This window comes from Macrotis lagotis, chromosome 5, assembly GCF_037893015.1.
Source record: "Macrotis lagotis isolate mMagLag1 chromosome 5, bilby.v1.9.chrom.fasta, whole genome shotgun sequence".
NCBI classification, from domain to species: Eukaryota; Metazoa; Chordata; class Mammalia; order Peramelemorphia; family Peramelidae; genus Macrotis; species Macrotis lagotis.
In genome coordinates, this window is record NC_133662.1 from 8,380,401 (window position 1) to 8,522,516 (window position 142,116).

Here is a 142,116-nt window from a genome sequence, read left to right on the forward strand (position 1 = left end):
TTATTATGTGAAATATCTTGGACTATTCCCCCTCTCCTTTTTTCTTTCTCCCATTCCATTTCCCTTTTCTTCCTATTGACTCCATTTTTACACCATATTTTATCTTCAAATTCAGCTTTCTCCTGTGCTTCAACTATAAAAGCTCCCTCTACCTGCTCTATTAACTGAGATGGTTCATATGAATATTATCAGTATCATTTTTTCTATACATGCAGTTCATCCTCATTAAGTCCCTCATATTTCCCCCCTCTCCTCCAATCTCCATGTTTCACCTGAGTCCTGTATCTGAAGATCAAACCTTCTGTTCAGCTCTGGCCATTCCAAAAGGAACATTTGAAATTCCCCTGGTTCATTGAAAGTCCATCTTTTTCCCTGGAAGAGGACATTCAGCCTTGCTGGGTAGTTCATTCTTGGACGCATTCTAAGCTCTTTTGCCTTCTGGTATATTGTATCCCAAGCCCTACAAGCTTCCAATGTTGTTGCTGCTAAGTCCTGTGTGATCCTGACTGCAGTTCCACGATATTTGAGCTGTGTCCTTCTGGCTGCTTGTAATATTTTCTCTTTGACTTGAGAGTTCTGGAACTTGGCTATAATATTCCTAGGGATTGGTTTTTTGGGATCTCTTTCTCAGGGGGTATCGGTGGATTCTCTCCATTTCTATTTTGCCCTCTGCTTCTAGAATATCAGGGCAATTTTCCTGTAGTAATTCTTTGAAAATTATGTCAAGGCTCTTTTCCTGATCATGACTTTCAGGTATTTCAATAATTTTTAAATTATCTTTCCTAAGTTTGTTTTCCATATCAGTTGTTTTTTCAATGAGATGTTTCACATTTTCTTCTAATTTTTCATTTTTTTTGTTTTGAAGTATTGATTCCTGATTTCTGGTAAATTCATCAATCTCCCTGAATTCTATTCTTTGTCTGAAGGATTTGTTCTCCTCAGAGAGTTTTCTTATCTCTTTTTCCATCTGGCCAATTTTGCTTTTTAAAGCATTCTTCTCCTCAATAACTTTTTGAACTGTTTTATCCATTTGACCTAAGCTGGTTTTTAGCATGCTATTTTCTTCAGCATTTTTTTGGATTTCCTTGACTAAGGTGCTGACTTCACTTTCATGTTTTTCCTGCATCTCTCTCCTTTCTTTTCCCAGTTTTTCTTCCAACTCCCTCATTTGATTTTCAAAGTCTTTTTTGAGCTCTGTCATAGCCTGAGCCCAATTTCTGTTTTTCTTGGAGTCTTTAGATGCAGGAGCTTGTGCTTCCTCATCTTCAGACTGAGTATTTTGATCCTTCTTGGGCTCATTTGCAAAATATTTCTCAATAGTCTTCTTATTTCTCTGCTTGCTCATTTTCCCAGCCTGGGCCTGGTTTTGGCGGTGCTTCCTGAGCTTTTGGGACACTCCTACAAGGGTCTCAGTGTGTGAGGCTCTGTCCTCCCTCCTGGTCTGTGAATGACCATAAGCGCCCCCCCCCCCCCCCCCCACAGGGCCAAGGTGGGGGGGGGGCTCTGTTGTTCTATGGGGGGGCCTACCTAAACTGGGATCAGGATCTGAATGTGGTCAGAGCCCCAGAGTCTTGTTCCAGGGGCAGAGGACAGAGCTCTGTAGTCTCTCTCTCTTCACTCCTCTCCCTCAGCTCAATGGGCTCATGCCCTGGGGGCTCCTGCTTATCAGCTCTGCCTGCTTCTGGCAGGTAGCCATGCTGCTCACTGTGTGCCCTGAGGGCTGGGCTTCATGTGCTTGCTCTGGCTGAGCCCCCCCCCCCCCGGCTGTTCCCCAAATTTGTGCCAGGTGCTCCCCAGGGCATAGCTCAGGAGACTCCCCCACTGCTGTGAGCTTGGGCTCCCAGCGCCTTGGGGAAGCCTCTGAGAGGCTGAAGTTCTTTCGCTCTGCTGAGCCACCCCTCCAGCCCCGGGGAGCAGAGCCTTTCTGCTCTTTTCCAGGTTACCTTGAGTAGGAGAACTGCCTCACTGGGTTCCTTTGTGGGTTCTGTCTCTCGAAAATTTAGTTAGAGTCCTTAGCTTATGAGTTTTATCAGAGAGCTCATGTCGCCATCTTGGCTCCGCCCCAATATGGTCATTTTCAAAATGGCCTCTACATTAAGGTTAAGATGGTAAATCCCAGAAAATAAAATTTCATATATAATGTCTAAGCTATACTTTCTGTGAATTTTATTTTAACCCTATATTTTTTCTCTCTCTTTTTTTTAAGGTTTTGCAAGGCAATGGGGTTAAGTGGCATGCCCAAGGCCACACAGCTAGGCAATTATTAAGTGTCTGAGGCCAGATTTGAACTCAGGCACTCCTGACTCCAGGGATGGTGCTCTATCCACTGTACCACCTAGCCACCCCAACCCTATATTTTTAAGATTGTTACAGTTTTTGGTTTCACAACGTCATACATGCATGAAGATTCTAATTAGAAATGAGAGACTGGGGGGTGGCTAGGTGTCACAGTGGATAGAGCACCATCCCTGGAGTCAGGAGTGCCTGAGTTCAAATCCGGCCTCAGACACTTAATAATTGCCTAGCTGTGTGGCCTTGGGCAAGCCACTTAACCCCATTGCCTTACAAAAAACCTAAAAAGAAAAAACATGAGAGACTCAAAGTGGTAGTAAAGGTGATTTATAGAAATGAAACAAAGTCTAAAAATTTGGAGATTAGGGGTGGAGAGAGGGATCCAATCAGAGTGTCCTTCTGGAGTGTCCCCTCACTCAGGATATCTGTTTTATCAGCTATGTTATAGGATGTCTGTGCCAGTTTGTGATTGCTGATACAGTAGGGCATTTAGAGAACAGGTGAGTTTTACATTTTCTTTTACACTACTTATCTCCTTTGTTCCTAATCACATTCTTCATCAGGAAACCATTCTGACTGTATCCATTATAAATTTATGCTTCCAAAAAAGACAGAAAGGAAGAAATAATAAAAAGAAAGAAAGAGAAAGAAATAAAATAAAGGAAGGAAGGAAGGAAGGAAGGAAGGAGGGAAGGAAGGAAAGGGAGGGAGGGAGGAAGAGAGAGGAAGGGAGAAAGAAAGAAAGAAAGAGAGAGAGAAAGAAAGAAAGAAAGAAAGAAAGAAAGAAAGAAAGAAAGAAAGAAAGAAAGAAAGAAAGAAAGAAAGAAAGAAAGAAAGAAAAGCAGTGGATACAGCACCAGTCCTGGAGTAAGGAGGACCTTGTTGACTCTGAGAAAGCCATTTAAACCTGATTGCCTCCAAAACAAAGCATTGATACTAGCTAACTTCAACTGGGCCCCCTTTAAAGCAAAGTCATGCTATGACTCCTCCCTAATTGATTGCATAACCCAGTTATCCCAAACATCCTTCTGGACTTCAATTCTCCCAATAACCCCCACATCTCAGCTGAGGATTTCATATTACTCCTGAAGCTAGGAAGCCCATTTCTGGAGAGTTGTGATGTGAAATGGAAGTAGCTTGGAGAGACTATGAGGTATGTGTAGATATACTGTAATAGAGATAATAGGTCATTAGGTCTGGAGAGTAGGGGATTATTTGATTGGTTGCAGAGGCATTCAGAAAGACCTAGATTAATATTACCCATTCTCTTCCCACAATTCCTGTCCTGCTGCTCAGTCCTGGAAAATCTTTAAGGTCACAGCATCTGTTGAGAGGCACATAGGGAACACATGTGGGAAGAGCACATTTGTAAAGATTACAGGTGACCAGGAAATATTCATGAAAAGTGTACACAAGTGAAAAACATTATCTGGGTGCCCAACTAACCAGGACAACTTATTCTCCTGAGGCAATGCCCCTGGCTAACCATCTCTTCTATCTCTAATACTGCTCTTCTATGATACATTGATGCCACAGGCTGAACAGATGGAGGTTTGAGATGGGGACTGCTGAACTGCAATTAAAAAAACATTCATTATTCAACTACTATATATAAGATACTGTAAGACAAAAATAAAGCAACTCCTTCCTTCATAAAGCTTACATTTTATTAGAAGGAGATTGTTCTTGAGGACTATAAGGATTTTGGCCTTAAAAATAATAAATTAAATATGTTAACCTTCAGAGTGGTCCTAAAAAGGAACAAACATTAATCTCAAAGATTTGACTGCAAAAAAGAACAAAATAAAATTGGCTTAACTTACTCATTAATTGGGGACAGAACCAAAATGCAGAGTTAAAGACAGGAACTCCCTCAAACCATCTGACCACTCCAAATACCTTTAAATAAATGATTCTAAACCAATTCTAGTCTTGTAGAACCCACAAAAATATTGAGTGAAACAATTTTCCAACCCAAGACAACTTGGAAGATTTGTGGGAAGAGTCTGTTATACTGGAGTAAGAAATGGCCTGCAGCACAGCACAGTCCTCTTCATAGTGAACCAGTTTCTCCCTTCCAGGAATAGCTCTGGGGTCTCAGGGTCTCTGGGGGGTGCCTGGGTCCATGGCAGTAGGGGTGGTTTCCAGATCTCTCATTCCAGGAACTCAAGGACAACTAGGAAGCTCAGCAGGAAAATTCTACAGCACCATAAGAGCAGAGTCCAATCTAGCACAGGCCTCAATACAGACCCAGCCCAGGAACTCCAGGCTTGGGAAGTTACCCATCAGGGAGCCACCCAGCAACTGCTTCTGGAGCTCTCAAACCAGGGATGGTAAGGGGGTTGGGGAGGTTGCAGAGGTCTCTCTGCTCTCCCTGAGGCAGGACTCTGTTGTTTTGACTATACTCAGATCCAGGTTGCAGTCTGGGGTTCCAGTCTCAGGTAAAGGAGCTATATTGCCATAGCAGAGCAGGGACCTTCCTCACAGTTCCAGGGCAGAGACGAGTGTTTGTGGTCATCCACAGACCAGCAGAGCAATCAGAGCCTCTCATAAGACCTTGGCGGAATTGAGATCCCTGGGGTTATATCCCTGAAAACAGCTACAAAAACCCTCAAAAGTTTGGGACAGTGTGTTCTCCACCCTGAAGCAAAGCCCCATCTTAACAAAGAGTTAAAATCAAGTCATAGGCTGGAGAAATGAGGAAACAACAGAAGAAATCTATTCTAAGCATAGGCAATTATTTTGATCCGAGATAACATATTCAAAGTTTCTGTATCCAAAACCTCCAAGAAAAATATGAATTGGTCGAAGGCTATGGAAGAGCTCAAAAAAGATTTTGAAAATCAAGTAAGGGAGATAGATGAAAAACTGGGAAGAAAAATGAGAGCAATCCAAGAAAATCATGAAAACCAACTCAGCAGGTTGGTGGAGGAATTACAAAAAAATACTGAGGAAAATAATGTCTTAAAAACCAGTTTGAGGGGCAGCTAGGTGGTGCAGTGGGTAAAGCACCAGCCCTGGAGTCAGGAGTACCTGGGTTCAAATCCGGTCTCAGACACTTAATAATTACCTAGCTGTGTGGCCTTGGGCAAGCCACTTAACCCCATTTGCCTTGCAAAAACCTAAAAAAAAAAAAAAAAAAAAAGGAAGTGGCTCAGAGAGGAGATTACAAATATACTCAACTGGGTATATAAATGCTATATATATATATATATATAGAGAGAGAGAGAGAGAGAGAGAGAGAGAGATTGATTTTATCCTAGAGACTAGAGGAAAACAGGAGAGGAGAGGAGAGGGATGGAAGAAAGAGAACAGGGAGAGGAGAGGACAGGTATAGGTGATAGAAGAGAGGGAAGATTGTGGGAGAGGGTACTGAGACACAACACACTTTTCAAGAAGGACAGTGTGTAAGGAGAAAGAGAATAAAATATATGGGGGTAGGGGAATAGGATGGAGGGAAATACAACTAGCAATAGCATCTCTGGGAAAAAATATTGAAGCAATTTCTCTGATGGACTTATGATAAAGAATGCTATCCATTCCAAAGAAATAGCTGATGGTGTCTGAATATAGACTGAAGCTCACTTTTTTTTCCCTCACTTTATTTTTCTTGAGGTTTCTTTCTTTGTGGGAGGGGGTTATGTTTGCTTTTTTTGTTTTGTTTTTGTTTTTTTTCAAGGCAGTGGAGTTAAGTGGCTTGCCCAAGGCCACACAGCTAGGTAATTATTAAGTGTCTGAGGCCGCATTTGAACTCAGGTACTCCTGACTCCAGGGCCAGTACTCTATACACTGCGCCACCTAGCTGCCCTATTATGTTTATTTTTAACATGAGTATGGAGGTAAAATGTTTCATGGCTATGCCTTTTAACCTTCACCAAATAACTTACTTTCTCAATGGGGGGGGTGGGGAATAGGGTGTGAGAAAGGGAGAGAATTTAGAACTCAAGGTTTGCAAGTAAATGTTGTACCTTGCTTTTGCATGTAGCTTGGGTAAAAAAAAATAAAAATTAAATTTAAAAAAATTTACACATTAATATTTATCTAAGTTCGCTGATTATACAGGTGTGTATGGATATTCTACCTAGAAAACCATACTCCCAAATTAGAACTGGGTTCTTATACATTCCACTACCAGAAAGTGGGATCTAAAAAACTACTTTCTGGATTTGTCCATCAAGGAAGGGAGTGGCCCTCAAATTTGGAGGTACCTCCAAAAGGACAGGTAAGGAAGAATTGTTCCTCTCAAACAAAGGATCTTTGTGCCTTATCCTTTATTATAAGACTTCCACAAAGTAATGTAAATTTTCTCCCTCCAGGATGTCAGTACACTCAGTGACCCTTGATACAATGGGATTTGTTAATAGAGATCAACACTCTTTTAAGTAGGAAATCCTATCCTGATCCAATCCAGTCTTAAGGAAGAGTATTTCCCCTAGTCTTTCTAATTTTAATTTGTGGCATTCCTGACTAGAATTTGGGAAATCTAATCAATCTCAGTTTGTTGTTTCTGCTTCTCCTGATATTTAGATCTATGTTTCCAATCCTATTTGCTAACCCAATTTTAACTCTTACTTGGTGCTTTTTCTTATTAATTTTGGTTTTCCCCTAGACTATTGCTTGAATTGGATTAATCCCGCCAGCAATTCAGCAGAAAAGGTTTAATCCTTTTCACCTGGCTATTTGTACATCATGATAATGGGGATGAGGGGTAAAGGAGGAGATATATCTGGAAATGACTTGCATAAAAACAAAAGACAACAGTAACACTCATTATTTTAACAGTCTAAGGGATGATAAAGACCTAATTATAATGGAGGTTACATGAATTAGAGAGGATGCAAGGGATGTTATATTGGTAGCATAAATAATACTTGGCAACTGGTTGGATATGTTTGGGATTGAGAGACAGGGAAAAGTAGAGGATGACTCCGAGGTTACCAATTCAAATGACTTGAAGGATGATAATGCCATGAACTGGCTTAAGAAGCCTCCAGAACAGGGGCGGCTAGGTGGTGCAGTGGATAAAGCACCGGCCCTGGAGTCAGTAATACCTGGGTTCAAATCCACTCTCTGACACTTAATAATTACCTAGCTGTGTGGCCTTAGGCAAGCTACTTAAAGCCATTTGCCTTGCCAAAAAAAAAAAAAAAAACTAAAACTAAAAAATAAACTAAAAAAAAAAAAAAAAAGAAAATATTGGGGCGGCTAGGTCTGGAGTCAGGAGTACCTGGGTTCAGGTATGGTCTCAGACACTTAATAATTACCTAGCTGTGTGGCCTTGGGCAAGCCACTTAACCCCGTTTGCCTTGCAAAAAAAACCCTAAAAAAAAAAAAAGAAGAAGCCTCCAGAACATTCAAGCATAAATATCCACAGAAATCAAAAGGAAAATTAGAGTTGAGATCAAATTTCAAATTGTATGGCCCTCCACAGAGTTCTAACTATTTTCTGTCATCTACTGGTCTTCTGATGAATTGCAACTGCTCTAAAGTCTTCCCTACAGATTGGAGCCTCAATCTCTTCATCTAGGGAATATTTCAATTTTTTATTTTTTTAGTCAAGCCCCAAACCACACCCTGATAAACCAGTAAAAGTCAAAAGAAAATTCTCAGGTTTAAATTAAGTCTTTTTTTTTCTTTTGCTTTGATTACTGCTCTCTAGAGGTCCACTGATTTCTATTTTATTTGACATGGGAAAATTCCTTGTATCAGCCTCTTCTGTCTGGTTTATAAAAAGTACCCTCAGAAGCTTTACTTAGCAAGACTGAAATGCTGCCTGTGAGGTTATCAATCTTATGGTCCTTAATTCCTGTCAGAAACAAAATCACTATCTTCCCTATACTAGAAAGCTCCAAAGAATAAAATTGAAGAAGAGTTTGAACATTCAGTCTAGAAGATAGCTTTGGGCCAGATGCACATACCTATAACCCAAGTGTGCTGGAACTAAAGACTGGGGAAAAACTAGGTCTTGTGAAATTTACAAGCACTTTCTGAATAAGGTCTTAGACAACTCCCTCATTCAGGAATTACAGCCAATTAGTTCCTTGGAATTCTAACTAAAATCTCTACCCCATGATGAGCAAGGAGGGATCAGAGATGGTTGATGACTTAGAACAAGAAATTAATTATCTTGAGGAAAGAAAACAGGATCTATTTATAAGGCAAATAAGTAGAATGTAGTACCAGATCAAGTCAGGATTCATAGGTAATGAAATTCAAAGAAAGGCTCCAAAAGTGTAAATGTGATCTTTGTAGTACTAGTCAGTTTCTACAACTTCCATATTTATACAGGTACTATCACCATCACCACCACTTCCAATTCTCCATTGTAGATTATAAAATCTCCTTCTTATCTCTGTATTTCTCCTAGATCACAAGACATAATGGATAGACAATTGTCTTCTGACCTAGGGAGACTTGATTTTAACTCCAGTCCCTCAGTGGCCCTAGGCAATTCACTTAGCCCTCAGAAAAGATGTCAACCTATTTTGGGAAAGGCAATTTTCTCATCTAAGAATTCCCTATACCAATGAAATTACACAACCAACTCCCCATTCCTATCTTCCCACCCCATGCCTAGCACAAATAGGATACATTTAATGAATATCTGTCAAATAAAGAACAAAATTTAACCCACTGTTGAGCCTACCAGTCTACTGGGGGGGGGGGGGGGATGATGATTTAAGACTGTTCATCCCACCTATAGGACAGAATTATGTGCAAATAAACAAAAACCTATTTCTATTATTGTAGGGGGTAAGATAATTTCTTAGCTTCCTCTAGGGTCAGGTCTTTATAGTTTATACAATATTGATCATGCATGTCTCCTGAGTGTCTCTTTTGTAAAGACAAACCTCTGATTTATATTACCATGTATTTCATTTTCCTTTTGGTTCATTACATGTGTCTACATACTTAAAAGTGGTCAACAAGTCAAAAGATGTGTCTAACAGAAAACTTATGTGAAGAATTCAAACACTTGACAAAGGGTCAACATGAATTATCCACTTATTGGAGAAATTAAGTAACTTGTACTAGGTCACAGAGCTGATTTGTGAGGAATGAAAAGTCTTAAGATATAGCTCTTGGGTGATTAATAATCAATTTTTAAATTATAATAGCAAATAATTAATAGATTGAGGTCAATGAACCTTGGGGAGTGGATGTTACCAACATGGCAAAAATCAACTCTGATTGGTTGTTTGTAATTCTTCATTCTCAGAGGTCCAAAATGACATTACTATGTTAGAGTCAAGTTACAGTATATCCTACTGTGCCTGATCATACCAATATGAGCTCGAAATGCTCTACCATAGGACAAGCTGAAATAGACCAAGTGACTTCCCTAAATTTGCACATCTAGTATTTCTTTTGAGCTACTTCAATTCTGCCTTGCTCATAGAGCATGGAACCTTCTCTTGAGAAGGGCACGTCATTCTGGGTGGTCCTATGCCAGTGTCTCCAGTGACACACAGTCAATTCCAAAATTCTTGAAAGACCTTAAGAGTGTCCTTACATATTTTTCTGACCTCCATGAGAGCACTTGCTCTTTCTGAATTCTCCATAAAATAGTCATAGTTTCACTTTCTGTAGCAATGTTTGAAAACTTGGCTGTTTAGTTAGAGAAAGGATCTTGCCAGGTGACCTTCAGAATCTTCCTAAGACAACTCAAATGGAAATGAGTCAGTTTTCTGGTATGGTGCTAAAAGAACCTCTTCTCTCCCACACTTTCTTTTGGAGCTAGTTCTGACAATAGGTGTATAGCATCATTCCTCTCTGGGAAGTTTACTGCCAAGGCAAGTGAACTTACCCACAGCATTCAGAATTTTTTCATTTGCTGTAACTGGTGGTTTCATTTATGGATGGTGTGGCTCTGGCTGATGGAACACCTGCATTTTCTGGATGTTAATTGTTAAGCCAAAATTAGCACCAAGAGCAAAGGATCAATTCATACTTTGTTCCAGCTCAGCTTCAGAAGCTGCATTGAGTGTACAATTGTCATGCACCAATAATCCCTCTATTTTTGACTTGACTTGTAGCCTTTTCAAGTTGATAAATCTATTAGTAATGCAGTAACTGACTTTGATGCTGTGTTCATCCTCATTGAATATGTTTGACAACATGACTGAAAACATCATCTAAAAAGCATGGAAGCAAGGATATATCCTTGCTTTACTCCATTGGTGACTAGGAAATCATGAGAGTAATGTCCACTATCCAGAACCCAGGCAAGCAAGCCATCATGAAACTGACACACTTACAAAGTTCTCTGGGCACCCAAATTTTGACATAATTTTCCATAAACCCCTCAATTGACAGTATCAAAGACCTTGGTCAGAACTATAGACTTGTTTTGCTCCTAGGCATTTCTCCTGGAGTTGTTGGGCATCAGACACCATATTGGCCCTTTCTGAAGCCAAGCTGGCTCTCGGGCAGATGATCATCTTCCAGATAAAGAACTACAAGGAGAATCTTGCCAGCAGTGACCCCCTCACCCCACCTCACCTTCCTGATTGTTACAGGACAATCTACTTCCTTTGCCTTAACAGAGATGGACAATGGAGGTGTCTGAAATACTGGGGAATAAATAGCCTCTTCTTGCCATATAACTTGGAAAATTTCAGTCAGTTTTTGTATAAGCAATGCACCCCCTACCTTGTAAATCTTGTGGTACCAGATTTTGCCATAGGGAAGGAATGGTATTAATGGTATTCTATAAACCTCTTCTTTAGTTGGAAATTTGTTCAGAGAGGGACTGACTTCAGCTTGAGGTAAACAGACAATGGCTTCATCATTGATTGATGATAGTCTGTTGAAATCACTATCAAAGTGTTCAGTTCATTTCTCCAGACTCATGTCCTTATCATTAATCAATGGGGTTCCATCAGCACTGAATAGTTGAGATGCACCTTATGTCTTTGGTCCATAAATAGCCTTCAGGGAATCATAAAAGCACTTTGGATTGTTACTATCAACATAAACCTGAATTTCATCTACATTTCTTATTGAGTAAAAAATTCCATTTCTCTTTAAGCTTCACTTGTTCTTTATTTTTAATGGAGTCAAATACTCCTTTTTAGAGACAGAAGAACTATCCTGCTGTTAAACCCTATGGAGTTCTCTTTTTTCTATTTAATAGCTTCTATATTACCCCATCATTTTCACCAAATCAATCTTGATATTTTTGACCCAGATGAGCAAATGCAATGCTGTACACCAAATTTTTGAAAGCTGCCCACTCCTTTTCTGATGCACAATTGCCAATCATGTCTGGACTCAATTTTCCTTCCAGGTTAGCAACAAATTGTTGGGCTCAGAAAAGCACTCTAATTTGTTGACATTAATTCTTCTGGTGGTCATTTTGCCTTGGGGCCACCACTTTTGGTGAATTTGAATTTTTAGTTTGAAGGGGATGTCTATAATCAGACCAGCAGTCTGCATCACATATTGCCTTCATCACTGTTTGTCTTTTCTCCTTACAATCACATAATCTATTAAAATGCCATTGTTTCCTAACTCATCCATGAAATGTTATTGGATTTAGATAAGCAGAGAAAAAGTGTTAGTGATGAGAAGGTCATGAGACTCATGAGAGAATGAATGAGGAGGACTTATTACAATGAGGGGTTGGGGGCAAGACAATCCTATCAGTCTTGGACAAAGAGCCTCATCCCCAAGTCCAGATCATCTATCTCTAGCAAGCTAAACAAAAGGATCTATTCTCCATCCAGACTACTTATTCAGTTGACAATGGACCAGAATTTACTTGGATAGGATGGTCTTTATCTTCTACTCAAAACTAAGTTTTCCCACTTAGGTAAGGCCCAACCCAAAACTGAACACCATTTTTATCATCAGCTCTGTCCTTCAGAAACTGCCTTGACCTAGTAAATGAGAAAATAGAGGGGGGGAAAGGGCTTCCCCCCCCATATTAATTGCTTATTAATAAACATTTCTCTTAGATTATAGGGAAATTTTGTCACATAATGTTGGTCCTATATTGATCCACTGTCTGATATTGATAATATAGGTCAGCTGACCCATTTGTAACATGAATGGAGATCTAATTTGGAATCTGACCCATCCATCTCCAGGTAAGATTTTGATTATACACCTCTGTGAGAAACAAGAGGAGAGTTGTATTTGGACCCTCATTCTTTCACTTTCTCATCTCTAAGAGGACTTTTAGACTAGAGTTATATAAATCTATAACTCAATTATTTGTAGCCTAGTCAGTCAGCTAAGAGGGACAGTAGATAGAGTACTAGGCCTGGAATCCAGAAGACCTGAGTGCAAATCTAATCTCAGATACTTACTAGCCTTGATACTCTAGGAACTTCATTTAATCCTGTTTGCTTTGGTTTCCTCATCTGTAAAATGAGCCAGAGAAGGAAATGGCAAAACACTCCAATATCTTTGCCAAGAAAACTTCAAATGGGGTCACAAAGAATTGGACACATGGCTGAAAATGACTAAGCAGCCCCTTAGTCATCAAGCACTTATTCAGTATTCACCATGTACCAAGCTAAAAACTTTATCTCATTTAATCAGGTATTATAATTATTCTATTTTATAATTGAGGCAACTGAGCCTCAATTATCCAGGGTATTACAGCTAGTATCTAAGTGCAGTTTTGAATTCAAATATTTCTTAGTCCCTAGAGATACAAAGAAAGGCATAAGAGAGTTTCTGCTCTAACAATCTAATGGAGGAAATAATATTATCATGACTAGGTACAAATATATAGGATATATATTGGGTTGACTTATTAACACAACTCATTCAGCTTAGGATATATACTGGATACATTGTAGATAATCTCAATACATATAAGGAACTAGAGTTAACAGGTATCAGGAAAAATTTGCTGTAGAAGATGGAATTTTGGTTGATACTTGAAGGAAATCAGGGAAATCAGGATGTAGAGATGAGGAAGAAGATCACTTCAAGTATGATGGACAATCAGTTGAAGTGCAAGAAGTTGAAAGATGGGTTGAGCAAGTAATAGCAAGAAGGTCTGTATCACTGGATCCAAGAATAAGTAGAGAGGTATAAAGTATAAAAACCTGGAAAGGTGAGGGGAGAAGGAATTAGGTTGTGAAGGGCTTTAATGTGTCAATGGGTTTTATATTTGATCCTGGAAATAATATGAAGCTACTGGAGTTGATTAGGTTGGGGATGAAGTGGTCAGAACTTCATTTTAGGAAAATCACTTTAATGATTAAGAGGAATGGGAAGGGGGGCAGCTAGGTGCGCAGTGGATAAAGCACTGGCCCTGGAGTCAGGAGTACCTGGGTTCAAATCCGGTCTCAGACACTTAATAATTACCTAGCTGTGTGGCCTTGGGTAAGCCACTTAACCCCATTTGCTTTGCAAAAACCTAAAAAAAAAATTTTTTTTTAATTAAAAAAAAGAGACAATAATTACCTAGCTGTGTGGCCTTGGGCAAGCCACTTAACCCCATTTGCCTTGAAAAAAAAAAACAAACTTATTTGGGGGTGGCTAGGTGGCCTAGTGGATAAAGCACCTGCCTTGGAATCAGGAGTACCTGGGTTCAAATCCAGTCTCAGACACTTAATAATTACCTAGCTGTGTGGCCTTGGGCAAGCCACTTAACCCCACTTGCCTTGCAAAAAAAACTAAAAAAAAAAAAGGAATGGGAAGAGACTTGTGGTAGATCAACCAACAGGCTATTTTCTTTATTTAATTTTATTTTTTTTGTTACATTTTGAATTTCTAATGATCTCTCCTTCACAATCTCACATTAGAAGAGTTCAACATTTGATAAGATACACAAGGATATACAAGATATATTTCCATGTATCAGTTCTTTCTATGAAAATGAATAGCATTTTCCTTCATTGTTGATTTGGAATAATCTTATTCTCTAGAACAGTTTTGTCATTCACAGCTAACCTTCAAACAACATTGCTTTTCCTATATACAATATTCTTTTAGTTCTCATTTCACTCTGTATCATTTCATTCGAGTCTTTCCATGTTTTTCTAAAGTAAACCCACTTGTCATTTCTTATAGTACCATAGTATTTCATCACATATTGTTGTTGTTCAGTTGTGTCTGACTCTTTGGGGTTTTCCTGGCAAAGATGCTGAAGTGGCAAATATGGTTAAATGAAATGCCACAGATGAGCTGAGAATAAGGAGTTAAGCCACCACTGCCTTATGCCTCCAGCTCCCCTCTGGGAGGGAGGTCATCAGTGAGGGCCCCAAGGTGAAGCAAGCCACAACACTGTTGACCAACCACAAACAGAATATATCTCTTATGTAGAAGATATGCATTATTGTTTACTGTTACCCAATATAATTAAAATAACTATATCTGTCTCTAAATTGTACTTAGTGACATTTAGCATGAATATTTTAACTGATTTTATCTTACTATATGTATAATAATCATATCCCAATTTTCTTCTCAATTGGAGAAATGGGTGCCAGTTTCCCCTCCTAAAAGGAAATATCATTACCTGAGACTGTTCTATAATCTATATTTCTGTACTAAAGGAAGTTTATTTAAGATTATTTTGGTTATAATTTATTAAGTTTTTAAGATACTTAAAAAAGAAAATCTTGTAATTCTAAAAAAGGAAGTGATACATGGAAACTTTGTAATTAAAGTTTGTAAAAGTCCCCTTCTGTGAAAAATTTTCCCCTGAGTTAATTTATTATTATATTAATCTGATATTGGGGCAGCTAGGTGGCATAGTGGATAAAGCACCTGCCCTGGAGTCAGGAGTACCTGGGTTCAAATCCGATCTCAGACACTTAATAATTACCTAGCTATGTAGCCTTAGGCAAGCCACTTAACCCCATTTGCCTTGCAAAAAAAAAAAAATCTGATATTGATGGTAACAGCTGAGTCCAACTTACTTTGTTTAATGAAATCAGGGATAGGGTAACCAGGATATTTTCATTGTGTTGCTGTTTTAATGCAAATTTTGTTTTGACTCAGCTGAAAATAATTGTTGACAACAATCCTGGCCTCAGTGAATGTGACTTAAAACAATTCTGAATTCCCTTTTAATCCCAGCTACTGTAAGGAAGTGAGACTTTGAAGGTTTGTGTTAGAGTTTTCCTAGGTTTTATCCATCTAATTAAGCTAGGCTTAAGCAGGGGCTTATAGCCCTCATAGAAAAAGTTTCTACTTTTCAAGGTAATAAAAGTGGAAATTCATTATGTGTTAAACATTTTGACATTGATAGAAACATCTAAATTACTGCTAGTAGAAAGGATTTTGCTGTTTTTTACCTGAATTTTTTGCCTTTCCATAGCATAGATAAGAATTATATTAATGTGCTGAATTTATCATAAATATATAACTCAGATTCCTGAAGAATCTCATTGTCTTTTTGAGAATGATAAATATATTTGGGTAGCAGCAAATAAACTTATAAAACAAAATGTGTAAACTCATTATGTTTATAAGGTTAAAGTTTTTTGGTTTTTTTAAGTTTTTGCAAGGCAATGGGGTTAAGTGGCTTGCCTAAAGTCACATAGCTAGGTAATTATTAAGTGTCTGAGGCTGGATTTCAACTCAGGTACTCCTGACTCCAAGGTCAGTGCTCTATCCACTGTGCCACCTAGCTGCCAACTAGCTGCCCCCTATAAGGTTAAAGTTAAGAAAACCTCTATATTGTTTTGACTTGGTCTAAGAAATAAGATTTGAATATGAAAACATTATGTGTAGGGAAATATTTGTTGACCTACTTGGAAATCTGATTGTTCTAATGACTGTTTTGTTACAGTTTAAATTACTGTTGAAATTTTTTAAAGTCACATAAAATGTTTTGATTGTTTGAAGGATTCTAAAAGCAATGATTTGTAGTTATGTCTATTTTTAAATGTGGTTAATAACTGAACTGTTCTACTATAAAAATTCTGTTTTATAAAGCCTGGTTCTAAAAGCAATTGAGATTATTGTTTTCTTTTTAATTCCAAGTTATATTTCATTTTTAAACTCAGTCCTCATGTCAATAATAGAAAGAGTTTTGGGGGGGGAAGTTCTGTGATAATATATGATTGTTGCAATGTAAGATTATAATCAAATATGGCATATTTTGATCCTTTACACTATAAAGTTTAGAGCTAAATCTCTGCTGATTATAGGAATTGCTATTAGAGCCCTCATGTGACTGAAAATTTACCTTCTATCTGAATCTGTCTGGGTCTTGAAAGTCAGGTTGGACCAGCTACCCTATAGGATTCAGACATGGATATTGCAGGTTACGAGATCATTAGGAAAGGTTGGGAAAGCAATTTTTCAATAAGATCTGAGGTTAGCCTTTCCTAATTCTGTTTCTCAAATATGACATTTGGAAATGTCTCACTTGGCAGATTTAAAATCTGGCTCAAGGCATTTGATCAAATACATAGCCTTACCTAGAAATTGACATTTAAATAAAAAGAAAAGTTTTTCTTTCCTATATTTTTAGTCCTTGTGATAAATTCCTGTAATCATGGCTGGCAATTAGTACACAAAAAATATGTTTACAACTATCTGTGAGAATTAAGATCCTTTTCAAAATGCTAAGGTCACACCTTTCAAAATGCTTAATTTAAGCAAAATATGATAAAGCTTTTATAACATCAGGATAAGTATCATATCCTGGTATGTTCCATTTTAAGGAATGTTAGACATGTTCTATTTTAATTTTTTTTCATTTTTGTTCATTTTTTTTACAAAAGGAATTCATTTCTACCTTAGATTTTTTCCTAATTTTTTAAAATATAGGCAAAAAAAGGTTAAAAATCATTTTTATAAATCACATACTACATACTCAATGATCCAAAAGTTATTTTTATTAACATGAAAGTTATTATTTTTAGTGGAACAGAAACATATTCCAAATGGGGAAAATAAAATAATATTTTAAAACTGCATTTATAAAACTGGTTTGGTTCTCAAATTTTCTATTTGTAACTAAGGTCTCTGTGTTAACAATCGGCAAATCAAAGAAGTTCCAATATCATAAGTTTTCACCTGGTAAAATTTTTTGCTGATATCTTTAATAGAAAGGAAGATGCCTACCAATAACCTGAATTATGTGGAAGAGCCTGGTCATTGACAGACTCCTGGAGATACAGGACAACAGATATGTCCAGAAGAAAGAAGAAATGGACCAAATTTCATGCTATTGCTACTTTCTCTCTTTTGTGCTTCTTGTTTGAGTTATTTAAAGGAGATAGCCCTTTTTCAATCCTGTAACTTGCCCCTTGACTCTATAAACATGTCATCCATCCTTATTGCCCCCCCACCACAGACTTTATATTTGTTGCCTGGCCATTCTTTGAGTAACTCTAGGTCTCCAAGAGATGCTATCTCTCCCCCCAATATGCCCCTCATTTTCAAATTTTTTTCTCCTTCTACATCTCTTTAGTTGACCTATAACTGAAGCAATGATGTTATCATTGATCAAAATGGGGGCATGTCTATATTCCTGGTTTAAAAGTTATTTTTTTAACAGTACTCAGCCTTTTTGCCTCGGCCACCTTTGTCACTAAGTGAGAAGCCAAGACTTGTGAGTATCTCCCTTATGTTAATTACAAACTCAGAAGACAGTAATCAGGATGTTAAAAGACTTGTCCTCCCCTCACGATGCTGCTTAAAATCCAGGAAGAGATAACAATCAGGTAGTATTGTTATAAGGATGATAGGCTTTGTTGATGAATTTTTTAAAAGTTTTTTGCAAGGCAGTGGGGTAAAGTGACTTGCCCAAGGCCAACCAGCTAGGTAATTATTATGTGTCTGAGACTACATTTGAACTCAGATCTGCTCTATTCATTAAATTACCAACTAACTGCTCCCATCAAGAGGCTTCTTAATTCATTTTCTTCCATCTGAGATTATTGATAATTTTCCTGGAAACCTTAATTCCAGTTTTTAATTCATCCAATCTTACATTTCACATAATGTACACTACATGTAAGTTAAATAAGGTGACAATATACAGCCGTATCATATTCCTTTTCCAATCTTAAACCAAATAGTTGTTCCAGGTTAGGTTCTAACTGCTACTTCTTAGCCCTCATACAGGTTCCTCAAAAGACAAGTAAGATGATGTGGTACTCCCATTTCTTTGAGGAATTTCTAGTTTGTTTTTGATTCACACAGTCAAAGGCTTTAGGCTACTCAATGAAGCAAAAGTTGATAGTTCTCTGCAACAGTCTTGCTAAATGTTAACAAGTTGTCTCTAGTTCTTCTGCGTCTTCAAAACCCAGTCTGTTCTGCTGAAGCCTAACTTGCAGAATCCTAAGTATTACCCTGTTGGCATGTGAAATGACCACAACTGTTTGGTAATTTGAAAATTCCTTGTTATAGCCCTACTAGGCATGAACTGATCTTTCTTTTTGCAAGGCAATGGGGTTGAGTTACAGTCTGAGGCAAAATACTCATGGTAGTATTACATAGTAGCAAAAAATCAGTAACAAAGTTGCCATCTTCCATTTGATGTCAAGGCCTTTGTTGACAATATCAAATGTTCATTGGTTGAGGAATAGCTCTGAAGAAGATACTTCTCTCTGACAGAGAAAGACAGACTGACTACTGCAGCCAGAGTCAGGGTTAATAGGGATGAATTAGGACAGATCCTGGAGAGCTAATGTGACCAGTTAAGAAGAACCACAGTATTTCAATAGTGAGGCGGATCAGGATTGCCATGACTCACTAACATTCTAAAAAAGAGACAGGCTGGAGGTTGTCATGAAACTTTAACCTCTATTGAGGTCAGTATTAGAGACTTATTCTAATCCCTGGAACTCTTTCCCCAGCTCCTTCCAATTTTTTAATATTTTATGTAAACAATTGAATGTATAAAACAACTCTACCCTAAAAATCTTCCTACCTATTGCCTGGGAATGATGAAGAGGAAGGAACTGGGAAGATTTTTCAGGAAGGATAGTATAGTATCCCTATAATCTGCTATGAAACAACTACTTTATTTAGTTTTTGTTATTAAAAATTCAATTCTCTGAATCTGTGAATTAGATTGAATCATATTTCCTAAAGGCAAAAAGAGACAGCTAGATCCAGATTTTAATAATTCTCATTAATTCAGAGTGATATTTCATTTCCTTTCTCCATAGTCAAAGTTTGAATTGGTTCAATTCAGGCAGCCCAAGGTGCGTGAACTTAGTCTGGCAGTTAAGTTGAAATCCTTTGGCTGAACAGTAAGGATGGGAGTCTTTGGGGAAGTCAGTATATGTCCACAGAATATTTTCTGAAACTTTCATAGAGGCTTAAGAGTAGTGATATATAGTGGCCAAATTATATATTACTTTCTGCCTGACTGAATAACTAATATCCTGCTTTTATGTCGATTGAAAAAAGCAGGTAAACAAGCCTGCTGGGGATTTTTATTTCAGCAGCATCTACCAAATATAAACCTAGCCCAAACCACTTTTCATATATATTTAAATGTTTGTTGCGACTTGGTTTCATTGGGTTATTTACAGGGAGCTCTTCTTGCCTTCCACAATTTCATCCTATTTTCCAATCAGGTGGCATACTGAAGCATCTAAGTGGCAAATGGGACCTGGATTTTATATGGCAACTGTCCATCCCAGGGCAGCTAGGTGGTGCAGTGGATTGTGTTGGCCCTGGAGTTATGCAGACTCCTCTTCCAGAGTTCAAGTTAGATCTCAGACATTTACTAGTTATGTGACCTGGGCAAGTCACTTTACCCTGTTTGCCTCTGTTTTCTCATCTATAAAATGAGATGGAGAAGGAAATGGCAGAACCTCTTCCAGTATCTTTGCCAAGAAAACCTCAAACAGGGTCATGAGGAGTGGGACAACTGAACAACAATTATATCCCAGCACTGAGCTAATAAACATTTTATAAATATATCTCATTTTATCCTCAAAACAACCCTGGGGAGGAGGTATTAAATTTTTGATTTTTTGGCAAGGATGGGGTTAAATGACTTGCCCAAGGTCACACTGCTAGGTAATTATTAATGTCAGAGGTCACACTTGAACAGAGCCTCCTGACTCCAGGTCTAGTGCCCTATTTACTGCACCAACTAACTGCCCTGAGGTATTGATCCCTATTTTATCCCAAGTTAACTGACTTGCCCAGGATTACATAGCTAGTACATGTCTGGAACCAAATATGAAGTCAAATCTTCCTAACTCCAGACCCTGATATGCCGCCCCCCCCCAATTTCACACTTGTCTGCTTTAGTTTCCTTATCTGTAGAATGAGGATCATAGATAGCATCTACCAACCAGTATTGTTGTAAAGCCCTTTGCAAACTTTAAAGTGCTACCTCAAAACACTGTTTATTGCTATTACTTTCTACTGACATCCTTCATAAGGTTTTGTAAATGAATTTATATTTTAAACTAGTATCCCTTTTTGGCTGCCATACCTTTCTGCTTGGCAAATAACATCAAGGATTCTCAATACACCTGGAAATCAATCCCTTCTCATCTCTGCCTCTTATAGTCAGTAGTGAAGTCCAGTAGACTTATTTTCAGATATCATTTCTGAAACTGATTTAGTGTGATGCTGGCAAGTATTTTACCCCAGCCTCAATTTCCACATCTGGAAAGGAAGACAAATAATAACTGTGATATTTATCTTATGGGATTGTTTTGAAAGTTAAGTGAGATTTTAAATATATGTAATATACTATTTAAGTGTTTATTATTATGAAAACCTTTAGTTTCCTTCTATATATATCCACCTTGAACATCTAGCCATACACTCTGTCACTTCCCCATCCTTTTCTCACCTGACACTGTATACCCAATTCCTAACCCAATTCTCCATAAACCAAGCCACTCTCCCTGGAGAGGTGGAAGGAAATATACTCACTGAGACTAAGTCCTGACTTATGAGTACAAATTCATCTATTATATTTAGCTGTTCCCAAACCATATTTCAATTGACATTGACTCTAGAGTTTTTAATTTTTAAAAATATTTTGTTATATAGAAGAGCTTCCTGGGAGGGGGAAAAGGAGGGGTATAGATGATGAAAAAACAAAATTAAAAGAATTTTTTTTAAAAAGGGAAACACTTAAATAAATTTTAAAAAATTTAAAAAGGGGGCAGCTAGGTTGCACAGTGGATAGAGCACCAGACCTGGAGTCAGGAGGTCCTGAGTTCAAATTCAGCCTCAGACACTTAATCTAGCTGTGTGACCTTGGACAAGTCACTTAACCCCATTGCTTTAAATAAATAAAAAAATTTTTAAAAGAGAAACCTGGAAAGTGTGCCAACCCTCCTCAACAAATTAAGGTGCAGGGAGGTGAATTGACTATCCAATCTTGCATAGAAAATAAAAGGGCCAAGATTTAATTACAGGTTTAAACTTTAAACTAACTTTAATTTCATTTAATTTTAAATTCATTGGGTTTTTAATGTGTTGTTTAGATTTACTGAACTTTTTGTTTCTTCTTCCCCCCCCCCCATTTAAAAAATGGCTCTCTGGGAGGAAAGGGGAGGTCTATATTGAGAAATATGACTGATGTTAACTGCTGTGCCATAGGCAACCACAACTCTCTTATTCTTAACTTACACAGAAAGCTTAGATATGTAATCAAATGTATTCTACAGAAGATTCTGGAAAGGATGCAATAATCAACTGCATCATATCTCCAAGGAGTGAGTCAAGGGATAAATGACTCAAGACTCCCTTCTCTGGCCACTCCAGAAACCTCCCCTTTGAGAATCTAAGTTCCTAAAGATAGCCGATAGCCTCTTTTAGTTTTTTGGTATCCATCCTTTACTGGCAGGCAGATAGTGGGAGTTTAATAGTCAATAAATGTCTGAGGCTGCATTTGAAGTAGTCTTCCTGATTCCAGGTCCAGTGTTCTATTCACTGAGCCAGGAGCTGCCTCTTCTTCATAGTTAACAAATAAAGTTTCATTCATGCAAGCATTCAAGGTTCAGCTTAGGTGCCAAGTCCCAAGAAAGGCCTTTCCTGATTTTCTCAAGTTAAATTTGTCTAGAATGTACATGCTGTATTGGCACCCTGTCCCCATGCCTCAGTTAACCGCTATCCCAATGAGCTGGGTGAGGAAGGGGGAATCCTTGCTTAGGTCCGCTCCGCTGCGTCTCCCCAGGTTCAGTTCTATCTCCGTCTCACGTCTGTGTGCCTTTGTTCAGCGCCTGGCACACTGATTCTTGATGTAGTTTTACTTGAACTGCATGGCCCTCCGCACCGCCCAGCCGGACCCCGGGGTGGCCGCAGGCATCGGCGCCAGGGAAGCAGAACCTTCCAGTTCGGACTCTGCAGCAGGCGTGCCAAGGCCAACTCCAGGCGGTGGGGAGGCCGCTGACAAGGCATGCGGAGAAGTGCGAGCCTAAGGAAGCAAAGCGGGGTGGACGCTCGGCGGGCAAGCAGCGCCGGCCGGCGCGGGGAAGGCCGGTATCCCTGGCCGTTCTGACGGACTGGGGCGCGGTGGAAACGGCAGGGAGGAGAGGAAGGCATCGCCTCCTTGGAATCGCACGGCCGGCCGCCACGCTTGCCCGCTCCTGCTTCCTCCAGGAGAGGCAGGCGCCTCGGAAGGCCAAGGCGCGCGCCGGGGCCGGGCCGCCGGGCACGAGCCTGGCCCGCCTCGGCCCCTCCCCTCCCCCCCAGCCCGCTCACGCGGAGCCGGAATCGCGCCCCCGAGCACGCGCACGAGCGCGCACGTCCCTGCGCCTGCGCGTCACTCAGGCCTGCCGGTGCGTGGTGGGTGCCGCCGGCCCCCGAGGGGGGGTGGGGGAATTAAAGAGAAGGAAAAAAACTGCGCGTGGAAGCGATCCAGGTGAGAGGCGCGCGTGCCGGAGGGGCCGTGAGAGGCCGGGGGGCAGGTAGCGCGGAGGAACCAGGCCCCGAGGCTTGGGGGAGGGGGGGCGGCGTGTGTGGCACGTACGGGGGCGGGGGGGCGGGAACGGGCGCGTGTAAACGTGCTCGGGGGGCGGGGAAAGCCGCGAGCGTGCCCCGCCGTAGGGAGCCCTCGCACGCCGGCCCCTCCCCCACACACAGTTCGCGGGCACACCTGCCCCCCCCACTTGTCCTGACCCCCCCAGTTCGTGGGCGGGATGCTTGGGGAAGAAAGTATGCGACCCCGCCCCCCCACGGGACCTCCCCCTCCCTCCCCTCCCCCTGGGATAGGATGGAGCAGAAACTGGGGGGGTGGGGGGGGGTCTGAAGACTTGGAAATAGCACCCCTCGGCCCCCCGGGAAGGGAGACGGGGAGAGGAGGGGGCCGAGGCTTGGGGAAGGGAACCGGCTTCCTAACTGATTCACCCTCCACCAAATACAGGGCATTCTCCCAGCACTCCCAGTACCATGGCATCTGGAGTGGAAGTCTTGCGATTCCAGCTCCCTGGGCATGAGGCTGCCACTCTTCGAAACATGAACCAGCTCCGAGCAGAAGAGCGCTTCTGCGATGTCACCATCGTGGCCGACAGCCTCAAGTTCAGGGGCCACAAGGTAATTTTGGCGGCCTGCTCCCCATTTCTTCGCGACCAATTTCTTCTCAACCCCAGTTCAGAGCTACAGGTCTCCCTAATGCACAGTGCCAGAATCGTAGCAGACCTCCTCCTCTCCTGCTATACTGGGGCTCTGGAGTTTGCTGTCCGAGACATCGTCAACTACCTGACTGCCGCCTCCTATCTCCAAATGGAGCACGTGGTAGAAAAATGTAGAAATGCCCTGAGCCAATTCATTGAACCCAAGATCGGCCTAAAAGAAGATGGAGTTAGTGGAGGGCTTGGATTGACTGGACTCAACTCCACCAAGTCACTCCTCCCACCTGCTCGAACCCCAAAGCCAGCTCCCAAACCCCCACCCCCACCCCCTCCACCTCCTCTTCTTCGACCAGTGAAGCTAGAATTTCCCCTAGATGAGGACCTTGAGCTAAAGGCAGAAGAAGAAGAAGAGGATGAAGAAGAGGATGTGTCAGATATCTGCATCGTCAAAGTGGAATCGGCATTGGAAGTGGCACAGAGGCTTAAGCCTCCTGGAGGCATTGGGGGGAGCCTTGGTCTTGGAGGGAGCCTTGGCCTTGGGGGGAACCTTAACCTTGGAGGGGGTCTTGGCCTTGGGGGGAGTAGTGGACTCCTCATCAATGAGGTTGGAGAAACTATCGATGCCCCTGATGATAGCACAGCACCCCAGGGGGTTGTGAAGGCCTGCTACAGCCTTACAGAAGACACAGAAGGGGAGGGTCTGTTGCTGTTTCCTGGAGGTCAAGTAGGAGAGGGCATAACCCTTGGGCTGGGAGATGAAGCTCTAGCAGCAGCCACTATGTCCCGAAGCAGTGGAGTTAGTGGGAGTTATGGGGGCATGAGGAGCCCTATACCAGGGGGCTCCCCAGTGGGAAACCCACTGAAGAACATCAAGTGTACCAAGTGCCCAGAAGTATTTCAGGGTGTGGAAAAACTTGTATTCCACATGAGAGCCCAACATTTCATCTTTATGTGCCCTCGATGTGGGAAGCAGTTCAACCATAGCAGCAACCTCAACCGTCACATGAATGTCCACCGAGGTGTCAAGTCACACTCCTGTGGTATTTGTGGCAAATGCTTCACGCAGAAATCTACCCTACACGACCACCTCAACCTCCATTCTGGGGCTCGACCCTACCGTTGTTCTTACTGTGATGTGCGCTTTGCCCATAAACCTGCCATTCGCCGACACCTCAAGGAGCAGCATGGCAAGACTACAGCAGAGAATGTTCTTGATGCCAGTGTGTCAGAGCTCAATGCCCTCCTCCATTAGTTGGAGGAAGGATAACTATGAGAGGGTATTGTTGATAGAAGGGGGTGGGGAAGGATCCTCTCTCCAGAAGGGCAAGAAATTTGAAGGGGGGAAAGGACTTTAATGTTTCCAGAAGAGTTAACATACATCCTGAGTTATAGGTATTACAAAAGAACAGCTAGGAAATAGGAAAGGGCTTAGACCTTTTTCCTTGAAATGAGAAGGAAAGGAGGAGTGCCTATATTTTAGGTTAAAAGGACCCAAGAAGGAGGGGAAAAAAAAAAACTTTTCTGGAGTAGATTATTGGGGGTGAGTATGGTGTGCAGGATGTAAGTAAAAAAGGAGGAAAATATAGAAGACGGTTTTATCATAAGGTAAGAAAACTATAGAGAAGATTTGACTCAGTTGGGGGTAGAGTGGGTGGGAATTGGGAGGGAATCTTACCAAAGCTATACCTCTCCTTGGGTAGGACTAGAACAGGGGAAGCCTCTTAAATTCTTGGGAGAGCAACTATTATGAGGAAAAGGTGATCAAGTCCCAGGGCAAAAGGGTAGAGAATGTTTTTTTTGCATGCTGGGGAAGGGAACCAGACTCTTGTCTCTGGTGATTAAAAAGTGACAGTGACAAAAATGAGGAAAAGGGAAATGAATGGAGTAGAATAGAAAAATAAAAGCTGAGGAAAGTTGAAAGTTAGTAAGGGTTAGGGAGGGGACATGGGGAAAAAAAGGAAAAAAATTAGAAAAGGGCTCTTGGGAGGGGAGGGAGGGAGGGAAGTAAAAGGGGAGGGAAAAGGGTGTGGTAGAGACTTGGTATTTTTTAAGGAAAACATATTTTTCAGAAGTTTTCTGGATTCTGAGATTTTTGGTTTCTGCTTTTATTTTACACAAAATAAAGGTTTTTTCCTTTATATTTTATTCTCTGTGAGTCTGAGTCTTCCCTTTCCTTCCCTAGTTTTACAGACTGGCTGGGCATCCTGTACCCTAGCCCTTCAATTTCTGCTTGAGTTTTCTGTGCTGGTCCAGTGTTTTTAGTCATCTCCTGGTTTTCCTCTCAGCACAAGACAAAGAACATGTAAATCTGTTTCAGCAGCACTTTTGCAAAATTCTAAGTTTCATAACTGGGGAAGTCAGACCACTGTGTTTTAGTACCTGCTCTTATCACTATCTTGTTTGTTTTTATTTATTCTGCTAGGCAATGGGGTTAGGTAGCTTGCCCAAGGCCACACAGCTAGGTAGGTAATTATTAAATGTCTGAGGCCAGATTTGCACTCAGGTCCTCGGGACTCCAGGGCCCGTGCTCTATCCAATGCGCCACCTGGCCGCCCCCTCTTGTCACTATCTTGTGAGAAGCCACATCTGAGCCAGTTGCTTTTACTACAAAGTGAGTGTTAGATTAGATCAGGGGTTCTCAAATTGGGATTCTAGCTTTGGATGGGGACGAAGGTCTGCATGGTTTTCCCCACTAAACTCAAACGTCATTTCTTCCAATTATCCATTTTTAAAATTCTTCTGGGAAGGGATCCACAAGCCTCAGTCGCCCGCCAGAGCTGGGGTGATCATGTCGCCCCGCGAAAGGTTAAAACTACAATACTCGCTGGGTCCCGGGGCCATTTCCAGTAGGACTGAGGTTGTTTCGTCGAGGCCGCTCTCGGTCTTTGACGAACTACAGCTCCCAGGAGGCCTCGGAGGAGGCCTCGGAGGAGGCCCCGGGTGCCCAGTCCCAGCCCACAGCCGGGGAGTCGCCAGGGTTCGAGGGCTGCAGCCTCGGCCGTGCGTCCCCGGGTGCTGGGCGGTGGGGCCGCCGCCCGTGTAGAGATGGGCCCGCAGCCGGCTGGGGGCGGCCGGCGCGGCTCCGAACTGAGCCCTGGCCGGTCAGCATGAGGCCCGGAGCCCGAGCCCGAGGTAACGGGGAGCAGCGTCTCGCAGCGCCCCCGGTCCCCGTGCAGAAGCCGAGGCTTCTCCCGCTCCAGCCGGACCGAGACCAGAGGCAGCGGCCCCGTCCTGCCGCCCCCCGGGACGCCCGGACCTGCGGAACCGCGGCGGCCCCCGGCTCCCGGCCCCGGCCCTCCGGCGGGGCGCCCGCGCTCACCCCCATGGCCAAGGCCAGGGCGGCCGGGTCGCAGTGGCCTCCGACGCCGCCCCACCCGTCCCCTCCCGGCGGGCTCCCGCCCCGGGCGCCCGGCAGAGCGCTAGGCCGCGGCTCCTTTAAGGGCGCTCGCCCCCCTCCCGCCCTCCCCCGCCCCCCCGGCCCACGTGACGCGGGCGGCCGCGCGCCTCCTGAGCCCCCCGCGCGAGCGGCCATGGCGGCGGCGGCGGGAGCTGCAGCGGCGGCGGCCGCCGAGGTGCGGAAGGGGAGGGGGGGGAGGCGGGTGCTTGCCCGCCCGCGCGCGCGCCCGGGGGAAGCGCGCGCTCGTGCAATGCTCCGGGGGTGCAACGGGGCCGGGGGGCCGGCGCCGGGCTTGCCGCGGGCCGGGGGGCCGGCGCCGGGGGCCGGGGAGGGGACCAGGGGATGGGAGGCGGGGGAAGCGGGCTTGGAGGTGCGCGTGCAGCCGCCGGCCGCCCCGGGATGGGCGGACGGGGCCGGGGTCCCGGGAGCACGCGCGCGGGGTGCGCGGGGCAGGCCGCCAAGCTGGGCGGGAGCGGGGGCCGGGGGGGGTGTCGCGCGGGGCCCCCGCGGCTCCGGGGACAAAGGGGGAGCGTCTCGTGCACCCGGGAGGAGGGGGCGGGGCCGGGGCGCGCTGGCCACGCCCCCTCCCCTCCTTTCTGCTCCCGGGATGCGGGGGCTACCGAGGGGGAGGGGGTCCCTTCGGGCCCGGGGGAGAGGGCGAGGGCCATTGCCCGGGAGCCGAGGGCGAGGGCGAGGGGCGACTCATCGGGGCCGGGGGAGGGGGCGAAGCTTGCTCTCTTCTGCCCGGACCCAGACGTCCTGGGCTCCTCTGCCCCCAGCCGGGTTGACCAGTCCCCCTACCCCTTGTCTCCCCTCGCAGGGGGAGGCCCCTGGTGAGATGGGGGGGGCGCTGCTGCTGGAGAAAGAAGCACGGGGACCTGCAGAGCGAGGTAAGCGTGCAGCCCAGCCCCAGAAAGCCCTTTGGTTCCCAATACCCTGCTGCTTTTTTTTTTTTTTGCCACCGGGAGGGCAGACTTGCCTTTGCCCTTTGATTCCTTCCCAGAAGGAATCCCTTTCCCCCCCCACCCCCAGCCCATTAGGGACCTTGGTAATAATGACACCTCCTCCCCCTCCCTCCCTTATCTTTTCAGGTCTTAGCTCCTCAGGAGATAAGTCTCCTGGAGAGGAGACCCCACCCCAGGACCATCCAGAGTCTGTGGAACCCACTGGCCCCTTATCTCCTGCCTCAGTCACAGTGACTGTAGGGGATGAGGGTGCTGACACCCCAGTGGGATCCACACCCCTCATTGGTGATGAACCAGAGAGTCCAGAGGGAGATGAGGGCATTCACAGTGGTAGGATGTTATTAGGTAAGGAAGTTGGGAGGACTTGAGAGACTGGGGAATTCAAGGAGTGGGGAAAACTGGGCTCTCAGGTCATGCTGTTTTCCCTCCTCTCTCCCAATAATGTTATCCAGGCCATGCCACTAAGTCCTTTCCCTCGTCCCCCAGCAAAGGGGGTAGTGTCTGCCCAAGCCGGGCGAAGATTACCATGACAGGGACCGGGAAATCACCTCCCTCAGTCCAGAGTTTAGCCATGCGGCTGTTGAGCATGCCTGGGACACAAGGGGCTGGAGCTGGGCCAGAGCCTGCCCCTATCCCCACCCCTACCCCCACCCCCACCAGTCCGGAAGGGAAGCCCAAGGTCCACCGAGCTCGAAAAACCATGTCCAAACCAGGGAATGGACAGGTAAAAAGGCCTAAGCAGGGAAGGGAATAAGTATCTCTTGAAACAAGGAGAAGGAGTGGGGGGGGGCGGGGAGAGGGGAGTCTTATTTTCCATTCTGTGTACTCCCCAGCCTCCAGTCCCCGAAAAACGCCCCCCTGAAGTTCAACATTTTCGAATGAGTGATGATCTTCATTCAATGGGGGATATGGGAACAGGTATATCCTTCAACCATAGATTCTAGCTTCTTTCTCACTCATACCTTTGGGGCAGCAGATAATTTTGGTTTGGGGCATCAAAAATCTTCCTGAGGTTTGAGGAGAAAAACCTAACTTGATCTCTTTACTTCCAGACATTGCCAAAAGGAGGAAGCTGGACTTAGGAAGTTCAGGCCCCCACAAGAGAGGACCCCATGGCTTGGTAAGGCTTTGTCAAGGACAGGACCAAGGGATAGTCAGAGAACTAAATATAAAATGATAGTCTCTTTGAGAGGAAGACAACTATTAAAAAGGAATGGAAAGAAAAGGAGATAAATGTGGCTACAAAATACTTAGTTCCTAACAGAAGGCATCTATTGGCAAGTCGATTCAGGGGTCTACTCAGTTCAAACTAAGGCAGGGGAGGGGAGAGGTGCTGACTCTTGGGGGGTACAGGTCTCTTAATATTTAGTACACTTGGGTGCCTTCTAATGGGCAGGGTACACTGGGTGATACAAAGAAAGATAGCGTCTACCATTGAGAAACTCACAATTTAGGAGATCTAACAACATCAATCAGTCAACATTTATTAAATACTATATGCTGGCCCTGTGCTAAATGCTAGGGATACAAAAAGAGATAAAAGGTAGTCCTTACCCTCAAGAAGCTTGCAATCTAATGAATGAGATAACATGCATACACATACAGAGCAAACTACATGCAGGATAAATAAGAAATAATTGACCAGGGGAGGACCCTGGAATTAAGAGGGGTTAGGTAAAGTTCCTATTAAAAGATAGAACTTTAGTTGCTCTTAGAACAAAGGAGGAAAAGTTTTCTTGGACTGGGGGACAGCCAGAGAAAATGCCCAGAGCCCAGAGATGGAATGTCTTGTTTGTAGAACAGTCAGGGGGCCCAGTGTCACTGGAGCAACAAAAATGTGTTTCAGAGTGTAAGAATCAGTCTTTCAGGGTGTAAGAAGACTTGGACCTTAAGTTATGAAGAATTTTGAATGCCAAACAGCATTTTTATATTTGAACCTAGAGGCATTTTATGACTAAATAGAGGATGGATTGCAGTGAAGAAAGACTTGAGACTGGCTGACCCTCTAGCAGGCTGTTGTAATTGTCTAGACATGATATTCTATATTTTTGGTGGTGAAATTATCAAAGAAGACTTAGGCAAGAGCTGTTGCAAAGTTGAAATTGTCAGGCCTTGGCAACAGATGAGTTAAATTAGGGATGAGATACATAGTAAACCATCCAGGATGACTCCTAGTTTGTGAAGGATTGGGAGGATGATAGTGTTGCCTTCTACATTAATAAGGAAAGGCAGAAGAGAGAAGATGGCTTTAGGGAAATGGAATGAATTCTATCTTAGACATTATGGTTTTTCAGGACATCACTTTCTCCTGGTTTCTACCTGGATCCTCTCACATATCACTCTCTCTGGTGGCCTCCAAGATTCTGTCCTGGGCCCTCTTCTCTTTATATACTTCATTTGGTGATCTAATTATAATTAGCTCCTGTGGATTTAATTACCATCACTATGATGTCATTCTCAAATCTACTTTTCCTGTCCCAATCTCTCTGCTGACTCTAATTTCATAACTTCAGCTGTCTTTTGGACATCTCAAACTGGATTTCAAGTATACATCATAAAGTGGTGACCTGAAAACTTAGAGAGAAAAAAAGTATCAAGTTGGAGAGAGTGCTCAACAGTATCAAAGGCTACATGGAAAATGAAGAAAGAGAAAAGGCTATGGGATTCAGGAAGAAAGAGATCATTAGTAACTTTAGTTTCTTTGGAATACTACAGTATGACACTGGATTTTGAGGGATTAAGAAGGTAGTGAGAGGAGAAAAAGTGGAGGAAATGACCTTTTCAAGTAATTTAGTTACATAGGCAGAAAAACTATAGGAGATAGAAAAACTATATGGAGATAGAAAGATCAGGTCTTTTGAAGGAAGACATGGGTATGTTTGTTGTTAGTAGAGAAGGAGCCAGTAGTCAGGAAGAAACAAGTGAAAGTGTGGGGATGATAGAAGAGCAGTATATCAGAAGAGGTAGGATGGAATGGGATCATTTGAACAAATAGAAGAGTTAACCTTGGATAAGGCCACTTCCTCTAGTGAGACGGGTCAAGGGGAGAGAGTATTAGGAGTCTGAATGATGTCTCTACCCTATAAGTGGCTCCCTGTTTCCTCTACAATAAAATATACTCTTTAGTTTTTAAAGTTCTTAACCTGGCCCCAAACCTTCAGTAATGTGCAGTGAGGTTTCTTTTCCACACTCTGTGATACAAAGTGACCTTTACTTTGCTCCTCACACTTGGCACTCCCATCTTCAATCTCCTTACTTTGTAATCAGTTTCTTCCACACCACTTGTTAGAATTTAAAAGATACAACTCAATCACCACTTTTACCTTTTCTGATTTCCTCAAATGCCCTCCCTCTCAGACTATCTTGTATTGTTTGTGCATGTGTGTGTGTGTATGTGTGTGTGTGTGTACATGTACACATACATGTCTCCTCCAGGTAGAATAGAAGATCCTTTAGATGATAGATTGTTTTATTCTTTGTATTCTTAGCACATAGCACAGTGCCTGGACCTTAGTGTGCATTTGATTCACACACATACACTGATAAAGCCAAAGGAGGTATTTCATTGAAGTATCATTCTAGGGAATGTGGAAGGTGGGAGAAAACATATTTAGCTGATGGGATCTTCATGGAAGGGGAACTCTTTATTTCCCAGTTGGAAGAGCTGGGGTCTGCTGGGGGGTCTGAGGACATGGCCCTGGAGAAGGAAAACCAGGAGGCCATAGAGGACTGGGATACAGATGTAGGAGAAGGCTTCAGTTTGTACTATGACTCCTACTCTGTGGATGAGCGAATTGACTCAGACAGTAAGGTAAGGAGCAGCTGTGACCTCCCTGCTACTTCTAGTCTTAGAGCCTTTAGACAGTCTGTGCCCCACTGCTCAGTGTTCCTCCTAACACATTGTGTCTAATCTTCTCTGCTGACCCTGTCCCTTTTGTTCTTCCATTATTTCATACATAATTCTCATAACTTTTCTGAGCCCTGAGGTCATAGTTGTCTTCTCTGTCATGAGTTTTTCCTTTCCTTTCCTATCAAGTGGAGAGTGCCCCAATTAGACTCCCTTTCAGACTTCTCACCAGATCAGCCAAAGGACAACATTTTTGATCTGAGAGTCACCCTCCCAACAGCCCCATCCTCTTTTTTTCCTTTCTAGTCTGAGGCAGAGGTCTTAGCAGAGCAGTTGAGTGAAGAAGAAGAGGAGGAGGAAGAGGAAGAAGAAGAGGAGGAGGAGGAAGAGGAGGAGGAAGAGGAGGAAGAAGAAGAGGAGGAAGATGAGGAAGAAGATGAGGAGTCCGGCAATCAGTCTGATAGGGTAAGTTTTGCTATATGGGTTGGTAAAGAAAGCCTAGAATTGGGAACAGATAAAGTAAACTTGCATACCCAGGTTCCAATTCTTCTCCCTCCCCATCAGAGTGGTTCTAGTGGTCGAAGAAAAGCAAAGAAGAAATGGCGGAAGGACAGTCCTTGGGTGAAGCCCACAAGAAAACGTCGAAAGCGGGAAACACCACGGGCCAAGGAGCAGCGGGGTATTAATACAGATTAAGTTCCTGTCCTTTTAGAGCAAAAGATGTCTAAATTCTTCTTACATACAAATCCCAGCCTCAGTTTCCCCCAATTTTTCTCTCTTGTTCTCTCTCTATATTAGGGGTGAATGGTGTTGGTCCCTCTGGCCCCAGTGAGTACATAGAGGTGCCTCTAGGGTCTCTGGAGCTACCCAGTGAAGGAAATCTTTCTCCCAACCATGCTGGTAATTAGGAAAATGAAGAGCTGATTTACGGAGGCTTGGGATGAGCCGAGAATAAGAATATTAATTCACCTCTGGAAGGAGATTAGCAATCCCATCATAACCAATGGAGGCAGAAAAAAGGGGGGTTAATTTTTTTGGAAGGGATGGGGTTGGGAGCAACTTTGATCTGTTAGAAAAAGGAAAGGGTATAGTCACTTATCCTAACTGGATGATAAAATCAGCCAATAAGATGAAGGGACTTGATGGGTAAAAGTAGCGTTTAGGTCTTCCTGTGACTTTTCTCTTTCTGCATCTCCTTATTCCAAGGGGTGTCAAATGACACATCATCCCTGGAGACAGAGCGGGGATTTGAGGAGTTGCCCCTCTGCAGCTGCCGCATGGAAGCTCCAAAGATTGACCGGATCAGCGAGAGGGCTGGTCACAAATGCATGGCCACAGAGAGCATAGATGGAGAGGTAGGGTCTGGATTCAGAGAAAATACAGATGAAAAACTGGAGGAAAGTGGTAATAATGGCATTAGCTATCTAATATGTGTTGGATCCTGTGAGGTTTGGTGGATGGGGAGGGGGACTAGGAAAGAGTAAAGAGTAACAGAAATAATGGGATCCTCAGCTTGTCTTTCCTGCTTCCCTGCCTTACCTTTCTTTATAATTTTTCTTCTGTGGCTCCTCTCCTAACACCTCATCCTTCCAGCTGTCAGGCTGCAGTGCAGGAATCCAAAAGCGGGAAACAATGAGACCTTCAAGCAGAGTAGCTCTGATGGTCCTCTGCGAGACACATCGAGCCCGGATGGTCAAGCATCATTGCTGCCCAGGCTGTGGCTATTTTTGCACAGCGGTGAGGAGGGATATTGGTAGGGTTATGCAAATCCCCAGGATGGGGTAGGGGAGGGAGGTTGCTGGGCAAACAAGCAGACCTCCATGGGGAGGGAGGAATTGGAGGGAACCATGAAATTGAGTCATTTATTTGGGTCCTAATACCATTGCCCCCAATCCCCCCCCCCCAACAAGGGCACATTCTTGGAGTGTCACCCTGATTTCCGAGTGGCCCATCGCTTCCACAAAGCCTGCGTGTCCCAGCTGAATGGGATGGTTTTCTGCCCCCACTGTGGGGAAGACGCTTCTGAGGCCCAGGAGGTGACAATTGCCCGGAGTGATGGGGTGGCCCCACCTCCTGGCACTGCTGCTCCTCTCCCCCCACCCCCTGCCCAGGATGCCCCTGGACGGGCCGACACTTCCCAGCCCAGGTACCCCTCCCCCCCCCCAAAAAGAAGAGCCCTCTCCTTTTGTAGGTTCTTCTTCACCTATTAGCTTTAATTTCCTTTTCTACTTACCTCTTATATCCTTACTTTATCTGATTCTCTTCCTTTTTTCTTCCCATTCTCTCCTGTTGTCCTTTCATATTTCCTTTACCTTTCTGTGCTCCTTCTTCCTCCCTTCTTTCCTCCTTTTTTCTGCTGTCCCTCTTCTTTCCCCTTCCTTCCCTCCCTGTCTTTCTCTTTCTTTCTACCCTTCATTCTTTCCTTCCTTTCTTCTCATCTTTTTTTCTGCAATCTGAATGTCTTTTCCCTTTCCCTAGTCTTTTATCCCTCCCCAAGACAAAAGAGCCCCTTTCCCCACACCTCTTCTGTTTCCCCAGTGCCAGGATGCGGGGTCATGGAGAACCAAGGCGCCCCCTCTGTGAACCACTGGCTGATACCATTGACAGCTCAGGTCCTTCCTTGGCATTGCCCAATGGCAGTATCCTCTCAGCTGTAGGTCTAGGGGCTGGACCAGGCCGAGAAGCCTTGGAAAAGGCCCTAGTCATCCAGGAGTCTGAGCGGTGAGAGAAACTTGTGGCTGGGGGGTATACAGATAGCTGGATCTTTAAAGGGAGAGGGATCTTTTTTTAGTAGACTCAAACTTATGGATGAGTAAAGGCATGGTGGCTGAAGTAAGAAGCATCTGATTAGGGATTTGGGGTGTTGAACCCTTAAACCTCTCTATTCCATCCCTTTCCTCTCTCCCTCTCCCCTTGGCAGAAGGAAGAAGCTTCGCTTCCATCCCCGTCAGTTGTACCTGTCCGTGAAGCAAGGGGAGCTGCAGAAGGTTGTCCTAATGCTCTGTGAGTGTCCACCCCAGTCTCTGTCTATCTGTCCCTCTCCCATAGCCTCTCCCTCAGTCTCTCTCTAAATGACACTTCCCCCACTCTCATAGTGGACAACCTGGACCCCAACTTCCAAAGTGACCAGCAAAGCAAGCGCACACCCCTGCACGCAGCTGCACAGAAGGGCTCCGTTGAGATCTGCCATGTGCTTCTGCAGGTAAAAGCAGTCCAGGCTTTCAGTGTCTCTTGGTCCTCTCTGCTTGATGCTAAAATTGATGTTCTAGGCCCTTTCCTCCAACTCTCTCCCCTGCCCCCTTCATCCTAGTCATCCACACATGCACGCTTATGCCATACCACATTGCATTACCTGATCTCTTATGTATATTCCCTTATCACCACTAACATTGCTACCATCCTAGTTCAGGCCCTTGAACCTAAACTTTCCCCTAAACTATTAATAGCCTTCTTCTTGATCTTCCTGGCTCAAGTCTCTCCTCATTATGATCCATCCTCCAATCTTTCTGAGCCCCAACTCTGACCATGTCACCCCAGTAGTTCCATCCATCGAGCCCGGATGGTCAAGCATCATTGCTGCCCAGGCTGTGGCTATTTTTGCACAGCGGTGAGGAGGGATATTGGTAGAGTTATGCAAATCCCCAGGAGGGGGGTAGGGGAGGGAGGTTGCTGGGCAAACAAGCAGACCTCCAGGGTGGAGTTGGAGGGAACCATGAAGCTGGGTCATTTATTTGTGTTTTAAGCTATTCTCCAGTATGGGACCTTTTTCCTTGGTCTTTCCCTTCTTACACAGCACTCTGTCCTATCCACTGTATGATGTGACTGGACTGTCTTTACATGCTTCAGCTCCTTATTCCAGAGTTTTGCACCAACAGTCACCTACGTAGCAAATACTCTGCCCCCTCCTCTCCACCTCTTAGTTTCCCTAGTCCCTCCAGATGCAAATTTCTTCCCTCTGAGATTACCTTTCATCCTCCCTGTACATAGGGGTATCTTCTCCCATTTCTAGAATAGAATAGTCTAGAGGCTTCTTCAGGAAAGAATCCTATCTTTGACTTTCTTTGTCTCCCTGGAGCCTGACATATTACTCAGTAGAGGCTTATTTGTTCACTTTCTGATTGGCTAACACTTTTTCCCACTTGCCAGGCCGGGGCAAACATCAATGCTGTAGATAAGCTGCAGCGGACCCCTCTCATGGAAGCTGTGGCCAACAACCATGTGGAGGCTGCTCGGTACATGGTGCAGCGAGGAGGCTGTGTCTATAGCAAGGTAGGAACAGTAGCCCCAGGATCCTCAACTGGTGGCCATAATTGTATTGGTATGAGTGGAGTGGTGGGAGGTGTGGCAAAGACTTATAGCTAAGGTGAAAGAGAAAGAGTATCCCTTGGGAGCAAGGGCTCTGTAAACTTGGATGAGAAAAAAAAATTGCATCTTTATTTATGGCAACTCCTAACTGAAATTTAACATTTCCTTCAAATATTTATTTTTTCTTCCTTCAAATACTTAAAAACATTCTGAGGAGTTCATAGGTTTCACTGAACTGTCAAAGGAGGTCATTTCTCCCTCACCCCTCCCTGCTCCCCTACCTCAAAAAAAAAAAAGGTTAAGTACCCCTAATTGAGAGATTAAAAGTCCATGTCTACCTGTTTTCCCAGGAGGAAGATGGTTCTACTTGTCTTCACCATGCAGCTAAGATTGGCAACCTGGAGATGGTCAGCCTGCTGCTCAGCACTGGCCAAGTAGATGTAAATGCTCAGGTCAGTGATCAGTGGTTTCCCCCCTTACCTCTGTTCCCTATACCCTCCTCTCCTTCTTCTCTTCATCTTTGTCTTTTAATTGTTCTTAAGTGTTTCTGTCTCCAGTTTCTGCCTCTTCCCCCTTACTTTTTTGTGAATGTTGTTTTTTCATTCACTCTTGAATCTTTCTTCTTTGTCTCTGACTCTTTCTTCCTGCATGGTGGTGACTCATTCTCTGTCTCTGCCAACAACTATCTCTTCTTTGGTGCCATTCACAGCCAAAGCTTCACCTTACCAATATATTTCTCCCTCCCTCCCTCTCTTATGTTGCTTTCTGCCTCTGCTGATGTCCATCACTAGTCTTTTCCATATTCTCTCTCATTCTCCCTCTTTATTGCTCCCTTTGCAATCTCCACCTTCCATGTATCTCTCCATATGTCTTCCTATTTTGTTTCTCTTTCTCTCTCTCTGTTGGAAGGAAGGAAAACTCATGTCTCCCCTTTTAACCAAATACAACTATAGGAGAAGACCTAATTGTGGGCCCCAAGCCTTAGCTGCCTCCTTTTACTCCTTCTAGGATAATGGAGGCTGGACACCCATAATTTGGGCAGCTGAACATAAGCATATTGAAGTCATTCGAATGTTGCTGACTCGAGGAGCAGATGTCACACTCACTGACAATGTATGAGACAACATGTGGCTATGGGGGTGGGAGGATGATTCTTTTGAATCCTTGTTTATCTCATATTTTTTCCATTTTGTACCTCTCTGACTTACTAATATACTGTTGCATATCATTTTTACCCTTATCCATGTCATATCCCTATGCTATGACATGAGTTCCATAATAGCAGGCATCATATCTTATTGGTCTTTTTTTTTTTAACTGTAATTGAGCTTTGGAATTCAGACATCCTGACCCAGCTGCTGTATCTTTCCCTTGCCCTCAGGAAGAGAACATCTGTTTGCACTGGGCCTCCTTCACAGGCAGTGCTGCCATTGCTGAAGTCCTACTAAATGCTCGCTGTGACCTCCATGCAGTCAACTATCATGGAGACACACCCTTGCACATCGCTGCTCGAGAGAGCTACCATGACTGTGTGCTGTGAGCAGTTTCCTTACCCCAGAGCCTGGGCTCCCCACTTTTTCCTTCTTTCTTGCCTTCTATCTATCCCTCTCCTGTGTTTTTCTTTTTTCCTGCTTCTGTCATCAGCATCTCCATAACATATTCCTTACCCTTTCCTTGTTCTACTTCAGGCTTTTCCTGTCCCGGGGTGCAGATCCAGAATTACGAAACAAAGAAGGAGATACTGCATGGGACCTGACACCTGAACGCTCAGATGTCTGGGTGGCCCTGCAGCTCAACCGAAAACTTCGCCTTGGTGTAGGCAACCGAGTACTACGAACTGAAAAAATCATTTGCAGGTGGGGGTTCCCAGAGTCCCCTAACCATTTAATTGCCCTTCCCCCAAAGGACCTGGGGAATGTGGGTCTCACTCCCTCAATCATATTACTTCTCTTCCCCCTAGAGATGTAGCTCGGGGTTATGAAAACGTACCAATTCCCTGTGTCAATGGGGTGGATGGGGAGCCTTGTCCAGAAGATTACAAATACATCTCTGAAAACTGTGAAACTTCAACTATGAATATTGACCGAAACATTACACACCTGCAGGTAAAGTGAGGTGGGAAAGGTCTCCCAGACCTCTTGCTATCCTAATTCTACCACTTCAGAGACTATTAGTCAATTTTCTTATTGACCTCTAATAATATCAGAGCACATCCACTTAGCCCACTCACTTTGTTAGTTCCAGCCAACAGCTCTACCCAAAGCATTATTCCCATGCCATGTAGTCAAGAGTCTGATGATCCCCGACAAAATAAAGGACTCTGGGCCGTGGAGGGCAACTGTTGTAGATGCTGCAGGGCAGGATACCTGGGTCCTGGGCTTAAAGGATATGACCCCCGATATCCTCATTCTCTAGCACTGCACCTGCATGGATGACTGCTCAAGCTCCAACTGTCTCTGTGGCCAACTCAGTATACGGTGCTGGTATGACAAGGTGAGTGAGCTTCCCATGACCCTCATTTTCCATACAACAATCCCTTTTCCAAAAGAGCTCTCAAGACACAAAGATGATGTATTTCCCCAGCTGCCAGCATTCATTTTCTGTCCTTCCCAGAGAGGTAGAGATATTGAGGAGATGGGGAGGGGCGAGGGGGGTTGCTGTGGCTCAGAGAGGAGGAAGTCTTCTCTTCATGATCCTTCTCTCTTCCCTCCCAATCCAAGGGGAACAGAGAAGTTTTCTTGGGAAACTGCCAAAAAATTGGTTGTACTATTTGTGTTGGTATATGCAAATAATCTTCAACTGGTTCTGTGTTTGTCCTGCTTCCTATATAAACAAGGCCCCTCCTCTTCCTCCTTCCCTCAATTAGCTTCTTTCCCATAAGATATAATAAAAGAAAGGGAGACTTGGAAAGGAAGGTCTCCCATAAATACCACTGTCTCTTCTCACTTTTCCCCTTTTCCTTTGGAACCAGGATGGACGACTGCTTCAGGAGTTTAATAAGATTGAGCCCCCCCTGATCTTTGAATGTAACCAGGCCTGTGCCTGCTGGAGAAGTTGCAAGAATCGAGTGGTACAGAGTGGTATCAAGTGAGGACTTTTGTCTTTTAGCCTTCCACTTCTCTGAGACCCTTGAGCACCCAGGCAGCCTTAATTCCCTGCTGCAGTTTTAGCCCCTTGTCTTCAGTGAATTTGGGTAGTAGGTCATCCTTTTGGGCCAAGGGTTCCCCATTCCCTAGCTTTCTCATATTTTTCTACCTCAGAGAAACAATGAAAAGAGTCCTGGATTTGGGAGGAGTCAGAGACCCTGGTTCAAATCCTGTCTCTGAGTGGGATTTGTTTGTGAGTGACCCTAGAGCACAACACTTAACTTTTCTGGGCCCCTTGTTTTCCTTAGCTGTTATTGAGAGAGGATATTCTAGATATGCTTCTGCTCTACATCTTCCAGCTCTACATCTAGAATCGTCTTTCTGTCTTTTCCATGAATATCATCCTGTCCATCCCCCAGTTAAAACATTCCATTTTTTCTCCTTTCTCCCCCACTCCAGGGTTCGGTTACAGCTCTACCGTACTGCCAAGATGGGTTGGGGTGTCCGTGCGTTGCAGACTATTCCCCAGGGTACCTTCATCTGCGAGTGAGTCTGCTGGGCTTACCCAAAAGAGAGTCTGGAAGGGTTTAGGAGGGCAAGGGCTGGGACTTTTTGGTGGAATGAAAGGAGAGGCAATCTGTTGTGTGAATAGATGACAGATGAGGCAAGATGGCCTGGGTTCAAATCATACCCCTTAAGACATCCTGTGACCCTGAATAAATCACTTAAACTTCTCAATGCCCTCAGATATTTAGAAGACTAAATTACAGAATAGTTGCTGACCTGCCTCGGTGGGAAAATTTTTCACAAAAGGCAATCCCCACACCAGTGAAATCACAGGCCTAGACAGAGATGAAAGTGATCTTAGAGATCATCTAATCCAACTCTCTTATTGTACAGATAATGAAACAGGAAGTGATTTGGTCATGGTCACAAAAATACTGAACAGGGAATAGAATAGAATTTGAACTCAGGTCCTCAAACTCCAAATCAAAAGAGCCTTCCCCTAAACTTGTCTTCATGTAGATGTCTCTCAGAGAAATCCACCCGCTTTGGATTTGTGCTGTTTCAGTTGTTCCCTTGCTGTTACTTATCCCTTGCTCTTACTTGCCTACTTGTAATTCCCTTTGCATTAATGTTAGTATAAACCTTTTCCTATGTTCTTTTAATCTCCCCTTTCTCTGAATTTCACCAAGTGTTTAATAAGGAAATCAAAATCAACCTATACTGTGCTGCCTCACCTTCCTAATTTGCCACCCCTTTTCTCTTTACCTACCCTCACCTATCTCAAAAGAAGAATTGTCTTTCCTCCTTTCCAAGTTTGATCAGTCTATCTAAACTCATGATGCCTACCCTGTGATAAGGATATCCTACCTCATGATCCCTACCCTTACCTGATTCGATCTGGACCTTGGCACTTCAATCAGGCTCTCTGTCTTCGGTGTCTTCAATCTTGATTCTCCCTCCCGCACACACACATTTTTGGAAAGATGAATAGCATTTTCAAACTGCTGTCCTATTTCTTTCTCTTAAAAAAAAAATTCTGTTTTAATCAGCCAAGATCCACTTTCTCACCTTCTCAATCTTCTTTCCCCAAATGAGAACATGAGAAAAACAAAATCCGTTAGGAACATATATAATCAATCAAAATTTAGACATTGGCCATATCCAAAAAAATTTAATCTCATTCTTCATTCTGAGTCATTCATCTCTGTATCAGGAAATAGATAACAGATTTCCTTATTGATCCTCTGGAATCCTGATTGGTTGTTAGGCTGATAAGAGTTCATACACAAAAGTATTCCATCACATTTACATAGCATGATTTGTTTAACCATTCCCTAATTTGTGGGCTCTCCCTCATTCCTATCCATTCCCACCTCAAATAACTATAAATTTTATTGTATATCCTTAGAGGCTGTTCTTCCGGAGGACACATCCGCAACTTAATCCACACTCCCTTTAATTACCCCCTCATTCTATTTTCCTGTGGAGCAAAATGGATTTTTGTAACTAGTTTTGTGTATGTGTGTGCACATTCTTTCTTTAGATCAGTTCAGGTGACAGTGAGATTGAACCTTTCTTTCCCCCCACTCCCCTTTTATATACAAATGTCCATCTGTACACCTTGGTTGTATGAGATAATTTTCCCTAACTTTTTTTCCTCTCCTCTAGTGTATTCTTTTTCCCCATTCTTTCCATTCTTTACTTGAGACCATCAAGAAATAAGAGAACCACTCTCAGGCCTTATCTGATTGTATTCCCTGAGGGGATACATGTATCCTGATATTTGAATGCAAGCAGTTTCTCTTTGTTTAGTTCTTTATCATTGTTCATTCACATTTGCATTTTTATGTTTCTCTTCATCCTTAGGTTTGAATTAATGCACTTACTTTTCATCAGGAATACTTGGAAATCTTCTATTTCAGGGCTGTCCACCCCTTACTTGTAAAAGTTTTTATTGAAACAATAGATAATATATTTTGATTTGTCAGTTTAATGAGAAGTTTGCAGTACTAAAGCATTTGGTAAATTCACAGGGGACCACATAAAATCAATGTGGTCCACAAGCCTCATTTTGGACAGCCCTGTTCTATTTCATTAAAGTTTACATTTATTTCCTCTTTTAGGATTTTTTGTTTATTTTATATTATTATAATAATCTTGTGAGAGTAATCATAAAACCCCCTACCCCAAAAAAGATGAGAAACCTCAGGAATAGTGAGAGAGAGAAAAAAGTGTACTTCCAGCAACTCTCTCTCTCTGGGATGAGTTGCCTGCCCCATCATAGCCACCACAGAAGTTGCTTCAATATTTTTCCTACAATTGCTATCACTAGCTATATTACCCTCTATTCTATTCTTCCCCATTCTCATCTATTTCATTCTTTCTCTCCTTTCATCCTGTCCCTGTTCAGGAGTGTGTTGTGTCTGAGTACCTTCCTCCATAATCTTTCCTTTCTTCTATCACCTACTACCCCCTCCCATCCCCCCTCATCCCATCTTTTTCCTCTCATTTTTCTCTAGGGTAAGATGGATGTCTGTACCTTATTAATTTTGTATGTTATTCTCTGCGCCATTTCTTTTTTCTTTTTTTTTAGGTTTTTTTTATGCAAGGTAAATGGGGTTAAGGGGCTTGCCCAAGGCCACACAGCTAGGTAATTATCAAGTGTCTTGAGACTGGATTTGAACCCAGGTATTCCTGACTCCAGGGCCAGTGCTTTATCTACTGCGCCACCTAGCTGCCCATCTCTGAGCCATTTCTGATGAGACTGAAGGCTCACTCATTCCCCCTTGCCTTCCCCCATTCCACTCCATTGTAAGTTTTTTCTTGACTCTTCTATAAAATATCTTAGCCCCTTCTTCCTCTCTTTTCTCTTCCTCTTAGTACTTTCCTTTATCACCCATTGACTCCATCTTTTTACTATATTATTCTATTATATTCAGCTCCTTCCTGTGCCTTGTCTATATATGTTCCTTCTAGCTGCTCTTATAAATGAGAAAATTCATATGAGATAACAGTATTTTCTTCCTCTGCAGGAATACAAGCCAGTCAACATTATCAAGTTCCTCATAATTAATCCTCATCTACCCCCTCTGTGGTTCATATGAGTCCTGTACTTGGAGATCAGGCTTTTTTTGTTCAGCTCTGGTTGTTTCAATGGGAAGGTTTGAAAGTCCCCTGGTTCATTGGAAGTCCATCTTTTCCCCTAAAAGAGGATGTTCAGTTTTGCTGGGTAGTTGATTCTTTGTTGTAATCCAAGATTTTTTTGCCTTCCAGAATATAATTCAAGCCCCACAAGCCCTTAATGTAGATGCTGCCAGATCCTGTTTAATCCTGACTATAGAGCCACAGTAGTGGAATTGTTTGTTTCTGGCAGCTTTCTGTATTTTCTCTTTGACTTGGGAGTTTCAGAGTTTGGCTATAATATTCCTGGAAGTTTTTCTTCTGGCATCGCTTTCAGGATGTGATCAGTGAATTCCCTCAATTTCTATTTTATCTTCTGCTTCTAGGATCTTAGGGCAATTTTGTTGTATTATTTCTTGAAAAATGAAGTCTAGGCTCTTTTCCTGGTTATGACTTTCAGGTAGCCCAATAATTTTTAATTTCCTGGATCTGTTTTCAAGGTCAGTTGTTTTTCCAATGAGATTTCACATTTTCTTCCAATTTGGGGGGTTTGGGGTGGTTTTCTTTCTTCCTGAGTTCTCACAAAGTCATCAACTTCCTTAGTTCCATTCTGCATTTGAAGGAGTTATTTATTTTCTTCAGAGAGCCTTTTTAATCTCCTTTTCCAGCTGGCCAATTCTGCTTTTTAAGGCATTCTCATTTATTTGCCTTTTGTTTTGCTTTTTTCATTTGGCCTAAACTGGTTTTTAATATGTTATTTTCTTCAGTATTTTTTTGTATTTCTTTCACTTAAGTTGCTGACTTGGGTTTCATGATTTATCTGCATTGCTCTCATTTCCCTTCCCAATTTTTCTCTACCTCCCTTAATTGCTTTTCAAAGTCTTTTTTTGAGCTCATCCATATATAGCCTCATCCCATTTTCTATTTCTCTTGGAGGTGTTGAATACAGAAGCTAGTTGTCATCATCTGAATATTTTGGTCCTCTATGGGGCTGAAGTCATTTTCTAATGGTCAGATTCTTCTTTTTCTGTTGTTTACTAATTTCCTCAGTCTATGGCTGATTTACCACACTTCCAAGGCTTTGGAGGGTTTTGGGGCCACCCCACAGGGACCTTAATTCCTTCAAGATCTTATGAGAGGCTTTGACTGTTCTCTTGCCTGTGTTCAGGTCCTCCCCTCTGCCCTAGAGCTATGTGTAGGGTCCTTGCTCTGCTATGGTAGTGTTGTGGGGGCCCGTACTGGGACCTGGATCTGAGTGTGGGCAACAGCAGAGTCCTGCCCCAGGGAGATCTTTGTAATCTCCCCCAACCCCCTTACCATCTCTGGGTTGAGATCTCTGGATGTGCTGGGTGGCTCTGCTGACTCCCACTGCAGGTTCTTAGTGCAGAGTTGTTCTGAGGCCGACGCTCTGCTCCATGCTCACTCTGGTGAGGCAGAGTTCTCTCACCACCCTTTCCGGCTGTCCTCAATGATCCCTGGGCCAAGAAGTCCAGAAACTGCCTCCTCTGCCACAGAGCCAGGTGCCCAACCCAGCTATGCTGTGCTGCAGCTTTTTCCAACCCCCAATCTTGGTGGAACAGACCTTTCCTGCAGAACTTCTTAGTTGTCTTGGACTGGGAAATTGTATCACTCAGTCTTTCTGTAGGTTCTGCCCCTCTAAATTTTGGCTACTCATAATTTGACAACTTTTGGAGTTTTTTGAGGAATGAGTTACCAGGAATTCCTGCCTTCACGCTGCCATCTTGGCTACCCCCCTCCCCCTTTAGGATTTTACTCGGTTTTCCAATTGTTATTCTTGACTGAAAATTCTTATCTTTTACCTTCTTGGAATATTACATTCTGAGTTTGCAGTCTTATAGTGGTGGCTGCTAAATCATGTGTGATTCTAAATGTTGAATTCTTTGACCCTGAAGTTCCTAGCAGTTTTCATTTTGGACTTGTCTTTCAGAAGGTAACTGATGGGGGTGGCTGAGTGGTGCAATAGATAGAACCCAGCCCTGGAGTCAGGAGTACCTGAGTTCAAATCCAGCCTCAGACACTTAATAATTACCTAGCTGTGTGGCCTTGGGCAAGCCACTTAACCCCATTGTCTTGCAAAAACCTTAAAAAAAAAAAGGTAACTGATAGATTTTTTTCTATTAATATTTTTATCCTTTGGATCTAAGAACTATAACAGTTAAAGATTTCTTGATATCCTTATCTGGGTTCTTTTTTTTGATCAGAGTGTTCAGATAGTCCTGTAATTCTTCAGTTTTTTTCTCTTTGTTCTATTTTTCCACATCACTTATTTTTGCTTTAAGATACTTTGCATTTTCTTACTTTTGGGGGGCGGTCTTTTAACTTTGTTTGACTTTTTTTTTTTTACTCTTTCTTATGAAGTTATTGGGTTCTGGTTTGGTCCATTCAAATTTTCTTGAAGTTTGGCATTTGGGAGAGGTTTTGCACATTTGTTCCAATCTAGTAATTCCCTTTCCAATTCTTTTTTTCATAACTCTCATTTCTTTTTCTAATTTTTTCCTCAAGCACTTTCATTCCATTTATAAAAGTATTTTTAACTTTAAACATTTGCTTTGTCTTATTCACCATAAGAGATCTTCATGATTGGGTTCTTTTGTTTATTTGTTCATTCTTTCAGCCCACCTCCTGATTTTGGACTTAATGTTAGGGCTGGGCTCTGGCACACTTCTGGAAGAAAGGTCTGGGCAGGTCCAACAAAGCTATAAGTTGATGCCTGTGCCTGTTACAGTGCCCCAATATGAGTGTGCAATCTACTTTTGTGATGGTGTGCCAGGTGCCCCTATTCTGACCCTAATGCTGTCATGTTTATGCTGACTTTGGACCAAGCAAAGTAACTTTTTATGAATTATTTCATTAGGATTTGGCTGGTGAATTTTAGAGATCTGTTTGGAGTTGTAGACAGGAGCTCAACCATCTTCCTATTACTCTACCATCTTGGCTTCATCCCTTTCAATCCTCCTAACTCCAGGGCCAGTGCACTATCCACTGTACCTACTAGCTGCCCCATGTCCCTTATTATTTCTCCAGGACTTGACACTGTTAATCACTATTCTTATTAAATATTCTTTTCCTTTGGCCTTTATAACACCATCTTCTCCTGATCTTTCTGATACCACTCCTTATAACTTCTTTATCTTTCCCTAATTTTTTTTCCTTCATCCTATCCCTGAAATGTGGTTATTTCCTCAGAGCTTCTTCTTTTATCTCACTCTTTCCCTCCCTTTCTTTTCCCCTTCAGATATTAAGACCTCATTCACTCTGATGCTCTCATGGCCTCTACTATCATCTCCCACATCTCTGACCATCAATCCTATATCTTCAGCTTTCTGCCAGATGTTTTCTCTTATCAAAACTGAACTCTTCTTCCTGTCTCTAAAAGTGACCTTCTAGCTGCCTAGACCTCAAATCTTACTCATTTTGGACTCCTGCCTTTCTTGCCTGTCACATCTAGTAGTCAAGCCTTTCCAGTTGCCCTTAGATTTTTTTTTTAACCTCCACTGCCACCAGCCACGTTTAAATGCAACTCAGGCATAGAATATTGTCAATTTCCTAATTGATCTGTTTTCCTCCAGTCTCCCACTCAAATTCAATCTAAACAGACTACTAGATTAATTCCATTAATCCATTCAACCCACATCCTCTTCCAAAAGTATCATTATTAACATACCTATTATATATCTGTCTTGCTATGGAGTATTCAAGAACCTCCTCACTTAACTTGGCATTCTATAGTCTATACTTATCCTATATGTATTTAAGCACCCCTTACCCCATTACTTTCTTGTTCTTACTCTCCTCAATTAAACCACAAATTCAATTAACATCTGGTACATACCTGCTGTGTATCAAGCATAGTACTAAATAATTGTTGGGGGAAAAAGATATGGTCCCATCCTTCTTGAATTCTAAAGTCTAGCAAAGAGGTAGGGCATAAAAAGAATTCTAATTCACAATATTATAGAAGAAATACATTAGAAATTCTGTGTAGGGAGATAAAGGAATGCATTTACATTGAAAGGATGGGGGGGGGCAATTAGATGGTGCCAATGGATAGAACACTAACCCTAGAGTCAGAAGGACTTGAATTCAAATCTGGCCTCAGATACTTAATACTTAGCTGTGTGACCTTGAGCAAGTCACTTAACCCCATTGCCTTGCAAAAAACAAAAAAAAACATTTAAAAGAAAAAAGGATAGGTAAATGCTGATAGGTGATAAACTCAAGATGAAGAATGAGATATGCAGTTTTAGACATGGTCAGTTTAAGAATTTATTTTGTTTAACTGTAACAGTTTGTTACAATGGTAAAGACCATGAGAGCATTACAGTGAATGAGGTCTTAATATCTGAAGGGGAGAAGAAAGGGAGGGAAAGAGTGAGATAAAAGAAGCCTAGGGACTTAGATCTGAGGAAATAACTATATTTCAGGGGTAGGATGAGGAAAAAGAGACAGGGAAAGATAAAGAAGTTATAAGGAGTGGTATCAGAAGGAGTAAGAGAAAATAAAATTTAAAATAAAGGATGAATAAAAAGCTCATCAATGTGCTTTAATTAGATCTGGCCTTAGAATCCATAAGGCTAGGATTCAAATCTCACCTTTGACACATCCTGGCCTTATTACTTTGGGCAACTCACTGAACCTTTCAGTGATCCCAGACAACTCTATTAAGGCCATAAGGTCCAGAAGCAATGCTGAAGAGGTTTTCCACTCCCATGAAATAGAGGTCTGATTAAAAAAATTGAGAGTGCAAAGTCTAATGGAGAACATTTCCTTTTGTAGGAAATAGCTTGAGAAAAAGTATAATAGCAGGATGTGGGACCAATTCTGGATTAACTGGTACATGAGAATGCATCCTTGGAAAAGATAGGATAGGGAGGGGCTTCTGTGAGATAAGACTAAAAAGGGAGGGTGGGACCTTGATCAGTCAGTCTACAAGTATTCATTAAGCTATACCTAGGACTTTTCTAACATGAAAAATGAAGTAAACTTCATTCCTACTATGAGCTCACATTAGAAAATGAATAAATATAAATGTATACATGTATGTATATGTGTATTTATAACTCACTGAATATGAAATATATACATGTATACACACACACACACACACACTGAAACCAAACAAGGAATTTAAACTTAACTTGTTGCCAGTAAGGGCCCCCTTGAAGCTTTTGACCAGGTCTCTATGTAGTAAGAAAATATCCTGGCAGCAGTATGAAGAGAACTGAAAGAACAGAGGTTTTAGCCAGCTGACAAAGTTGTCCACATGAGCTTCTCAGAGACGAAGACAGTTTTGGCAAATAGTGGGCACTTAATAACTGCTTAACAACTGAGCAATAAGTAGGATGAGGATAGTGAGGATGCATGGAGAGTGAAAATGGCTATAAGATTTGCCTGCTTTTTGCCTTAAATATGCCTTGGTTTATGACATTTACCTGAAATGCCCTCCCATTTCACTATACCTATCCAATATTACTCATTTTAATGGTCCAACTTAAGTTTCCCCATTCATAACATCCCACAATGGTCTTCTCTTCTGGACTTCTAGTACCTAGTATCTGGAATAAGGATGGGGTGAAGTAGGAAAGGAGGACATACTTGAGGGAAGAGCAGTGTCCTTCAGAGAAATAGAAAAGGATAGTGCAAGAATAAGTCACTAAAGGGGGAAGCTAGGTGGTGCAGTGGATAGTGCACCGGCCTTGGGGTCAGGAGGACCTGAGTTCAAATCCAGTCTGATACTTAATAATTGCGTAGCTGTGTGACCTTGGGCAAGTCACTTAAACTCTTTACCTAAAATAATTTGAAAATTTTTTAAAAAAGAATAAGTCACCAACTTAGGGATTGGTCATTAGAGTATGTGGTATATGGGAACCCTTGGACACCCTACCCTCCTCAGTATCCCTCTCAGAACTCCTCTCTTCCTCCTGCTGGATTAGGTATGTTGGGGAACTGATCTCAGATGCCGAGGCAGATGTTCGGGAAGATGACTCTTATCTTTTTGACCTGGACAATAAAGTGAGTAGTTTGGGATGATGGGGGAGGACTTAGCCTATTTTCTCTTCAATACCTGCTGGAAATCTTGAATTGGATCAGCATCAGTAATTGTATTGAGATTGAAGCCCAGTTCAGCAAGTTGGGAGGTAGGGGAGGTAACCAATCCACATTTTCTCCAGGATGGAGAGGTGTACTGCATCGATGCCCGATACTATGGCAACATCAGCCGTTTTATCAATCATTTATGTGATCCTAACATCATCCCCGTTCGAGTCTTCATGCTGCACCAAGACCTCAGGTTCCCCCGAATCGCCTTCTTCAGTTCTCGAGACATCCGGACAGGCGAGGAGTTAGGGTGAGGGGGATGCAAGGATTCCCTATGGTGGCTGGAAGGGAGGGCACCTGAATCTTTAATATGGCATACAGGTGGAGTCCCTAGAAAATCTAGGGAGACAATATGAGGGAGGAGAAATGGGACCCCAAAGTCTTGGGTTTCAGGGGTAGCATCAAAATATCCCACTTCTCTACTTGTGGGACTTTGGGAAAGTTGTCACACTTCAGCTCTAAAATGAGGAATTAGAACTAGATCAGGGATTTTTTTAATTTGGGAGTCTAAGGTTAGATGAACTAGGGAAAAATATTGCATCTTTATTCATTTAATAATCTGTAACAAATTTAGCCTCCCTTTCACTTATGAGTGAATGTAAGCAACAAACCCAGAATGATATCATGCTTCTGTAGAATGTCAAAGTTAACCATGACACAAAATAATTTAAAGACCTCCAGCATCCTCAGAAACTTGGTATTCTCTCAGAATCCTAACCCCTCAGAATTCCACAGGTGACTCTGGCAAAGAGCTCTCTGTTATACCCTATTCCTCGTACTCTAAAAGTTGTTCTTTTCTCCAGTCTTGGATTGGGTTAAAATGAGACTTGGGCTTAGTTGGCCAGAGATTGAGTTCTGAAAAAGTGGTTAAAGAGAATGAGAGCTGGGATAAAAGCTTCTGGGATTGGTAGGTGGGCAAACTAAAAGTCAGAGATTTTGAGATCTGGATCCCAAGTTCCCCTGACCTTCCTGGCAGGTTTGACTATGGCGACCGGTTCTGGGACATAAAGAGCAAGTATTTCACCTGTCAGTGTGGTTCTGAAAAATGCAAACATTCAGCGGAGGCCATCGCCTTGGAGCAGAGCCGCCTGGCCCGCCTGGACCCCCACCCAGAACTGATTGCTGACCTTGGGTCCTTACCCTCCCTCAGTTCCTGACCTCAAATCCAGTGACTTCTGGGGGGATTATTCACAAAATTTCTTCTCCTGGGAATTGTTCTTACCCATCAGAGCTGTCTTTTTCCTGCCCACATACAGTCCCAAGCCTTTCCTGTTCATTTGTGTCATCTGTTTTGAAATTGGGACACTTCGCCATCACCAAGAATTGGGGTTATTTGTCCTATTCTTCCATAATGGTTGATTCCCAGACCCAGTTCCCCACTTTGGAACAAAATGACCTCTTTTGTATTCCCCACTTCACATCAGAGAGGGATAAACTCACACACACATGCACCTGATGTTAGAATTGAATTTGAAAGGCATCTTTGGAGATCTGAACACCCAGCCAGATATAGCCAGCATCCTGACCTCCCCGCCCTAAACATTGCCTCTTCCCCCATATCACTTGACCACCATCACCCCACTTCCTGGCATTTTTTTTCCTCAATAAATGTTTTGGTTTGGTTATAAACTGCTTTGGCCTGAGGTGAGGTGGGGTGGGGGCAGTGCTGGCTGGGTAACAGAGATGATAGGAGGGAAGAAGACAAAAGAGCACTCACTGCCTGGGAAGAGGAGGAAGCTGCAGGGGCTTATCAGCTATAGCAGAATCTAGAAACTGGAGGGGGAAAAAAAGCTACTGACTGAGAAAAGAATTGGGAGTATCAGGATATGGTAGACTCCTCTGGCAGAGAAGATAACCTTTGTTCTATGAGACACTATCCAAACCTTTTACTGGAACAGAATTTTATTAATACATAAAATTTTGAAGAGGTTCTGAGTATTGTTCCAGATCAGATATCCCTGAGCTGGGCCCCAGTTTTAACTACCTTCCTAACCCCCATCATAGTTCCTAATTATTCAAGATTCAGGACTGGGAAAGTTGAAAGTTGGGTACAGGTAGGTTAGTGCTTTAGAACCACAGGTGAAGGGGAGGAGTGGGAATAGTGACATCAGCAGGGAAGGGGGTGGGGCTCAGAGGCAAACAGCAGGTAAGACGCTAGCTCCCTAGAGAAGGCGCCAGTTACTCTGGAGTCCTGTAGTCATGGGGAAGGAACAAGATGAGAAGGAGGCTTATGGTAAGGCTTGGGGCTAAATTCCTAAGACCCTGAGGGGTGAAGGGTCTGGTTAAGGAATATCAGGGAAGAGCTAGATCCCTGGAAATATTAGGAAATAGACTTGAGAATTATTGAAAAGCTGGAGCCCTTTGACTAAGGCGGGGGAGGCAGCCTAGCTTTGGAGGGGCAAGGAGGGATGATTTAGGGAGCTGGACCTAAAAAGGTTTGGAGGTAGGAGAAAGGGCAGGAGTTAAAAGAATGGATGCTTTAATTTGGAGGCTGATAGAACAACTCCTGGGTCCTTAAGAGCTGGGTGAAGGATTGATTATGTGGATTCCTCTTGAGGGCTAGAGGGAAAAAGACTCCTTGGTCCCTCTGAAGCTGAGGGAGAATCTCCTGAGGAGACTTAAGAAACCTAGGTTTCTGATGACAGGAAAATTGGATTCTGTAGAGAAAGGCTGGAAAATTGAATGCCTGAGTTACTAAAGTAAGAGGAGGCTATTGCGATTGCCAATGTTTATATCCTTAGAGGGAAACAAAAGAGGGGAATGTGTTCCTTGGACTTCCTGGAGACACCTCCAGGTCAATGATTGACCTGTGTAGTCTAAGAAAGAAGGAACAGAGTCCAGGGCAACTGGGGAAAACACCCCCAGCCCTGGCCAGTCTCTTTTCTTGCCCCTGGCCCTTTCCAGTTTTTTTCCTCCTCTATCCTAATTCTTGAAGAGTACTCCAGAATTCTCCATACTACCTTTTCCCTTCCCACTGTATGCTGTAAGTGCAGATACTCATCTGAGTTGGTATCTACAGTCTGAGCAATATGGTTCTAACTAGGCTTAGGTGTCACCCCAGCTTCCTCCACTCACACATTCCTCACTCACCACTGGAATCTGAAGTGGAACCCAGAAGCTGAGGTGGAAAGCTGTATAAGCCCCTGAGAGGGATGAGGGGCTAAGAACATCCCAAGGCTTAATTATTTGTTTATACAATCTAAAGTCTCCTGACAAAAGTGATGCCTGCCTACTAGTCTCTGTCTCTTAGCTGCTCCTTATTCCCTGGAGGCAAGAGGGAGGAGTTTCTATTGGAAATTCTTGCCCAGCGGGCAAATAAATTAAAACTTCTGAGGGGTGGGGGGTAGGGGGGTGCAGAAGGTGGTAAGTTGAGAGTACCAGAAAGATTGATGGAGACAGAAGAGATGGATAGACTCAGAATGACAGAGATCCAAATTAGACTGGAGAGTCTGGACTGGTCGAAGGGATTAAGGTGAAGGCTATTTCCTGGGCTCTAGGCTTGTGTGAACTTGGAAATAACTGATAAGCAAATAGACCCAAGGCGGGGCTGGGGAGGAGTTCCTGTTAACCAGGCTTTCCCACCTTCCTTCTTGTCTCTGTCCCCTTCTCTTAGTCTTCCCCTGCCCCCCCCACTATCTTTTTCTCTGTGTCCCTCTTCTTTCTGTCTCTCTTTGTCTCTCTTCTCTCTTCTGTTCCTCTATCTCCCTCTCTCTTCTAGTCTTTCTTTTCCTTCACTCTGCCAGTGAAGTTTGGCATTTGTAAAAAAAAAAAAAAAAGAAGTTACTTGGTAACAGAGGGAGAGGCAAAAGGGCTTGGGCTAGCCCTCAATGACGGGAAAGAATTTGTTTGGGGAAAGATAAGACTGATAACCCACCAGATAACTACCAGTAAATGCATAGGATTCTATGTAGTTCTGAGTCTGCCTTACTTCACTCTCCCCCTCAGGAAAACCTGTCAAATATGATCCTACTTTCAGAGGCCCCATCAAGAACAGGTAACATCTACCCTTCCCAAAGTCCCTGATACACACTCTCAGACAAACTTCTAACCAATGATCTTGCCTTTAACTTCCTCCTCACTGTTTTGCACAAAAAAAAAAAAAAATTCTCTTATCCCTCATTCTCCCCAGGAGCTGTACAGACGTCATCTGCTGTGTTCTCTTCCTGGTATTCATTGCAGGCTACATTGTTGTGGGGATTGTGGGTGAGCTTTTACTATCCAGAATCTAAAGTTGGAGAGAGGAGGATGGATAACAAAGTAACTAAATCCCTAAAACCACAGTGTCCTCTATCTCTCCATTTTTTTTTGTCCCTCAGCCTGGTTATATGGAGATCCTCGGCAAGTTCTTTATCCCAGGAACTCTACAGGGGCCTATTGTGGGATTGGAGAGAACAGGTGAGAGAACTGAAATGAGAATATTGGGTCCCTAAAGAAAGGAGGAGCTGAGGCTAGATGCTCTTCTGCTTGAAATTACTCTGTCCTCCCCTCCTATTTGAAGAATCCTCCATCCTTCAAGCCCACCTAGAGGACCAAACCCTCCTGATTTCTCCAGCCCAAAGAGAGTTCTCCCTGCTCCCAGATTGTTGTATGTTTGGTGTTGATTTTGGGGTCTTGTTTTCACCTGTATTATAAGATTCTTGAAGGCAAAAATAATATAATTACTCCCCAACAACCCAGCTTGATACCAAACAGATAATTATTTTTTTCCTCTATAAAAGGACAGGGTTTATACTAGATTTTTGAGATCTACACCCCTTGTCTTGTAGGACCAAATCAATTCAACAAACATTCCATAAATGGTCAAAGCATTATGCAGGCAATATAAAAAAATGAAAAATAGCACAATACTTGCTCTCAAGGAGCTTACAATTTAGAAAATATACAGTATAATATGTTAGAAAATGATTTACCTTTTTCACCTGAGAGTTTCAAGAAAGAAATGTATGGTACCTGAAGGAAACACTGACTCCAGGCTCAGAGGACCTAATTTCATATCCTGCCCCAAGCTTTACTACCTTCAGCAAGTCATCTAAACTCCCTGGGTCTCAGTTTGGTCATCTGTAAGACAAAGGAGTTGAAGTAGATTTTTGTTATTTTTCAATTGTATCAAATTCTTTGTGACCCCATTTGGGATTTTCTTGTCAAAGATGATGAAGTGGTTTGCCATGTCCTTTTCTATCTCATTTTACAGTTAAGGAAACTGAGACAAACAGGGTTAAATGACTTGCCCAGGGTCACATAGCTAGTAAGTATCTAAGGCCAGATTTGAACTCAAGAAGATGAGTCTTCCTTACTTCAGTCCTCAAAATCTATTTACTGAGTCACCTAGCTCCCCGCTGAAGTCACTAACCTTTGTAAAATCCTTTCCAACTCTAGAACTATGAGTCTGTTATTCTCTGAGTCTATGAGACTAACCAGGGCTTGTGGTTCTAATTCCATTTCTTACAGAGAGAAGCCATACCTCTATAACTTCAATATCTTCAGCTGTATCACGGCCATTAGTATTGTTTCAACCATTATGGATGCCTATCAGTGCCCTACTACCCAGGTCAGATCCTGAAATCCAAGGAGCCTCTTAGGAAATCACTGCCTGTTCTCCTCTGCCCCAGGGACCCAAATCAAGCCTGAATTTGAAGTCAGGAGACTCATATTCAAATCCTGCCTCTGTTACCTCATTTGACCTTGGAAAAATCACTTAACCTGGGCTGAATATCTTAAAGTCTTTTCCAACTCTAACTTTGTCATCTTTTGACCTCCATGTTCTTTTCCCCAACCCTTAGAAAGCTCCTTGGGTATTCTGGTATTCTCTCTCTGAACCCCTAAGAATGTCTTGTGAGACTGGCAAATAGCTCCCTGACTTACCCTGCCTCTCTATTCTGCACAGATATGTGTTTCTTCCTGCCCAAACTCATATTGGAGGGTGAATCCTAATCAGTTGTCTCAGTCTGTGAAGGACGTCTCCAATTTTTCCCTTTTCTGCCAGCCCAGTGTCAATCCAGACATGGTGAGCCAACAAACACACACATACACACACACACACACACACACACACACACACACACACACACACCCCCCAAGTTCTGCTAAACAACAACCAAAGTCTTTTGCAAAGGGCAAAAGCAAGACCATATGAAGTCAAGCAGATATTGAATCTTCTCTACTTCCCTACCCACTTCATATCACCAATCCTTATATGGATGTGATTGTGACTAGTATAAAGTGTATGTGAGATTATGGGTGCAAGACTATGTATGTAAGACTGTGTGTGTATGATTGTACCTTCATCTCTTTCCCCAGACAGTGAGTTTAAGTCTGCAATTGGAGCTCTGCCCTGCTTTCCTCCTCCCCTCTGCTCCAGGTTAGTAAATGATTTCTCCTTTCACAAAACTACCCAGATGAAGGGGCTTTAGAGACTCTCTAGACCAACTATGTCAGAAGAGTAAATTAAGAGACCCAGAGAGAAGGGACTTGTTCAAGATCACTCAGCAAATTAATGGCAGTCAGAACCCAGGTATTCTATTGTTCTCTTTAACCAGGGTGCTTTTCCCTACACTAGGCTTCATTTAGCACATATTTATCTTCTGTACATTAATTGTGCATTTAGCACATACTTAGAATGTCAGTCCAATATCTCCAGCTGCCCACTTGACTTCACTGAAAATCCCATAGACAGTCCAAACTCAGCACATGTCTGAAGGAATTTTCTTTGTCTTTTCCCTTAAATTCCCCATTTCTCCTAAGTTTCATCTTTCCATTGAGAGCCCTACCATTCTTTCAGTCACCCAGGTTCAATACCTTAGTTATCTTAAACTCTTCACTCTCGATCACCCATCTCCTACCCCATCCACTCCATCCACCCCATTTCCAATCAGTTGTCAGGTCTTGTACATTTTACTTCTTCAACATCTTCTTACTATGAGACAACCAGCCTAGTCTAGCCCCTTATCTTCTTTCATTGGGGTTATTATAAAGGTCTATAATAATGAGTTTAAGATCTCTATATAGCATCCAGGAGAATTAAGTCTTTGATCATCTAAGATTGGGATTATTCAGGAGAGATCATCATCGAGAGGCAGGGTCTGGGTATATAGATTTGGGAATCATTTGAATAGAAATGATTAGCTGAATCAGTGGGGCATAATGAAATCCCTAAGAGAGTCAAGAGGGCCCAAGACAAAGAAATAGATAGGGGGAGAAAGGGTGTAATGATTAACCTCCAAAGCAAATTAAGATCTCTGAAGTTTTGGAGCAATAACCAACCATTCTTACATCCAACAAGTATTTATTAAGGAAGTTGGAAGTTGGAAACCAGGTATCAAATGAGTCTAACCTTCACTGAATTCTCCCTCTCCAGCTCTGGGCAGATGTATTCCTTCTATGAATCATCCTGACTCTTCATTGAACACATCCAATATTGAAGGCATTAAGTGAGATTCCCATCCTCTCTCATACCTTATCCTTTTCCTTCCTTCCACTACACTTTGACCCTCATATCTAATTTGATCCTTTTACTTTACCTCAGTGGTTTTATGGACACCCTTAATGCCCGAGAAATCAGCACCAAGATTTTTGAAGATATTGCTCAGTCCTGGTACTGGATCCTTATGTGAGTTGCCAGATTTCTCAGAATCTCTCCTTCTCTCCTCAGTTCTTTCTTCTAGGAAATCAGAACCCCAGGGTACATAGGGATGTTGGCTTAGAAGTAGAGGAGAGGAAAATAAAGAGGCAGCTGAGGACCTGGGGACCACAACCTGAATAGACTTGAAAGGAAAGACAATCTTCTCTGAGAAAGACAACACATAGTTCTCTTGATGAGGGGCAAGGGAGGTAGCTCTGAAGGTTTTCAGGAATAGTGTGGAGAACACAAGAACTTCAGGGTCATTCGCCCCTCATTCCCTCCCTTCCTATCCTCAGTGCCCTGGCTATATCTCTGGCCTTGAGTTTATTGTTTTTGCTGTTACTTCGCCTTCTGGTGGGGCCCATGGTGTTGGTGCTGATTTTGGGGGTGCTAGGAGTTCTTGCATATGGGATCTACCACTGTTGGATGCAATACAAGACACTTCGGAATAAAGGAGCCACCATTTCCCAGCTGGGCCTTACCACCAACATTTCTGCCTATCAAAATGTGCAAGAGACCTGGCTAGCAGCTTGTGAGTCATGCCCTCCTCCTTCAACATCCTGTATCCCCAAACTCTAAACTTAACCAATGCCTATTACTAGACTGAGCCCCAACTCACTTCCCCCTCGACCCCTTCCCAGATACTAGGTATTTCTCTGACATTTCTCAACCTCATCATATTTCTCTTTAGAACTCCCCAGTGTAGGGGCGGCTAGGTGGTGCAGTGGATAGAGCACTGGCCCTGGAGTCAGAAGTACCTGACTGAGTTCAAATCCAGCCTCAGACACTTAATAATTACCTAGCTGTGTGGCCTTGGGCAAGTCACTTAACCCCATTGCCTTGCAAAAACTAAAAAAAAAAAGAACTTGTACTAACCTCATATTCCTCATCTCTTCTCCATCATTCTTATGATTCCTTCTTCTCTCTTTATTTTTCCCATAGTGATTGTGGTTTCTGTACTGGAGGGGATCCTTCTGCTGCTTTTGATCTTCCTCAGACAACGGATTCGGATAGCCATTGCTCTGCTTGAGGAAGCCAGCAAGTTAGTAGGAAGACAGTGGGGAGAGATTTGAGATGTGAGAATATAAAATTGAGGAAAGATGGGGTAGGGTGGGAACAGGTGAGTTAAAGAGAGGAATGGCCAATCATTAAGAAAGAATGAAGTTATGCAGAGAATCAGGGAAAGGGAGAGACAGTAGTATTGAGCCAGAGGGAGAGATGAAGGGATAACAGGAGAACTAAACCCTATAGGTTAGGTAATCATTCCATTTTGGGTGATGGAGAGCTCCTATAGGAGTTCAGAGACTCAGAGAGACAGTCAGGGATGGGGAGTGAAGGAAAAGAGTTCCTTTTCTTTCTCTACAAATACCTAATATACCCTCTGGTAATCTTTCTTACCCTCAAAGGGTCGCCATTGCTCACAAACTATACAGTCCTAAAAGTCTGGTTGCAGTTTAAACTGTTTTTCCTTAGAGGAAAGAGCATGGAACTTTAAACTTTTTAACTCTAAGGAGTTTTGTGCATTTTAAAGTCTAAACTTCAACAATTCCAGGGGCGGCTAGGTCAGGAGTACCTGGGTTCAAATCCAGTCTCAGACACTTAATAATTACCTAGCTGTGTGGCTTTGGGCAAGCCACTTAACCCCATTTGCCTTGCAAAAAAAAAAAAAAACCTAAAAAAAAAACCCTTCAACAATTATATTTAGATAACTGGATGTTTAGTTGATTTCATTGTTGTGAGTGCTATGTCCTTTAATAGAACTTCAAACCTATCATATTTTGTTATACTATGTAATTCTCATCCATGTCTTCATAAATCCTCCGCCCACTGTGCTGAAGCCCTTTCTGTGGCTCTTTTAGAAACACAAGGGTACCAGAGTACTTCTTGGAGACTGTCCATTAATTGTCTCTCAGTCTCCCCCTATGACTTGACTCACTCACTTCCTTTTCTAATCATACATATTAGATCATAGAACTTAGAGCTAGAAGGAGCTTTAGCAATTGTCAAGTATAACACCTCATTTTACAGATGAGGAAACTGTCCTCAATATCTTTTATTTTACTTCTGGCATGCAATTCATGTTATCAATAAAGACTTTCATGGAACTTATATTCTAATCTCTAAGGAAGATAGGTGGTAAAGTGGATAGAGTACTGGGCCTAGAATCAGGAAAATCTTCCTGAGTTCAAATCTGGTCTCATATACCTACTAGCTATATGACCCTGGGCAAGTCACTTAACTCTCTTTGTCTCAGTTTACTCATCTGCAAAATGAGTTAGAGAAGGAAATAGCAAACCACTCTAGTATCTTCACCAAGAAAACCCCAAATGGGGTCACAGAGAGTTGGATATGACTGAAAAATATATTCCAACCCTATTTAAAAATGAGTGATGGAGAGGATGATTGGGAGAAAGAAAAAAATGATAGAAGTGGTAGGGTGGTAATGTGGCAGAGAGACCCAAGGCAATAAGTAGGAGATAAAAATGAGTGCAACCTGGTCTGTAAGTAAGAATGTCTCTTCTGCAGGGCCGTGGGGCATATGATGTCCACCTTGTTCTACCCACTCCTGACTTTTGTCCTCCTGGTCATCTGTGTGGCCTATTGGATCATGACAGCTCTGTATCCTCTGACTGAGGTTTCAGCTCCCCTATGCATTAAACTCCTAAGTTTTGTGGTCCACAGGAAGTCCCGAGTATAATGGGGGACTTTGTCTCTCCTCGAGTTGAGTAGCTCTAGTTGCTAATGGGGGAAACTCTTACTCCTTGATGATAGAGCCTAGAGAATCATCTTTCCCTAACCCCAACATCTTCCCTACGATTTAGAGCTGGAAAGAGTTTCTTAATCATTTTACAGATAAGGAAATGGTTGTTGATTTGTTCAGTACCTGGAACATGGTAGACCCTTAATAAAGGTTCAATTGAGTTGTCCAGAGTCACACAGGTAATAAGTAATAGAACCAGAATTTCAACACAGGTCCTCTGACACCAAATCCAGACGACCTTCTACTATCTCATGATTCCTTGACTTTCTTCCCTGGGTATCTGGCCACATCTGGACAACCTCAATATGGATGGTGGGTTTACAATAACAGTGACCCAGTCTGTCAGGGTGTCATCAATAAGACATGTGATCCCCTGGTAAGGAAACTCCTAGACAAGAATAATATTTGGGCGGGGTGGGGGGAGAAACCTAAAGGATAGGGTGGGGGGTCCTATTGTGTTCCATAAAGTGGGTAGTTTTACAATTAGTCGGGAAATAAAATAGAGGAGGGGCGGGGTCTAGCATAGATCTCAAATCAGAGAACAGAAAAGAGTCTTCTCATTTTCTACTGCCTAGTACAGTGCCTGGGTTATCAATGAGCTAGCGCATAGAGCAATTGATTAATGACCCTTCCCTCTACTTTCTTCTCCCTTTCAGAGCAATTTCTCCAGTCAACTCAATTTCTCCATTGACAAGTGTCCAGATCTAACTTGCCAGTTCCTAGGCTATTCCTCTTCAGAGCCAGCCCAGCGCTCACTATTTAATCTGCAGATTTATGGGATCCTAGGGTTGCTTTGGACACTCAACTGGGTGTTGGCCTTAGGGCAGTGTGTCCTGGCTGGAGCCTTTGCTTCTTTCTACTGGGCCTTCAACAAGCCCCAGGATATTCCTTCCTGTGTCCTGAGTGCTGCTTTCATCAGGACTCTGCGGTCAGTATAGTTGGGTAAAATGAATTGCTGGAGATTTTCAGAAAAGTAAGGAACCCCAGGTTTCTAATGGGCTTCTTCTTCGGGACTGGAGGAAGACTGCCCTAAGTCTCTGAGGGGAGGACAGGAAAGACCTGATTTTCAAGGCCCCTAACAGCTGATCTCATCTCCTCAGTTATCACACAGGGTCTCTGGCCTTTGGGGCCCTGATCTTGTCTCTGGTCCAGATAGTGAGGATTGTATTGGAGTACTTGGATCACAAACTCAGTGGTAAGACCAGAGTCAGGTACCTAACTTTTGGTGAGGAAGGATAACAGGCTGGTCTGACACTTTAGTTATGATGGGAAAGGTAGGGGTAGCAGCTTAGGATACTCCTGGTGGGTGATGGGACACTGACCAGACACTTAGATCTTCCTCTCCTCTCCACCCCACCGCGCTCCCACTTCCAGGAGCCCGGAACTCCTTGATCAGATGTCTTATGTGTTGTCTCAAATGCTGCTTCTGGTGTCTGGAGAAATTCCTCAAATTCTTGAACCGAAATGCATACATTATGGTGAGGCCCCTGGAACTTTGTCTAAAAATATCCCCACCCTCTTAACCTGCAGTAAAATACCTCTAGAATCCTTGGTGTCTCTCAGTACCCTCATCCCTCTCTCTATCCCTATTAGCAGACAGTGAGAAGGAGGGGGAAATGTATTAGGAATCTTCCCCTTTTCCTCTTCTCCCAGATTGCTCTCTATGGGAAGAATTTCTGTATCTCTGCTAAGACTGCCTTCATGTTGCTCATGAGGAATGTTGTCAGGTCAGAGTATCAAATCTTTATCCTTTCTCCTTCAAATTTCATAAGATCCAACCTCTGCCCTCATACCTTAACAAAACTCCTCCCCATAAAGGTCCACCATCTGGCTTACCCCCCATACTCCCCAACAAGTCCCCAGTCATTCATCTTAACCCCCCATCTCATCTTTGTAGCTGCTCTGCTTTTAATTTCCCTCTACCCCAAAGATAACCCCCCAAATTTTGCCAACAGGGTGGTCGTCCTAGATAAAGTGACAGACATGCTCCTCTTCTTTGGAAAACTAATGGTGGTTTCCGGAGTTGGTGAGTAGGGGCAAAGAATTTAGAGACAAAAGACAATAGAAATATTACCTAGTCCAATCCCTTCCTGCTCATTTTACAGAGAAGGAAACCAAGGCCCAGAGATGTAATGATTTCATAGAATCCACAAGTTAGAGCTGAAGAGGAACTTAAGAGGTTTAGTCTAACCCCTTATTTTATAGATTAAGAAATTAAGGCCCAGTAAGGCCTTTTTCAGGGTCACACAGGTTAAAAAGTAGCAGTAGGAAAAAACCAATTCTAATTCCAAAGCTAATCATTTTGTCATATCACCCCAATACAGTATGGAGGAGCCCAGGAAATGTGATTCCCTGAGTTGAATGCATGCCAGGGTGTAGTGGAAAGTAGAAAGATGAGCATAATTTGGGGGGAAGTTGAGAGAGCTGCTTCCCCTCTACTTCATACCTCCTTCTTCCCATCCCAGGCATCCTCTCTTTCTTTTTCTTCACTGACCAAATCCAAATCCCAGCCCTGAAGAAGGAATTTCATTCCCCTGAGCTCAATTACTACTGGCTCCCCATCATGGTGAGTGACTTGCCTCCATTCCTGCTTCTCAGGACCTAAGTGTTCCCCTCACCTCCCTTCTCCATGAGCCCTCACTCTTCTGAGTTCTTGTCAGCATTCTCTTTAATCCAGGTCACCATCCTTGGTGCTTATGTCATTGCTTCTGGCTTCTTCAATGTCTTCAGTATGTGTGTAGACACTCTTTTCCTTTGTTTCCGTAAGTATTTCCTCTTCCTGGAAACATACCCCTCCCTATGAGATTCCTCACACACTCACATATACCTTCAACAAACTGGCATATCAACCTTTGCTATATCTCTCAAGAAGAGACTGGAAGGGTGGCAACTAGGTGGCACAGTGGATAGAGCACTGGCCTTGGAGTCAAGAGGACCTGAGTTCAAATTCGACCTCAGACACTTACTGCCTAGCTGTGTGACCTTGGGCAAGTCACTTAACCCCATTGCCTTACAAAAGTAAAAAGAAGAGATTGGAAGTAGGATTTTGACAAAAATAATGGATATAAGCCAAAAGGTATAATGGGTTAAGAGCTGGGGGATCCTGATCTGAATTTCAAACCAGTTCAACAAATATTTATTAAGAATTATGTGGGGGCAGCTAATTGACTTCAGTGGATAGAGCACTGGCCCTGGAGTCAGGAGTCCCTGAGTTCAAATCCGGCCTCAGACACTTTAAAAAAAAATTATTTTGAAGACGTGCAAAAAGGGAAAAAGGGGGCGGCTAGGTCGTGCAGTGGATAGAGTACTGGCCTTGGAGTCAGGAGTACCTGAGTTCAAATCTGGCCTCAGACATCCAATTGCCTTGAAAAATCTAAAAAAAAAAAAAAGGAGAAAGACATAAGTGAGAAAGTCTCTGACCTTGAGAAACTTATATTCTGCTGGGAGATGTAACACATAGGTACAAATAACCTAAGAAGCACTAAAAAATAGGGTAGGAATTGCATCAGGACATAGAAGTCTCTTGGAAAGATGGCCACTAAGCTAAAACCTGAAGAAAAAAAGGATTTTGAGAGAAAGAGATGAGGAAGGAGTTCATTCCAAGCATGGGAATAGCCTCTGCAAATTCAAGGAGATGGGAAATGGACTGTTGGAGTCTGGGATAAGCTAGTAATCCATTGTAGCTGGAAGAGAGAGTGTTCAAGGAGAATAATAAGATAAAATAAGACCTGAAAAGTAGGTTGGAACCAGTCTGTGAAGAATTTTAAACTGCCAGAGTTGTTGGCATTTTATCCTGGAGGTAATAGAGAATCATGAATATTTCTAAGCAAGAGATTGATTGGTCAGACCTATGCTTTCAGAAAATTATTTTGACAGTTGCACAAAGGATGAATTGGAAAGAGAGACAAGCCAAGGAGAGCAATCGAGAAACTATTACAATAGTTTACTTGAGAAATGATGAGGGGGTAGCTAGATGGCACAGTGGATAGAGCACTGGCCCTGGACCCGAGCTCAAAGCCAGCCTCAGACACTTAATTGCCTAGCTATGTGACCTTAGGCAAGTCACTCAACCCCATTACCTTAAATAAATAATTTTTTTTTAAAAAATGAAGTGATGAGAGCCTAAATTTGAATGGCAATAATATTGTCAGAATTTAGCAATTGATTGGATATGGAAGGTGGAGAAAGAAGTCAAGGATAACCTTTGAGGTCCCTGGGAGTAGGGTGATACAATCAAAATAGGGAAAAAGAAGAGGTTTGGGGCTTGGTAAGATAATGGATTCTATTTTGGACATTCACTCTAAAATACTGATAAAATATTTAGAGATCTCTAGTAGGCAATTAGCAATGTGGAAATGGAGTTCGGGAGAGAAGTTAGGGCTGGATGTATAGATTTTTAACAGTGGATGAAATCACTGAAGAACTCATGGCAGAAGAGAAAAAAAGGATGCTGAACAGTGCTTCAAGGTCACGCAGGGGAAGGGACTCAAGGAGCTAAGGAAGACCATTAATAATGATCCAACAAAAGAGAAAAAAGTCCTAGATTTAAAGGAATTTCTCAAGAGGAAGGCTGTCTGAGAAAATAGGCTTTAAATTTAGTTCTTATTAAGTTATTGCTATGGGCAGAACACTGGGGGAATGCAGGTAGAGAAAGTTTACACAACATTTTCCTGTCCTGGTGGAGCCTTATTTTTAAGAAAAGCATGGGAATATGGAATACAGATCATATAAAATTCAAGAAAGTAAACATTAACCAATATAAAAAATATACATAGAACTTAACCTTAGGAGAGATGTCCTAATAGCTCCCGGTCTAAGAACTAATGCCCTTTTTTACAAATGATAGCAATAATTATAGATCACATTTATATGGCATGTTGAGGTGTGCAAGGTGCTTTCTCTCTTTTTTTACTCACCTCACACTTTAGGAAGGTAGGTGGTGCTGTTATCTTATTTTACAACTGAAGAATGAGAGGCACACAAAGGCTTAAGGGATTTACCCAGGGTCACCAAGTTATTAAGTGTGTAAGAACAGATTAGAACTCAAGTCAACATAACTCCAAGTCTTAGCCTTTGCGCCATCTAGCTCCCAGAGCTAGGACGCCACGTGCTAGGCGACGCCGGACGAAGGAAATAATCTGAAGGTTTCATGCAGGTGACATTCGGGCTGGACTTAGAAGGTAGAGGAAGGCTTTCGAAAATAGAGTGGAGGGAAATAGTGGTCATTTTTCTGTGCATGTGAACGGGGTGAATTCATCCATAGATGGAAGAGGAGAGCGGAATGGATTAGAAACCGGGGTGTACCAAGGGGGGATAATCCAAGCGACTCTCTGTTCCTAATTGGGGGGAGGGGGGACTGAATTCACGTCTGTGCTTCTGGTCCCCGGCCCAGTGGAAGACCTGGAGAGGAATGACGGCTCCCTGGCCCGGCCCTACTACATGCCCAAGAACCTCATGAAGATTCTGGGCAAGAAGAACGAGCGCCCCCCGCGGGGGAAGAAACCACCGCCCTAGTCTCGGAAGCCTCTCACGCCCCTTCTCCATCCCCATGCCCATGCCATGCCCCGCCCCTTCTCCCTTTCCGGTTCCCCAGGCTTCTATGGAGAGATTTGACAATCGGCAAATTTTATTAAACATGGTTATTTCCACCAACTCCTTCCGTCTCATTAGCTCGCGGCCCTTGGTCGCTCGAAGCTGGTCCCTCGGAAGTCCTCCAGCTCCGAGAGCGGTCTGAGGGGGCACGTCGCCATTTGCTTCAGCCAATGAGCTTTCGTTTGTCCTGTGACTCACAGGGACCGGCTGAGCCAATCGGAAACGCCGTTTCCTAAAGCTAGCCAGTGAGTCACGAGTAGGAAGGGCGAGGGGGCCGGAGGGGGGAGCGGACTGTCCAATAGGAGGCGCCGCCCGTCACAGGGGCAGGGCAGCATCCGTGTCCGGGCGCCGGGCGCGGCCCAATCCGGAGGGATCGGGCGGGTTTTTTTTAAAGGGCGAGGAAGCGGGATCAGCTGACTTGGTTCATCTTCCCTGCGGTGCAGTAGCGGGCGGGCAGCGGCGCAGGTGCCATGGAGAAGGGCGCGGGGCCCCGCCAGAGCCTGTGCTCGGGATCGTGCCACGTCCTCGGGCTCTGGGTTTCCCTGGGGAGCCTTTTGCTGCTGCCGCAGTTCAGAGGGTCGCTGGTGCCCGCTGATTTCAGCCGGGTGAGTGCCCCAGCAGCCCCGCATCTCCTTCCTTTAGGATCGCAGCCTTCCCCTCACTTCTTCCCCGGGGCAGCGCCCCCGACCGCAGTTGCCCAGCCTCCGCCTTTGTCGCCCCGTGCCACTCATGGGCACCTCATTCCCATCTCTTCCTGCCCCTTCTGCCTGCCCACCACCCAAGCTCCACTTTTAACCCCCGGGCCACCTTCCGGACTACTCAGCCCCTCTGGGGACCCAGGTATTCCAAATGTTCACTTCATTAATGTCCCTTCCAGCATGAATTCCCACGCTTCCCCTAAACCCCTTCTCACACATCAGGGATCCAAGTGTCAAACGCGTCTCCCAGATTTTAAGCACCCCCAGAAAGACTTCCCAGTTGACTAAGATAGGACCATATATGCCTCTTTTGCTCTTCCCCACCCCCATGCATCAGAGCCCCACATCTCCTCCTTCCCCCAGGGATCTAGATACTTAAGGCTTCTCATCACCCTCTTAAGGACTTGGGCATCAACTTTCCCTGAGGTCTTGGGTTCTAGGTTCTTCATCTTCTCAAGGACCCAGTCAACCAACCCCATCCCCAACTCCCCCAGGAATAGAAACCTCACTTTCTACCCCTAAGCATGTCCTTCCTTAGGCATTTGAACACCTAGATCTCTATCGTCCTGCTCACTCCAGCCCCAAGGCTACCAAAGCTACTGGTTCTCCAGCTTTATCTAAGGACTGGAAGCCTAGACTTTGGAATTTCTAATTCCCCAAGGACCCTTCCAACCTTTCCAATTTCTTGGACCCAAATATCAGAGTCCTCATCAAGAAACCTGAACAGCTAACTTACCCTTATCTCCTACTCTGTCATTTCCCTGAACTCAGCTTCTCCCAGGAGTCTTCCACTTTTTCCTTTAATCTAGTCATATAAGGTATACCCATATCATCAGAATTTTAATAGGTTACTGGACTTAGAAGTCAGAAAATCTTGGATTCATATATGACTTCAGACATTTACCCTGGTCAAATCACTATGCCTTAGTTTTTCATTGGTTTCTTTTTTTTCTCTGTGCTTTAGTTTTCTTGTTCATAACATTTTGAGGGATAGGGAAAGGTCCTTTCAAGCTCTAAATCTATAATTTATGATCCTTGATAATTCTTCCCTAATCAGATTAGTATTATTATAGTATTACTCTTCTCAGGAACTAGGTATTAGAAAACCCCAACTCCAGCTTCTACTTTGACTTCCTTTTCCTCTCTTTATTACAGGTACGTCCCCTGGTGACTCTGGAGCAGCTCCTTTGGGTGAGTGGGAAGAAAATTGGGGGTGTAGACACTTTCAGAATACCACTGATCTCAGCTACTCCCCGAGGGACCCTTCTTGCCTTTGCAGAGGCCCGGAAGACATCATCCTCAGATAAAGGGGCTAAATTCATTGCCATGCGGAGGTCCACAGATGGAGGTGCCTGAATTCTGAGGGAAGGGTGAGGGGTAGGGAAATAGAGCCTAGCCTGGGGACTCAAATGGCTGAATCATTTATTTGACAAACATTTATTAAGTGCCTAATATGTACAAAACCTAATGCTAGGCAAGAGATACAAAGATATAGATATGTATAGCATAGCTTTTACTGAAAAGGAATTTACAGTCTGTTGGTGGGAGGTGGGGAATTGAAGGGAGGGGAGACATAATAGTCAGTATTCATATACCCAGGACACAGAGAGGAATAGAAAGTCTAGGCAAAGTGTTGTGCCAAATCTGAGATGAAATGAGATTCTAAGCAGTGGTGAAGGTGGTGAATAGGATGGGATCTGAGAATCTGACTCCTTTATCTTGATAATATCCTGTGTTTCTATCAGGTGCCACATGGTCCACCACGTCATTTATAGTGGATGATGGGGATGTTGCTGATGGACTGAACCTGGGGGCCGTGGTTGGGGATGTTGAAACGGGTACAATGTTCCTTTTCTATTCTCTCTGTGCCCATTATGATGGGTGTTCTGTGGCTTCCACCATGCTGGTGTGGAGCAAGGATGATGGCATCACTTGGAGCCCACCCAGAAACCTCTCCTTGGATATTGGAACTGAAATGTTTGCTCCAGGACCAGGCTCTGGCATTCAGGTCATTGAGATGCGGGGGTTGGGAGGAAAGGGGGGACTTAGTATATAATATGAATTATTATGGGCCTCTTTATCAAGTAGTGAGTTAGCTGTCTTCCACTGGGTATCTTCAAACAGTCTAGATGACTACTTTTTTAGGGATTGATCATTTATGGTTTAGATTGCATGACTCTTGGAAGAGACCTTCTCTTCAATGCAACAATTCTTTGATTATTATTATGGTAACAGGAATTGGGACTTTCTGGAAGAAAAGTTCTCTTAAAAAGCAAGAGTAACCTACTCAGGATGACATAGAAGAAAAAAAGTTGTGGTAGAGTTGGAACTCACAATTTTGAGTGAGCTTTTCCTAAAGGATTTTTTTTTTGCCAGGAATCTGATTTAGAATCCTAGATTTCAAGTATTATAGTCTTCCCAGAATGACTTTTCTTGCCAGGGTGAATAGGATTCATTTAATGAACTTCTCATTTTGAAGATGGGCAAATTTCTTGTCACAGAGTTTTGTTCCTAGAAGAAGTTTCTATTTAGGAGAAAGGGCCTTTAGAGGTTTTGGAATATAACTTCCTTAACATGGCCTGTTGACATTAGAGGCTGGGACTTTCCTATACTGGAAAAGAGGGGGACTAGAGGAAAACTGAGAATGAGACTTCCTCTGATTGGTTTTATGTAACTGAGTGTCTTTTTCCTGCCTTGGAATCCTTGGGTTTAAAAGTTGCCATGCATCTTATTTCAAGACATTCTGTTTTCTTAATAGAAGCAGCATAAGCCACATAAGGGCCGGCTTATTGTCTGTGGCCATGGAACCCTGGAGCGTGACGGGGTCTCTTGCCTCATTAGTGATGACAAAGGATCATCCTGGCGCTATGGTGGTAGTATCAGTGGGATTCCCTATGGGGAACCCAAGAAGCCAAACGACTTCAATCCTGATGAGTGCCAGGTTATAAACTTAAGAATATAGAGCTTCTTACTTCCCCATTCATTACCTTAGCATCACTCCATACCTCCCTTATAAATAAGAAGTGCCTACTCTTCTCTTATCCCAACCCAGTAACTCTTTCCCCTCTCAGGCTCTGCTTCCTCCCAGAGACCTATTTATCTGATACCCTAGCTTTCTTCAAATTCATTTACACATTTCAATCTCTCCACTGAATGAGCCTTCTCCCCCTGAAGCCTCTGACTTGCTGCCCCCTCAGCCCTACGAACTCCCTGATGGCTCCGTTGTAATTAATACCCGAAACCAGAATAACTACCATTGTCACTGCCGCATCATCCTCCGAAGCTATGATGCATGTGATACCCTCAAGCTCCAAGATGTGACCTTTGACAGAGAGCTCATCGATCCTGTTGTAGCTGCAGGCGCTGTGGCCACCAGCTCTGGTCTGATCTTCTTCTCAAATCCAGCTCACCCAGAATATCGTAAGTTCCTGGAATGGGCAGGGGAATGCTTTTCTTGCTCTCAGAGTCCTTTTTGACCCTTTCTCTCCTTCCCACCCCTGCCCCCATGCCAGAATCTCTTATCGTCATGCTCTGCTCTCTATTCACACTGCCATTATCCTGATTCAAACTTTACTCTTACTACTCTCATCACAATGTCTTCCTAACAGGTCTCTTGGCTTCCATTTCTCTGGAATCTATCCTTTAAACAGTTGTTAAAATAATTTTGATATTATGTAGTCTGGTGTAGAGGATGGAACTGGCCTGGTTCCAGTTCTACCTTTGACATACACTAACTGGGCAAATCATTTGAACTGGCAACTTTCTAAGACTTTGAAGATGTGGAAGAGTAACTGATTCGCATTGGTAGAGGGAATTCCTCAGTGAAAGTTATCCCCCTCCCCACCTTCCCTCATTGAAAATACAAATCCAGACCAAAAACAAAAGAACATCTATCCACATCATTAGAAGCAGCCAGGTGGCATAGTAACTAGATAGAGTGCTAGACCTTCAGTCAGAAAGTCCTGAGTTCTAATCCACTTAAGTACTTATTAGTTATATGAGCCTGGGCAAGTCTTAACCTTTATCTGCCTATTTCCCTATCTGTGAAATGAGGGTAATAGCAGAACTTAATCAGAGTTACTGTGAAGTTAAAGTGAGCTAATATTTGTAAAGTATGTTGTATACTAGTTAATATTATCCAGCTTATAAATCTTGAGTGGTTCCCAATCTTGAGTTGTTTTTCTTTGTTCCCAAAAAAGAACCATGACTTTAGGAAGGTGATGCCATGATATGCAAGTGAACTGGTTGTAAATGAAGGAGGACTGTGCAAAGTCACTAGCCTCACTCTCTCCTTCAGAGCCATCTGGTCCAGTGACCAGCTATAAATCAGAACAATTGAAGATGGTCCCAGATACAGTGGGAAACCTTAGCCTTTCAAGCTAAGGTCTTTATCAATTTAAGTTTGACTGAGGCAATGCCCATTCAGTGATTAAGGCTAGGTAAGAAAAAAAAATGAAGCAAAGGATGTCCTCTCTTACCTAGTCAGAAAAAAAAAAAATCAGGATTCTCCATTGCTTACTAAGTAAAATACAAACTCTTTATTCAAGATCCTTCTTAATCTACTAACAATTTGCCTTTATAGCTTTTTCTCCTACAGTTCCCTGTTCATCTACTCTTAAGGTTCCAAAAGACCATGTTACTCACTGTTTATCAATTTCATCCTGCCCTTTTCTAGTTTTTTGGTGCACACACAAACAAATCCATTGACCATTTTTAACTGTTTATATTCTCTTCTTTCAACATCTACTTCAAACACCATCCATTTCATGAAATGTCTTTATTTCTCTTTAATTACTGTTAAAAGTGATCTTTCCTTCTCCATTTTCTTCTGTCTTTGTCTTGACTTCTCCTTTTTCCTTCACATTCTATCTTTCCATTGTGCTTATTTGTTTAGATACATTATATCCCCTCCATTAGACTATATGCTCCCTGAGATATAGGGATTGTCATTTTTTTGTCTTTGTATTTCCCATGCTTTCCAATTTAACAGTTATTAAGTCTCTACTGTGTGCAATACCTCCTCATTTCATCTTTCTCTCTAGGAATAAATCTGACTATACGTTGGAGTTTCAGCAATGGTACTTCATGGTGGAAAGACACGATTCAGCTGTGGCCAGGTCCCAGTGGTTACTCATCTTTGGCAGTTCTGGAGGGAGCTCAGACTTGGGGGGATGGAACTCCCCATATCTATGTCCTGTATGAAAAGGGTCGGAATGATTACCTCGAGAGTATCTCTCTAGCCAAGATCAGTGTATATGGCACTCTCTGAGCCTTACTTCATAGCAGAGATGAGAAGATATGAGGGGTGCCAGGGACACCTCAGACTTTGCCTTCTAGGACTCTGCTAATTGATTCATCATTGGAGATTTATGAATCTATCTCAAGAAGTCATGACTTTTGGAATATTCATCTTCCCTTTGAGATACCTTAAGACTTTTTTAATCTCCATTGATAAACACTAGGCCCTCTTTTCCCCCGAGCCTTCTTTTCTTCTTCAATTATGATGCCTTTTTTTGCTTAGGAGATGGGGCCTCCCTTCTCTTCCTGCTTCTTCTAGATCCTAATAATCTCTCTCAGGGCAGTTGACTGCCGTTTCTCCTAACTACTGATTTTCCTCCCTTCACACCCACATTCCTTTTCATGGTGGGGAATAAATTTGCACAAACCTGAACTCAGGGACTTCTGATTGGGAGGGGTGCTGAAATTTACAGTGGGGAATGTAGTTTTGGGGGGTACGATAAGAAATTTTGGATGAGGAAAGTACACCTTGAACTGTTTATAGAACAATAAGTTAATTAGTTAAATTAGCAGTTTTAATGAAGGAAAATAAGAATTTTCCAATGCCTATTTATTAAAGGTGTGTCTCAGTCTCTTTGTCTTTTGGATTTCCTGAATACAAACAGGGAAGAGAAAGCTGTTGTAACTGTCAATGGGGAAAAGAGCATAAAGGTTTGGATTTGAGGTAGCACTGCCACTTACTAGCTTTGGTCCTTGGCCAAATCCCTTAATTGCTCTGAGCCTTAGTATCAAGAAATCTTAAGTATTTGAAACCACAGAGGTCATCTAGTTCAACTCCTAAAGCATGATTCCCCTCTATGACATTTCTGATAATAATCTGACCTAATTATCGTGTTTTTTTTTTAAATTACATCTTCATGTCAGAAAGGGAAGCAGTTTTATGACCAAGGAAGAGATGGAGAACATCATTATAAACAAACTAGAAAATTTTGATTACATTAAATTAAAAAGCTCTTGCACAGGGGTGGCTAGGTGGCGCAGTGGATAAAGCACCGGCCCTAGAGTCAGGAGTACCTGGGTTCAAATCCAGTCTCAGACACTTAGTAATTACTTAGCTGTGTGGCCTTGGGCAAGCCATTTAACCCAAAATGCCTTGCAAAAAAAAAGCTCTTACACAGACAAAACCACTGTAACCAAAATCAAAAGAAATGTAGCAAATTGGGAAACAATTTTTACAACTAGTATTTCTGACAAAGGAACTCATTTCTAAAATATACAGAGAACTAACTCAAATTTTCAAAAAAACAAGCCATTCCCTAATTGACAAATGGTCAAAGAATATACAAAGGCAATTTGCAGTTGAGGAAAGCAAAGCAATCCATAGTCATATGAAAAATTGCTCTAAATTATTACTTATTAGAGAAATGAAAATTAAAGCATCTCTGAGGTACCACCTCACACTTCTCAGACTGGCCAATATGACCAGAAAGGGGGCAGCTAGGTGGCTCAGTAGATAGAGTACTGACCCTGGAGTCAGGAGTACCTGAGTTCAAATCCAGCCTCAGACACTTAATAATTACCTAGCTGTGTGGCCTTGGGCAAACCACTTAACCCCATTGCCTTGCAAAAAAAACAAAAAACAAAAAAAATATGATCAAAAAGGACAATGATCAATGTTAGAAGGGATGTGGGAAATCTGGAACACTAATACATCTTTGGTGGAGCTGTGAACTCATCCAACCTTTCTAGAGAGCAATTTGGAATTACGCCCAAAGGGCAAAAAAAATGTGCATACCCTTTGATCCAGCGATACCACTACTGGTTCTAAACCCTGAAGAGATGATGAAAAAGGGTAAAAACATCACTTGTATAAAATTACATCTTCATTTTCAAATGTATCCCTTCTCCCACTCCCACCTAATAAGTTTTCCCTTGTAAGAAGAAAATAAAAGGTAGTTCTACAAAAGTATCCTATGTATCAAACTCATTTGATAGCATAGACAATGTTCCATTACTTCTAGAGGATCCCCACCTGGGGGTGAGGGGGGAAGTGAGGAAGGTACATGTTCTATCTTTTCCAGAGCTAAATTTAGTCTTTGTAGTTAGCCATCACTCAGTTCCATATTTTGTTTTTTCTATTCATGATTTTTGTAATCATTACCTATAATGTTTTCCCAGTTCTGCTACCCTAGCTCCTATATATCCTATATCCTATCCTAGTGTTATTCCAATGCTTCTCTAAAATTTTCACATCATTTATTGTGACCTAGGAATATTCCAAGATGTTCATGTACCATAATCTATGTAATCATTCTGTTTTATATTTATTTTATTCCCATTTCTTCTCTAAATTCAAGGTGTCATTGAATTATTTTGATTTAAGTGGGACCTTTTGTTTTATCTTTGACCTCCTTGGAGTAAAGCCTAAGCAATGGAATCTTTTGTTCACAGGGCATGGATATTACAGTCAGTTATTTTGTTTATTTAGCATAATTCCAAATTGTTCTTTATAATGGTTTTTACCAATCTGCAATTTATGTCTTTTCATAGTCCCTCTGCCTAATCCCATCTTTTGTCATCTTTCCCAATTTTCTGGAAATGAAACAACATTTCAGAAATATTTTTATATTTTCACTCATCTTAGTAATTTCACTCAGTCTTTCATATCTGGGAATCAATATCCTACAATGCATGTTGTAGGCACAGGTCTACCAGAACTATATTAAATTTGATAATTAATCCATGCATTATTTCTTTGAAAGAACACAAATGATGGAAGAATCACTTCACAGCTGTGAAAATCTAACCCAAAGCATTTTGGAGTTAATGGTTATAGTATTACATGGCAATAGACGAAATTAAATATGAAATAGGGTATAACATAAGGGTATAACATAGTTAACAGAATTCAGGGTCAAAGTTCCATTAACAGTTTATAACTTCAAGTGATCAATTGTTATTTAAATTTTGGTATATCCTTGAAGAATCATTTTTCTAAAACCATTCAATCACTCTGATCATTTCCTTCAAATAATCTCTTCTAGCTGGTCAGTACTACCTAAACTTTCTTTAGGGTCCTGGGTCAGCTCATTGCCCTAGTTCCAGGAAAGAATTTTTCTTAGGCCAATTAAATAAAGGGGAATAGGATGTTGTTTCAGAATTGATAGTTTTTCTTTAAGGTAATTTTTTTTTTAGGTTTTTGCAAGGCAAATGGGATTAAGGGGCTTGCCCAAGGCCACACAGCTAAGTAATTATTAACTGTCTGAGGCCTTGAACTCAGGTACTCCTGACTCCAAGGCTGGTGCTTTATCCACTTGGCCACCTAGGTGCCCCAAGGTAATTTCTTTTTAAGAAAGATTTTATTTATTTTCAGTTTTACAATTTATTCCCCAATCTTGCTTCCTTTCCCCCACCCCCCACAGAAGGCAGTTTGTTAGTCTTTACATCATTCCCTTAGTATGCATTGATTTAAGTTGAATGTGATGAGAGAGAAATCACATCCCTAAGGAAGAAATATGCAGTATGATATATAGCAGAATTATATAGTAAGACAATTTTTTAAAAATTAAATTAAAGGTACATAGAAAGTCTTTGGTCTTTGTTCAAACTCCACAATTCTTTCTCAGGATACAGATAGCATTCTCTATTGCAGATATCCCAGAATTGTACCTGATTGTTGCCCTGTTGGTATGAGCAAGTCCATTAAGGTCGATCATCATTCCCATGTTGCTGTTAGGGTGTACAATGTTCTTCTGCTTCTGTTCATCTCACTCAGCATCAGTTCACACAAATCCTTCCAGGTTTCCCTGAATTCCCATACCTCCTGGTTTCTAATAGAACAATAGTGTTCCATCACATACATATACCACAGTTTGTTAAGCCATTCCCCAAATGATCTTTAAGGTAATTTTTTTTCTTAAAGATTTTATTTGAGTTTTACAATTTTTCCCCTAATCTTACTTCCCTCCCCCACCCCCCACAGAAGGCAATTTGCCAATCTTTACATTGTTTCCATGGTATACATTGACCCAAACTGAATGTGATGAGAGAGAAATCATATCCTTTCAGGTAATTTTTTTTTGCACGTTCAAGGTTTTTACTGAGTTTCTGCACATCAGTAGTAAATCAAGAAAAAGGGAAAAAATCACATTTGATTGTGTACAAATACATAATTTGTTCATTTACTATTATAAAAAATGCAAGGAGGTTGAGATGGAGTCTGGTCAGTATTGAAAATGAATCTTGTGTTCACAGTATATAATAAAAGGTAAAATTAAATGTGAAGTTTTATAATTTAAAAGAATTAGGTGTTTTTCAAGTATATGATATTAAATTGCTCATAATTTTAAATAAACCGTGCATCACTCCTTTATTGTGTCTATAACAGTAACTTGTGTTTATATCTGCTTTTCAAATGTTAAACACTTTCCTATCATTTACTGGAAAAATCTGTGACCAACTAAATCTACTTCTGCTTTAAAATGAATCCAGAAATTTTTGCCAATGATTTAAAAAAAAGCTATTTTGTTGTTAATTATCTTAAGATACCACTGAACTTATTAAATGTTAATTCCATAAGGAAATTTTTGTAAAGTTCCATATATAATGTTAAAATCAAAACCTATTTTCCCTTTTTAAAGTCTTTGATATACCACTTACAAACCTGTGTAAAGTCTGTTCACAGCACGCAAACCCTTCTCAGAATGTTTTTTAATTCCTTGGGCAATTCATATATGAAAGATTTGAAATATACACACCGTCAATAAAATGGTATAGGATAAAAAAACCCTCAAAAATCTTAGACTTTCAGGGGACAGCAAGAGAACTCATCTTAATAGTTACACCATTTAAAACTATGATGATGTATCCAGAAAAACCTAAGCTGTCCTGCCCATCTCAAGGACTGCAATTTAAAGTAATGATATTACCTTCAACTGCTAACATGCAAACTTTATGGCAGTGACCACATCTAAGACTCCTGGAGCACTGATCTCCAATATATATTTTAATATTTATTTATTCTCTTTTTGTACAAATAATTTTTATACATAAATAAAATATTCTTGCTTAAGAGTAAACAGAATACTCCCTCCCCCAACAAAATATAAACTTGCTTGAGCGATAAAGTAAAGAGGAGAGAAAAAAATTAAAATAAAAAAAATAGTAATAATTGTAGGTAGGGCCAGGTGGAGCAATGGATGGAGCCCCAGCCCTGGAGCCAGGAGCACCCGAGCCTATATCTGGCCCCATACACCCAACAATCACCCAGACGTGTGACATGCAAGGCACCCCAACCCCACTGCCCTGCAAAAACCAAACAAAGAAAAAAAAAACAAAATAAAATAAAATAGTAATAATAGTAGGGGTGGCTGGGTGGTGGACAGAGCATTGGCCCTTGAGCCAGGAGCACCCAGGTCCAAATCCAGCCTCAGACACCCAATGATCACCCCGTTATGTGGCCCCAGGCAGGCCACCCTATTTCATTTGCCCTGCACCACCCCCCAAACAATAATAATAATAATAATAAATGTGCTTCAGTCTTTGTTCCAACACCAACAACTCTGTCTCAGGTGGATCACATTCTTTATGGTAAGTCCAGCGGAAAAAGTTACTTCCATATTTTTCCACCATTGCCATTGCTGATCGCAGCTCCCTTCTTTCGTACTTCTCTACTACCATGTACTATATTTTCTCCTTTCACTCTGACTCTGCTGTAGGGTATCTGAGTGGCACAGCAGACAGATTCCTGGTCCTGGGGCCAAGAGGCCCCAAGCCCCGCTACCACCCATTAGGCCCAGCATCCACCTGGCCCTATGGTCCCGGACAGGCCATCCAATCCCAGCCCCTTGCAAGAAGTAAAAAGGAAAATGTGTTATATCTGACCACTCTCCCCCCATGGTCCATCCTCTCCTCCATCACTCACATCCCCACCCCTTCCCCCTGTCCCCACTTTTTCTTCTTACTCCAGATGCCTATATTCCATTGATTATATATATATGCTGTTTCCTCTCCTAGCCACCTCTGATGAGAGCGAAGATTTCCTCATTCCCCCTTGCCTTCCCCCCTTCCATATCATTGCAATATCTCATTGTAATAAAGATATCTTGAGATATCTTGGCCTATTCCCCCTCTCCTTTTTCCTTCTCCCATTACATTTCCCTTTTTTTCTACTGACTCCATTTTTACACCATATTTTATCTTCAAATTCAGCTTTCTCCTGTGCTTCATCTATAAAAGCTCCCTCTACCTGCTCTATTAACTGAGAAGGTTCATATGAGTATTATCAGTGTCATTTTTCTATGCAGGAATACATGCAGTTCATCATCAAGTCCCTCCTATTTTACCCCCTCTCCTCCAATCTCTATGCTTCACCCAAGTCCTGTATCTGAAGATCAAACCTTCTGTTCAGCTCTGGCCATTCCAACAGGAACATTGGAAATTCCCCTGGTTCATTGAAAGTACATCTTTTTCCCTGGAAGAGGACATTCAGCCTTGCTGGGTAGTTGATTTGCTAAGCTCTTTTGCCTTCCGGTATATTATATTACAAGCCCTATGAGCTTCCAATGTAGCTGCTGCTAAGTCCTGTGTGATCCTGACTGCAGCTCCACAATATTTGAATTGTGTCCTTCTGGCTGCTTGTAATATTTTGTCTTTGAATTGGGAGCTCTGGAACTTGGCTATAATATTCCTAGGGGTTGGTTTTTTGGGATATCTTTCTCGGGGGGATCGGTGGATTCTCTCCATTTCTATTTTGCCCTCTGCTTCTAGAATATCAGGGCAATTTTCCTGTAGTAATTCTTTGAAAATGATGTCAAGGCTCTTTTCCTGATCATGACTTTCAGGTATTCCAATAATTTTTAAATTATCTTTCCTTAGTCTGTTTTCCATATCAGTTGTTTTTTCAGTGAGATAGTTCACATTTTCTTCTAATTTTTCATTTTTTTGGTTTTGAGGTATTGATTCCTGATTTCTGGTAAATTCATCAATCTCCCTGAATTCTATTCTTTGTCTGAAGGATTTGTTTTCCTCAGAGAGCTTTCTTATCTCTTTTTCCATCTGGCCAATTCTGCTTTTTAAAGCATTCTTCTCCTCAATAACTTTTTTTTTTAGGTTTTTTTTTGCAAGGCAAATGAGGTTAAGTGGCTTGCCCAAGGCCACACAGCTAGGTAATTATTAAGTGTCTGAGACCAGATTTGAACCTAGGTACTCCTGACTCCAAGGCCGGTGCTAGCCGCCCCCTTCCTCAATAACTTTTTGAACTGTTTTATCCATTTGACCTAAGCTGGTTTTTAGTATGCTATTTTCTTCAGCATTTTTTTGGATTTCCTTGACTAAGCTGCTGACTTCATTTTCATGTTTTTCCTGCTTCTCTCTCATTTCTTTTCCCAGTTTTTCTTCTAACTCCCTCATTTGATTTTCAAAGTCTTTTTTGATCTCTGTCATAGCCTGAGCCCAATTTCTGTTTTTCTTGGAGTCTTTAGATGTAGGAGCTTGTGCTTCCTCATCTTCAGACTGAGTATTTTGATCCTTCTTGGGCTCATATGCAAAATATTTCTCAATGGTGTTCCTCCAACCCCGGGGAGCAGAGCCTTTCTGCTCTTTTCCAGGTTACCTTGAGTAGGAGAACTGCTTCATTGGGGCCTTCTGTGGGTTCTGTCTCTTGAAAGTTTAGTTAGAGTCCTTAGCTTATGAGTTTTATGAGAGATCACCTAAGACATGATCCATTCTTGTCGCCATCTTGGCTCCACCCCTTGATCTCCAATATATATTAAAGTCTTTAGCGACTTCTCTTTTAAACAAAAATTTAAACCTCATCATGAATATATAGCTATATTAAAGACAACCAGATGTTGCAAAGCTTAGCCCTTTAAGGTAATTTTTAAGCAATAAAAATCATGACAAAATTAATTGGAAACTAAATGTAATTTTAAAGAATGAGAGGATCAAACAACAAATCAATAGAAATGATAATTTCATCCAAAAAAATGACAGTAAGGAGACAGCATACCAAAACTTCTGGGATTCAGCCAAAGAGTTATTGGGGGAAATTTTATATGTCTAAAATCTTACATGAATAAAATACAGAAAGAGATCAGTGAATTGGGCATACAAGTAAAAAAAGCTAGAGAAAGAACATTTTTTTTTCTTTTAGGTTTTTGCAAGGCAAATGGGGTTAAGTGGCTTGCCCAAGGCCAGCTAGGTCATTATTAAATGTCTGAGACCAGATTTGAACCCAGGTACCGGGCCGGTGCTTTCTCAACTGCGCCACCTAGCTGCCCCTAGAGAAAGAACAATTTTGAAATCCTCAAATACCAAATTAAAAATTCTGAAAATCAAAGCATAGATTCACAAAATCAAAAGGAAGAAGACTATTGAACTAATAACTAAAATTAAGAATTGGTTTTATGAAAAAAAATACAATAGATAAATCTTTGGTGGATTTGCTTTTAAAAAAGTATAAAAAAATGGAAAAGGTAAATTTACCAATGAAGAAGAAATTAAAATTAATGATTAAGAACTATTTTGCCAAACTGTATGCCAGTAAATTTGATAATCTTAAGTGATATGGATGAATATTTACAAAAATATAAATTGCCAAGATTAACCAAAGAGAAAATTAAATATTTAACCCCATATCAGAGAAATTGGACATACCATTAATGAATCTCCAGGGCAAGATCAATTCACAAGTGAATTCTAAATCTATTGAACAGAATTTACTCAGCATTCATATTCTCCCTTCTTCCCCTCTAAAACTATAAATCTTTGTGCCTCTTCCCTTAGTGTTATTTATTGCTCTAATATTATTAATCAGGAATCATCAAGCACTGATTGCTTGACAATAAACTTTTATTGTTATCAAGATATCATCACAGATTATTAACTTGATTGCTTGATAACATTTAAAGCATAATTAATTTGAAAAAATAGGTAAAAGAATTTTGCCAAATTCTACTATGACAGTACCAAAATGGAACTGATAACTAAACCAGGAAAAGGCAAAATAGAAAAAGAAAATTATAGACTAATTTCCCTAATGAATAGTGATGCAAAAATTATCACTAGGCTAATATACTAAGATCAAGTAGGATTTATACCAGGAATGCAGGGTTGATTCAATACAAGGAAAACTATATAATTGACCATATAAATTACAAAATTAACAAATCACATAATTATTTCAGTAGCTGCTGAAAATTTTTGACAAAATACTGCACCCATTCCATTGAAAATACTAGAGAATGGGGCGGCTAGGTGGTGCAGTGGATAAAGCACTGGCCCTGGAGTCAGGAGTACCCAGGTTCAAATCCAGTCTCAGACACTTAATAATGACCTAGTTGTGTAGCCTTGGGCTAGCCACTTAACCCCATTTGCCTTGCAAAAACCTAAAAAAAAATACTAGAGAACATAGGAATAAATGCAGTTTTCCTTAAAATGATAAGTAGTATTTATCTAAAACTATCAATAAGTATTATAATGTAATGGGGATAAGCTAGAAGCATTCCCATTAAGATCTGGGTGAAACAAGAATACCAGTTATCACCACAATTAATATTGTATTGGAAATGTTCATTTTAACAATAAGAGAAGAAAAAGAAATTAAAAATAGGTAATAAAAAAACAAAGCTCTTAACTTTGCAATTGATATGATTTACTTAGAGAATCTTAGAAAATCAACAAAATTACTTGAAACAATTAGAAACTTCAGCAAAATTGCAGGATATAAAATAAACCCACATAAATCTTCAGCATGTCTATATATTACCTTAGTGCATTTGATTTTAAAGTTTTTGTGTCCTAGTACATGGTTGATTTTAATGAAGGTGCCATGTACTGCTGAGAAAAAGGTATGTTCTTTTCTATTTTCTATTCACCTTGACTTCCTTCTTGTTTATTTTGTTATTAGATTTATCTAGTTCTGAGAGAGAGGGAGACTGAGGTCTCCCATTATTAAAGTTTTGCTATTTCTCCTTGTATTTCACTTAGCTTTTCCTCTAGGAATTTGGATGCTATACCTCTACATACATGCATGCTTAGTAATGATAAAACTTCATTTCCAATGTTGCTTTTTTTTTTCCTTAGGTTTTTGCAAGGCAAATGGGGTTAAGTGGCTTGCCCAAAGCCACATCGCTAAGTCATTATTAAGTGTCTGAGACTGGATTTGAGCCCGGGTACTCCTGACTCCAGGGCTAGTGCTTTATCCACTGGGCCACCTAGACACTCCCCAATGTTGCTTTTAAGGAAGTTTCCTTCCTTATCCCTTTCAGTGAGATTGATTTTTGCTTTTACTTTGTCTGAGATTAGGATCGCTACCCCAGATTTTTTTACTTCCACTGAAGAATAATATATTTTGCTCCAACCTTTTACCTTTACCCTGTGTGTATCTCTCTGTTTCAGAACTGTTTCTTGTAAACAACATATTGTAGGATTCAGGTTTTTTATCCATCCTGCTATCCACTTCCATTTTATGGGACAGTTCATCCCATTCACATTTACAGTTAAGATTACTAATTCTTTATTTCCCTGCATGCTATCTTTCTCCATTTCTCTTTCCTTTCTCTTTCTCCATCTCCATTTCTCTTTCCTTTCCTCTTATTCCTCATCAAAATTTTACTATAGTTCCCCTCTGACTTTTAAAAATTTAACTTTAAGTTTATTTTCACTTATACCTTCCCTTCCCTTTTATCAGTCCTTCCTTCCCTTATCTTTCCCTTTCCCAGTCTCCCCCTTCCCTGTAGATTAAATTAGATTTTTAAACCCAAGTGGGAATGTATCTTATTCCCTCACTGGGCTAAATCTATTGAATAGAATTTACTCAGCATTCATATTCTTCCCTCTTTTCCTCTAAAATTATAAATCTTTGTGCCTCTTCCCTTAGTGTTATTTATTGCTCTAATATTATTAATCAGGTATCATCAAGCACTGATTGCTTGATAATAAACTTATATTGTTATCAAGATATCATCACAGATTATTAATTTGATTGCTTGATAAGCAGCATTGACTCAAATTGTAACAAATTATAATTATAATCATGTTTTACCCCTTTTCAAGCATCTTTCAAGTACATACAATGTGCCCCTCCCCCAGGCCTATTTTCTTTCTTTGTGCCCCACCCAGGTACTTAACTTCTTGTTAAGTGAAGCACAGGTTAATTCAAATCATGATCTAATTAACTGAAATAATCTTAAAGATCTCTAAGTAAATTAAAATGCTTTTACACAGACACCACTGTAACCAAAATCAAAAGAAATGTAATAAATTGGGAAACAATTTTTATAACTAGTATTTCTGACAAAGGACTCATTTCTAAAATATACAGAGAACTAACTCAAATTTTTAAAAAAAATAAGCTATTCCCCAATTGACAAAGGATATCTAAAGGCAATTTACAGATGAGGAAATCAAAGCAATCCATAGCCATATGATAAATTGCTCTAAATCACTACTTATTAGAGAAATGCGAATTAAAGCATCTCTGAGGTACCACTTCACACCTCTCAGACTGGCTGATATGACCAGAAAGGACAGTGATCAATGTTAGAAGGGATGTGGGAAATCTGGGACACTAATACATTGTTGGTGCAGCTGTGAACTCATCCAACCTTTCTAGAGAGCAAGCTGGAATTACGCCCAAAGGGCAACAAAAATGTGCATGCCCTTTGATCCAGCAATACCACTACTGGTTCTAAACTGTGAAGAGATGATAAAAAAAGAGTAAAAACATCACTTGAACAAAAATATTCATAGCAGCCCTGTTTGTGGTGGCAAAGAATTGTAAATTAAGTGAATGTCCTTCAGTGGGGGAATGGCTTAACAAACCATGGTATATGTATGTCATGGAACACTGTTGTTCTATTAGAAACCAGGAGGGATGGGAATTCAGAGAAGCCTGGAAGAATTTGCATGAACTGATGCTGAGCAAGATGAGCAGAACCAGAAGAACATTGTACACCCTAACAGCAACATGGGGATGATGATCAACCTTAATGGACTTGCTCATACCAACAGGGCAACAATCAGGCATAATTCTGGGCTATCTGTGATGGAGAATACCATCTGTATCCAGAGAAAGATTTGTGAAGTTTGAACAAAGACCAAAACTGTTACCTTTAATTTAAAAAAAAATCTTATTATATAATTTTGCTCTTATACTTTATTTTTCTTCCTTAAGGATATGATTTTTCTCTCTCATCATATTCAACTTAAATCAATGTATACCATGGAAAATGTAAAGACTAACAGACTGCTTTTTGTGGAGCTGGAGGGGAAGCAAGATTAGGGTGAAAAAATTGTAAAATTCAAAATAAATAAAATTTTTTATTAAAAAAACGTCTAAGTACTGGGAGGTTCTGAAGGTCTCATCTGAGAACTTTACAAATGATTGTAATTAAGAGAGACACTATAGTCTACCAGCATTTGTTTAAAACAGTTTTGATTTTTCTATCCCCTTTTCATTTACCTTTTTTATGCAACTCTTCAGTCATGCATTTGGCGATTGAATTATCTGTTCAGTTCTGGTCTTTGTGTCAGGAAATTCTGGAAGTCTATTTCAATGAACATCCATCTTTTTCCCTGACAGTAGATGCTGAATTTTGCAGGGTAGTACATTCTGGGTTGTAGTCCCAGGTCCTTAGCTCTCCAAAATATGTTATTACAGTTCTTCGGACTCTTCAATGTTGAGGCAGATAGGTCCTGTGTTAGTCTGATTATGTTCCCTTTGTATCTGAATTGTTTTCTTTTTGCTGCTGCAATATTCTCTCCTTTATTTGAGGGTTCTAGAATTTGGCTATTACAGCCCTTGGAGTTTTTAATCCTGAAGTCCCTTTCTAGGAGGGGTTCTATAGTTATATTGGTGACTTTTTCCAATAGATTTAGGCAGTTTTCCCTTATAATTTCCTGCATGACGTTTTCCAGGTTCTTTTGTTGGTCCAGGCTTTCTGGTAGTCCAATGATTCATAGATTGTCTCTTCTCGATCTCTTTTTCAGGTCATTTGTTTTCCCTAAAAGTTACTTTATATTTTCTTCAATGTTTTCAGCCTTTTTATTTTGTTTGATGGAATCTTGTAATCTTGTAGATTCATTGGTTTCTAATTGTTTGATTTTAATATTTTGGATTTTATTTTCTTCAATTTCTTTCAATTTCTTCTGTGTTTGCTTTTCCAATTGGTTATTTTTACTTTTAATGGAGTTGATTTCTTTGGGCAACTTGTCATAATTTTCCTGCATGACTTTCATTTCTTTCTTCCATTTTTCTTCTTCCTCTCTTCTTTGGTTTTTAAATTCTTTTTTAAGCTATTCAATGAGCTTTTAGTATTTGAGTCCAGTTTATAGACTGTTTTGATACTTCCCCGGTAAGTGATTTTTCACTACTTTCTTTTTCAGACACAGCATTGCTGTCATCTTTGTCTGTAAAGTATTTTTCTATAGTGAGCACTCTTTTAGCTTTTTTGTTCATCTTTGTTGTTTTAGTTCTGCCCCTGGAGGGTAGGGAGTATAGATTTATTTTGCTGGGGCTGGGATCTGATTCCTTGCTTGTTGATGGACAAGATGTTGCCTATGCAGTCCAGACCTTGCCTTTCCAGGGGTTGTTTATTTTTCCCCTTTATGTCCACATTCTGACTTAATAGAGGATTGTTCCCAGCCCAGTCCTGTCTTTTACCCCAGTGTTTTCAGGGTTCAGACTTTGTTTTCCCATCTTATTATATCTTGTTATGCTTCCATCTATATCACAGAAAAAAACATTTTTAACACATACAACTGTTTTATACATATTTCCATATTAGCCATCAGAACAAAAAGGGAAAAACCACGAGAAAAAACAGAAAACAAATTTTAAAAGATGAAAATAATATGCTTTGATCTACAGTCAGACTCTATAGTTCTTTCTGTGGATGTGGATGCTATTTTTCATCACAGGTCTTTTGGAAATGTCTTTGATCTCTATATTGTTAAGAAGAGCTAAGTTTTAATCTTAGTTTATCATCACACAGAGTTACTGATAATGTGTACAATGTTATTTTGGGTTTTCATTCAACATCAGTTCATACAAGTCTTTCCAGGTTAGAAAAAAGTTTTTAGTGCATAGCTGAAATTCAAGAATAGCTTGCATATAGTCAGAAAAACTAACTTTGAATAATTTTAATGCTAGTGCTTTCCTTTTGCTGATTATCTCCAATTTATGCTAAGTATGTATGTGGGGGGGTGTATACACACATACACACACACATATATGTATATATATATATATATATATGTCTTTATCTCTTCATAAATATTTTCATGTTATCTTCTCCATTAAGACTTCTCCATGTACTTAAGGGAAAAGACAGATTTTTGCCTTTCTTTGTATCTCCACAACTTAGATTAACTGGATCTATATGATCTTTAACAATTCATTTCACCACTCAGTCTTAGTTATGTCAAGCTCACTGATTTATGATTTATAAACTGCATATTTTTGAACATGGTTTCATCTACAGGCCTGCAGTGCCTCTCAAATTTTCCATGACTTTTCATAGATCACCAATAGCAATTTAATCACATCTGCTAGTTTTCTTCAATATTTTGGCATATTCAGTTCTTCCCAGCCCAGTGATTTGGAACACCTAGGAACTCTATGATCCCCTCACTTAATTGTTCAATGTCCACTTAAACCATTTTTGTTCTATGTTCAATCTTTTAAAGATCATTCCCTTAATAAATAAAAGTAAACTAGAAATTAACTAATTCTACCTTCTCTCTGTCATAAGCTGCCATCAAAACCCATCCAGCATAATAATTCTATTCCCTTTGGGGCAGGTAGGTGGTGCAATGGATAATGTGTCAATAGTGTCAAATGTTTCCTCAGAGGGATAGTTAGGTTGCACAATGGATAGAGCACCAGCCCTGGAGTCAGGAGGACCTGAGTTGAAATTCAACCTCAGACACTTAATAATTACCTAGCTGTGTGACTTTGGGCACTGCCTTGCAAAAAGAAAAAAAAATTTCTTCTTATGAACAATTTATTAGAAATTTTGTCATTATTAAACTGATATATTATTGTCTGATCTTGTTATCTCTTATATTTTATGTTTCTTCCTTATGGATATGATTTCTCTCTCATCACATTCAATTTGGATCAATGTGTACCATGGAAACAAGGTAAAGACTGGCAAATTGCCTTCTTTGGGGGTGGGGGAGGGAAGTAAGATTAGGGGAAAAATTGTAAAACTCAAAATAAATAAAATCTTTTTAAAGAAAAGAAATTTTGTCATTATTGAAGAAGCTTCCTAAAGAATCATAATATTTATGCTATATGTATTGATTATTGTGAAACTTTTTAAAAAAAATTCTTATTTATTTGCCAACTACATGTAATGTTAGTTTTCAACAATCATTTTTTACATTTTTCTCCCTCCGTTCCCTCCTGCTCCTCCTGACAGAAATGTAATATAAACTCTATAACTATTCTAAACATAGATCCATATTAATCACTACTTTTAAAAATGAGTTCCTCACTATGTTCCTATGAGACATCAGAGACAGCAACAGTTTATCGAGAAAGTGGTATTACTGGGAAAATCTTTATGGGCAATGTTTTACAGAAAATTAGGCTACAAAATGGTTTTATGGCAAGGGTTCAATCAACATTTATTTATGAAGCACATGCTATGGGACCTGGGACTGGACTAAGCATCTGAGTTTCAAAAAAATGCAAAAGAGAGTCTCTGCCCTCAAACATGAGTCTGTACATAAACAACTATCCAAAACAAGATACATACAGGATAAATTGTTGATGCTCTTCCATTCTACACATTGTTATTATTCAGCCATATTTGATTCTTCATTGACCTCATTTGGTATTTTCTTGACAAAGATAAGGAATTGGTTTACCATTTCCTTCTTTGGGTCACTTTACAGATGAAGAACCTGAGGCAAAAGAGGTTGTGATTTGCTAAGGGTCATTGTAACTATCTGAGAGCAGATTTGAATTTGGAAAAAAAGTCTTCCTGATTCCAGACCTGCCACCCTATCTATCTGCCTCAGGATAAATAGGAAATAATTAGCAAAGGGAAAGCATTAAAATTAATATTACTTAGAGAAGTTAAAGAAGACTCCTAATTTTAAAAAATGCAATTCCTGAGGAGGGAGAACTTCTAGGCAATAGTAAGAGTTAGAAAAAATGTCTGAAGCTGTTGTTTATGGAATGCCAAGAAACCGGTGTTATTTGAGTACATATTGGAGCAGTAAGTATAAGAAGATTGGAAAGATATTGGAAAGGTAGGAATACCAGAGTTTTTTTGCATTTAATCTTGGAGACAATAGGGAGCCAATGGAGTTTATTAAGTAAGGGAGTGATATGATCAGAACTGTACTTTAGGAAAATCACTTGAGTAGCTGATTGAAATATGGATTAGAGTGGGGGGAGATATTGAGAAACCTTCAACAGGCTAGGTATGAGACGATGAGGGCCTGAACTATTGGTGAGTATGTGAGAAGAGAAAAGCAAATATATATATATATATATATATATATATATATATATATATATATATATATATATATATATATATATATATTATATTCAAAAGATGTTGCCAATATAATAAAAATGACAATTTTGCCTAAATCTATTTATTCAATATCACCCTAATTAAATTACTAACACATTATTTTATTTGGCCAGAAAAATAATAATAAAATTCATTTGGAAGAATAAAAGGTTGAGAATATCAAAGGAATTAATGAAAAAAGTAAAGGAAGGATATATTATATTGATAAATCACTATCAAAATTATCTGGTCTTGGCTAAGAGAAATGTGGATCAGTGGAACAGAATAGTTACACAATACATAGTAGAGAATGATAATAATAACCTTATATTTGACAATTATAATGATTCAAACTTTTGAGATAAAACTATTTGGTAAAAATTATTGGGTAAACTGAAAAGTAATCTGGCAGAAATTGGATATGGACCAATATCTTATACTATTTACCAACTAAGGTCAAAATGGATATGTGATCTAGATATAAGGGAGTCTCTTAAGAAAATTAGATCATGGAACACATTACCTATAGATAAGGAAGAATTTATAGAAAAAGTGCAATAGTATTGAGATGTAAAGTGGATAATTTTGAGTACATTAAACTAAAAAGTTCTTGAACCAATATCTCCAAAATTAGAAGGAAAGCAGAAAATTATGGGAGGAAGGAAGGGGGAAGCTTTGTAAACAGTTTCTCAGATAAAGGTCTCACCTCAAACAGGTTTCATATCTCAAACAAAACTTTCTCAGATTTATAAGAATAAGAATCATTTCCCAATTGATAAATGGTCAAAGGATATGAACTGACAGTTTTTCAATGAAGAAATCAAAGCTATCTATCTATCTATCTATCTATGTAGTTATATCTATCTATCTATCTATATATATATGTAGTTATATGAAAAAAATGATCCAAGTCATTATTAGAAAAATACAAATTAAAACAACTTTGAGATATCTCATACCTATCACTCTGGCTAAAATGATAGGAGAAAATGGCAAATGTTGCAAGAGATATGGAAAAATTCCGACAATTATTACACTGTTTTGGAACTATAAACAGATCCATCGTTTTGGACAGCAATCTAGAATTATGCCCAAAGAGTTATAAAACAGAATATCCTTTGATCCAGCAATACTACTATTATATGTTTCCCAAGGTGATTAGGGAAAAAGGAAAAAAACCTATTATGTACTAAATTATTTATTGCAGCTCTCTTTGTGGTGGCAAAGAACTAGAAGGGGGTTGTCCTATACTATAGAAAATGATGAGTTGGTGGATTTTAGAAAAATATGGAAAGATCTGCATGAAATAATGAAAAGTGAAATGAGAACCAAGAGAACAGTAAGCGGTAATATTTTTTCAGAAAATAATTGTGAATGACCAAGTTATTCTGAATAATTTAAATATTCAAATCAAATATAAAGACCTTTGAAGAAAATGATAAACAGAAATATAATACATAGTATGGTTTTACATAGATTTACAAATCTATGTGAAATGGTAGCTTTTTCTAATGCAGAATAGGAAGGGAGAGAGACACCAAAAAGTATATTTAAAAATAGATTTTAAAAAGGCAAAATCAACATACCTTAGCAATGGACAGGATATAGGGGATGAGAGAGAGTGAGGAATCCAGGATGGCTTCCAGGTTGTGAGCCTGAGGGAACTGGAAGGATTAAGTTACCCTTTACAGTAATAAAGTAGAGAGGAGGGAGACTTTAAGGGAAAGATAATGAATTCTATTTTAGACATGGTGAGTTTAAAATATTTGAAAAGCATATGGAAATATAAGACTGGAAGTCAACAGAAATTAGTGATGGATAAGTAGATTCAAGACTACTCAGCATAGAGATGGTAATTAAATCCATAGAAACTTGTGAGATCACCAAGTAAAGTAGAGAGAGAAAAGGGCCCAGGATAGAATGCTGAAGGACAACCCTAGTAAAGAAGAAAAAATAGTCAGGTAGGTAAGATTAGACCCAGAAGAGAGTGGTATCCCCAAAACAGTATATTTAAGAGGAAAGAGCGATCAGCAGTAACAAGCTGCAGAGAGGTCAAGGAGAATGAGGATTAAGAAAAGGCCATTGGATTTGGCAAATAAATCATTAGTAACTTTGGAGAACAGCTTCAATAGAAGGATAAAGTCTGAAGCTAAAATCTAAGGGATTAATACAAGAGAAAAAGTGGAAGTTTTTAGACAAAATTTTTTTTACTTTATTTTCAAACAACATGCAAAGATACTTTCCAATGATCATTTTTAGGTAAGATTTTGAGTTTCACATTTTTCTTCCTCCCTCCCTTCCCTTCTCCTTCTCCCTGACAGAAAGCACTCAGATATAGGTTGGACATCTATAACAAAGTTAAACATATATCTATACTAAACATATTATAAAATAAAAATCAAATCTGAAAGGGGAAAGAATGATTTACAAAAGACAGTTCCTTCTCTGAATATGGATGGTATTTTCCATCTTATACTCCTGAAATAAGCAAGTCCATCATTGCTGATCATCACCCATTGTTGCTGTTGGTGTATACAATGTTGTTCTGCTCACTTCATTCAGCATCAGTCCATGCAAGTCTTTCTATATTTTTCTGAAGTTGTGTCACTCATTTCTTATTGAACAATAGTATTCCATCCTATGGGATGATGATCAAACATGATGGATTTGCTCACTCCATCAGTGCAATAATCAGGGACAATTTTAGGGAATCTGTGATGGAGAAAACTATATTCAGAGAAAGAACTGTGAGATTTAAAGGAAGACCAAAGCTTATCTTCAATTTTTAAAGTTGTCTTATGTTTACATAATTTTGTTATCTCTAATGTTTTCTTTCTTCCTTTTGGAACTATTTCTTCTCTCACAACACATTCAATTTTGATCTATGCATATCATGGATGCAGATGTAAAGATTTAATCAGATTGCCTTCTGTTTGAGGGAGGGAGGAAGGCTGAAAAAAATGTAAAACTCAAAACCTTGAAAAAAAAGATTGGTTGGAAACCATCATTGTATGTAATTGGAAAACAAAATGTTTATATAATGGGGAAAAAAAAGTGATCCATCAAATTCCTATACTGCAATTGGTTCAACCATTCCCCAATTGATTTTCAGTTCTTTGCCACTATGAAGTGGGGTTGTAATTTTTTGTGATCTCTTTGGGATACAGACCTAGTAGTGGCATCAAAGGAGTATCACAGTTACTCCAAATTGCTCTCCAGAAAGGTTGGATCAGTTCACAACTCCATCAACAATGCATTAGTGTCCCAGTTTTCCCACATCCCCCCCAACATTGATCATTTTCCTTTTTAGTCATATTAGACAATCTGATAGGTTTGAGGTGGTACCTCAGAGCAAAAATCTTTTAAAGGGACTTAGTTACAAAGGGCAGAAGATAGTTGGCAGAGATAAATGGAGGATCCTTTTACAAGAAGGAGAAATGGATATGTTTATAGTCAGTAGGGAATGATACAGTAGAAAGATAGATTGAGGAGCAGAGCCAAGATGGCAGCATGAAGGAAGCATTTCCTGAGAACTCCAACACCCCAAACTCCCAAAAAACAAAGGATGACTCTAGCTAAAATTTAGAGGGGCAGAATCCACAGGAAAACTAAGTGATACATTTTCCCAGTCCAAGATAACCTAGAAGTTCTGCGGGAAAGGTATGTTTCACCAGGACCTGGGGTTGGGAAAAAAGCCAAGGCCCAGCCCAGCACAGCACAGCCCAGAGATCACTGGCAATAGCTTGAAGGGGCAGGAAGAGAACTCTGCTGCACCTGGATGAGTGTGGAGTGGGAACACAGGCCGCAGATTCTGCAGCGAGAATTGGGAGAAAGCAGCCTGCACCCCCAGACACTGTAAGGGAAGTCTGAAGAGATTTCTCTGCTCTCCCAGGGGTAGGACCCTGCTGCTTGTCTTCACTCACATATTGCAGTTTAGGCTTCCATACTAAATAGCCAAACTGGATCTTTCCTTATAGCCCCAGGGCAGAGGGTAGTGCTGTAATCATCTCATATCAAAGCATAGATTAGAGAGCACAAGACCCTGGAGAAATAAATGTCCCAGTGGGCTGTCCCCCCCCCCCAAAAAAAAAACCCAAAGCCTTGGAAGTGCTGTAAATTAGTCTTGGGCTGAGGAAATGAGTAAACAAAAAAGAAGAATCTGATCATAGAGAATTACTTTAGTTCCATGGAAGATCAAAACACATACTCAGATGTCAATGAAGTCGAAGCTTTCATATCCAAAACGTCCAGGAGAAATAGAAAATAGGCTGAGATTATGGATGAGCTCAAAATAGATTTTGAAAAGCAATTAAAGGAGGTAGAGGAAAAATTGGGAGGAGAAATGAGAGCGATGCTGAAAAATCATGAAAACCAAACCAAAAGCTTGGTGAAAGAAATACAGAAAATACTGAAGAAAATAATATGTTAAAAACCAGTTTAGGCTTAATGGAAAAAAGAAAAACAAAAGGCAAATGAGGAGAAGAATGCCTTAAAAAACAGGATTGGCCAGCTGGAAAAGGAGATAAAAAGGCTCTCTGAAGAAAATAACTCCTTCAAATGCGAAATGGAACTAAAGGAAGCTGATGACTTTGCAAGAAAGCAGGAAGAAATAAAACTCTTCTAAAAAAGGCCAAAAATTAGAAGAAAATGTGAAATATCTCACTGGAAAAACAACCAACCTTGAAAACAAATCCAGAAGAAATTATTTAAAAATTATTGGGCTAGGTACGCACGGGCCTCGGGATGGCAGCGGCGGTGGCTGCGGGCACAGAGGTGGTGGCGACCGGCCCAACAGCTGTGCCAGCGGCAGAGGAGGGCCCCGGTGAAGAGGCGGCGCGGGCGGCTGGCCCTCTACCGCAGGCCCCGGCAGCATCGACCAGGCCCCGCTTGTCGTGGCTGCCGCTGGTATGGCTGAAGGCGCTGGTGAAGGCAGACTCAGACATGACCCTGGCGGGCCAGGAAGCCGTCTTCATCCTGGCTCGAACCGCGGGTTTCTTTTTTTTAGGTGTGGAGAGGATTAAACGTCCATCTCTGAAATTCTGTAAGAAGCAAATGAGATTGTCAAAAAAGAAAGTATAGAGAAGAGAGGAGCAAATGCAGAAGCTCATCAGGAACCTACCTCTTTTACTCTCTATCCCTCAAAGAGCTGAGAAAAAATTGAGGAGCCAGAGAAGGAAACAAAGGAATGGTTAGAAAAGCAGAAGAACCAGGACAGAGTGGAACTGTTTGTGGAGACAATTGCAAAAGATGCTTACTTGTGTGCTCAACAAGGGAAAAGGAAAACTCTCCAGAGGAAGGACCTGGATAATGCAATAGAAGCTGTGGATGAATTTGCTTTTCTAGAAGGTACTATGGACTGAGCTGTCTGTGTTCTGCAGTCCTGGAACCCCTTCCTGAATTCTACCTGAGCTTCAGCAGGCCTCACATGTGTCTGAACACTGCCCTAAATGAGCTGTGTTCTAGGGGAACACTGTCCTTATTTTGGCCCATTCCTTTATTTTTGATTGTGCTAATGATCTCTGAAAGGATATCCACTCAAGAAGGAACTGGTCTGTGATTTCAGTTCTTAGCTTCTCTGGGCAAATGTCACTACTGCCTCTGTCTTTCATGACGGGGTTGGTTCCACACCTGATCCCTGGAGAGAGAGAGAGAGAGAGAGAGAGAGAGAGAGAGAGAGAGAGAGAGAGAGATGAAGGAATTTTTCTTGGTAAAGAGGCCTTTTAAAAAATGAAGCACAAAATAAAGCTGTCTACACCAATGTGCATTAAATGTTGCCCTTTTTCCTTGACAAGAGTTGCTTAGAATTTCATCTCTTCCCTTTCCCTGTAACTCTTTCCCATCTCATTTCACTAACAGCTGTTCCATCCTATTATTCTTTTTTATCTATCCCTCTTGTTCTCCATTTTTTTAAAATGCAGTAACATTAGCTCAGATAGAGTATGTAGTTATGATGAATGAAATCCTAATGTTAGAAAAAGGAATTTTTTTAAAACATGACTTTGTTAACTGTCTTGTCAGAGCATTTGGTTACCATATAGGTAACTTTTTTGCCTCCAGAATTTGTAGGGTGTCAGCCCAAGTGCTAGAGGTACCAAAAATCCATACAAATGTTTTGATAGAAGGACAATGTAAGTCATTTGGTATGAGAAATAGAAAGGAGATTCTGAGACCATGCATGGTGACTTGTTGCCTGTTAAATAAAGTTCATTGCTCAGTTTAAAAAAAAATTATTGGGCTATCTGAAAGCCATGACCAGAAGAGCCTAGACTTCACATTTCAAGAAATAATACAGCAAAATCGTCCTGAGATCCTAGAAGAAGAGGGTAAAATAGAAATCGAGAGAATTCACCAGCCACCCCCTGAAAGGGACCCAAAAGAAAAACTTCCAGGAATAATACAGCCAAATTCCAAAACTTCCAAATCAAAGAGAAAATTCTAAAAGCTGCCAGAAACAAAAAATTCAACTACTGAGCCTCCATAGTCAGGATTACACAAAATCTGGCAGCATCTACATTAAGGACTCGTAGGGATTGGAATATGATATTCTGGAAGGCAAAAGATCTGGGTTTACAACCGAGAATCAACTACCCAGAAAAAGTGAACATCCTCTTTCAGGGGAAAAGATGGACTTTCAAACTTTCCTATCTAAACAACCAGAGCTGAACAAAAAGTTTGATCTCCAAGTACAGGATGCTGGTGAACCATAGAGGGAGTGGAAGAGAGGGACTAACTATGAGGAACTTGATGATGTTGAACTGTTTGTATTCCTGCACGGGAAGATGATATTGATAACTCATATGAACTTTCTCATTTATAAGAGGTGTTAGAAGGAGTATATATAGACAGGACATAGGAAGGAGTGGAATATAAAGGTATGATGTAGTAAAGAGATGGAGTCAATGGGTGATGGGGAAAGTACTGGGAGGAAGGAAAAGGAGATGAAGAAGCTGAGAGATTTCACATAAGAGTCAAGAAAAAGCTTTTTGAATGGAGTGGGGGGGGGAAGCAAGGGGGAATGAGTGAGCCTTCATTCTCATTGGAAAGGACTCAGGGAGGAAATGACATACACACTTAATAGGGTGAGGAAATCTATCTTGCCCTGGAGAAGGATGGGAAGAAAGGGATGGGATGAGGGGGAATGGGGTGAATAAGTGATAGAAGAGAGGGAAGATTGAGGGAGAGGGTACTCAGATTCAACACACTTTCGAACAGGGCCAGGATGAAAGGAGAGTGGGGAGAAATAGAGTGGAGGTACAGCTAGTAATAGCAACTAAGGGAAAAATATTGAAGCAACTTCTCTGGTGGACTTACGATAAAGAAAGCAACTCACCCCAAAAACAGAACACAGACTGAAGTACAAATTTTTTTCTCTCTCTTTATTCTTGAGGTTTCTCATCTTCTGGGGGGGTATGTTTATTCTTATGTTTACTCTTATAACATTAAATTTACATCAATGTATGGCATGGAAACAATGTAGAGACTGTCAGACAACCTTCTGTGAGAGGGAGGGGAGGGAGGTGGGGGGGAATTGTAGAATTCAGAGCCTTGCAAAAAATGATGGGTACATATTACTATTGTATATAATTGGAAAACAAATAAAATTTTTAAATTTTTAAAAAAAGTAAGATAGATTGAAGATAAATGATAGAGTGGGGCTGGGGGAGGAAGCAATCTGTTGGAGGAGATGGGTAAGAATGGGATCACTTGAAGGATTAACCTTGTAAGGTCACTTCATCATTTAAAATAGGGTGAAGGAGGAGAGAGTAGCAGAAGGTACCACAATGAAAGGAAATGTGGAAGAGAGGAGAAAATGGCATGGCCTCAATTTTTTCTCATAAAATATGAGGCAAAATTCTCTGCTGAGAGGATAGGAGGAGGGAAAGCTATGAGAGGTTCGAGGAGGGAATGAAAAGGTTTGGAAAAGCTTCTGTGGAGAGTGGGATAATGTGTTGATAGACATTTATGGAAGAATTGCCTAATAGCAGTGAAGGCCCTTTAGTAGTTTCATGATTTTCTCTTTGTTGAGCAGTACACATATAAAAGTATAGGCAATAGGTGATAGGATTGATCTAAGGCTGAAGCAAAATTGTCTATAATTGGCAATATGAGAGAGTGACTAAGGATTCAAGAAAGTACAGTATAGAACTGAGTTAATTCAAGGAATCAAAATAGAGAAAAGAGAAGAGAATAGTGGAAGGGGAGATGGCCTGGTAGAAAATTGCTCAGTCAAGGAATTAGAGGTCACCGTATGGATGAAGAATGGAGTAGGGAAGGTAGCTGGAGAGATAAAAAGCTCTCCAATAGATTATATTTGGATAGGACATTTCAGAATTCTTGAATACAGAGATTGTAGACAATGGCAAGATGAAGATTATGAGGGTGTATAGCTGAGGCAAAATGGAATAGTTCATGAGAAGCAAGTAGATTGGTTAGGGTACTTGAGATATAAGCACTAAGGGCTGGAAACAATGACTAGGTGCTCTCTTCCCTTCACCTTGTCCATCAGCTTCCAGAATCATACCTCCCCCACAACTATCTTTCCCATATCAGATTTTATTTCCCTTTGAGCTTATTCAACATGATTAATGTACAGATGAGCTACTCAATCTATAATGTAGAGATATTAAAGCTTATAATTTCTCTATCTCACAGATTTGGGGTAAGATTTACAAAAGAATAATATTAGAATAACTCATAAATGTGAACCAATGTTTTCATGTGCTTAGCAGATGTTTTTCTCATGCAAATCAGACTTAGGTATACCAGTTCTGTGCTGACACTGATTTACATACAATCAGAAATATTTTTTCTTTATCATTTATTGACCTCCAGGACACAAACTTGAAATGAATCAATAAGCACCCCTGCCCCAAGTAGTGAAAATTCTAACAAGAGAGAGACAATATATAAACAAATATATATGAATCCAACACCAGGTAATTTGAGGAAGGAAGCTATAAGTAGCCATATCAGGAAAGGCTTCATGGAAAATGTGGTACTTGGGCCAAACTTTGAGGTAAACTGAGGATTCTAAGAAATGAAAACAAAGTACATGCTAGATCTGGGCAGAAGCATTGAGATTGGAAAGAGCATGTGAGAAATAGCCAGAGGGTCTATTTGACCTCTTGCCTGGACTATTAAAAAAACATTCCCTATTGGTCTAGATAGCATAATAGATTGAGTCATAGATCTAGGATAAGAAAAATCTGAGTTCAAATATGGTCTTAGACATTTACTAGCTGAATGATCCAGAAGAAATGACTTGTCTACCTCAATTTCTTCACCTTAATTCTTCATCAGAATTATAATCTATCTCCCAAGATTATTGTGAGGATCCAAGTAGATATTATTTGTAAAGCACTTAGCACAGTGTCTGACATAGTTTGCTGTTGTTCAGTCATGTCCCTTCATGACCCCACTTGAGATTTTCTTGGCGAAGACAGTGGAGTGGTTTGTGTTTCCTTCTCCAGCTGATTTTACAGCTAAAGAAACTGAGGCAAATAAGATGAAGTGACTTGCCTAAGGTGTCATCACTGAGGCCAGATTTGAATTCACTGTGCCACCTAACTGATCATATAGTAGACACTTAATAGTTGGTGCCTCTTTCTGAGTCCTTTGTCCTAGATGGCACTGCTGAGATCAACTTGGAAGTTTAATGATCTTGACTTATTCATCCACTGAAAAGTGAATTTTTGATTCTGGGAATTTTGAACAGTTTTTGGGGGGGTTGCAAGGCAATGGGGTTAAGTACATAACTACCCAATTATTAAGTGTCTGAGGCCGTATTTGAACTCAGGTCCTCCTACCTCCAGGGCTAGTACTCTATCCGCAGCATAACTACTCTTGAACAACTCTTGAAGGAAAAAGTTTAAGTCGATGGAAAAACAGGCAATCTAGGAAATGTTGTTTACATTAAATGCTTCAAGAATAAGATTGTGTGTTTGAGAAACAGTTCTATAAACAATACTTAAAATATCTCACCAAGAAATATCTTAAAGAACAATCTTCAAGATTGGCTTTGTGTGGTTACATCTGACAAAGAGACTTTGAACCACCTCACACCTCTCAGATTGGCCAGTATGACCAGGAAGGATAATGATCATTGTTGGAAGGGATGTGGGAAATCTGGGACACTATTACACTGTTGGTGGAGCTGTGAACTCATCCAACCCTTCTGGAGAACTATTTGGAAATATGCCCTAAAGGCAACAAAAATGTGCATACCCTTTGACCCAGCAATATCACTACTGGGTCTATACCCTGAAGAGATGAGTAAAAAGGGTAAAAACATTACTTGTACAAAAATATTTATAGCAGCCCTGTTTGTGGTGTCAAAGAATTGGAAATCCAATAAATGTCCTTCAATTGGGGAATGGCTTAGCAAACTGTGGTATATGTATGTCATGGAACACTATTGTTCTATTAGAAACCTGGAGGGATGGGATTTCAGGGAAACCTGGAGGGATTTGCATCTTGTTGAACAAGATGAGCAGAACCAGAAAAACACTGTACACCCTAACAGCAACATGGGAGTGATGTTCAACCTTGAAGGAATTGCTCATTCCATCAGTGTAACAATCGGGAACAATTTTGGGCTGTCTGCAAAGGAGAGTACCATCTGTATCCAGATAAGGAGCTGTGGAGTTTGAACAAAGTGCAAGGACTACTCCCTTCAATTTAGAAAAAAACAGATATCTTACTGTCTGATCTTGTTACCTCTTAGAATTCTCTTCTCTTTAAGGATATGATTTCTCTCTCATTACACCCAATTTGGATCAAGGTACAACATGGAAACAAAATAAAGACTGACAGAGTGCTGTCTGGGGTGGGGCAAGATTGGGGGAAAATTGTAAAACTCAAATAATATCTTTAATAAAAATAAATTTTAAAAAAAGAGACTCTGAACTTCATTATTTCCAGATTAGTAAAGATAAGGAAAGTTCTGAATATTAAAAATGTTCAAAAGAATAAAACATTATGAATTAACTTTACTTTGTTGGCAAATGAAGCTGATAGTGTTTAAAAAAATCAATGCGCAGCCCCTTTTTCCTGGCTTCAGGTTTTCTTCTCTTCAATCTATCTTTCATATAGTCACTCCAATGATTCTCCTAAAGCATAAGTCTCACTGTGTTATACTCCTTTATTCAGTAAAATCAATATTCCAATGGTTCTATTTTATCTCTAAGATAAACTCAAACCCTTCTTGTTTGTAATTTAAAGCCTTTTCCTACGTGGCTTCAACCTACCTTTCCTACCTTGGATTTATTGGAATAAAGCTTGCAAAGTCATTTCTAGTGGTATTATAGACTTTCATAAGCTGTTTATTTTATTCTATGATCCAAGAATACCTTGAGGGTAGAGACTTTTTTCATGTTTGTCTTTTTACCCTCTACTGTATCTAATACAGTGTCTGGCATATAGAAAGAAGTAGTATGGCACACTAGACTTGAAGTCAGGAAGACCTGACTTGAATCCTGCCACAGACATTTACTACTTCTGTAAACTACTTTTGCAAACTTCTCAAAGATTTTCTCATCTATATTTAGTTATAGAACCTACATACCAAGGTTGTTGTGAGAATCAAATAAGAATTATATATACAAACCTTCAAGTGATATATAAATAGCAATTATTAATGCTTAATGAATTCACTTTAATTGAAAGCCAGAGCTATATTTTCATCTTTATATCAACGAGAATGATCTTCACACTAGAAAGAGGAAGGAAAATAGTGATCACTAAGAACCAGTTCATGAGGTAAGTCATGCCAGGCAAGTTTCATTTCCATTTTTGACAAAAATACATATTGATGGATGGATTAAGGAATTTTTGTAGACATTCTGTAGGTTATCATATACCTGCCATGTACCTTTGTTATAGACTTTTCTAGATTTTTAGTAAGGAATATTATAGAGTCCCTTATGATTTTCTGGTTCTAAAAAATGAAAAATTTGAGCAAGATTGCAATAGAATAATGTGGGTTTATAATTAGTCAGATAACTAATGTTAATTGATTGATGTTAACCTAGAAAGAAGTCTTTAGAACCTTGCTATAGTGATCAAATCTTAGACCTCATTCTGCTCAATATTGGTTATCAATGAAAATGTGTTTATTATAATACAAAGCCTTAACATCAAAATGATTTGATATTGGCTAAAAAAAAAAAAAGAAGTGGATCAGAGTACAGATTAGGTACATAACATACAGATGGAAAGAATACACTATTTTAAAAAAAATTGCTAGGAAAGGAGTCTGGCAGAAATTAGATCAAGACCAACACCTTAGACTATACACCAAGATAACATCCAAACAGACTAACGACCTGAATAGAAAAAAGTCATATTAGAAAAGTAAGAGAAAATTATCTTTCAGACTTATGGGTAGAAGAATTTGTAACATAAAAAAATGATAGAGGATCATACAAAGTAAATGGATAATTTTTATTATATAAAATTTAACAATTTTTGCACAAGCAAATCAAATATAGTAATTATAAAAGGGAAACAGGTAACTTAGGTGAGAAATCGCTACAGCAAGTTTGTTTGATTAAAGTCTTAAGTGCTGAATGGTCAGGCAATGTAAATAAGCAGTTTTCAAAAGAAGAAATTCAAACCCATCTAAAATATTTTAAAAGTGCTCAATATCTCTAAAATTTAGAGAAATGCAAAATAAAGCAAACATTGTTTTATCTCAAACCTATCAGAATAACAACAATGACAAAAAAGAAAATTTTAAATGGTAGAGGGCCTATAGGAAAATAGGGCACTGTTACTGGAGTTAAGCCTTAGGCTAATCATTCTAGAAAGCATTTTAGACTAATGCCTAGACAACTTTCCAGACTCTGTATGCATACCCTTTGACCCAGCTGTTCAAGCTGTTCAACTATTAGGCCTATATCCCCCCACCTAAATCAAAATAAGCTGAAAAATCTATATCAAAACATAATAGCTTGTTTCCCCTTAATCAAAATTTCCAAACTAAGGGAGTATTAGCCTTTTCTGGGATGAATAAATACACTGTGGCACATAAATTGATGGAACTTTATTGTGCCATAAGAAATGATGAAATGGATAATTATAAAGCAAACTGGGAAAATTCTTATGAATAGGAGCACGATGAAATGAATAAAACTAGAACAATTTTTTCTCACACACACAAAAACATAAACACACAAATCAAATATCATTTTAAGATCAGTATTCTGCTAGTGCTATTTCCCTATTAATGACAGAAAACAATAATTGCAATGACCAAAATTATGGGTGACTCAAAGGGGAATAGAGAGATTCAAGGAGACCTTATGTAGTCTGCAGCATATTACCAAAGATGATTCATATGTAAATCTATGACAAATCATTAGCAAATCATTAGCAAATATAATATTTGGGGGGGGCTTTGTTTTTTTTGTGTTTTTTTTTTGCAAGGCAATGGGGTTAAGTGGCTTGCCCAAGGCCACACAGCTAGGTCATTATTAAGTGTCTGAGGACAGATTTGAACTCAGGTACTCCTGACTCCAGGGCCGGTGCTCTACTGCACCACCTAGTTGCCCCTAGCAAATATAATATTCAAAAAGGAAAGAGAAAACACAAATCAACAATTTATGTACCTACTCTGTTCTACTGATCCACTTTTAGCCACGTTCAAATCATTTGATGATTAAGGCTTTGTAATATAATAAGCACTTTCATTGGTAACACTTATTGAACAAAATGAGGTCTGAGATTTGATTACTGAAGCAATTCTCTAAAGGCATCCTGCCAGTTATATTTAGCATTATAATGAAAACTTTGAATGACTTTGGCACTATGATCAAAACAATGACAAACTATGAATCCCAAAGAATTAAGATGAAACATCTCACCTAACAGAAGCAATAAACTTGATTAATATGATCTATGTTTAACTTAGTTTTACATGTATACCTTATATATTGATTACTTACTTTCAGGAGGAGGGGAGAAAGAAGGGAGGGAAGGAGAAAAATGTAAAACTCAAAGTCTTACAAAAAATGATGGTTGAAAACAATTGCATGTAGTTGAATAAAATATTTAATTAAAAATTGATACAAAGATATTTTCAGACATGACTAATGTTGGATTTTGTTTTATGAACTATGCAACTACCAATTGAGGGAACTGGGTTTTGTTTTTGTTTGCTGGAGGGAGGAACAGTAAATTAATTATTTTTTTTAAAAAACACTTTTTTACCTGAAAAATAAAAAATATTTAAAAGCTTTAGGTATCCTTGAAAATGTTTGTTTATGAGTCAAATTTTTAAAAAAAAACAAGTCATTTCCCAATTGACAAATGGACAATAGCTATGCAAAGGAAATTTACATATGAGGAAATCAAAGCAATCCATAGTCATATGATAAATTGCTCTAAATCACTACTTATTAGAGAAAATGCAAATTAAAGCATCTCTGAAGTACCACTTCACACCTCTCAGACTGGCCAATATGACCAGAAAGGACAATGATCAATGTTGAAAGGCATGTGGGAAATCTGGGACACTAATACATTGTTGATGGGGCTGTGAACTCATCCAACCTTTCTGGAGAACAATTTGGAATTACACCCAAAGGGCAACCAAAAATGTGCATACCCTTTGATCCAGCAATAACACTACTAGGTCTATACCCTGAAGAGATGATGAAACGGGGTAAAAACATCACTTGAACAAAAATATTCATAGCAGCCCTGTTTGTGGTGGCAAAGAATTGGAAACTGAGTGAATGTCCATCAATGGGGGAATGTCTGAACAAATTGTGGTCTATGTATGTCATGGAACACTATTCTTCTATTAGAAACCAGGAAGGATGGGAATTCAGGGAAGCCTGGAAGAATTTGCATGAACTGATGCTGAGCAAGATGAGCAGAACCAGAAGAACAATGTACACCCTATCAGCAACATGGGGATGATGATCAACCTTAGTGGATTTGCTCATTCCATCAGTGCAATAATCAGGGACAATTTTGGGCTATCTGTGATGGAGAATACCAGCTATATCCAGAGAAAGAATTGTGGAGTTTGAACAAAGTCCAAAGATTATTACCTTCAATTTAGGAAAAAAAACCCATTAGCTTATTGTGTAATTTTGCTATCTCTTATACTTTATTTTTCTTCCTTAAGGATATGATTTCGTTCTCATCACATTCAACTTAGATCAACGTATACCATGGAAATAATGTAGACTAACAGACTGCCTTTTGTGGGGGTGGGAGGAAGGGAAGCAAGATTGGAGGGAGAAACTGTAAAATTCAAAATAAATTTTTAAAAAAGTTTCCGTTTATATAAACCTGGAGGCATGAGCAGAAATGACATGGTAAATCTGCTCATTTTGACTTGGATTAGAGATTTTTGTTGTTGTTCAGTCATTTAGTCATGTCCAACCCTTTATGATCTATGGATCACGGCATAATACAGGACATTTACTAGAGGGAGAAGACGGTAGTCACAAGAGCTCAGGGGGCAAAGGTAGCCATGCCTAAGAACTGAACTTTGTTATCAAATTCCTTCCAGACTCTGCCCCATTCAATTCTCCTGCCATAAAAATGTAAGAAAGCTATAGTGACTCAGTTCTGTTTGTCCATACCTGATGACTGTTTGAGTCCCATGGAGGACTTGGTCGTGTGTTTGATGTTTCTTACCTGAGGAGGTTCAAGGGGGGAGGGAGACTGATATCAAGGTCTAGAAAGTCAAAAAGAAAAAAAAAATCAAACCTTTGTCTCAAAGTTATTTGCCTACCTCCTCTGTTGCTGTTTTTAATTTAGAATCTTGAACTAAGAAGGTAGGATATGATATTAGTGGGAGGGTCGGGCCTGGGTCTGAGGTGAGGGTGAGGGATCTTTTATTTGGGGAGGGAATCTGGATGGAGGTGGAAGATGTCACTTGAAAAGAAATAAATTGATGAGAATTGAGGTGGCAGGGACATTGTTAGTGATTGTCAAAGGAAATTCAGTAGTTACTTTAGTTTATATAGTTTAATGCTCAGGGGAGTAGTTTTTTGTTTTTGTTTTTTAAATTTTCATTTATTTAAGGCAATGGGGTTAAGTGACTTGACCAAGGTCACACAGCTAGGAAATTATTATGTGAGGTCACATTTGAACTCAGATCCTCCTGACTCCAGGGCTAGTGCTCTATCCACTAAGCCATCCAGCTGCCCTTGGGGAAGTGATTTTTAAGGGAGAAGAGTAACTCTAATTTTGAGTATTAGGGTCATAGAGAGGGAAGGGTACTGAAATGGGTCCTCAACATGTCTAAGGATAATAATGACTGAGCTCCAAATAACCATTATCTCTGAGCTCTAAGCTACCTTAACCTCAGACATAACCTTCCTGATAAGGTCCTGTGATATGTCCTGTGACAAGACCATCCTGACCCACATGTTAGGGTGGGGTTAGTGATTTAAAATGGTGATTATAGAATAAAATGAAGACATAAACAAGACATGGAGAAAGATGTTTGTGGAAAAAGGTAGAATCTTGACCTGGGCATAAAGTCTGAGTAGATAAAGTATATACTTTTTCAGAGAAAAGGGAGGATCTGTGGGTATAAGTGAGGAAGCTGGGGTTATAGGGAGGACCATTCAAAATATTTCTCAGAAACAAAGAGGCAAAGACATCAGCAATTCTCTGATCAGACTGGGAAGGCTTCTTAAAGGACAAGGATGGGTTTGGTGGAGGCATGAACGGTATTCTTGGTAGGGAAGAATAATATGGAAGATAGGAAGAATCTTGGAAAGCTTAAGATCAGTTGAATATGATTGGATAGGTAGCATAAGTCCAGACCATGGAGGGTTTTGAAAAGCAAGGAAGAGAAATTTGCATTCAAGAAGGTATTAAAGAATCTTTGAAATTTTCCTGATGGAAATAAGGACACTGAGGCAAACAGGATCAAATGACTTACCCAAGGTCACAGAGCTAGTAGATATCTGGGGCAGGATTTGAACTCAGGTCTCCCACACCACATGCCCTGCTCTCCTCCCCAAGGTCTGAAACTGGTTACATACTGGTGTTAACCACACTTTCCTAACTCCTCCCAATACAGATAGCATGTTAGGCTCCCTTTGAAAGCTCTGCCCTTTCTCTCTGCCAGGCTGCTAATAACAACCCAGTTACATGCATGACCTTGAAAGCTGTTCCCCCCCTCTTTTTTCCTAACATTACTATTTTTCTTAAGGAACTCTGAATTTCTATGGGAAATCTTGCTGTTAATCTCTGTACTTTGATACTTGTTATTTTGGGGGCCGGTTAGGTTTTTGCAAGGCAAAGGAGGTTAAGTGGCTTGCCCAAGGCCACACAGCTAGGTAATTAAGTATGAGACTGGATTTGAACCCAGGTACTCCTGACTCCAGGGTGGGTGCTTTATCCACTGTGCCACCTAGCCGCCCCTGATACTTGTTATTTTTAAACATTTATAATAATCCATGAAATAAAATGTATGGCCTCTCTTACAACTATCACTCAGAGAGCAGGTAGGGGCATAAAGTGTATTGAAGAACTGAAATCAATTGGAAATGGACTTTTGCTCCCATCATCCTTATGATGCTAAAATAAAACGAGGGATTTCACAACTTCACAACATTTATTGGGCTCACTAGGGAAGGGGAGGACATGGACAAATCACAGGATGAACAGATATAGATTAATTATGATCTGTATAATTGAAAACAAAACTCACATTGATCAGATGATAATCCTTTATTTTTATGTTTCAATAATTTTCAGAGATTTGAGGGTCAAGGATTTATACATTCTGATTAGAACTAAACTCTACATTTTATCTGATGCCATTCTCCCACTCCTTCCAAAGGTCAAAGTTTGTAATACTCATTGGTTTAACATGACAACACCTGTGACTGGTTTTTGTAAATTATGTATGTATCCATATATATACATATAAAGATGTACAAATGCATATAGTTTATAAACTTAGTTTATATATACTGCATATTTCACCATAAAACTATTTCTACTTAAGTCTTGCTTTCTAATTAGACATTCCTATTCCCAAAAACTTGGGGAATATATCATATGCCAGGAAGGGAAGGTTTTAAGGAAACTTATGCTAAACAATTTGTGTATTGTGTTCTTTCCCATCTCCTGCTTTTGCCAACTCTGATTCTTATGCCTGCAGTTCTCATCTATGCATGCTAAATATTAGCTGGTATTTGAATAGGGCTTCATGGTTTGCAAAGGACTTTATATATTTTGATTTATCCATTTTTTCAAACCCCACTTAATATACTATGTGTGCCATAAAACCTTAATCCTAGTGATTATGTAGTTTTCAGGATCAAGAAAATCCTGTGAATTGTCCACCGCTATTTGAATGTCAGACAGCATTACCTGTGACCATGACTAAGAATTTTAATTTGGGGGCCAACTTCCTCAGCTGGAAAATGAAGGAGTTAAACTAGATAACCTCCCTCCAGCTCAAAATTCCATGAGATTCAATTATCCCCATATTGATAATCTGCCTTGTTAATTGCTGTGGTTTCCTTAACTTTGCTTCATTTTCCTCATTCATGAGCTGAGAAGCAAACCACTCTTAATTCCCTGCCAAGAAAACCCCAAATGCAGTGGAACATGACTGAATGACAAAGAGGCAGTACTTCAGGATTACTACACTGGGCCTGGGACTAATTTTTACTTTCATCCTTAATAGTTGTATGGGCAAGTCATTTGACCACCCCCAATTGCCTCAGGCAATTTAGAACTCATGCAAGGAATTCCTAGATCAGGAATAATTGCATTCCTGTACCAAGCATCTCTTTATTTTTTCTTGTCCTTCATGATCACTTTATGGAGTCATAGTATTCTATCAGCATACATCTTTTTTCAGCTACAATGCAGTTTCTAAATGTTGTTTTTCACAGATAGCTATGATCTTATCTTTCCCTAGGGCCAGGTATCATCTGTAACCTCACTAGCCAACTTTCAGTGTCTGCCTTCTCACAGCTACATAGCCTGTTTCTGTAGTAATACTGAATTATGCAAAATGTCTAATATTTAAGAACCACTGCTTCTTTGAAGGTAAGTCAGCAAGCTTCCTTACACTTAATTCTATTTTCCCTACTTTTTATCATGCATGTGATGTAACCTATAGATTTATCACTTCACCTTTGACAGTAATTTTTATATACAAATGAAAAATATAAAATCGGGAAAATGAAAAACTTTTATTTCAAAAATACAAAATTACAAACAAAAAGAAACAACTTCAAGTGCTTGCCACCTCTGATTTGATCACTGGTCCACATAGAAAAATCCTTGGCTTCCTGGGTCGGGAAGAGCTACAATATTGAACAAGCAAGATAGGACCCTGAAAATCCAAAAGAGGATAGATTATTTCAAAACCTTTCCTTCTTCCTTTTCTACAAGAGAAGCATTCCCAATTGTGTTTGTTAGCTAAGTCCATAGAGATGGTAACTAGGTATAATAAGTCAATCTCAGAACAGAAATCAAGTACTTAGTGCCAAGTAGATCACTCCTATCTTGGTTCTTGCTACCTTCCACTCAACAAGAGATGCTGCAAACATTTCCTTATTTATACTTTTAAAAGTCCTAGGGGGCTGCTAGGTGGTGCAGTGGATAGAGCACAGGCCCTGTAGTCAGGAGTCATATCTGGCCTCAGACATTTAGTAATTACCTAGATTGTGGCCTTGGGCTGTTTTACAAAATCTAAAGTTCTGGAAATTCAGTTCTCTTAACAGTAGAGAAAGTGTGGGAAAAACATGAGCTTCACACAAGAGCCAAAGTTATTAGTTCTTCCTATCCACAACACCTGCAGGAAGATAATAAGGCAAGAGATCTAGGCTTATGGCTTCCAGATCATCCTACAATCCATGCTCAATTCACAGGATGGGTCAGAGTGTTTTTCTTGTCTCCAATGCAGGTGTCAGAGACTCTAGTCTGAAAAACTCATCATTCCCAACTTTTAGAGGCGTTAGGTCTGGATGAAAGATATTCTGAGAGCCCTGAAATGCATTAAGAGAATGCCATGGTGTTAGTAGAAAGAGAAAATGTCATTGCAAAGAATTTTTTAGGTTTTTGCAAGGCCAATGAGGTTAAGTGGCTTGCCCACAGCTAGGTAATTGTCAGAGTCCGAATTAGAGCCCAAGTACTCTGTCACCTAGCTGCCCAATGCAGAGACATTTGTTAAGCTTGGTTAAAGAGGAAATAAACAATGCAGAGACATTTGTAGATCTTGGTTTAAAAGGAAATAAACATCGTGGACTGCTTTCAAAAGAAAAGAAAATGCATGAAAGGATATAAGAAGAGTCAGAAGTTGCAGAAGGTTGCACCATATAAGGGTCAGACTATTTGGAAAGGAATATAAGCTAAGGAACCTTCCTTTTGGGAGACGATGGAAATAGCAAAACCTGCAGTTTGAGAACAGCCATCTTCAATTTAAAATAAGAAAACCCGAATGACTACCACCGCATCTCTACATAGAACTTACCTTTCTTCACCTTTAGAACCTGCTGCTTAGAATTCCTACCTATGGATAATGAGAAAAAGGGAAGAAAAAGGAAAGGAGAGAATTCAGAGAGTTGCCAAGCACTTGAGCGTCCCGCGCCCCCCACCCCCAGCTCCCGACCAGGAGCGTCAGTGCGCTGCGGTGGTGGCATCAAAGAGATACTCAGATCCACTCTGGGGTCATCATGCTAGTCACGGCCTCTCGCCCGCCCCCGACCACGCAGGCCCCGCTTCCCCCGGTCACTCACCCGCGGCTCAGCTGCGCGGCTCCTAAATCCTGGAAGGAAACACAATTCACTCAGAAGGGCGGGGAAAGGGGGCCAGAAGGGCAGCACGTGCTCCTCCGAGGCTGGATCAGTCGCGAAGGGTGACGTCACGGGGACATCGGAAACTCTAGTCTGCACGTTAGGATCATCCCGTCCGAACCTCACCCGGCTCCCGCCCTGCCATCCCTGCCAGGATCCCGCCCTGCCAACCCTGCCCGGCCCGCGAGGCCTTACCGGCAGCCGGGCCCCTTGTAAGGTGGCTGCGGAAGCTGGCGCCATAATGCGGCGAAGCCCACCGAGGTCAGCCACCGGGCGAACGGCCACGCGGGGCGGCCGGCGCGGCCACCATCGCGCACCGAGCAGGTAGAGGAAAGGCTACCCCTCCCCCAGAGGGCGTTACTTAAAGCCGCGGGAGAGGGCGGGGGAGGGGAGGGCTTGAGAGGGGAGGCTGCCCGGCAATGCCTGACGCCACCGCCAGCCTCGCTGCTTTCAGTACAAGACAAATGAAACCAGAGGAAGAGTCATAAAGACTTCTTTTTAACCCTCCTTTTAATTTGGAGGGGCAATCTGTGGGAGGGGGTTTTGCTGATTAAAATAAAGCCACTCACAATACAGGCATATTGGAGAGCCAAACCCAGAAAGGAAAGCCCCCACGGTTGGACGGAAGTGTGCTCCAGCAGGAAGGGGAGGGTTCAGCGCCGGGTTGCACTTCCCTTATCGGGATCCTCCCCGAGGCCTCGTGGCGCGCTCAGTTGCTAAGAGGTTTTTTAAGGAAAAAAAAAAGAGAAGGCGCCAAGTACGGAGGGAGAACCCTCAGGCGCACGCGCGGCTGCCCCTCCGGCTAGGCTTTGGAGCTGTGCGCCGCCCCCACTTGAAGCACCTTCTTTGCTTGCTACCTCCCATTGCACGCCCACCGCTCAAAGGAGACCCAGGCCCTTATTTCAGTGACTGTTGTGACTATCACTCCTGCTGCCATTTGGGAGGGGAATTCGATTCAGATCTCTAGGATAAAGTGAGGAGTGCAACATGTCTCAAGATTGTTGCGAAAATGAAAAAAAAAAACATTTTGTAAAGTACTATGGTTTAGACTGGAGAACACAAGATGTAAAGTGAAAAAGTCCCATTCTTAGGAGTACGATCAAGGGGGATAAGACAGTAGCATCTCATTTATATGCACCCTAAAGCCTACAAAAAATGTTTTGCTTAGAAAAGCCATGTGAGGAGTATACCAACAATTACAGTGTTAGGTTGGATGTAACAGGTTAAAATTTGGTTATTTTGTCCTGTTCAGCTTTTCATGACCGCTGGGATTTTCTGGGATACTGCAGTGGTTTACCATTTCCTTCTCCAATTCATTTTATAGATGAAGAAACTGAGGCAGAGTGAATTGCCTAGGTCACACTTCTAGTGAGTTCCTGAGGTCTTCCAGACTCCAGACTCAGTACTCAGTTCACTGAACCACCAAAGAGAAAATCTTGTAAAATATAAATCTATAAATATAAAATCTATAAAAATAATTGTATGTAAATATAAATACATAAACATATTGTATACATATAAAATAGAAAATATAAAAAAATAAGCTCCAAAGTCATGGACTTGTATTTCAAGAAGGTCAGAGACAGATAAGTCTGTAACCCAAAGTAATAATAGCAACTTTTTTGTGGTGATAACAAATTGGAAACAGAGTGGATGCCTATATTGTTTGAGGAGTAGTTAAACAAACTGTGGCATATGAATGACACTACTCAAATGATAAACACTCAGAGAAACTTGAAATTTTATAAGTTGATACAGAGCACAATCAGGAGAAAAATAAATACAACCACCACTGTAGTAAAAGTAACAGCAATAATAAAATGCAGGTGGATTCAAGATTAATTGCAGGTGGCCATCCTAATTTCTGAAGAACAAATGATGAAGCATACTTTTCTTCTCTTACTAAAGAGGTGGAAAACTGCAAAGTCAGACTATCTGCATATTCTGTAGTGTGTAATAATGTTATAAAGCACAGATGAGAAGTAGAGCCTAAATAGCAGGGAAACAACTTTCCCCAAAACCCCATCAAATACCTTTAAATATTGACTCTAAATCAAAGACAACTCTGATGTTGCCCAGAGTGATTGAGAGGCCTTTGAATAGTGAAAGAATTCACACACAGCTCTAGGGTTTTAAAGCTGCTCAGGATTTATTATACAAGCCTACAAATTATACAGATTAAGACCTTTTCTCCTCCTGGAGAACTAGCAAACACTTTGAGAACAGGGAAGGTAAGGAGAGAGAGAGAGAGAGAGAGAGAGAGAGAGAGAGAGAGAGAGAAAGAAAATAGACAGTCATAAAGGACTGGCTTTATCTGACCACAGGGCATAGGGGCCGATTGTTCTCTAGCAGGTCTAGACCAGGAGTATGTGGCCTAAGAAAGAGAGAAACAGCTAGCCTTGCAAGTCAAAGGTAGGGTGAAGAAGGGGAAAAAAAGGGGGTAACACTTCTCTTCCGGACTTCTATAGTGCGTTGATCAAGAGTGAAACTTGGGGAGTGTTCTAACATCTGGCTCCAGATATTCTCCAGTAGGCAAACTGAGTCCTGGTCTTTCCTGTCCCAAAGCATATGATTTCTTAAGTCCAATGACTCATTTCCTGTCCTTCCAGGCCAAACTTGACCCATCAATGGCCATGGTCAGTTACACTGGAAAACTAGAAGCTGGAGGAAGGGGAATGAGCCAAGGCCTCTCCCATCTTGATGAATTCACATTTTAACAATTCCTTTAGCCTGGTCTTGAGTGTAATATTCCCTCTTAATAGTTAATTTTCCTAGTGAAGTCCTTTCAGGGTTAAAAATCATTAAAGCAAAAATAGACTATTGCTCTTAGACTATTCTTAGAAGAAAGAGGGAGAGAGACCTTGCATTCCAAGCCAGGTACCCTCCCGATTCTGTTAGGGAAGGAAACAGTGGACTATTTCCAGAGAGACCTTGCATTTTTACATAGTCACCTATTTGATGATAAAACTATCTTAAATGGGAGATTAGTAGACTGTTCCCATGAGAAAAACCTTGCATTCCAACAAAGATCATAAGACTCCTCTTGTTTGATGATAGGTAGACTGTTCCTAGACCTTGCATTCCAAGACAAGTTACATTACTTCAATAAAATAGTTATACTCCTGAAGGTGATTCTCACCATCTGGATGGTGTGGTAATATTTTATGAAAACCCTTCATTCTTTTCTTTGTTCCTGGGGTAGATTTTCACAAGTAGAATGTAACTCTGAAAACTAACCAATGAGTCGACAGAGAGGAACTATAGGAAGGAGGAGATCGAGTTAGACCATATAATCTTGCTTGACTATCAGTTCGGGGAAGCTCCTTGATCTTCACTACCTTTGTGAGACTTGGAATGTGCCCTTTTCTCCAGAAAAGCCAAAATAAACTTTTTTTTTTTACTCAGAGGAGTCTCTATATTTTTTAAGTGGATTTTTATCCCACACAGTTCCCATCTTGACACAGTTCCCATTTTAACAATTCCTTTAGCCTGGCCTCAACATGGAAGACCATGAGAAATTATCAAACCTGCAGGTATACAAATAATTGGCAAAATCCAAAACCTAAGCTGGCATAACATTTTTCAGCACTGATAAAATGTTTGTGTGTGTGTGTGTGTGTGTGTGTGTGTGTGAGTGATATGTTTCTCTGTGTCTCCCTCCCTGGATGGAAGAACATTTTCCTCTCTCTGCTTCCTCCCTGCTGTATTGAGAGTATCAGTGTATCTCCAAACAAAGTGCCTCAGTAACAGTAGATAAAATTTTAACTGGAAATTGCCACCTTGAAAGGGGGAAGGTCTGTCTTCCTATTTCTTGCTAAACACATCCTTTTTTTTACCACCTCAGTTTTTTTCAAAATGCATTTCAATTTCTGTGTAATCTAAGACCCACTCCACTCTGGGATTTATGACAATGGTTTCAAGGCCTGTTTGCCCCCCAAAAAGCAAATAAAAAACAAAACAAAACAAAAAAACAAGATAAGGTAAAAAGAAACTGCGTTTGTTATTTTAAAATCATGCAAATTAATATCAAGCGTTGATCACTTCAAATTTATCTTGCTATAATTTAGATAAGGCTTTTATTAATTTTTTGTGTTTGAAATTTAAAAAATGTTTTACTACTTAAACAGTTATGAAAGTAACTTGAGGGGTGGCTAGGTGGCACAGTGGATAGAGCACCAGCTCTGGGGTCAGGAGTACCTGAGTTGGGCCTCAGATACTTAATAATTACCTACCTATGTGGCCTTTGGCAAGCCACTTAACCCCACATGCCTTGCAAAAACATAAAAAAAAGTAACTTGAATATGTTTTGTTGCTATTTTTGTGAGTTTCGTATTAATAAACTGTTAAAGAGCTTTGTAAAGGATTAAGGACATCTTCAAAGAATTTCTGGTGTGTTTTTTCTTTAAAACATATCTAAATTGTGACAAATTAAGAGAAAAGACTGTGGTGTGATAAGTAAAGTCATATATGAACAATATGGTCATTGTGTAGCTATACTATGCAGCTAGGAATATAAGGTTTAAAGTAAGGTTTTTAAATAAATCATTGGATATAAGCAAACTAGAAGATCAAGGAGTAGTTTGCCTATCAGATTTATGGAAAGGGAAGCAGTTTATAACGAAGGAAGAGATAGAGAATATCACTAAAAACAAACTAGATGATTTTGATTACATTAAATTAAAAAGCTTTTGCACAGACAAAAACCACTGTAACCAAGATCAAAAGAAATATAGTAAACTGAGAGACAGTCTTTACAACTAGTATTTCTAATAAAGGACTTATTTCTAAAATATACAGAGAACTGAGTCAAATTTTAAAAAAAAGCTATTCCCCAATTGACAAATGGTCAAAGCATATATGCAAAGGCAATTTACAGATGAGATCAAAGCAATCCATAGTCATATGAAAAATTGCTCTAGAGAAATGCAAACTAAAGCATCTCTCAGATACCACTTCATACTTCTCAAACTGGTCAATATGACCAGAAAGGACAAAGATCATTGTTGGAAGGGTTGTGGAAAATCTGGGACACTAATACATTGTTGGTGGAGCTGTGAACTCATTCAACCTTTCTGGAGAGCAGTCTGGAACTACACAAAAAGGGCAAGAAAAATGTGCATACTTTTTGATCCAGCAATACCACTACTGGGTCTATACCCAGAAGAGATGGTGAAGAAGGTAAAAACATCACTTGTACAAAAATATTCATAGCGGCCCTGTTTGTGGTGGCAAAGAATTGAAAATCAAGTAAATGTCCTCCTTCAATTGGGGAATGGCCTAGCCAATTGTGGTATATGTATGTCATGGAAGACTATTGTTCTATTAGAAACCAGGAGGGATGGGAATTCAGGGAAGCCTGGAGAGATTTGCATGAACTGGTGCTGAATGAGATGAGAAGAACCAGAAAAACATTATACAACCTAACAGCAACATGGGAGTGATGATCAACCCTGATGGACTTGCTCATTCCAAAAGCAATCAGGGACAATTTGGGGCTGTCTGTGATGGAGAATATCATCTACATCCAGAGAAAGAACTGTGGAATTTGAACAAAGACCAAGGACTATTATCTTTAATTTAGGGGAAAAAAAACTGATATCTTATTGTCTGATCTTGCTATCTCTTATACTTTATGTTTCTTCCTTAAGGATATGAGTTCTCTCTCATCACATTCCATTTGGATCAATGGATACCAAGGAAACAATGTAAAGCCTGGCAAATTGCCTTCTGTGGGGGGGGGGGGGGGGGAGGGAAGTAAGATTAGGGGAAAAACTTGTAAAACTCAAAATAAAATCTTTAAAAATAAACAAACAAACAAACAAATCATTGCATCTGGTTAAGAACAATATGTACTAAAATCAGAAAAAGAAATATTCAGTGAATGAATACAGTCTGAAATATGTTAACCAGTTAGTTAAAGGGAAAACACAAGTTGTGCAGTCTGAGTAATGTGTTTGAGAGACTTAAGAAAATAATATACAAAAAGGAATATAAATGGATTTGAAATTAATTAGCTGGGTAACTTAAGAAAGTTACTTATCTCAATTTACTTCATGCCTAGCGCTTTATATGTTAACTTATTATCATTTCCTCAATTAAAAATAAGTCCTTCATACCTGACAATTTTATATGAGGTGTTTTTTTTTAAATGTGAACAGTATATATTATGATTCCATTGATGACAAGATGACTGTAAGGAAATTTGGAAATGCATTTAACTGTACAAGATGTTACCTTGTCAATAATGGGTTTTGTTTCAAATAATAATATTAATTTTCTTTGTTATTATGTACAATTGGTAAATTTTTGTACAAATTGTTTTTATGATTTGGATATCATAGAGTACGGGATGAAAGACAATAAAAGAAAGAAAAATCAGTATAGAAATGTTTTTAAATCAATTATGTTATTTATCAGTTCTTCTTTTGTAACTGCCTGGATTTTTTTCCACATTTACATAATTGTAAGAGGAAGTTTATCTATAACTATCTGTTATCATTTATAAAAGTAAAAATTATTTGACCTTATTGTTGAACTCTAAAAGTCAAAGACTATAGCCCATAGCAGGACAGATGGGTGGGCAGGCAGGGACAGTAAATGCAGTTCCCTTCTCTGGGGTCCCTGTCTGTTTAGTCAGGACAAGGTCAATCAGTCCTGGGAAATAAACCAACCTTGAGCCAAAGAATTTCAAAACAGTGAGTCTGGTCTGCTGTAGGTCTACAAGTTTCCATTCAATACAGAAATTGTTTCTATTGAGTTTGTCTTTAAACTTGAGAAGAAAAGAAAAACAAAGAATGTTAAGTGAAATCTTTTATATATGTTTGAATACTGATAAATTTTATTGCTTATTGCAACCCATGAGAGAAAAATAATTTAAGGTGTAACTGGTGCAATTTACTATTTAGGGTCAAAGCCGTTAGGACTATGATAAATTTTGTTCTAGTGTTTGACAGTAGGTATTGTTGTTTGACAGCTCCCTAAGTCAGCAATCCACCATTAAGAAGAATTGCTACAAACTAATGTCACAAGTTACTCAGAGGAAATGTGCTACTAAACTGGCACAGGTGGAGGTGTCTGGAAACTGGCCAAAAGGATGTTCTTTGGTCTCAATCCAAAGTAAATCCCTTCTGGCTCAGTTTCCCCACTGTGTCCCTTTGAAAAGGAATTTTTCCCATCTATCTATCCCTATGTATGGTCACCAAGCAGAGTGATTGGTTGTTAACTGTGACACTTAACTAAACAGAGCTAAGAATGTTTGATCCTACTGTATATACATTAAATCATCAGAACTAATTTGATTTTGTTTTAATCATGTCATTTTTTTTCTTTCTTTAGCAGATGTCCATAATCAAAGCCAGTATTTGATGAAAGTCATGGTAGCATTTGCAAAATTCCTTGGTACTATACAGTACCAATGCAGCCTGAATTGGGTAACTGCCACAAGATATATGCTAGATACAGTGATTCAACTACCAACTAACAGAGTCATGTATACTATTTTGTTATCCACACTTCTCTGTAATGTTATTATTGTTCCTTCTTTTTATTATTGCTGTTTGTATATCAATAAGTTGTAATAGACTAGACTTTGGACTCATGGAAAAGATCACATGGATGAGAGTCTTGTCTCTTCAGGCTCCTTCTTTAAGTAGGGTTCCCAGCTTTTCTCCTTACTAACCCTATGACTCACCCCACTCTTGATCGTTCTTTTTTTTTATTTTTGCAAGGCAATGAGGTTAAGTGACTTGCCCAAGGTCACACAGCTAAGGAAGTTTTAAATGTCTGAGGTTAGCTTTACTTGGCAACAATGTTGGTGCTCTATCCACTGTGCCACCTGTCTCCAGTCTTAATTATTCTTGCTAATTTTCTACTCCCCCTAACTGTTAAATCTTCTTTTAAAGATTGTTTCCTCCATGCTATAGACCATACATCTTCAAATAGTGGTGGGAGATAGATAACATCATCTGCACAAGCCAGACATCAACAAAACCCTTGAAGCTGCCTCAGTTTTTTACCAGAAGCATCACAAGGAAGGGCCCCTTCAGGCAGGAAAAACTCTATACCCCCCCTTATCCAGAAGATAAGATCTCTGACCCTTGTCCCCAAATGAGTTTGGGCTCCAGACTGACTGTTCAGGGAAAGATGCTAATATGGAAACACTAAGCAGAAAGCAAATAGTGAAATTCTGTGCCTTTGTAGATTAGACTGTATCATGAGCTGTACTGATTGTTATGCTGAGAAAAATGTTTTTGTGATATTCCTTGCTACTGTCTCTGAGAAATAGTCCTGAGAAAAGTTTCTTCCCTTAAATCAGACCTTGAACTTATTAACAGCCATCTGTGTACTTTGTCTCTCAGCTGCCACCAGGAGGGTCGCATAAGGACAGGGAGACAAAGGCAGGAGCCCAATATTATAACAAACTGTTAGCTCTCAATATGAGCCTTGTTACTCTGAATGTCCTCAACATAATCCTCTTTATTATGCCTGCTCTGACCACTACAACTTTTCCAGAACATAGGCTAATCCCTGTACCCCAAATAAATCCAAGCCTCTTGATAGTTTCTTATTTGGTAGAAAAAAAAAAAAAGACTTGCACCTGTGAAATAAAACTCATGTTTCTTATCACCCTGAGTTATGAGTCATTGTGAAAATCTTTCACTGTTTGAACCCTAGATCATCACTGGTACCCCCAAACTGCATCAGACATATGAAACAATCTGGTATAGTGTGGAATAAAAGTGACTTAGTCAGTATACCTGGATTTGCATCCTGACTCTGCCATTTAATATCCATGTGACCTTACCCAAACAATTCCATCTCCCTGGGTTTTAGTGTCCTTGTTTACAAAATAAATTAGTTATATTAGAGGTCTCTTCAAGTTCTAAATCTAAGTCACTTTTTTTATGACCTTCAGTTTCTTCATCTGTAAGACAGGGTTAACAATACTTAATAAGTTTTGTTAACTCACAGGGTTATATAAAATGACCCCTTATAAACTCTAAAACATCATATAAATTTTTGAGTTATATCTATAAAGTAATTAAACAGATTTTAATGTGCTGCTTTTAAAATCTGTAATACCTTTATTATCCCTTTTTAGCAGCAAGTTAGGTAGGGTGAAGGATAGATAGTTAGACCCAGAGTTAGGAAAACCTGAGTTCATATCCCACCTTAGATACCTGTTAGCCATGTGACCCTGAACAAATCACTTCCCCTCTGCCTATCTCAGTTTCTTCCACTGTAAAATGAGTATTTTAAGAGCTATTCTGCAGGATTATAGATTTATTTGTAAAATGTCTGACAAATAGTAGGCGTTATGTGAATGCTAGTTATTAGTTATTATGTCTCCATTACATGCGCATAAACAAAACCAAGTACAGTGGACACAGTGATGAATGTAGCAAAAGATAGACACATTGTTCTCACTTTCATGCCATGAATTTCTTCTTTTTTTCTTTTTCTCTGATTCATATTTCTGACTTCTTTCGAAAACTGGGCTCAAAATACCTCTTCCATTAAACGTTCCTAGTGAGGTCACTTCACTCCGTTCATTCCTTTATTTTATAACCCTTCAACACCCCCAACACTATATACTCTACAGTTGAATCTTCAGAAGTTATAAACTCAACAAACAATATAAAGCAGTAACTATGTGAAAATTATTGCAATAGGTACTGAGAAAAAGGAAAAGATACAAAGAATCTGGCCCTTGCCCTTGTAGGGCTTACAACTTAAGGTCCTAAGACTTGGACACAAGTAACTGTGTGTGAAACAGTTTGAGTTTTGTCCCTGAAATTTCCTGTATCTTTTTGGTAAGAGACAAAGGTAGGAATTTCAGGACTCAGAAGCTAAATTATTTGAGCCTTTAAACTGAATAGCAGATGCTTAAGGTAGTATACTATTCCTATAAAATAATATCCATGCTTTATAGAAAACATACCAGCAAGAGATACAGAACAGGACAGGAATGATTACAATTTATATTGGATCTCAGATCCCACACACATCCAAAAAAAGAAACCAGAACTTGGTTGCATTCAGGGGGGCAGTTGATTTGGGTATATGATGGACCTATTGGCATAGCTGGCAGATAGATCCTTTGAGCTGATACTATGAGAACACACCCTGGAGGTGGAAAGCCTTCTCCAGTCTGCTGGGCAGTGAGATTTCTTTCCTGTTCCCTTGAGTCCTTAAAAGCTAGTGTGGAAAGTACATGCATACAAGTGCAGAACTAGGTGGGGAATATTGAGATTTCAGACTTTATTAGTGATGCAGGGAGTTATGGTTATACAAGATGTAATTGGAAACAAATTTTGTAATCTTTTACCACTGTTAAATTCTGAGTGGGGAATACATAGAAGGAGAAATATAGAATACCTGTCTCATAAGAAATTTTATTTGAACCTATGATGTGAATTGACTCCTATTGTTCCATTGTTAAATATGCATGTATTCCTGCATAGAAAAATGACACTGATAATACTCATATGAACCTTCTCAGTTAATAGAGCAGGTAGAGGGAGCTTTTATAGTTGAAGCACAGGAGAAAGCTGAATTCAAAGATAAAATATAGTGTAAAAATGGAGTCAATAGAAAAAAAAGGAAATGTAATGGGAGAAAGAAAAAGGAGAAGGGGAATAGGCCAAGATATTTCATATAATAAGATTTTTCTTTATTACAATGAGCTATTGCAATGATATGGAAGGGGAGAGGCAAGGGGGAATGAGGGAACCTTTGCTCTCATCAGAGGTGGCTAGGAGAGGAAACAGCATATATACTTAATGGGGTATAGACATCTGGAGTAAGAAGGAGGGGGGAGCAGGGGAATGAGTGGGGATGTGAATAAAGGAGGAGAGGATGGACCATGGGGGGAGAGTGGTCAGATATAACACATTTTCTTTTTTACTTCTTGCAAGGTGCTGGGATTGGATGGCCTGTCCAGGACCATAGGGCCAGGTGGATTCTGGGCCTAAGGGGTGGTATGGGGGCTCAGGGCCTCTTGGCCCCAGGACCAGGGATCTGTCTGCTGCACCACTCAGCTACCCTACACCAGAGTCAGAGTGAAAGGAGAGAGAAAATATAGTACATGGTAGTGGAGAAATAAGAAAGGAGGGAGTTGCGATCAGCAATGGCAATGGTGGAAAAATATGGAAGTAACTTTTGCGATGGACTTATCATAAAGAATGTGATCCACCCATGACGGAGTTGTTGGTGTTGGAACAAAGACTGAAGTACATTTTTTATTGTTATTATTTGGGGGAGGGTGCAGGGCAAGTGGGGCTGGGTGGCCTGCCTGGAGCCACATAGCAGGGTGATCTTTGGGTGTCTGAGGCCAGATTTAGACCCAGGTGCTCCTGGCTCAAGGGCCAATGCTCTGTCTGCCACCCAGCCACCCCTACTATTATTACTATTTTATTTTATTTTGGGTCTTTTTTTTTCCTTCTTGTTGGTTTTTGCAGGGCAGTGGGGATCGGGTGGCTTGCATGTCACATGGCTGGGTGATTGTTGGGTCTACGGGGCTGGATGTGGGCTCGGGTGACTCCAGGGCTGGTGCTTCATCCATTGCGCCACCTGGCCATACCTACAATTATTACTATTTTTTTATTTTAATTTTTTTTCTCTCCCCTTTACTTTGTCGCTCAAGCAAGTCTATATTCATGGGGGGAGGGGTATTTCATTTACTCTTAAACAAGAGTATTTTATTAATGTAAAAAAAATTTGTACAAAATGAGAATAAAAAAATAAAATAAAAAAAGAAATCATCCAAAAAAAAAAACATTACTGGGTGCCTGCTGAAAGAGATTAAAATGTAACTGGGAAATATTTAACAAATTAAATAAAAATACAATAGGAACATAGACAATGCTAACATATGTTTTTCTTCTCTCTCTCTTTTTTTTTTAACAAGGCAATGGGGTTAAGTGGCTTGCCCAAGGCCAAACAGCTAGGTAATTACTAAGTGTCTGAGGCCAGATCTGAACTCAGGTACCTCTGACTCCAGGGCTGGTGCTCTATTCACTGTGCCACCTAGCCACCCCAACATATTTTTTTTAGGGTTTTTTTTTTGCAAGGCAAATGGGGTTAAGTGGCTTGCCCAAGGCCACACAGCTAGGTAATTATTAAGTGTCTGAGACCAGATTTGAACCCAGGTACTCCTGACTCCAGGGCCAGTGCTTTATCCACTAAGCCACCTAGCTGCCCCCATATGTTTTTTTTTAAATCAATGTGCAACCCACAGAAATCCTTATTTTATTTTTTTAGTAGTTTTTTTCAATTACATGTAGCAATAGTTTTCAGTATTCATTTTGGTAAAATTTTCTCCCTCCCTCCCTTCCATTCCCCCTCCCCAAGACAGAAATCAATCTGATACATTATAACCTATGCATAACTATGTTAAACATATTTCCATATTAGTCATGCTGTGAAAGAACAAAAAGGAAAAATCATGAGAAATGAAAAGCAAAAAAATAAAAAAAGGGAAAATAATATGTTTTGGTTTGCATTCAGATTCCATAATTCTTTCTCTAGATGTGAAGGCATTTTCCATCGGAAATCTTTTAGGGGGGCATCTGGGTGGTGTAGTGGATAGAGCACTGACCCTGGAGTCAGGAGAACCTGAGTTTAAATCTAACCTAAGAAACTTAATAATTACCTAGCTGTGTGACCTTGAGCAAGTCACTTAACTGCATTGCCTTGTTAAAAAAAACATTTCTGAGAAGTCTTTTATAAGTATCTTTTATCACTGTATTGCTGTGAAGAGCTAAGTAGCTGTTTAGGTTCATAACCTAAAAGTCATCCTGAATTGCTTACTCTCTCTCTCTCTCTCTCTTACCCCTCCATATCCACTCTCTTGCCAAGACCCGTCAATGTTACTGTTATGCTATACAATTTTCTCCTGATTCTGGTCACTTCACTAACATCAGTTCACGTTAAGTCTTTCCAAGTTTTTCTGAAATCCACCTGCTTATCATTTCTTTACAACAATGGTATTCATTACATTCATATAGCACAACTTTTTCAGCTATTCCTTAATTGATGCACATTCCCTCAATTTCCAGTTCTTTGCCACCACAAAAGAGCTGCTATAAATATTTTTGTATATGTTGGTCTTTATCTTTGGATACAGACCTAGTAGTGATATTGCTGAATCAAAGAGTATGCCCTTTGGCATAGTCCCAAATTGCTCTCTAGAATAATTAGATCAGTTCACAATGCCATCAAAAATGCATTAGTGGGGGGCAGCTAGGTGGCGCAGTGGATAAAGCACTGGCCCTGGAGTCAGGAGTACCTGGGTTCAAATCTGTTCTCAGACACTTAATAATTATCTAGCTGTGTGGCCTTGGGCAACCCACTTAACCCCATTTGCCTTGCAAAAAAAACCCAACAAAACAATGCATTAGTGGGGGCATCTTGGTGGCACAGTAGAAAGAGCACCAGCCCTAGAGTCAGAAGGACCTGAGTTCAAATTTGTTCTCATACTCATTATAATTACCTAACTGTGTGACCTTGGGCAAGTCACTTAACCCCACTGCCTTGCAAAAACAAACAAAAAATGCATTAATGTCCCAATTATCCCAAATCCCCTCCAACATTTGCCATTTCCCTTTTCTGTCATATTAGCCAACCTGATGTGTGAGGTAGTATCTCAGAATTGTTTTAATTTGCATTTTTCTAATTATAAGTGATTTAGAGCATTTTTCATGACTATAGATAGCTTTAATTTCTTTATCTGAAAACTGCCTGTTCATATCCACTGACCATTTATCAATTGGAGAATGACTTGTATTCTTAGAAATTGGATTTAATTCTTTATATATTTTAGAAATGAGGCCTTTAATCAGAAACACTGGCTATAAAAATTGTTTCCCAGCTTTCTGTATTCCTTCTAGTCTTGGTTGCATTGGTTTTATTTGTGCAAAATTTTTCAATTTAATGTAATCAAAATCATCTATTTTGCATTTTACTAAGTTCTCTATCTACTCTTTGATCATAAATTCTTCTCTCCATATATCTGACAGGTAAACTATTCCTTGCTCTCCTAATTAGCTTCTGGTATCACCCTCTGTATAAATCCTGTATTCATTTCAACTTTATTTTGGAATAGGTGTGAGATGTCTTAAACTTAGTTTCTGTCATACAATTTTCCAGTTTTCCCAGTAGTTTTTTTCAAATAGTTTTTATCCTAGACACTAGAGTCTTCCCCTCCCACCACTTTGTATTTAATTTTGATACCACTGTACCAGCTCACGAAGTCTTCTAAGTTGTAATTATTGCTGAAATCCTCTTTCAGATCACACTTCTAAATATAGGTGTCCCTGAGGGTTCTGTCCTGGATTCTCTTGTACTACTTCTCTTGGTGATGTCTTCAGCTCCAATGGATTTAATTACCATCCACACACTGATGCTTTTCAAATCTACCTTTTCTGCCCCAAACTCTCTACTGACCTTTAATCTTGTATCTCCAACTTCCTTTCTGACATCTCAAACTGGATGCCCAGTAGACATTTTAAATTCAATATGTCCCAGAAAACCTCATTATCTTTCCTCCTAAACCTTTCCTCCCACCTCCACTTCCATACAAATACCGTCCTATTAATGCAGAAGACAGCACTATCCTATGAGATTCATAACCCAAAAGTTATCCTGAATTGCTTACTCCCTCTCTCACCTCTCCATATCCAATCTCTTGCCAAGATCTGTCAATTTTACCTTCAAAACATCTCTTGAATATACCTGCATCTCTCCTCTGACACTTTTTTTTTTAGGTTTTTGCAAGGCAAATGGGGTTAAGTGGCTTGCTCAAGGCCACATAGCTAGGTAATTCTTAAGTGTCTGAGGCCGGATTTGAACCCAGGTACCCCTGACTCCAGGGCCGGTGCTTTATCCACTAAGACACCTAGACACCCCTTCTTCTGACACTTTCAACCCTGCATGTCTGGAGCTTCACAATAGTCAGCTGCTGAAGCTGCCTGCCTCAAGTCTCTCCCATTCCAATACATTATCCATTTAACTATTAAAATGATTTTCCTAAAATACAAATCTGATCATGTCACTCCCACTCCCACCCTCCCACACTCAATAAACTCCAATGGCTTACTATTACCTCTAAGATCAAATACAAAATGCTATTTGGCACTCAAAATCCTTCATCACTTAGCCCCCTCCTGCCTCTTCTAGTCTTATATCCTACTCTCTGACATGTATACCAGACTCCTGCTCTTCCAGAAACAAGACACTCCATCTCTGGGCTCTAGGCATTTTTTCTGACTGAAATGTTCTACTTCCTATTAACCTCTCTGGTTTCCTTTAAGTGCCAACTAAATTACCACCGTCTATAGGAAATATTTTTTTTGGTTTTTGTTAGGCAATAGGGTTAAGTGACTTTCCCAAGGTCACACAGCTAGATAATTATTGTGTCCAAGGTCGGATTTTAGCAGATTCTCTTGACTCCAGCACTGATGCTCTATTCACTGTGCCACCTAGCTGCTCCTTCTATAGGAAATCTTTCCCAATAATTCCCCTTAATCCTGGTGCCTTTCTTCTGTTAATTATTTCCAAGTCAAGTAGTCATGTCCTTCCTGAGCTTGGAAATTGGAGTGCTGGAAACATCACCTTGTGGCTTAGCCAGAGACTGCATCTTTGGCAACTTGGTCCTCAGTACAATAAATAGAAACAATGGTCCTGGATTATATCAAAATAGATCACAGTATTTCACACCCTTAATAACTCATATATATCGATCATTCACTTTTACAAATCCCTTTCCTCACCCCAACCCTTTGAGGGAGGTAGCCTAATTATTATATCTGCATATTTAAAGATGAGGAAACAGAGGGTAAGTGATATTCAAAAAGTCAAAACTAGCAAATAGCTGAGTTGGGATTTGAATTCAGGTCTCCTAATTTCAAGTCTTTTGTTCTTTCCATTGCCACATGCATAATTAATTACTACACTGAAAAACAGAATATCAACTATACATAATAAGGAAGGGACAAGAAAATATTATAAGACAGGACCAGGCAAGGTTTCATAATAGAGTGACATTTCAGGTTTATCTACTAATATATACAGGAAATCCTCTAAATTGAGTCTGGCAAATGAACTCCGTGAATCAAAGAATGTCAGAGAATAATTGGACCTTAGAAATCATAGAACTTAACCTTCATTTTGTGGAGTAAAGAGGTCTATCCAAGGTCATAGAGCAGGCTAATGGTAAAGCCAGAACCCAAATCTTTGGCCTCATTCCTGTGCTTTTCCATTACATCATATTCTGAGACCCTTTGGTATGTAACTATAGGAATTCGCTCTTCTAAACAAAGCTGTTCCAAAGAATTCCAGAGGTCCTTTTTTAGCTCTTCTTCTTCTTTTTTTTTTTTAGGTTTTTTTTTTTTTGCAAGGCAATGGGGTTAAGTGGCTTGCCCAAGGCAACACAGCTAGGTAATTATTAAGTGTCTGAGGTCAGATTTGAACTCAGGTACTCCTGACTCCAGGGCTGGTGTTCTATCCACTGTACCACCCCCTTTTAGCTCTTTTTCTATGACCTTTTCATTTGTTTTTAACTATACTCCAAACAGTTAAACTTTATATACATTATTTTTCATAGAAACTTGTAACTATAAATTTCTTAGGCTAAAAATAAAAATAACAAAAATTTTGTTTGTCCATGAAGTTTTATTCTCTAGGATCTTACCAAATCCATGGGTGGATTTTATCACTAAAGATACAACACTGATACAGAGATTTGGGGGCATATTTATAAAGAAAAGGAAATAACACATAAAATTATTGGTGGCTAACCAATCAGGTTACACATTAATATATAAGTTGTCACCAATTTTACTGACAACTTCTCTATACTTTTCACAAGGTCTGTTGTATTGTAAGAATACTGACAAGTATTTCATTTAGAAATAAAAATATTGCATCCTATTCTGGGATAACCAGATCAATTCCTGCTAACTCAGATGATTTTTGGAGCTGAATGTTATAGAGTTGTGAAAAAGTTAAAACTTGAAAGCTTACATATGCAATCAGAGGAACCAGGTTATGTGAAATAGAGAGAGCCTGCCTTCAAATTTATATCTATAGAGACACAGACATAGAGGAGATCAGAAGTTAGCATTCAGACTTACAAACCCTATTTAGAAGCTGAGATACCAATTTTTGATCAGAAATGAGATTTGGGGGTAATCAAATAAAGAGCCTGAGGGTTATTGAAAAACAAAGGAATTTGAATGCTCCCTGGAATTTTAAAAGTTCTTAGTTTTAAATTGCAAAGGAGCAGCACTTCTTAAATACACTTCTGTAGGGATTGGTGCTTGGGGAGTGGTCTAGCACCTGAGCCAGATATCCTCCAATGGCAAGCTATCTACTGGTTTTTCCTGTCCTTGTCTACTGGTTTTTCCTGTCCCAAGAACAGGACCTCTAAATTAAACTGGAAGTTGGGTAAAGGAGGAATAGGGAGAGAATACAAATTTTACATTTAACAACAAAATAATAGGGGTCAGTTTACATCTCAGAAGCAAACAGCCTTCCACAATTAACAAAATTTAACAGCATAAAAGATTACAAGAAATTGTTTCTAATTATAAATTTCCTATATTCATAATTCTGTATCACAAATATAGGATTAAAGACAAAAAAAACTTAGACAAAGCCATATATGTAGTTAAATTATATAATATTAAAGTTTATCTACATTTTGACTTAAATTGGTTGACTTAATCAAACTTAATCAAGTTTAACAACATTTTTTAAGGAAAAGAATGATTTATTAATGACTTTTCCTTAAATGCTAATTTGATAGGCTCAACTTTCTTAGGGACTACTTTCATTTTATTTTAAATTTTAAAATTTAAAATTTAAATTTATTTCTAAAAAATTACACAAATTTCTCTCTAATTGATGGAGTTTCCAATGGTACTTGCCTAATCTCTCTGTTTTGTTACTGCCGATAAACCCAGAAAAGATTTTGATTGAAGTAATACTCCACTTTTGAAAGGTTATGGATACCTATTGAAAACTAGCCACTTTAATTGATTTTATAAATGTTTTGTGTGAAACAATTTTTATAGGTTATCATGGCCACATTATGACCTACTGGTCAGTTTTCAGAGGACAAATATCATTGTTCTCAAGCAGCAAAGCAGGATAGTAATAATTTTATGTAGGGAGAATTTTAAATAAAACGAAAACATGATCTAAGACTCTTTAGATGCTTGGGTCTTCCTTTTTTAGTAGGTTTGGAAAAGAATGTCTCCTATTTAAAAAACCACAAAAACCACAACCCATTCCCTCTCCTCTTTTCTGCTGCCCCTTACAACAATTGGTCAAACTTGATGGTCCGAAGAGAAGGGAGGTGTACCAAAGCTTTCCCAGGAAGGTCTGTCTTTGTTTACATCTTATATGGTTAGGGTGACATAATTTTTCTAGCTGGAGATCCGGGTTCTTATGATCACCAGATTCTTGAGAAATAGGAACTGAGGCCTATGGCTTAGACTAATTTAGCACTATATTTCTGAAAAGTCAGCACTTTTGCCCCTCACAACACTGCAATATTCAGTGCTTCATACTAAATTTGTTGAACCCAAAGAGCAAGACAGAGAACAAAATTTGGAGTTTTGGAGATTTATTACCTGATTATGCGGAGTTACATTTTTTCCCTCAAATTGCATAGCCCCAAGTGTCCAGAGAACAAGGTTTTTATAGTATTGGGGGGGGGGGATATTGTGAGCAAGTTCCATACAGAAGCAGAGATAGCAGTTAGATATATTTCCTTGTCAGACTATTACAAACATATGCAAACATATGGCCTAGTATAAATGGGGGCTAGACTAGTATGGAAGAGGGTCAGGGTCCTTGTGTTATGTCTCAACAAGTTTCCCAAGACAGAGAGAGTCATACTCATGGGCTTCCCAGAAGTTTAAGGGAGTTGAATTTACTATCTTATGGTTCCAGCTGCATCTGGGGGAAGGAGAGGCAGTTTTGGGAGGAAGCAGGAATCTTTTTTTTTTTCAAGGCAAACTGGGTTAAGTGGCTTGCCCAAGGCCACACAGCTAGGTAATTATTAAGTGTCTGAGACCAGATTTGAACTCAGGTACTCCTGACTCCAAGGAAGGTGCTTTATTTTAAGTTTTAAGTGACTATGATTATGGCCCTGGAAATAAACATCTAAATACTGAGATAATGAGAAATAAATATCAATCTACATACATAAGGAGATATACTTAGAATGCAATCAAATACAAACATTTATTCATAGAAATGCCAAGATTTTTCCTATAAAATCAGATGGGAATTGAAAATTACACAGGCCTTGATAAGGGCAGCCCTCTACTTGATTCACACTAACTAGTTTATAGGAGAATCCAAAGGAATATGTCCTAACTTGAAGAACATTGTGGTATCCCTAACCTGGTTGGGAGGGCAGCTAGGTGACACAGTAGATAGAACACTAGCCTTGAATTTAGGAGAATGGGGGTTGGAATTCAGCCTCAGACAATTTACTTTTACTAGCTTTGTGATCCTGGACAAGTCACTTCACCCTGATTACCTCACATCCAGAACCATTAGTCATCCTGATTTTGACCACTAGACCTAGACGGCTCTAGAGGAGAAAGTGAGGCTAGTGACTTAGCACAGTATCCCCCTCACTCAAATGTAGTTCACATGCTTGTCATAGTATCACTTCCCTGATGCTGAAGTCTTCAAAAATGAAGGACAAAAGTTTTGGGGTTTTTTTTTTTGACATGGTTAAAACCTTCAGCTGTTTCCCAATTTAAGAACTACTCCTGAGGGCAGTTAGGTGGCACAGTAAGGAGAGCACTGACTGCAAATCAGGAGGACCTGAGTTCAGTTGTGACCTCAGATACTCGATACTTACTAGCTGTATGACTTTGGACAAGTCTCTTAATCCCATTGCTTCACCAAAAAAAAAAAACAAAACCCAAAACTATCCCTAATCTAGAAAACTGACTTTTATACCTGTCCCCCAACTCAAAATGAGCCTTCCTAATTCTATCTTTTCAGTCTTATGCTTGATATGGATACTTCCTATCATGCCATGATAAATATAGTTCATCCCTCCCGAACTGTATCCAAAAACTCATAGAACATCTTGGTACTGAGTCAAAGAATGTGAGTTAAAATCTGTTGGATAAACTGGTTTTTAAGTTCCCTTGCAAGTTTTTGTACTTTAGGAACTTTCTATCACTAATCAAAGACCTAAAGCTGGGTACTTTGACAGATGTTATCAGGAAAAACAGTGGTTAGGGAATCTTAAGAAATCCCTCACAGTGGAGTTTGGGATAGAAGATGATCAGATAAATCGAGAGGAATTTGTGTGCTCCTGGGTCCCATACTCACTAACTCCCAGGACATTCTTGTATTGCCTGTTTCCTCAACACCATCCCCAGTTCAGTTATTTCTATCAACCCACCTGTTCACACGCTCAAGCTCCAACCTCATCCTCACTTCAAGGTTATTTCCCCATCTATCTATACCCTCAACCCCAAGACCAAGGATTATTACAATCTACCTTCATGTATTTTATCTTTAAATTCCTCCATAAAGTTTCAGAAAGCTAAGGTACAGGGTCATGTAAATAACAGGGCCACTTTTCAAACCCAGGGCTCTGTATACTGTAATCATTCAATTAACAGACCTACCTTTTTTTGGGGGGGGGCCCCAAAGTAATTAGAGTTAAATCACTTACTTGCCCAGGGCAACACAGCTAGGGTCAAGTGTCTTCCTGACTCCAGGATTAGTGAGCTATCCCCTAACTGCCTTGTGTCCTCACCATCCTGTCCTTTATCAGTAAAGATCTCATTCCCCTCAGAATTCAAAGATCTTTCCCTTAGTCCTCCCCCGCCTTCCAAACCCAGATCTATCTCACAAAATAACCCACAAACTACACACCTTCCCCTAACCAAAATAACCTTCCCTCAGAAATTGCTTTCCTTACTTAAAATCCATGTTTTATATAATCCCATAACCATTTCATTCAACCAGTAAATCAACAGGTATTACTAATTAGACAATAGATTTTTTAAGAAAAATGACAGAAACCGGTGATTCATTTTGATACTTTATTTTCCTATTTTCTAAGTCATTAACTATTAAAAATAAAATAGAAAATACTTTCATAATGAACAAGTATACTACACAGCAAGACATAAGGAGGGGCTATTAAAAGGACAAAGGTATAGAATAATATTTTATAATGATTATATTTGCATGATAAGGGCTTAAAAGAAGGAAAATCATAATAGAAACAAAGATTCCCCAAATTTCCAGAATCTTAGAAGTGAGGAAAGAATGTAATCAATCTACTTCTTCAATAGTGGGGCCTTTACCAGAGCTTGAATGCTGGGACTGAGCCCCACAACTTCCCCCAGGAGGACCCCCAGCTCCTTGATAAAGACCTGTAATGATGGGGTTACACACTTGCTCCAACTCCTTCCTTTTATGCTCAAACTCTTCTTTCTCAGCCAGCTGGTTGGCATCAAGCCAAGAAATAGCCTCCTGGCATTTGTCCAGTACCTTTCTCTTGTCTTCCTCACTAATCTTGCCCTTCAAGCCTTCATCCTCCACTGCACTTTTCATGTTGAAAGCATAAGATTCCAGAGCATTCTTGGCAGAGACTTTCTCCCTCTGGGCCTCATCCTCAGCTTTATACTTCTCTGCATCTTGTACCATTCTTTCCACTTCTTCCTTGCTCAGACGTCCTTTATCGTTAGTGATGGTGATCTTGTTGGCTTTACCTGTGCTCTTATCCACAGCTGTGACATTGAGAATTCCATTGGCATCAATGTCAAAAGTCACCTCAATCTGGGGGATACCACGGGGAGCAGGGGGGATGCCACTTAGGTCAAAACGACCCAGGAGGTTGTTGTCCTTGGTCATGGCCCTTTCTCCTTCATATACCTGTATCAGGACACCTGGCTGGTTGTCAGAATAGGTGGTGAAGATCTGGGTCTGCTTGGTGGGGATGGTAGAATTGCGTTTGATCAGTGCTGTCATCACACCTCCTGCTGTCTCCAGCCCCAGGGAAAGGGGTGCCACATCCAAGAGCAACAGGTCCTGCACTTTCTCTGATTTGTCACCCATCAGAATGGCTGCCTGCACTGCTGCTCCATAGGCCACAGCCTCATCAGGGTTGATACTCTTGTTCAGGTCTCTGCCATTGAAGAAATCTTGCAGTAATTTCTGTACCTTGGGGATTCGGGTAGAGCCACCCACAAGGACAATGTCATGGATCTGAGCCTTGTCCATCTTGGCATCTCTCAAGGCTTTCTCTACAGGCTCAAGGGTCCCCCGAAACAGATCTGAGCACAGCTCTTCAAATCTAGCCCTGGTAATGGATGTGTAGAAGTCAATACCTTCAAACAATGAATCAATTTCCAGGCTGGCTTGGGTGCTGGAAGACAGGGTTCTCTTAGCTCTCTCACAGGCTGTTCTAAGTCTTCTCACAGCTCGCTTGTTTTGGCTGATATCTTTCTTATGTTTTCTCTTGAATTCCTCCACAAAGTGATTGACTAGTCGATTGTCAAAGTCCTCTCCACCTAGGTGGGTGTCTCCAGCAGTGGCTTTCACCTCAAAAATCCCATCATCAATGGTGAGAATGGAGACATCAAAAGTGCCCCCACCCAGGTCAAAGATCAGGACATTTCTCTCACCCTTTCCAGATCTGTCCAAGCCATAAGCAATGGCAGCTGCTGTAGGCTCATTGATAATTCTCAGTACATTGAGGCCAGCAATCACCCCAGCATCCTTGGTAGCCTGGCGTTGAGAGTCATTGAAATAGGCTGGAACAGTGATGACTGCATTGGTGACTGGGTAGCCCAAATAAGCCTCAGCAGTTTCTTTCATCTTGGTCAGCACCATGGAGGATATCTCTTCAGGGTAGAAAGCCTTGTTCTCACCTTTGTAGGACACTTGAACTTTAGGCTTGCCCCCATCATTTATCACCTGGAAGGGCCAGTGCTTCATATCGGATTGTACCACAGAATCTCCAAATTTACGGCCAATCAGCCGTTTAGCATCGAAGACTGTGTTCTGGGGATTCATGGCCACCTGATTTTTGGCTGCATCCCCAATGAGTCTCTCTGTGTCTGTGAAAGCTACATAGCTGGGAGTGGTGCGGTTGCCCTGGTCATTGGCAATGATCTCTACCTTGCCATGCTGGAACACCCCCACACAGGAATAGGTGGTGCCTAGGTCGATGCCGATAGCAGTACCTTTGGAAGATGACATCCTGGAAAATTTCTCGGAAACTCTCCTTCAGAAACTCAGCCGCAGGAAATTGCAGGCACGGTAGGCAGGGAACTTATTCCTCTTGAGAAAGTGCAGGCTTGGAAAAATACTCCTAATTCTTGGGATCTTTCCGGGCTATCTCCCAGTTGGCTCGGAATCTCTGGGTTCAGCGAAAAAGCAAAAGCTTCCTCTGTGTAGTTTCTCCAGTTTGAGAGGTATTCTGGAGCAGCTGCAGTCCTCAATATTTATATATTGTTCTAAGGACCCGCCTTTTCTCATGGCTCAGCCAATCATGGCGATCATAGGGCAGTGCCGCCTCCCTTTCCCCCCCCCTCCAGCTCTGGAATTTTCCAGCCATTTCTCCCTATGGGTGAGAATTTTAGGTATCCAGTCCCACCCCAAAAGCAACTCGAACCAGTCATCGCTGACGTACTGCTCCTCTTAAGAACTTTCCAGATATTTCTGGGGTTTCCTGGGAAGTATGCGCTTGGGGGCAGCAGAGAATAGAGGGGGAGATGCTTACTTAGGTGTGGACAGCAGAGTTTTGTGCCGCCCCCTGCATAATTACCATGGCAACGGAATGCTGGAATGGGAATAAAATGGATAAAAAAGGTTGTGTACACTGCGCCACTGCCTGGAGGACTGGGGCTTTGTTTACGTTAATGACCGCTACTTTGCACTTAGGCGAAGGGCAGGAGTGTTGGCAAGGGGCATTAGATTCTAAGCCGAAGTTAGAACGAAGGGGTGGGGGGCAGGGGAGAAGCTCCTGGGGATTCTGATTGGACCCCAGGCCTCGGGGGAGGGGCAGCTGACTGAGACAGAGAACGTGCCTGAATGTTCTGGAGAAGGACCAGAACCAGCGCCCAGGGAGGGAGGCGGGCAGCGGAGGAGAGATGGGCGGGAGGGTGGGGCTGGTGGGGAAAGTGACTGCTTGGCCCCACTCCAAAGAGGCGGAACCTGCGCTTCAGACTGTGGTGAACGCTGCCGGGGCCGGGCACCCCAGAGAAGGCCTTTTCGGGAGCATCTCAGGGTCGTAACTGGTGGAAACGAAAAGGGGTGTGATGAGAGCTTAGGAAGAGGGCCGGGTGTTGTTGAGTGGCGGAGCCAGGCCCCCCTGAAGTGACCGCCCCACCGTAGAGGTTGGCCCTACTTTTCCTGCTCCCCTTCTCCACAAAGGAAATGTGACCTGCCAAAGGGAAGGCTGGTTCTGAAGAAGACTGGTGGGACTAGCTGCAGGAGACAGAGAGTCCCGGCCCCTCCCTAGGTGTTACTCAGAGAAAGGAAAACATCTCCCAATCCCCACCCTGAGAAGACCTGTTAGTAACCCTGCCAATAGTCACCCTGACAGGGACCCCTCCTTTAGCCTTCCCAGAGCTTGTGGGAAGGAGTCATGTCATCTTCCAAAGGTACTGCTATCGGCATCGACCTAGGCACCACCTATTCCTGTGTGGGGGTGTTCCAGCATGGCAAGGTAGAGATCATTGCCAATGACCAGGGCAACCGCACCACTCCCAGCTATGTAGCTTTCACAGACACAGAGAGACTCATTGGGGATGCAGCCAAAAATCAGGTGGCCATGAATCCCCAGAACACAGTCTTCGATGCTAAACGGCTGATTGGCCGTAAATTTGGAGATTCCGTGGTACAATCCGATATGAAGCACTGGCCCTTCCAGGTGATAAATGATGGGGGCAAGCCTAAAGTTCAAGTGTCCTACAAAGGTGAGAACAAGGCTTTCTACCCTGAAGAGATATCCTCCATGGTGCTGACCAAGATGAAAGAAACTGCTGAGGCTTATTTGGGCTACCCAGTCACCAATGCAGTCATCACTGTTCCAGCCTATTTCAATGACTCTCAACGCCAGGCTACCAAGGATGCTGGGGTGATTGCTGGCCTCAATGTACTGAGAATTATCAATGAGCCTACAGCAGCTGCCATTGCTTATGGCCTAGATAAAGGGAGTCAGGGAGAAAGACATGTCCTGATCTTTGACCTGGGTGGGGGCACTTTTGATGTCTCCATTCTCACCATTGATGATGGGATTTTTGAGGTGAAAGCCACTGCTGGAGACACCCACCTAGGTGGAGAGGACTTTGACAATCGACTAGTCAATCACTTTGTGGAGGAATTCAAGAGAAAACATAAGAAAGATATCAGCCAAAACAAGCGAGCTGTGAGAAGACTTAGAACAGCCTGTGAGAGAGCTAAGAGAACCCTGTCTTCTAGCACCCAAGCCAATCTTGAGATTGACTCCTTATTTGAAGGTATTGACTTTTATACTTCTATCACTAGGGCAAGGTTTGAAGAGCTGTGCTCAGATCTGTTTCGGGGGACCCTTGAGCCTGTAGAGAAAGCCCTGAGAGATGCCAAGATGGACAAGGCTCAGATCCATGACATTGTCCTTGTGGGTGGCTCTACCCGAATCCCCAAGGTACAGAAATTACTGCAAGATTTCTTCAATGGCAGAGACCTGAACAAGAGTATCAACCCTGATGAGGCTGTGGCCTATGGAGCAGCAGTGCAGGCAGCCATTCTGATGGGTGACAAATCAGAGAAAGTACAGGACCTGTTGCTCTTGGATGTGGCACCCCTTTCCCTGGGGCTGGAGACAGCAGGAGGTGTGATGACAGCACTGATCAAACGCAATTCTACCATCCCCACCAAGCAGACCCAGACCTTCACCACCTATTCTGACAACCAGCCAGGTGTCCTGATACAGGTATATGAAGGAGAAAGGGCCATGACCAAGGACAACAACCTCCTGGGTCGTTTTGACCTAAGTGGCATCCCCCCTGCTCCCCGTGGTATCCCCCAGATTGAGGTGACTTTTGACATTGATGCCAATGGAATTCTCAATGTTGCAGCTATGGATAAAAGCACAGGTAAAGCCAACAAGATCACCATCACTAACGACAAAGGGCGCTTAAGTAAAGAAGAGATTGAGCGAATGGTACAAGATGCAGAGAAGTATAAAGCTGAGGATGAGGCCCAGAGGGAGAAAGTCTCTGCCAAGAATGCTCTGGAATCTTATGCTTTCAACATGAAGAATGCAGTGAGTGAAGAAAGCTTGAAAGGAAAGATCAGTGAAGATGACAAGAAAAAAGTGTTAGATAAATGCCAAGAGGTCCTTTCCTGGCTGGAGTCCAATCAGTTTGCTGAGAAGGAGGAATATGAGCATAAGAGGAAAGAATTAGAACAAGTGTGTAACCCTATCATCACCAGGCTCTACGAGGGATGTGGGGGAGGCATGGGAGGCACTTGTGGGTATGTTCCTCCCAAAGGACCCCATTCTGGCCCCACTATTGAGGAAGTGGATTAATGAACACCAACATGTAAGATTAGAGGCCCTGAAGAGCCCCTCAACCACTTCTTGCCTTTATTCCCTTCCTTCAGTACCAGTTGTGCCTTCTGAATCGACTATACCTGCATCTCAATTTCACCTGACCATCGCAGAAGGATTTTGGTGATTACTTTTCCATTTCCACATCTCACAATCCTGTTTTTGGATCCTGGAATAGTACTCTTAGAATAGCAAGGCCCTTTTTGGATTAGTTAGGTGAATTTGAATTTCTGTTTATTTTTAAGCTAGCTCTGGATTTTCTTTTCCATCCAGGGACATTGAGTTGTTTATTACTCAATAAATTTGCGCTTAAAGGAAATAATGTGTGATGTTTTAGAGCTCTCAGAGGGCTATTTGGCTATCATGAGAAAGATTGCTATGACTGTATATTGTGTTCCTGATTGCTGAGGATCATTAGGCAAGGTCATAGGGCTAATGAAACCAAGATTTAAATCCAAATTTTTTCTTAAGCTTCTCCTCCTTGGTCTCTTTGCAGTTTTTAATGTTTTCTATTGACTACCTACTTCTTTTTCTTTAAATTAATTTTTATTAAAGATATTATTTGAGTTTTACAATTGCCCCCCCATCTTACTTCCCTCCCCCCACCCCCCATGGAAAGCAATCTGTCAGTCTTTACTTACCTTGATCCAAATTGGGTGTGACGAGAGAGAAATCATATCCTTAAGGAAGAGACAAGGAGTCTAAGATTGACTACCTACTTCTAATGATATTGTACTCTCCTGTTTCTCTTCTCTGACCATTCCTTCAGTCTCCTTTGCTAGATTATTATCCATTTTATGCTCTCTAATCAAAGTTTCTAAAGCCTGTCCCCAACTTCATTTTCTTTTTTGATCTCTGCATGTACTCCCTTTGAGATTTCTTCTCCTCTATGAATTTAATTATTTCTAAATTGATATTGCCAAATCTGTAAACCCAGGCAAATCTCTTACCAGAATTCCAATCTCTTGTTGCCAACTCCCTGTACAATGTATATTTTCAAATATACTGCCAATATTATGATCAGTGTGCTCAAAAAAGAATCCATCCCTTCCCACTAGCAATTTGCCAAATGTTTTCTCTAATCTTTCCTATTTCAGCTGAAACACCTTATACTTTTTGCCACCCAGGTTGAAAGCCATACTATCATTTGAGATTCTTACTTTTCCTTACTCCCCAGATCCTATTAAGTTATCAAGTCATGTTCATTCTGGACATATAGCCACAACAACCTTAGTTCAGGTCTTCACCTCTCACCTGTAACAGCCCTTCGAAGTCTGCTTGTTTTCATTTCCTTATTTCTTATAATGACTGAAAAAAGCAAATGCAAGTCTGGTTGTGACTTCCCTTCTCAGAAATCTTCAGTGACTCCCTATTACCTAGAGGATAAAATGCAAAAACTTCCTAGCCTTATTTCAATTTAATCCCCTTCATATACTCTATTATTACAAAATTGGAATAAATTGTTCCCCAGACTTGACATACCATCTTTTACCCTCTAACCATTCAAATGAAGTCTATTCAGTGACTGGAATATGCTATCTCCTCAATCTTGTCTTTCTGATTCTTTTTCTAAACAACTGGGCAATAGTGGGGAAATTGTCCCCCCTCTTTTACTCCATATCTAGTGACAATAAAAGTCAAGCAATACTTAATAAATACTCAATATGGACCCATTACAGTACTAAATAATGGGGGATACAAAGAAAGGCACAGCAAAAACAAAACCCCAAAGCTGTTCTCTACTAGCTCATGTTTAATGGGGAAGATAACATTCAAACAAACTTGTAAGGGATAAATTTGATATAATCTCAGAAGAAATTCAGTAGCATTAAAGGATCCAAGGCTTCTTGTAGAAAGTAGGATTTTAGTTAGGACTTGAAGGAAACTCAAAAGGGAAGATGAGGAAGGAGAGCATTCCAGGCGATCTAGGAGTAGAGATTATCTTGTTCAAGGAAGAGCAAGGAGGCTCATGTCACCAGATTGAAGAATAAATGGAGATAAGGTATAAGAAGATTAGAAAAATAGGATGGGGGCAGATAATAAATTTGATCTTGTAGGTGACAAGAAGCCACTGAATTTTTTTGAATAGGAATGGACAGAACTTTTATTTAGAAAGTGAACAGAACTTTTATTTAGAAAGATGAATTTGACAAATGAGTGGAGGACATACTGGAATGGGGAAGAGACAAGGCAGGGAGATCATCCAGTAGGCTATTATATTGATCCAGGTATCAGATGAAAAGGATATGACCTAAAAGAGCTTGGATTACAATGAAGAATTAACTACCCAGAAAAACTGAACACATTCTTTCAGGGAAAAAAGATGGATAATTCAATAAAATGGGGGACTTTCAAACTTTCCTGATGAAATGACCAGAGCTGAACAATAAGTTTGATCTTCAAGTATAGAACTCAGGTGAAGCACAGAGAGGTCAACATGGAGGGAAAATCATCAGGGACTTAATAATGTTGAACTACTTGTATTCCTGTATGGGAAAATGATACTGATACATTTACTAGAAGGAACATATATAGACAAGGCATAGGAGGAAGTTTAATTTGAAGGTATAATAATTAAAAAGATGGAGTTAATGGAGGAGAAAGGAATATACTGGGAGAAAGGGAAAGAAGAGGTAGAATGGGGTAAGTTATTTCACACAAAAGAGGCAAGAAAAAAGCTTTTGCAATAGAGTGGAAGAGAGGAAGGGGGGGTGAGCCTTACTTTCATTGGCAGTAACTCAGAGAGAGAATAACCTACACACTCCACTGAGTAAAGAAATCTATTTACCCTAGAGGAAAATAGGAGAGAAAGGGGACAGAGGGAGAAGAGGGGAAATGTAGGTGACAGAAGAGAAGATCACTGGAGAGGGTGGTCAGAACACATTTTTGAAGAGGGACAGGGTAAGAGAGAATAGAATAAATGGTGGTGGGGAGAATAGCTTGGAAGGAAATATAGCTAGCAATAGCAACTGTGAGGAAAAATACTGAATTTCTCTGAGCTAGATCCCCACATTGTAGGGTGCATTCCAACATACTTGACTCAAGTGACTCAGGTAGCTAGCCTGAGGTCACTTCCATATCTCTCATCCTGTGGTTTTCCATTCTCTCTCCTCTACTCCCTCTTCTAATTTATTGATACAATTCTTTATTACATTGCCAAAAAAGAATGCTATCCATCCCAAAGACTGAGCCGATAGTGATACAGATTGAAGCATACTTTTTTCCTTGACATTTTCTTTGGGGGAGGTTATGTTTACTTTTACAACACGATATTTGCAGTAATGTGTGGTGTTTTTGGCTACACATTTTTTTAAGGTTTTTTTTTTTTGGCAAGGAAATGGGGCTAAGTGGCTTGCCCAAGGCCACACGGCTAGGTCATTATTAAGTGTCTGAGGCTGGATTTGAAAAGGCCGGTGCTCTATCCGCTGTGCCACCTAGCCTCCCACCCTCCCTGGGACACTGTAATTCCCCCTCATCTAGCAAACTGAGCTCGGAGCCCCCGCCTCTTGGCCCCACCCCGCGCCTGCGCACTCAGTCTCCGGAGCGGGGCACGCGGTTATACAGTCCGCCCGGTGTCCGAGCCTGGGTCCCAAGGTTCCTAGGCTCTCCGCCTCCCTGGCGCTCGCCGCGCGTGCGCAGTGCGGCCGGCGTGCGGCCTCGGCTCGCACTCCCGCGGTGGCCGGCAGCTCCCGCGCCCGCGCCTCTCCGCCGCCCGAGCTAAGCCGCTCCTCTGCCTTGTCCCGGACCCGAGCCGCGCGCGAGGACCATGGTAGGGCCGTGACGTCACAGACGGGGTTACCGCTTCCCGCCGAGCCCATGGAAGCGGGCCCGGGCCCGGGGCCCGGGGCAGAGCGTGGCCCCGACCCGCCTCCCGGCCGCCCCTGCTGCCCAGCGCGGCCAATGTGGGAAGGGTGCGGGGAGCCCAGAGTTCGAGCCCAGCCCCCGTCGTCCCCCCGGGCCAACCTCGGCCACCTCACACCCCCTCCGGCCCTCAGTTTTTTACATCAATTAAAATTTAAAAGCTTAAAAAACTCCCTCCATTTATAAAATTCCCTTTTATCACCTAATCCGTGTTCCTCTGACTGGTACATGATGATATTGAAATAATAACAGACTCCGAGTCTGGTCTCTGCCACGGGAGAAAGTGCAAGATGTCCCCAAAGTGTTAGTCCAGAACCGCAGTAAGACTTTTAGAACAGGAAAATAGGAATTGAGAGGTCTCCTGCCCCGATGTTGCTTCGAAGTGGTAGTCCTTGAGTCTTAAGATGATGCTACTGATGTGCAGGGGGTGGGGAGAGGCCATGAAGCCATTATAGCCACAGAATTCTGCTGCTAGAAGGGACCTTAAAGATGGTGATTTACAGGTGCGGTCATTGGGAAATGATTTGACCAAGATTGCAAAGCTAGTAATTGGTCCAGCTGAGATTAAAACCCAAGTTTCTGATTTTTATCTCCAAGGTTCTTTCCTTGTCACATAATTGGGCTGGATTTCAGTATTCAACAACCATGTATTAAGGCCTTACCATGTGCCAGATATTGTACTAATCAGGGATACAGGTATAAGCAGAAAGACTGTCCCTGCCGTTCCAGAGTTTTCTGATCATGGAACAACGGTACACATAAAAGGGAAGCTGAAGTGGGGAGGACAAACAGCATTGTGGTTAAGTCCAGTAATAAGAGATAACTCTTCCCTGGAATGGAAAGAATTCATCGACAAGGGAATGGTGGACAGTCTGCCCCCACCTCCTCATGATTTTTTTTCCCCCTTTCTTCTTCCTTCAGCTCTTCTACTCCTTCTTCAAGTCACTTGTGGGAAAGGATGTGGTGGTGGAACTCAAGAATGACTTGAGGTAATGTGCACAAGAACAAATGTGCAGAAATGAAGAAGGCAAATCTGGATTTCCACACAGTTGTTTTAACAAAAGAGGCTTCTTATTAATGTTGTTTAATTATGCCCCGTAGTGGGGCTTTGGGTGTAGGATGCAAGAGTATATAATAACATAATCCCTCCTTTTAAGCTTTACAATCTGGATGGGGATATAAATCTTGCACAAGGGAGGAAAGTCAAGAACAATATATTACCAGGAACTAGATAATACAGTATACAAAATATGATTTGAAAGAATTCAGGGAGTAATCCTCAGTAACCTGGGGGTGTTATCTTAAGACAGAGTAGAATTGGGATAGACTTGAGATAATAGAATTGAGAGAGGAATGAAGAAAGGATTCCAAGTGAAACATGAGTAGAGGGCCAACTGAGCATGGTATTATCTAAAGACAGCCAATCAATTCTTACTGGTACAGACTTTGGACTTGATTAGACTTTCATCACCTCTTACCTGAACTATCTCAGTAATTTTCTAATTAATCTCTCATCTCAGATCTCTTCCCATTCCAATCCGTTCTCCAACATGGTTACCAGAAGTGAGTTTCTTAAAGTTTAGATATGACTATGTCATACTCCCTCCTTCCCCAAACTTTTGAGGCTTTTTATTAACACCAGGATCCTTTATAAAGTTCTTTCTTTGACATTTAAAGTTCTCAGCAATCTGGACCAGTCTGGATCTCTCTAGTCTTCCTGCATAGTACCCTTTCCAAGAACTCTACTATCTAGCCCTTTTGGCTTTCTGGATCTACTTCATTCCAAGATCTTCTCTTGGCTACCTTTGCATTGGCTGTCCAACCTTCCTGAAATGTTCTCCACACATTCTGGCTTCCTTCAAGAACTCATATAGATGCCACCTTTGAAGGATACCTTTCTCAGTCACCAGAGTCTTCCCCTCTAAGATTATTTTTATACTCTTTGTATCTTATATTATTTGTGTATTTACTTGTTTTCTCTCTTTAGAATATTAACTCCTTAAGAACAGGGACTGTTTTCCTTTCTTTGTATTCATAGACCTTAGGACATTGTAAGTATTTACTATAGATGTTTATTGATGAATTGATTATATGAATGAGAATTCATTTGACATTTTTGCTATTAAGCACTTTTTAGTAGCATGGAGACAGGGTTATAGAGTAAAACTTATATAAAATAATGAGTCCTAGGTAAAATTGTGAGGAAGGTAAAATTTAACTTGTTTTGCTTCCCCCTTCCCCTTTTCCATTTCTTTCCTTCTGGTAGTCTATCTTAGGTCTTATGTCATTTCTTTTTTTATTATTATTAATTTATTTATTTATTCATTCTTATTTTTGTACAAATGATTTTGTTTTATACATTACTAAAATATTCTTGTTTAAGAGTAAACATAATACCCCCTCCCTCCCCAAAAATAGACCCTCATGAGCCATAAAGTAAAGGAAAGAGAAAAAAAATTAATAATAATAATAATGATGATGATGATGATGATGATAGGTACAGCCAGGTGGCGCAGTGGACAGAGCACCAGCCCTGGAGCCAGGAGCACCCAAGCCCAAATCCGGCCCCAGACACTCAACAATCACTCAGCTGTGTGACCCTGGTCAAGCTACCCCAACCCCATTGCCCTGCAAAAGCCCCCCCCCAAAAAAAGACCCAAAATAGAATAATAATAATAATAACAACAACAACAACAACAATAATAATAATAGTAGGGGTAGCCAGGTGGTGCAGAACACCACCAACCCTGGAGCCAAGAGCACCCGGGTTCAAATATGGCCCCAGACACCCAACAATCCCCCAGCTGTGCGACCCTGTGTCATTTCTTTATAACAATCTCACTCAAACTTTACATAAAATCCAAGCTCTCAAGGTCTTAAAGTGGAGTTATTCTGGTTTTTGTATTTTTTTTTTTTTTGCAAGGCAAACAGGGTTAAGTGGCTTGCCCAAGGCCACACAGCTAGGTAATTATTAAGTGTCTGAGACCGGATTTGAATGCAGGTACTCCTGACTCCAGGGCCGGTGTTTTATCCACTACACCACCTAGCCTCCCCAAAGTGGGGTTATTCTGAAGGACATTTTAGGGAAGGACATTTAATAGGGAGCTCAAGGTCTTCTTCATGAAGCCATTCCTTTACTATTCTGCAGGTGCCAAAAGAAGGTTTATACTTTATACTTATAACAAGGTACATTTAAAAAGGTTTTCTTCCTATTAAAGACCATTAAAAAAGACTTTTTGGCAATGTAATAAAGAATTGTATCAATAAATTGGAAGAGGGAGTAGAGAGAGAATGGAAAACCATAGGATGAAAGATA

At 40.8% G+C, this 142,116-nt stretch overlaps 7 protein-coding genes, 2 long non-coding RNA genes and 2 other non-coding genes across 20 annotated transcripts in view; 7 read left to right on the plus strand and 4 right to left on the minus strand.

Annotated features, from left to right (window-relative positions):
• The first annotated feature begins 3,326 nt into the window (after positions 1-3,326).
• Positions 3,327-22,766, plus strand: LOC141523463 (uncharacterized). Its single transcript, XR_012478494.1, has 3 exons — positions 3,327-3,445; positions 12,320-12,383; positions 17,319-22,766. It is a non-coding gene; the product is annotated as an uncharacterized LOC141523463 (long non-coding RNA).
• A 201-nt stretch (positions 22,767-22,967) lies between these two features.
• Positions 22,968-25,730, plus strand: ZBTB12 (zinc finger and BTB domain containing 12). Of its 2 annotated transcripts, none has more exons than XM_074236670.1 (2): positions 22,968-23,062; positions 23,564-25,730. In XM_074236670.1, exon 2 carries the CDS (start codon positions 23,590-23,592, stop codon positions 25,021-25,023), a length of 1,434 nt encoding a protein of 477 aa, XP_074092771.1. In that variant the 5' UTR covers positions 22,968-23,062; positions 23,564-23,589; the 3' UTR covers positions 25,024-25,730. The 2 variants fall into 2 exon arrangements, with proteins under 2 accessions (XP_074092771.1, XP_074092770.1); XM_074236669.1 differs by lacking the exon at positions 22,968-23,062 and adding an exon at positions 23,269-23,355.
• Positions 25,731-26,808: 1,078 nt separating this feature from the next.
• Positions 26,809-50,721, plus strand: EHMT2 (euchromatic histone lysine methyltransferase 2). Of its 6 annotated transcripts, none has more exons than XM_074236661.1 (28): positions 26,809-26,903; positions 27,989-28,058; positions 28,260-28,478; positions 28,586-28,857; positions 28,967-29,051; positions 29,186-29,253; positions 31,789-31,944; positions 32,287-32,445; positions 32,518-32,659; positions 32,779-32,880; positions 33,187-33,335; positions 33,574-33,717; positions 33,891-34,126; positions 34,519-34,701; positions 34,901-34,983; positions 35,076-35,182; positions 36,127-36,249; positions 36,636-36,737; positions 37,294-37,398; positions 37,667-37,821; positions 37,974-38,141; positions 38,246-38,390; positions 38,701-38,778; positions 39,257-39,372; positions 39,831-39,917; positions 48,953-49,031; positions 49,190-49,365; positions 50,092-50,719. In XM_074236661.1, the coding sequence occupies exons 2-28, from the start codon at positions 28,007-28,009 to the stop codon at positions 50,270-50,272; spliced, it is 3,672 nt and encodes a 1,223-aa protein (XP_074092762.1). In that variant the 5' UTR covers positions 26,809-26,903; positions 27,989-28,006; the 3' UTR covers positions 50,273-50,719. The 6 variants fall into 6 exon arrangements, with proteins under 6 accessions (XP_074092762.1, XP_074092763.1, XP_074092761.1 ...); XM_074236662.1 differs by lacking the exon at positions 26,809-26,903 and adding an exon at positions 27,285-27,343 and having other exon boundaries at positions 32,545-32,659; positions 50,092-50,720; XM_074236660.1 differs by lacking the exon at positions 26,809-26,903 and adding an exon at positions 27,287-27,343 and having other exon boundaries at positions 50,092-50,720.
• Positions 50,722-51,235: 514 nt separating this feature from the next.
• Positions 51,236-65,165, plus strand: SLC44A4 (solute carrier family 44 member 4). Of its 2 annotated transcripts, none has more exons than XR_012478495.1 (21): positions 51,236-51,348; positions 53,061-53,109; positions 53,245-53,318; positions 53,432-53,510; positions 54,564-54,663; positions 55,000-55,119; positions 55,413-55,473; positions 56,470-56,542; positions 56,638-56,721; positions 57,030-57,265; positions 57,676-57,775; positions 59,260-59,352; positions 59,771-59,870; positions 60,151-60,422; positions 60,595-60,689; positions 60,869-60,972; positions 61,148-61,221; positions 61,450-61,520; positions 61,960-62,060; positions 62,172-64,674; positions 64,887-64,958. XR_012478495.1 is itself a non-coding variant. In XM_074236668.1 (21 exons), the coding sequence occupies exons 1-21, from the start codon at positions 51,315-51,317 to the stop codon at positions 65,006-65,008; spliced, it is 2,127 nt and encodes a 708-aa protein (XP_074092769.1). In that variant the 5' UTR covers positions 51,236-51,314; the 3' UTR covers positions 65,009-65,165. The 2 variants fall into 2 exon arrangements, 1 of the variants encoding a protein (XP_074092769.1); XM_074236668.1 differs by having other exon boundaries at positions 62,172-62,256; positions 64,887-65,165.
• A 320-nt stretch (positions 65,166-65,485) lies between these two features.
• On the plus strand, positions 65,486-71,652 carry NEU1 (neuraminidase 1). Its single transcript, XM_074236676.1, has 6 exons — positions 65,486-65,691; positions 66,940-67,132; positions 67,530-67,792; positions 68,543-68,725; positions 68,982-69,204; positions 70,827-71,652. The coding sequence occupies exons 1-6, from the start codon at positions 65,557-65,559 to the stop codon at positions 71,051-71,053; spliced, it is 1,224 nt and encodes a 407-aa protein (XP_074092777.1). The 5' UTR covers positions 65,486-65,556; the 3' UTR covers positions 71,054-71,652.
• An 11,678-nt stretch (positions 71,653-83,330) lies between these two features.
• LOC141523481 (uncharacterized) lies at positions 83,331-108,703 on the minus strand. Of its 3 annotated transcripts, XR_012478498.1 has the most exons (7): positions 108,542-108,703; positions 108,290-108,318; positions 108,025-108,063; positions 103,209-106,884; positions 99,163-99,267; positions 92,237-93,192; positions 83,331-84,747 (listed from the first exon to the last, which is right to left on the minus strand). It is a non-coding gene; the product is annotated as an uncharacterized LOC141523481 (long non-coding RNA). The 3 variants fall into 3 exon arrangements; XR_012478499.1 differs by having other exon boundaries at positions 92,237-92,596; positions 99,163-106,884; XR_012478497.1 differs by having other exon boundaries at positions 99,163-106,884.
• LOC141490315 (small nucleolar RNA SNORD52) lies at positions 107,426-107,494 on the minus strand. Its single transcript, XR_012469155.1, has one exon. It is a non-coding gene; the product is annotated as a small nucleolar RNA SNORD52 (small nucleolar RNA).
• On the minus strand, positions 108,169-108,231 carry LOC141490320 (small nucleolar RNA SNORD48). The gene has a single exon (XR_012469160.1). It is a non-coding gene; the product is annotated as a small nucleolar RNA SNORD48 (small nucleolar RNA).
• Positions 108,704-129,462: 20,759 nt separating the features above from the next.
• LOC141523477 (heat shock 70 kDa protein 1) lies at positions 129,463-131,828 on the minus strand. The gene has a single exon (XM_074236677.1). It carries the CDS (start codon positions 131,597-131,599, stop codon positions 129,668-129,670), a length of 1,932 nt encoding a protein of 643 aa, XP_074092778.1. The 5' UTR covers positions 131,600-131,828; the 3' UTR covers positions 129,463-129,667.
• A 657-nt stretch (positions 131,829-132,485) lies between these two features.
• Positions 132,486-135,258, plus strand: LOC141523478 (heat shock 70 kDa protein 1-like). The gene has a single exon (XM_074236678.1). The coding sequence runs from the start codon at positions 132,990-132,992 to the stop codon at positions 134,916-134,918; it is 1,929 nt and encodes a 642-aa protein (XP_074092779.1). The 5' UTR covers positions 132,486-132,989; the 3' UTR covers positions 134,919-135,258.
• A 3,316-nt stretch (positions 135,259-138,574) lies between these two features.
• The window catches only part of LSM2 (LSM2 homolog, U6 small nuclear RNA and mRNA degradation associated), a 5,667-nt gene continuing 2,125 nt past the window's right edge, over positions 138,575-142,116 (plus strand). Inside the window, exons 1-2 of the mRNA XM_074236679.1 lie at positions 138,575-138,708; positions 139,722-139,789. Of these exons, the coding sequence (XP_074092780.1) occupies positions 138,706-138,708; positions 139,722-139,789 (71 nt within the window). The 5' untranslated portion in view covers positions 138,575-138,705. The remainder of the gene's footprint in view (positions 138,709-139,721; positions 139,790-142,116) is intronic.

What these genes read in the sequence shown, in the direction of transcription:
- EHMT2 (XM_074236657.1), top strand. Translation starts at nt 27,776, where the DNA reads ATGCGGGGGCTACCGAGGGGGAGGGGGTCCCTTCGGGCCCGGGGGAGA. An exon ending in GAGGCTGTGTCTATAGCAAG is followed by an intron (nt 36,250 to 36,635) that starts GTAGGAACAGTA and finishes CTGTTTTCCCAG; the next exon opens with GAGGAAGATGGTTCTACTTG. An exon ending in GAAACATTACACACCTGCAG is followed by an intron (nt 38,391 to 38,700) that starts GTAAAGTGAGGT and finishes CTCATTCTCTAG; the next exon opens with CACTGCACCTGCATGGATGA.
- SLC44A4 (XM_074236668.1), top strand. Translation starts at nt 51,315, where the DNA reads ATGGGGAAGGAACAAGATGAGAAGGAGGCTTATG. An exon ending in ATAAGACATGTGATCCCCTG is followed by an intron (nt 59,871 to 60,150) that starts GTAAGGAAACTC and finishes TCTCCCTTTCAG; the next exon opens with AGCAATTTCTCCAGTCAACT. An exon ending in CTTGGATCACAAACTCAGTG is followed by an intron (nt 60,690 to 60,868) that starts GTAAGACCAGAG and finishes TCCCACTTCCAG; the next exon opens with GAGCCCGGAACTCCTTGATC.
- NEU1 (XM_074236676.1), top strand. Translation starts at nt 65,557, where the DNA reads ATGGAGAAGGGCGCGGGGCCCCGCCAGAGCCTGTGCTCGGGATCGTGC. An exon ending in GCGGAGGTCCACAGATGGAG is followed by an intron (nt 67,133 to 67,529) that starts GTGCCTGAATTC and finishes TGTTTCTATCAG; the next exon opens with GTGCCACATGGTCCACCACG. An exon ending in GACCAGGCTCTGGCATTCAG is followed by an intron (nt 67,793 to 68,542) that starts GTCATTGAGATG and finishes TTTTCTTAATAG; the next exon opens with AAGCAGCATAAGCCACATAA.
- LOC141523477 (XM_074236677.1), bottom strand. Translation starts at nt 131,599, where the DNA reads ATGTCATCTTCCAAAGGTACTGCTATCGGCATCGACCTAGGCACCACC.
- LOC141523478 (XM_074236678.1), top strand. Translation starts at nt 132,990, where the DNA reads ATGTCATCTTCCAAAGGTACTGCTATCGGCATCGACCTAGGCACCACC.